The sequence below is a fragment of the Schistocerca cancellata genome, chromosome 5, assembly GCF_023864275.1.
Source record: "Schistocerca cancellata isolate TAMUIC-IGC-003103 chromosome 5, iqSchCanc2.1, whole genome shotgun sequence".
In the NCBI taxonomy this organism is placed as follows: Eukaryota; Metazoa; Arthropoda; class Insecta; order Orthoptera; family Acrididae; genus Schistocerca; species Schistocerca cancellata.
The window spans coordinates 782,997,936-783,142,114 of NC_064630.1; the positions used below are offsets into that span (position 1 = coordinate 782,997,936).

At 45.1% G+C, this 144,179-nt stretch overlaps 1 protein-coding gene and 1 non-coding gene across 2 annotated transcripts; one reads left to right on the forward strand and one right to left on the reverse strand.

Annotated features, from left to right (window-relative positions):
• Window positions 1–21,701: 21,701 nt before the first annotated feature.
• LOC126188804 (uncharacterized) lies at window positions 21,702–100,076 on the reverse strand. The gene is made up of 3 exons (XM_049930417.1): window positions 99,875–100,076; window positions 74,541–74,870; window positions 21,702–21,799 (listed from the first exon to the last, which is right to left on the reverse strand). The coding sequence occupies exons 1-3, from the start codon at window positions 100,074–100,076 to the stop codon at window positions 21,702–21,704; spliced, it is 630 nt and encodes a 209-aa protein (XP_049786374.1).
• On the forward strand, window positions 68,730–68,804 carry Trnak-uuu (transfer RNA lysine (anticodon UUU)). Its single transcript has one exon. It is a non-coding gene; the product is annotated as a tRNA-Lys (tRNA).
• Window positions 100,077–144,179: the final 44,103 nt, after the last annotated feature.

Below are 144,179 nucleotides of genomic sequence, written 5' to 3' on the forward strand. Positions count from 1 at the left end.
ACTTTTCCAAAAGTTCACTGCATACCGTGTTTCTTGTTTCTCTGTAAGCCACTGTCGACATCCTGGGAACCCACCTGGCACAAACCTTTTTTAACGCCAACACTTTCAGTATTCTGCAAACACTTCCTTCCCCTGTCCCAACGTAGCGTGACAATTCGTTCACTGTGATGCGTCTGTTAGCAGTCACCAATTCGTTAACTCTCTGCACATTGTCTGCAGTGTGTGCAGTGCGAGGCCTGCCGCTGCGAGGACAATCCTCAATATTGCCGCGCCCGCTTTCATCACGTAACCTGCTTGCCCACCGACTAACTGTACTGCGATCGACAGCAGCATCTCCATACACCTTTTTCAACCTCTTGTGGTTGTTTCCTATTGTCTCGTTTTCACAGCACAGGAATTCTATGACAGCACGTTGCTTCTGACGAACGTCAAGTGTAGCAGCCTCCTTGAAGACATGCTGTGACGGCGCCACTCACGGGAACAGGTTGAACTAAGTTTGAAAACAAGCGGGAAGGATGTATCTACACACTGTAAGACTTCCACACATGTAGAATGAAAACTGTATTTCTTACAAAAATAGTGTGTATTTCTTTTGGAGTGATCCTCGTATATCCACCTGTGGCACGGATAACAGCGGCGACGCGTCGCGGCATGAAAGGAATGAGGCCTTGGTAGATGGCTGGAGGGAGCTGGCACAAATCACCAGATTCCCGTAAAGTCTGCGGAGGGGGATGATGGGCTCTTATGCCACGTTCAATCGGTTTCAGAACTGGCGGGTTGGGGGTGCTAGCACATCAATTTGAACTCGCCACCGTGTTCCTCGAATCACTCCACCACACTCCTGAGCTTGTGACATGGAGCATTATCTTCCTGAAAAATGCCACTGCCATTAGGAAGCATAACTGTCAGGAAGGGGTGTACGTGGCCTGCGACACGTGTACGATACTCCTTAGCCGTCATGGTGCCTTACATAAGCCTTACTGGGCGCGTGGATGCTCCCGTGAATGTTCCCCAGAGCATAATGGAGCCGGCGCTAGCTTGTCTCCGTCCCGCAGTATACACTACTGGCCATTAAAATTGCTACACCAAAAAGAAACGCAGGTGATAAACGGGTATTCATTGGACAAATATATTATATTAGAAGTGACACGTGATTACATTTTCACGCAATTTGGGTGCATAGATACTGAGAAATCAGTACCCAGAACAACCATCTCTGGCCATAATAACGGCCTTGATACGCCTGGGCATTGAGTCAAACAGAGCTTGGATGGTGTGTACAGGTACAGCTGCCCATGCAGGTTCAACACGACACCACAGTTCATCAAGAGTAGTGACAGGAGTGTTGTGACGAGCCAGTTGCTCGGCCACCATTGACCAGCCGTTTTCAATTGGTGAGAGATCTGGAGAATGTACTGGCCAGGGCAGCAGTCGAACATTTTCTGTATCCAGAAAGGCCCGCGCAGGATCTGCAACATGGGGTCGTGCATTATCCTGCTGAAATGAGAGGGTTTGGCAGGGATCGAATGAAGGGTAGAGCCACGGCTCGTAACACATCTGAAATGTAACGTCCACTGTTCAAAGTGCCGTCAATGCGAACAAGAGGTCACCGAGACGTGTAACCAGGTGCACCCCATACCATCACGCCGGGTGATACGCCAGTATGGCGATGACGAATACACGCATCCAATGTGCGTTCAACGCGATGTCGCCAAACACGGATGCGACCATCATGATGCTGTAAACAGAACCTGGATCCATCCGAAATAATGACGTTTTGCCATTCGTGCACCCAGGTTCGTCGTTGAGTACACCATCGCAGGCGCTCCTGACTGTGTTGCAGCGTCAAGGGTAACCGCAGCCATGGTCTCCGAGCTGATAGGCCATGCTGCTGCAAACGTCGTCGAACTGCTCGTGCAGATGGTTGTTGTCTTGCAAACGTCCCCATCTGTTGACTCAGGGATCGAGACGTGGCTGCACGATCCGTTACAGGCTTGTGGATAAGATGCCTGTCATCCCGACTGCTAGTGATACGAGGCCGTTGGGGTCCAGTACGGCGTTCCGTATTACCCTCCTGAACCCACCGATTCCATATGCTGCTAACAGTCATTGGATCTCGACCAACGCGAGCAGCAATGTCGCGATACGATAACCGCAATCGCGATATGCTACAATCGGACCTTTATCAAAGTCGGAAACGTGATGGTACGCATTTCTCCTCCTTACACGATGCATCACAACAACGTTTCACCAGACAACGCCGGTCAACTGCTGCTTGTGTATGAGAAATCGGTTGGAAACGTTACTCATGTCAGCACGTTGTAGGTGTCGCCACCGGCGCCAACCTTGTGTGAATGCTCTGAAAAGCTAATAATTTGCTTATCACAGCATCTTCGTCCTGTCGGTTAAATTTCGCGTCTGTAGCACATCATCTTCGTGGTGTAGCAATTTTAATGGCCAGTAGTGTAAATGTGGACAAACTCCGGGTAGAGATCCCTGAGAGTATAGGGGCTCGAAGAAAAGTCGTGTGGACATATGGCGGGAAATGTGTGCCGATGGAAGACGCAGTTTTCAGTGATTGAAAAGTACACATGAGAACTCACGAGGGACGTGTGCATGTTGTGTCTGTACTAGTGTTATTAGATCCGCACACAAGAGGGCAGTAATGTTCTCCATGACGGCTGCGTGCTTACACTTATATAGTAAGGCGAATCCGCTTCAGTGCTGTTGTCGACCACTATGATGTGGATGTGTGATATATGACGTGTGCAGTGTTAAGAGAGGATGGCCCGCTGTAAGAAACCACAAACCAGCCGATATGGTCTGTACATACGGATAGCCAAACGGCAATGGGCATGAAAAGTGCCCTCCGCGACAGCAGCCGCGCCATTAACTGTTTCCAGCATCATTTCTCCCCAGTATGAACACGAGACTCTCGTCAACAGCATGGGTTAAGCCAGATGTCCTTATAGAATATTCTCCACCATGTCTGCCACTGTCTGTATCACTTACAACGCGTGCAGCTCTTATTGTCTACCGACCGCCCTACGCGGTAACAGTTCGCCGCACGGGCCACTTTGCTGCCGACATTGCTGTCATCCATCTCATACACAGATGGTCTCCGAGGGGTGGTACGGTCAAACTTCGCAACATACACCTGTGGGATACGGAAAATCCCCAATGCATGGTGACGGCCAACCACCAGCACCGGTTCCGCAGTGTGTTGACAGGGATTGTTGGCGACCGCATCGTGGGACTAGTCATCCTTCCGCAACGCCCCACAGGCGAGGCATATGTGTACTCCCTGTGAGTGACCGTGCATCCTCTGCTGGAAGACGTGCCTTTGGTGTTCTTCTTCTTCTGACAATCCAGGATACGGCCTCAAAGGCTCTTCCGGTCTCAGCATCTCTTCCTCGGCCTCTACAAACTCCTCATTCCAGTGGTGTTGTATTCCATTGTTTGTCGAGGGTTTCTCTGAGGTGACATACGCCGTACAACTCTTTACAGTCCTGAATTACATTTTCAGTTAATGGCTGTCCCCAAGTTCTTTCCTCATTCTTCCATTTATTATTCTGTCTTCTCTTGTGCAGCTTTCCTCTGATCTAAGGAACTTCATTTCTCATATTTCAAGTTGTCAAAGGTCTTTGTATCTTAATGTCCAACTTTCTGCTCCATATAGCACTTTCAGTAGTGTCAAGACAGTATAAAATTGCGTTTGAATTGCTCTTCTAGTCATATCCTTGAATGTTCTTGTTACCGTGCCACGTGTGTAGGATGCCAATTATTTAACTATATGAAAAAAAGTAAAATAGTTACGAACTATGGCTTTCATACGCTTTATTCAAGATGTAAACGTCACTATAGATGTACGGATGTACGTTGTGACATGTTATTTATGCCTGCCATTATTGGTGATAATGTGGCGCAGACGAATAGCGAAATTCTGTATGACCCGCTGAAGTGTCGTAACATCGATGCTGTCGATGACCTGAATGGCTGTGTTCAGCTGAGCAATGGTTTTGGGATTATTGCTGTATACCTTGTCTTTACTGAAGCTCCACAAAAAGGAGTCGCATGTTTTCAGATCTGGAGAATATGGCGGCCAATCGAGGCCCATGCCAGTGGCGGCTGGCTACCCCAGAGCCAGAATGCGGTCCCCAAACGTGCTCCTCAGGGATGTAAAACACTTTCCTGCTTCGATGGGGTCAAGTTCCGCGTTGCGTGAACCACATCTTGTCGCAATCAGGGTCAGTTTGGATAATTGGGATGAAATCATCTTCCGAAACCTTCACTTAGCGTTTGGTAGACACCGTGCCATAAAGTGATATCGCAGCGATTATTCCGTGACTGGCCACTGCACACCACACAGTCGCCCGTTGAGGGTGAAGAGACACCTCAATAGCGAAATTCAGATTCGCAGTCCCCAAAGGCGTTAATTTCACTTATTGACCAACCCATCCAAATGAAAGTGAGCCTCGTCGCTAAACCAAACCATACATGCACATACTAATTCTCATCATGCCCCGCAGCCAACAGCGCAGTTTGTACGTCCTAACGGAAACCGTTCAGAAGTTACGACGATTTCATTTCACATAGCTTAATAACTGTCACCTTGTATGTATTGATAAGTGTCTTTCCCCTCTTCAAAATTTGTCACACTATAGATAGTGGAAATGGGACATAATTCTATTATGTTACTGACGACTGTCTCAGGAACTGTAAAGTACTTCCCTGAAACGGCAATTGCTTTTGATTTTGTTGTTGATATCTTTCGATTATAAAAATGGTTCAAATGGCTCTAAGCACTATGGGACTTAGCATCTGAGGTCATCAGTCCCTTAGACATAGAACTAAGTAAACCTAACTAACCTAAAGACATCAAACACATCCATGTCCCAGGCAGCATTCGGACCTGTACCGTAGCAGGAGCGCGGTTCCGTACTGAAGCGCCTAGATCAGCTCGGCCACAGCGGCCGGCTTTCGATTATAATTTAGGCTTGTATTGTGTAATCTGTGTACTGTTATTTGTAATTTGTCTTCACTGCCCTGTGCGATTGTCTGGCCGTCAGCAAAAACCACTGCATTTAGAAATTTTCATGGCCCAATTCTCATCCCTTCAGGAATTTTTGTCCATCACCCATTCCCTGATCGTGTCGTCGATGTAGATGTTTAATGGTGTTCGTGAAATACTACAGCCTTCCCTTATGCCCTGTTTAACACTATTACCGGTATCGGCTCTTTGCCAGTATCTATTCCTATTTGGATTTTTTTGCATAAACCTGTCCGCCCGGATAATGCCGGCACGGTAGCTCAGCGTATTCGGCCAGAGAGCCGGTTGGCCTCTGTAATAAAAAAAAAAAACTGAGTGGAAGAATCAACCACCGAACTTGAACAGGATGTCTTGCGACGTCCGCAACGACCGAACACAACGATCAACAATGAAAAAAAAAAAGAAGAAGAAGAAGATAGCTGAGTGGTCAGCGCAGCGGTCTGTCACGCCAAGGCACCCGGGTTCGATTCCCGGCTGGGTCCGAGGTTTTCTCCGCTCGCGGACTGGGTTTTTGTGTTATCCTTATTGTAATTTTATCATCATCAGTGGATGGCAACGGGAAACCACCACTGGAATCACTTCCCTAGACGCTCATACGGTGTACCTCTCTGACCAGGCTTCGCCCATGGCAAGACCTACCGTAAGCCAGAACATAGTTTTTTTTTTAAGTATAAACCTGGGTATACTTTTATAAGGTGTCTGGGGAAGCCTTTTTTTTCACTGTTGACTAGATATTTTTCCTGCAGATTCTGCAAAATTCCTTCTCAAAGTCGATAAATGCTAAGTGTGTCTCCAAATTGAATTCTCTTCTCTTTTGTATAATTTGTTCCCAGTGAAAACATCGTCGGCACGAGATCTTCCTTTACGGAAGCCTCTTCGCTGTTCTAATAAAACTGAATCAGAAGCGTTTCGAAGCCTTTCATAAATTATTTTGCTATAGATTTTATGAGAAGCATTAAGGAGACTGATTCCCCTGTAATTGGTTGTCTTACTTCTGTCTCCATTTTTGAACAGTGAAATAACTTCAGCTCGCCTCCATTCGTCTGGTATCCTCTATGCAAACGATTGTTATAGATCACTGTGAAGTCTAGAAATACACTACTGGCCATTAAAATTCTTACACCACGAAGATGACGTGCTACAGACGCGAAATTTAACCGACAGGAAGAAGATGGTTCAAACGGCTCTGAGCACTATGCGACTTAATATCTGAGGTCATCAGTCGCCTAGAACTTAGAAGTAATTAAACCTAACTAACCCAAGGACATCACACACATTTATGCCCAAGGCAGGATTCGAACCTGCGACCGTAGCGGTCGCTCAGCTCCAGACTGCAGCGCCTAGAACCGCACGGCCACTCCGGCCGGCCAGGAAGAAGATGCTGTGATATGCAAATGATTAGCTTTTCAGAGCATTCACACAAGGTTGGCGCGGGTGGCGACACTACCAACGTGCTGACATAAGGACATACTCCAACCGATTTCTCATACACAAACAGCAGTTGACCGGCGTTGCCTGGTGAAACGTAGTTGTGGTGCCTCGCGTAAGGAGGAGAAATGCGTGCCATCACGTTTCCGACTTTGATAAAGGTCGGATTGTAGCCTATCGCGATAGCGGTTTATCGTATCGCGACATTGCTGCTCGCGTTGGTAGAGATCCAATGACTGTTAGCAGAATATGGAAACGGTGGGTTCAGGAGGGTAATACGGAACGCCGTGCTGGATCCCAACGGCCTCGTATCACTAGCAGTCGAGATGACAGGCATCTTATCCGCATGGTTGTAACGGATCGTGCAGCCACGTCTCGATCCCTGAGTCAAGAGATGGGGACATTTACAAGACAACAACCATCTGCACAAACAGTTTGACGATGTTTGCAGCAGCATGGACTATCAGCTCGGAGACCATGGATGCGGTTACCCTTGACGCTGCATCACAGACAGGAGGGCCTGCGATGGTATACTCAACGTCGAACCTGGGTGCACGAATGGCAAAACGTCATTTTTTTTCGGATGAATCCAGGTTCTATTTACAGCATCATCATGGTCGCATCCGTGTCTGGCGACATCGCGGTGAATGCACATTGGAAGCGTGTATTCGACATCGCCTACTGGCGTATCACCCAGCGAGATGGTATGGGGTGCCATTGGTTACACGTCTCGGTCGCCTCTTGTTCGCATTGACGGCACTTTGAACAGTGGACGTTAGATTTCCGATGTGGCTCCACATTTCAGATGTGTTACGACCCGTGGCTCTACCCTTCATTCGATCCCTGCGAAACCCTACATGTCAGCAGGGTAATGCACGACCACATGTTGCAGGTCCTGTACGGGCCTTTCTGGATACATAAAATGTTCGACTGCTGACCTGGCCAGTACATTCTCCAGATCTCTGACCAATTGAAAACGTCTGGTCAATGGTGGCCGAGCAACTGGCTCGTCATAATACGCCAGTCACTACTCTTGATGATCTGTGGTATCCTGTTCAAGCTGCATGGGCAGCTGTACCTGTACACGTCATCCAAGCTCTGGTTGACCCAATGCCCAGGTGTATCAAGGCCTTTATTACGGCCAGAGGTGGTTGTTCTGGGTACTGATTTCTCAGGATCTATGCACCCAAATTGCGTGAAAGTGTAATCACATGTCAGTTCTAGTATAATATATTTGTCCGATGAATACCCGTTTATCATCTGCATTTCTTATTGGTGTAGCAATTTTAATGGCCAGTAGTGCATTTCACCGTAAATTTCGGCCTTTGGTGGTGCGCAGGATAATGTTGTTACTACGTGACGGGAGTCCACAGCACTTTTGTACCTCCGTGCAGCGGCAACTCTACAACGTCTACCCCAGCCCATGGATCGGACGAGGTGGCCCAGTCGTGGACCCACCCCAACCACAGATCTTAGCCCTTTAGAATAATTCAAAGGGGAAAAAGGGGGGAGGGGGAGAAGTCGTGTAAGCGTAATCCATCCCAGAAGAGCTGATACTGGATCAACGCACTAATCTGCATGCGGCGCCATTCGGTTGCCGGATGGTACATTAAGAAACGTGTGTCCGCCGTTGTTGCGTCGTGTTCAAGCACTCCTAGAGGCTGTTAAGAGACTCGTGGGGGCGACTATGAACACCCTGTCTAACGCTGGTCTCTACACAGCATATCGTGCACTGTATTGTACCGTACCAGCATGACGAATTAATAAATACCCCTACAACAGACACCGTACAATTCCGGCCAAATGTCCTTATGATCATTACCATTTCAGGGATTTTCTTTTTCCTGTTGTTGGTCTCCATTTAGCAAAAACGCTCAGCAATACGCATGGAACACACGGCTCGTGTTCAGAGAACTTTCATTCATCAACGCCATTTACCGTGACAACGATGCGTTTTCGGACACATGCTCGTAGGACCTTTTCTCCTCCATCTCCTGACAGGAATCCGTCCCTGCAGTTAGTCAGTTTTATTAATGTTCACCCTGTATATGACCATCAATATACGAGGGCTATTCAGAAAGTAGGGAACGTTTCCGTTTGACGCCGCTAGGCGCGCGCCGATCGCGTATATTTTGGTACGTGCGTGCTCGGCAGCTCAGTCGGCATCCGCCCGTGACAGCGAGAACGTCTCTGCGGGTCTGGTTTGTCGGTATTCGAATTTGAAATGTGCGCTGCAATCGAAAACCCCACCTGTTGTGAGGTGCGGTCTGTGATACGGTTTTTGTTGGCAAAAAACCTAAAACCTGTAGAAATTTATCGTGAACTGTACGAAGTGTACGGTAATAACGTAGTGAGTGAATGTTCCGTCCGGAAATGGTGCATTCGGTTTAAAAATGGCCGAACTAACGTTAATGATGAAACGATTCGTGAAAACCGTAGCTTCACAATAACGGAGCTTTCGCTTTCTTTTCCACAAGTTTCACGGACTTTGTTGTTTGAAATTGTCACTCAAAAGCTAGGCTACCACAAATTTTGTGCACGATGGGTGCCAAAAATGCTTACAGAGCACCATATAGAACAGCGAATGGGGGCAAGGTTGACATTTCTGGAGGCCTACCACAAACATTGTGATTCATTACTGGATCGAATCGTAACCGGTGACGAGACTTGGGTGAAACACGTCAACTGGCAAACGAAATTACAGTCCATGAAGTGGGGCACACGAGGTCCCCCAAAAACCAAAAAAACGTTTGCAAACCTTGTCAGCAAGGAAGTTAATGGCGACAGTGTTTTGGGATAGGCAAGGTGTGCGTCTTATTGATTTTCTCGAACGTGGAGCAGCCATAAATTTTGCTCGGTACTGTCAAACTTTGCACAGCCTTAGAAGAACAGCTCAAAACAAACGCTGAGGAAAGCTGACGTCCAAAATTTTATTTTTGCACGACAATGCCTGACCTCACACGGCAAACCGCACTAAAGAACTCCTTAATCCATTCAACTGGGAAATTTTCCCTCATCCGCCCTGCAGCCCCGATCTTGCACCAAGCAACTTCCACTTGTTCCCCAAGATGAAGAACTGGGTTGCAACGCAGCGCTTTGATGACGATGTGGAAATCAGGGCGGACGTGACTCACTGGCTGAATTCTGAGACGGCAGATTCTACGACGAAGGTGTTTCAGAGCTTGTCCACCGCTACGATAAGTGCCTCAATGTATTTGCTGACTGTGTGGAAAAGTTGAATGTCAGTCGCTCTTTCAGATGCATATAAAAAAAACATATTCCTTGTACTTAGTTTTTTTAATGCCAAAACGTTCCCTACTATCTGAATAGCCCTCGTACATAAAATAGAAATGACCAATTCACTGCAGTCGTCCAGTGGCAACGATTCGTACGTAAGTAACATGGAGCTTCAGTGGAACCAGGACTTAATAGGTGTTTAAGGGCTGTTCATTGTCTGATACAGCTCTTTGACGTATCTTTTCTGTACGTTGGATGGACAAGCGTTGTTGTTCCCCAGTAGTCAGTAACGAAGTTACACTGATTTTAGGTTAACTTTAGAGATATTTTGAACCTCTTCTTGTGACCTCCAGCGTGGCGATTATCCTGTGTTAGTTTCAAATAACGTGCGCATTTTGATAATGTGAAGCTTGAACATAGTTCATACGCGTTGTCCATGTAATAACGACCAAAAAACGCTTTCAAATTTCATTTAAGCTCGTCGTTCGAGAGTTTTTCCAAATACAAGTTTACTCTCGACTTGGACGCCTCGGCCGCTGGTAATATTTGCTATTCTGTTTAAGACACTCGGTGGTGCGGCAGTGACTGTAGGAGAAGCTGTTTTTAATGGATAAACGTTGTGTACGAGGTGCATTCAAGTTCTGAGGCCTCCGATTTTTTTTCTAATTAACTACTCACCCGAAATCGATGAAACTGGCGTTACTTCTCGACGTAATCGCCCTGCACACGTACCCATTTTTCACAACGCTGACGCCATGATTCCATGGTAGCGGCGAAGGCTTCTTTAGGAGTCTGTTTTGACCACTGGAAAATCGCTGAGGCAATAGCAGCACGCCTGGTGAATGTGCGGCCACAGAGAGTGTCTTTCATTGCTGGAAAAAACCAAAAGTCACTAGGAGCCAGGTCAGGTGAGTAGGGAGGATGAGGAATCACTTCAAAGTTGTTATCACGAAGAAACTGTTGCGTAACCTTAGCTCGATGTGCGGGTGCGTTGTCTTGGTGAAACAGCACATGCGCAGCCCTTCCCGGACGTTTTTGTTGCAGTGCAGTAAGGAATTTGTTCTTCAAAACATTAACGTAGGATGCACCTGTTACCGTAGTGCCCTTTGGAACGCAGTGGGTAAGGATTACTCCCTCGCTATCCCAGAACATGGACACCATCATTTTTTCAGCACTGGCGGTTACCCGAAATTTTTTTGGAGGAGGTGAATCTGTGTGCTTCCATTGAGCTGACTGGCGCTTTATTTCTGGATCGAAAAATAGCATCCACGTCTCATCCATTGTCACAACCGACAAAAAGAAAATCCCATTCATACTGTCGTTGTGCGTCAATATTGCTTGGTAACATGGCACATGGGCAGCCATGTGGTCGTCCGTCAGCATTCGTGGCACCCACCTGGATGACACTTTTCGCATTTTCAGGTCGTCATACAGGATTGTGTGCACAGAACCCACAGAAATGCCAACTCTGGAGGCGATCTGTTCAACAGTCATTTGGCGATCCCCCAAAACAATTCTCTCCTCTTTCTCGATCATGTCGTCAGACTGGCTTGTGTGAGCCCGAGGTTGTTTCGGTTTGTTGTCACACGATGTTCTGCCTTCACTAAACTGTCGCACCCACGAACACACTTTCGACACATCCATAACTCCATCACCACATGTCTCCTTCAACTGTCGATGAATTTCAATTGGTTTCACACCACGAAAATTCAGAAAACGAATGATTGCACGCTGTTCAAGTAAGGAAAACGTCGCCATTTTAAGTATCTAAAACAGTTCTCATGCTCGCCGCGGGCGGTAAAATTCCATCTGCCGTATGGTGCTGCCATCTCTGGGACCTATTGACAATGAACGCGGCCTCATTTTAAAACAATGCGCATGTTTCTATCTCTTTCCAGTCCAGAGAAAAAAAAATCGGAGGCCTTAGAACTTGAATGCACCTCGTATTTGGGCCATTAGCCCGACGACGACCTACGTGGAATATGGAGAGAAACATCACTGAAATATTATTAAAGCTACAGGAAAGGATATTTTCTAATTTTTTCGTCAAATATACTGTAATTTTTGGCTAAGTTCGTTGCAAATGGAGTGGAACATTAACTCCGTGCCTTTTTGTGGCCCATATGACCTTTATCAGACAACGGTTGTCCTGCAAACATTCTCCTTAAATTTCTAGCATGTAGGTGACACTTATCAGTGATACTAATTGTTTTAAGACACCCAGCCCTATGGTGGTTTTATACTGAAGAGCCAAAGAAACTTGTACCCCTGACTGATATCGTGTAGAGCCCCCGTGAGCACTCAGAAGTGCCGCAACACGATGTGCAATGGACTCAACTAATGTCTAAAGTAGTTCTGGAGGAAATTACGTCATTAATCTCGCAGCGCTGTACACAAATCAGCAGCAGTACGAGGGGCTCGAGATCTCTTCTGAACAACACGTTGCAAGGCATCCCAGATATGCTCAATAATGTGCATGTCTGGGGAGTTTTGTGGCCAGCAGAAGTGTTTAAACTCAGAAGAGTGTTCCTGTAGCCACTCTGTAGCAATACTGGATGCGTAAGTTTTTGCATTGCCCTGATGGAATTGCCCAAGTTTGTCGGAATGCGTAATGGAAGTGGATGGATGCGGGTGATCAGACAGGATGCTTTCGTACGTGTCACCTATGAGAGTCGTACCTAAACGTATCAGGGGTCCCGTATCACTCCAATTGCACACGCCCCACATCATCTCCGTGCCTCCACCATCTTGAACAGTCCCCTGCTGACACGCAGATTCAAATGGCTCTGAGCACTATCGGACTTAACATCTGTGGTCATCAGTCCCCTAGAACTTAGAACTACTTAAACCTAACTACCCTAAGGACATCACACACAACCATGCCCGAGGCAGGATTCGAACCTGCGACCGTAGCAGTCACGCGGTGTCGGACTGAGCGCCTAGAACCGCTAGACCACCGGGGCCGGCTGCTGACACGCAGGATCCATGGTTCCATGAGGCTGTCTCCATACCCGTACCCGTGCATCCGCTTGATACAAACTGAAACGAGACTCGTCCGAGCAGGCAACATGTTTCCAGTCATCAACAGTTCATTGTCGGTGCTGACAGGCCCAGACGAGGCGTAAACCTTTATGTCGTGCGGTCAAAGGTCCACGAGTGGGCCTTCGGCTCTGAAAGTCCATCCCTGTTGTTTCGTTCAATGGTTCGGTTGCTGACGCTTGTTGATGGCCCTGCATTGAAATCTGCAGCAATTTGCGGAAGGGGTGCACTTCTGTCACGTTGAGCGATTCTCTTCAGTCGTCGTTGGTCCCGTTCTTGCAGGATTCTTCTTCCGACCGCAACGATGTCGAAGAATTGATGTTTTACCGGACTCCTGATATTCACGGTACACTCGTGAAATGGTGGTATGGGAAAATCCCCACTTCATCGCTACCTTGGAGATGCTTGTCCCATCGCTCATGCAGGGACTACATCACCATGTTCAAAATCACTTAAATCTTGATAATCCGCCATTATAGCAGCAGTAATCGATCGAACAACTGCGCCAGACGCTTGTTGTCTTGTATAGGCGTTGCGGACCGAAGTGTCATATTTTATTTATTACATATTTATTTATTACATATCATAATCATCAGTTATCTGCTATATTAGCAGGTCCTTTGCCTCTCCATTTTCTGCGATCCATTGCTTCCTTCTTAAGGCTGCTGTATGTTGTACCGTCCATCATGTCATCCAGTATCTGGAATCTCTTCCTTCCTCGCTTCCTTTTCCCTTCTACATAACCTTCTAAAACTGTTTTTCTTCTCTTTATTACATCTAGTAACTGCCTTTTCTCTCCCACTCTTCTCAGTACCTCTTCATGTTTTACTCTGTCCATCCAACTTATTCTTTCCATCTTCCGCCATGTCCAGATCTCAAAAGCCTCCAGCCTTTCTCTGTCTTTTTTCCTCATAGTCCATGTTTCAGCGCCATATAGAAGAACACTCCATACATGACATTTTATGAGTCTCTTTCTGAGTTCTCTGTCCAGACCGCTGCAGAAGATTCTCCTTTTCTTACAAAACGCCTCTTTTGCCATTGCTATCCTTGTTTTAATTTCTGTGGTGCACATCCAGTCGGTGTCTATCCTGCTTCCAAGATACTTAAAATTTTGCACCTGTTCTAGTGTTTCTCCATTCAGCACAATTTTTATTTCCTTATTTCCTCCTATTGCCAACACTTTTGTTTTATTTGTGTAAATTTTCATTCCATATTTTTTTCCGTTAGTTGCAATGGTGTCCACCAAATCGTGTAATTCTTTTTCCCCTGTGGCTAGAAGGACCATGTCATCAGCAAATCTCAAGCACCCTACTCTTCTTCCTCCAATTTATACATATATACATATATATATACATATATCTGTATTTGAATACACATGCCTATACCAGTTTCTTTGGCGCTTCAGTGGATGGTGTCTGTACGTTCCAGTTTCTAGTCAATTAGTAGTATGCTTTTCGTTACCTTCAGTGCTCCTCGTAACATGCCGATTTCCTCCATTTCTAGACAAATTACCTACTTGTTAAATCAAACATACACAATACGAATACGAATAGGAACCACAGAGGGACAAAGTCCACTTACAAACACGCCCATGCGCTGATGTGGGAAACACGCGCTCCATACTGTTATAAGCACTAGTGCGCGGGTAACAGGATGGGAAATCCTTAGTGTACAAGTGCTCAGTTCCCGGTCGAGAGTTATCTTCTTCTAATATCCTTCACAAGTACGTACGAAACATGAAGAAAGGGAATATTTTCACCAGTGCAGTTACGAAGCACCAAAAATATTTGATTATCTTCGGGGTGGGCAATTGGACGTTAATGAAAGACCAAATTTAAACAGTAGTTTCCGTAAGTAACCAAAATAATTATAACTTTGAATTATAAACGTCAAATGCTATAACACGTGGCCAAACTGTAGAATGCTGGCAACGTTGAAGATAAGACGAAATAGAGTTCTTTACGACGAATTTATCGTTAGATTTTGGTCATGCTTGAAATGCGCGGACAGGAGAGGATGTAACATCTTGATGCCCCATCAGTAGCAAGAATCTTGGAGAAGGAGCAGTAATTCGTTCCGACGCGGATGGATGTGGTAATTGGCTAGGACGTTGTTAAAGGAACTACCACCCAATTCTAAACACACAACTATTCCTGCTGCGCGTAGGGTGCACTCCCGTGGTCAAATTATGACGTGCTCTTCACTGAATTTTAGTTGTTATGCACTTACTTTACTATGTTTAGTATCACAACGGATTTATTCCCTCGGTTCACTTAGGTTGACCTTCGTTCACTATTTTTTTCGTTCGTGAATAGGCCTATTTTTCCGCTTATAGCCTGATGGTCCTTGAGTATAGACCGCCTACTTCTTAGATTTAAAACCAGGACGCAGCATCTCGCGAGGTACGATTCGTGTGTTTACAGCTGGTCGTACGTTGACAATGGTTACTTCTACAAATCGGAATTGTTAGTAAAGAAACATTAGACTGATAATTTGTGTTTCCTTAAGTTCACTAAATATTCTAGATGTTAAAATTACTTCACATTTATATAAATTTAGTTCATTACTATGAAACTACCTATTTTTTTAAGGTCCTCGTACGCATACTTCAGGTCATAAGGGATATTTGCTATTATCAATTTGCTCTTCGAAAACGGATACTGAGATGATAGTTACTTCTACACTTTACAACAGTGCATGAAACATTAACTGGTGAGCAATTAGAAGCTCTCTCTAATGACAGTAGTGAGGAATTACCTGATTGAGAGGTTGACGAATTCTCATTTTTGCCAGAAGATGGTCTTCCTGAGCTTGGTAAAACTGACTAGTGAACAATAAGCACGTTAAGATGTCTTGCCAGTAGCTAGGCGAAAAAGGAGTTCTTGTACAGTGAATTACCCTGACAGTGAAGATGTAGCTGATGTAGAAAAGTCGAGAACAGGTGTGTTGCAACCAGTTTCAGAAGTTAGGTTTCAAAATGTTGACCGACTACGAGAATTTGTTGGGGCAAGGAATGCCTCAGCATGCAGAAAACATGGCTGCAATCCCAAGGTAAGAGACACGTGCATCAAATGTGGAATGTAATTTTGTGCAAAATATGGACCGTACCATAAAGATTTATTTACTGGCAGTTGCGAATTTTATTACTTGCGAGAAATTATTGTACGATTATAGTTTTATTGCATTTATGTATTTCTTTTGGAGCACCAACAAAACCTCTATTGGAAATCATATACTTCAAAGTGTTAACGTAAAGAATCCTATTTTCTGTGTGCATTGGCTCACTCAGTTTACTGTTTCAAATTAGAATAAAACGTTTTTATTGAAAAAAAGCGAAATAAAATAGAAAGCAAAGATTAGTATGTTTACACAATAAGTGCGACATGAGGTCCACACATGAGAGACTCCAGTTATGCGTTAGTGAATCATCAAAATATATTTCACTTGCTTTTGTGTCAAGCTTCTTTATCAGTTTGCTGGAAAACATGAAAAGCAAAAATTTTCTGTGAATTTTTTTCCTCTCAGTGGTGAAGAGGTTATATTTGCACGTACGCTCCTGTGGAAAACTTAAGGACGAAACTGTCCCTGCTTGCATAACGTGTACCCCACCTATCGCCATATGAAGGTGCGCCAGGATTGTCGAACATGACCATTTTTGGCTGTTCAGTGTGACGTCCCCTCTCCCCTTTTTGTTGTCGCTGTTGATGCTGAGCCGCTACTGCTACAGCTCGCTCGGTGGAATGGAGACGCGACGCGCAGTGATGGCTGCCCCCGTCGGATAACGTGGAACATCACCTGAAAATCTCTAAAGAAAATTGTTCCTCGGGTAATGTATGAAAGTCCGTTTGCGAGTTCGCACAGTCATCTCAGCGATGCGAACTGCTTATTTTAATTGTCTGTACCCACTACCCTGTTCATTCTATTCAGCACGATCGAAACATTGGTAGATCGGACTAAAACAATCTTTGGCTCACACTACTTGGAGAACGAGCTCGATCATTTAAGAGCTGCTCTCAAACGAAACAGCTGCTCTGACAAAGAGATAAATAGGGCATTATACCCTAAAATATATGCGTCTTTTAGTGTAAAAGAACCAAATAAAAGGAAGGGTTTCCTCCTATTATAGAACAATCACAGATCTTATCAGCAGATTACTAAGAGCACATAGTTCTGACACAGTGTTTAAAACTACACGAAAACTGCTCGAATGTTTGAACACTGAAAAGTACCAGCGTTCGCTGCTTGCCCTAAGAGTATATAAAATCCATTGTACATAGGTCAGGTGTACAGAGGTAATACAAAAAAAAAGGATTAACAGCCGACGTAAGGGGCTCGAGAGCAGTTGTCCTGGAAACATGTTTAAATCAAACTTCCTGGCAGATTAAAACTGTGTGCCGGACTGAGACTCGAACTCGGAACCTTTGCCTTTCGCAGGAAAGTGCTCTAGCATCCTTTCTTCCAGGAATGCTGCAAGGTTCGCAGAAGACCTTCTGTGAAGTTTGGAAAGTAGGAGACGAGGTACTGGCGGAAATAAAGCTGTAAGGATGGGGCGTGAGTCGTGCTTGGGTAGCTCAGAGGGTAGAGCGCTTGCCCGCGAAAACAGTTTTAATCTGCCAGGAAGTTTCATATCATTGCACACTCCGCTGCAGAGAGAAAATCTCGTTCTGGATGTTTAAATCAGTTCATGCACTGTGTCCAGCTGACCATCAAATTCGTTTCTCCGATACTACACTTCGATGTATATCTAATCATCCCTATGCTAGGATGTAAAAAAGGCTACAGTAATTCAGAAGCACAAAAAAAATTTAAGGGTAGAAGACCGAAACTAGACTAGTTGTGGGCCTTAAAGCCAAATTAAACAGAGCGCCAACATTTCCGCAGTAGAAGCTCAATAACACTCGTCGGTGCGACCCTGCGATCTTAGGTTATTGTTTGAGGACGTCATGAAATGTCCGTTGCGTGGATAAGTGTAAGCAGTTAGGCTTACTGAGCTTCCTTACATTGATACTGTGGTGTCACCGCCAGACACCACACTTGCTAGGTGGTAGCCTTTAAATCGGCCGCGGTCCGCTAGTATACGACGGACCCGCGTGTCGCCACTGTCAGTGATTGCAGACCGAGCGCCGCCACACGGCAGGTCTAGAGACACTTCCTAGCACTCGCCCCAGTTGTACAGCCGGCTTTGCTAGCGGAGCTCTCATTTGCCGAGACGATAGTTAGCATAGCCTTCAGCTACGTTATTTGCTACGACCTAGCAAGGCGCCATTCACATTTGTTATTTGTCTATGGATGCCTGTACCGTCAGACCGATGTTCACCAATTATGAATTAAAGTTAAGTATTCCAGAAGCTATGTACTATTTTTGGCTACTATAATTCCTTGTCATTTCCCAGACTTCACACCAGCCTGCGTGAGCTTAAACGCGCGCCTTTCGGCTACCCGTCCTAGTGGATTGGCTGTCGGGTCAGTCCACTACAGATACTGCTGAGTGCTTTATAGCCTCTGATGGAGTCTCTCCAGCACTGGAAGACGGATTCTTTGGCGAAAATACAGTGAGGCAAGAAAAGTCATGCGATGGCGGTAGTATGGCGTAGGCAAGCTGTAAAACGGCATTGCTCTGCCGGAGCTATCGTCTGTACTCAGATTATTCGTGTGAAAAGGTTTCCGGTGTGATTGTGGCCGCACGGTGGGAATTAACAGACCCTGAACGCGGAATGGTAGTTGGAGCTGGACGCATGGGACACTGCATTTCGGAAATACGAAATTCCAGGCACTGCCTGGATAACACGCTGGCCGATTGCCTTCACTGAACGACCTAGAGTAGCGGCGTTAGCGTAGAGTTGTCAGGGATAACGGACAAGCGACACTGACTTGAAATAACCGGGTAAATCACTGTGGGACGCACGACAGACGGACCCGTTTGGACGATGCTGTGAAATTCGGCGTTAATGGACAATGGCAGCAGACGACCGACGCGAGTGCCATTGCTAACAGCACGACATCGAGTACAGTGCGTCTCTTGGCCTCGTGGCTTTATCGCAGGGATCGTAGACGACTGGAAAACCGTCACCCGGTCAGATGAGCCGCACTCTTAGCTGGTGAGAGCTGATGTTAGCGTTCGAGTATGTCGCAGACCCCACGAAGTCAAAAGTGATCAAATGTGTGTGAATTCCTAAGGGAGAGATCACCGGTCCCTAGACTTACACACTACTCAAACTAACTTAAACTAAGAACAACACACACACCCGTGCCCGAGGGAGGACTCGAACCTCGGCGGGAGCGGCCGCGCAATCCGTGACATGGCGCCTCAAAGCGTTCGGCCACCCCGTGCGGCCCACAAGCCATGGTGCCAAGTTGTCAACAAGGCACTGTGCAACCTGTTGGTGGCTGTATAATTGTGTGGGGTGTATTTATATGGAATAGACTGGGTCATCTGGTCATCTGGTCCATCTGGTCCCCCCGGTAGCTCAGTGGTCAGCGCGACAGAATGTCAGTCCTAAGGGCCCGGGTTCGATACCCGGCTGGGTCGGAGATTCTCTGCGCGCAGGGACTGGGTGTTATGTTGTCCTAATCATCATCATTTCATCCCCATCGAAGCGCAAGTCGCCGAAGTGGTATCAAATCGAAAGACTTGCACCCTGCGAACAGTCTACCCAACGAGAGTCCCTAGTTACAAGACATTGATTGGAAATGGTTATGTTCAGCTCCTTGGACCCATTCATCCACTTCAGGATCCCAAACAACGATGGAAATATTATGGATGAGAATGGGCAGTGTCACCGGGTCTCAATTTACAGCGGTTGGTTTGAAACACCTTCTGGACAGTTCGAGCGAATGATTTGACCACCGAAATGCCCCGATATGTATCTCATCGAACATTTATGGGATATAATCGAGACGTCAGTTCGTGCACAAAATCCTGCACCGACTATACTTTCGCAGTTGGGGACGGTTGTAGAGGCAGCATGGCTGAGTAATTTTGCAAGGGACCTCCAACGACTTCTCGAGTCTGTGCCACATCGCGTTGCTGCACTTCGCTGGGAAAAGGTGGTCCGAAACGATATTGGGAGGTATCGCATGACCTTTGTCACCTCAATGTATGTGGTTCGTAATAAGGCATAATGCCCATAAAATTACACAACTCGCCATTAAAATTGCTACACCACGAAGATGTCGTGCTACAGACGCGAAATTTAAGCGACAGGAAGAAGATGCTGTGATATGCAAATGATTAGCTTTTCAGAGCATTCACACAAGGTAGGCGCCGGTGGCGACACCTACAACGTGCTGACATGAGGGAAGTTTCCAACCGATTTCTCATACACAAACAGCAGTTGACCGGCGTTGCCTGGTGAAACGTTGTTGTGATGCCTCGTGTAAGGTGGAGAAATGCGTACCATCACGTTTCCGACTTTGATAAAGGTCGGATTGTAGCCTATCGCGATTGCGATTTATCGTACCGCGGCATTGCTGCTCGCGTCGCTCGAGATCCAATGACTGTTTGCAGAATATGGAATCGGTGGGTTCAGGAGGGTAATACGGAACGCCGTGCTGGATCCCAACGGCCTCGTATCACTAGCAGTCGAGATTACAGGCACCTTATCCGCGTGGCTGTAACGGATCGTGCAGCCACGTGTCGCTCCCTGAGTCAACAGATGGGGACGTTTGCAAGACAACAACCATCTGCACGAACAGTTCGACGACGTTTGCAACAGCATAGACTATCAGCCCGGAGACCATGGCTGCGGTTACCCTTGATGCTGCATCACAGACAGGAGCGCCTGCGATGGTGTATTCAACGACGAACCTGGGTGTACGAATGGCAAAACGCATTTTTTCGGATGAATACAGGTTCTGTTTACAGCATCATGATGGTCGCATCCGTGTTTGCCGACATCGTGGTGAATGCACATTGGAGGCGTGTATTCGTCATCGCCGTACTGGAGTATCACCAGACGTGATGGTAAAGGGTGCCATTGGTTACACGTCTCGGTCACCTCTTGTTCGCATTGACGGCACTTTGAACAGTGGACGTTACATTTCAGACGTGTTACGGCCCGTGGCTCTACCCTTCATTCGATTCCTGGAAACCCTACATTTCAGCAGGATAATGCACGACCGCATGTTGCAGGTCCTGTACGGGCCTTTCTGGATACAGAAAATGCTCGGCTGCTGCCCTGGCCAGCACATTCTCCAGATCTCTCACCAACTGAAAACGTCTGGTCAATGGTGGCCGAGCAACTGGCTCGTCACAATACGCCGGTCACTACTATTGATGAACTGTGGTATTGTGTTGAAGCTGCATGGGCAGCTGTATCTGTACACGCCATCCAAGCTCTGTTTGACTCAATGCCCAATCGTATCAAGGCCGTTATTACGGCCAGAGGTGGTTGTTTTGGGTACTGATTTCTCAGGGTCTATGCACCCAAATTGCGTGAAAATGGAATCACATGTCAGTTTTAGTTTAATATATTTGTCCAATGAATACCCATTTTTCATCTGCATTTCTTCTTGGTGTAGCAATTTTAATGGACAGTAGTGTATCAAGGACGCATATAGCGGCCCCGTAATCCTCCATGGTTTGGTAGTGCCCTAGTATGTCCATTACAGTCGTTGAAGTTTACTGCATTTGTGTGACTGCGAGAAGCTTTCGTTCGTACTGACGAGGATTACGAGAATTCAGATGCGATAGTTGGAACCGGCCGCCGCCGCCGTCACCGCAGAGTTCACTAATAGGCCTCGACCTAATTTGTTCGGCAGTGGCCCCCGACTGGGTAGTGCGTTACCGCAGAGTCCCTCGCCCGCTTTATTGCGGACCAGTACGTACTGCTACTGCAGCCGCGTCCGCCGGCGCTGACCTGGGATTAACCGCGCTGCCGCCCCCACAATCGGGCCGGCAGATCCCATTACGCCCGCCGGATTGCGTTTGACGTGCGCGCACCGCGGCTCACACGACCTGACTGCCGGCGACAACAATAGGGGCACTCTGGTAGTCCAGCCGCTCACGACGGCAGCGCTGGAGCGGCTCTGGGCAGCCCAAGTGCCCTGATTAGTGTGCAGCACGTCAGTGATAAGGGACCGAATCCGCGAACTGTGTGGTACACCGACAGCGGTAATGACACTCGCATTCATAGAGAAGCGAGCAAATGGGACTTCACGAGAGTTGACTGTGCAACTTCTGCGGGTGTGTACAGTGTGTCCGGAAATCCCCGTTACAAACTTCTTGGACTTGTAGAGGTGAGTCTGTGGTGTCACCGCCAGACACCACACTTGATAGGTGGTAGCCTATAAATCGGCCGCGGTCCGTTAGTATACGTCGGACCCGCGTGTCGCCACTATCAGTGATTGCAGACCGAGCGCCGCCACACGGCAGGTCTAGAGACACTTCCTAGCACTCGGCCCAGTTGCACAGCCGACTTTGCTAGCGATGGTTCACTGACAAATTACGCTCTCATTTGCCGAGACGATAGTTAGCATAGCCTTCAGCTACGTCATTTGCTATGACCTAGCAAGGCGCCATTACCAGTTACTATTGATGCTGTAAAACATGTACCGTCAAGAGCGACGTTCACCATTTATGGATTAAAGTTAAGTATTCCACCAGCTACGTCAGTTTTTTCTAAGTCTAATTTCCTTGTCCTGTTCTAGACCTCACGCCAGCCTGCGTGAGGTTAAACGCGTGCCTTTCGGCTTCCTCCTAGTGGGTGGGCTGTCTTGCCAATCCACAACAGAGTCAGTACATATACTACTGGCCATTAAAATTGCTACAACAAGAAGAAATGCAGATGATGAACGGGTATTAATTGTACAAATATATTATACTAAAACTGACGTGTGATTACATTTTCACGCAATTTGGGTGCATAGATCCTGAGAAACCAGTACCAAGAACACCCACGTCTGCCCGCAATAACGGCGTTGATACGCCTGAGCACTGAGTCAAACAGAGCTAGGATGGTGTGTACAGGTACAGCTGCCCATGCAGCTTCAACACGATACCATACCTCATAAAGAGTAGTGACTGGCGTATTGTGAAGAGCCAGTTGCTCGGCCACCATTGACCAGACGTTTTCAGTTGGTGAGAGATCTGGAGAATGTGCTGGCCAGGGCAGCAGCCGAGCATTTTCTGTATCCAGAAAGGCCCGTACAGGACCTGCAAAATGCGGTCGTGCATTATCCTGCTGAAATGTAGGGTTTCGCAGGGTTCGAATGAAGGGTAGAGCCACGGGTCGTAACACATCTGAAATGTAGTGTCCACTGTTCAAAGTGCCGTCAATGCGAACAAGAGGTGACCGAGACGTGTAACCAATGGCACCCCATACCATCACGCCGGGTGATACGCCAGTATGGCGATGACGAATACACGCTTCCAAAGTGCATTCACCGCGATGACGCCAAACACGGATGCGACCATCATCCATTCGTGCACCCAGGTTCGTCGTTGAGTATACTAAAACGTCCCCTTAGAAAAATTTATTAATGACTGTGCTGATAAACCTCTTACATTATTTGATTATCAAACATCTGAGCAGAACTGAACGTACTCAGACATTTCGCTCTTTGCCTATTCTGATCAACACTAAACTGACACACAATATTTTTAGCGCAACGCAATCTGACTTTCAGAAATCCCTACAAAAGAATGGCCCTGACTAACAATAATTTATACCTTTCATCAATCACTTAACTCACAAAAATCTTCGTTACTCGAACTACTGCAATACAGCGAGCGCCACTACTGCCAGATAAATAAAAGATTCAGACTACTGAAGGCACTAACTACTGATAGGCATAGTTAGCTAATGAAAGATTTTGATAGAGAACAAACAATGTATTAAACTTAATAGTGTTCAAAGGTCATAATATACACTCCTGGAAATGGAAAAAAGAACACATTGACAGAGGAGTATCAGACCCACCATACTTGCTCCGGACACTTCGAGAGGGCTGTACAAGCAATGATCACACGCACGGCACAGCGGACACACCAGGAACCGCAGTGTTGGCCGTCGAATGGCGCTAGCTGCGCAGCATTTGTGCACCGCCGCCGTCAGTGTCAGCCAGTTTGCCGTGGCATACGGAGCTCCATCGCAGTCTTTAACACTGGTAGCATGCCGCGACAGCGTGGACGTGAACCGTATGTGCAGTTGACAGACTTTGAGCGAGGGCGTATAGTGGGCATGCGGGAGGCCGGGTGGACGTACCGCCGAATTGCTCAACACGTGGGGCGTGAGGTCTCCACAGTACATCGATGTTGTCGCCAGTGGTCGGCGGAAGGTGCACGTGCCCGTCGACCTGGGACCGGACCGCAGAGACGCACGGATGCACGCCAAGACCGTAGGATCCTACGCAGTGCCGTAGGGGACCGCACCGCCACTTCCCAGCAAATTAGGGACACTGTTGCTCCTGGGGTATCGGCGAGGACCATTCGCAACCGTCTCCATGAAGCTGGGCTACGGTCCCGCACACCGTTAGGCCGTCTTCCGCTCACGCCCCAACATCGTGCAGCCCGCCTCCAGTGGTGTCGCGACAGGCGTGAATGGAGGGACAAATGGAGACGTGTCGTCTTCAGCGATGAGAGTCGCTTCTGCCTTGGTGCCAATGATGGTCGTATGCGTGTTTGGCGCCGTGCAGGTGAGCGCCACAATCAGGACTGCATACGACCGAGGCACACAGGGCCAACACCCGGCTACATGGTGTGGGGAGTAATATCTCCTACACTGGCCGTATACCACTGGTGATCGTCGAGGGGACACTGAATAGTGCACGGTACATCCAAACCGTCATCGAACCCATCGTTCTACCATTCCTAGACCGGCAAGGGAACTTGCTGTTCCAACAGGACAATGCACGTCCGCATATATCCCGTGCCACCCAACGTGCTCTTGAAGGTGTAAGTCAACTACCCTGGCCAGCAAGATCTCCGGATCTGTCCCCCATTGAGCATGTTTGGGACTGGATGAAGCGTCGTCTCACGCGGTCTGCACGTCCAGCACGAACGCTGGTCCAACTGAGGCGCCAGGTGGAAATGGCATGGCAAGCCGTTCCACAGGACTACATCCAGCATCTCTACGATCGTCTCCATGGGAGAATAGCAGCCTGCATTGCTGCGAAAGGTGGATATACACTGTACTAGTGCCGACATTGTGCATGCTCTGTTGCCTGTGTCTATGTGCCTGTGGTTCTGTCAGTGTGATCATGTGATGTATCTGACCCCAGGAATGTGTCAATAAAGTTTCCCCTTCCTGGGACAATGAATTCACGGTGTTCTTATTTCAATTTCCAGGAGTGTATATAGCAGTTCATGACATCCAGTCTTACAAATTTACTGTCTCTGATGGACACACGTCCAGATCATCCGCTCTCAAAACTCTCCCATCTCTCTCCCCACATCCACCACTGCTGGCGGCTCACCTCCAACTGCGCAACGCTACACGCTGTTAACAGCCAACTGCCCAACACTACAATAGCCAGCAACAACGCAAACCAGCCACAGACAGCACACAGCACAGCCAGTGACCCTCATACAGAGCGCCACGCGGCGTCACCAATAAAAAAAAACTAAACAGCCTACTTACAATACCGTCGCAGGCGCTTCTGTCTGTGATGCAGCGTCAAGGGTAACCGCAGTCATGGTCTCCGAGCTTGTAGTCCGTGCTCCTGCAAACGTCGTCGGACTGTTCGTGCAGATGGTTGTTGTCTTGCAAACGTCCCCATCTGTTGACTCAGGGATCGAGACGTGGCTGCACGATCCGTGGCAGCCATGTGGATAAGATGGCTGTAATCTCGACTGCTAGTGATACGAGCCCGTTGGGATGCAGCACGGCGTTCCGTATTACCCTCCTGAACCCACCTACTCCATATTCCGTTAACATCATTGGATCTCAACCAACGTGAGCAGCAATGTCACGATACGATAAACCGCAAGCGCGATAGGCTACAATCCGATCTTTATCGAAGTCGCATTTCTCCACCTTACACGAGGCAACACAACAACGTTTCACCAGGCAACGCCGGTCAATTGCTGTTTGTGTATGAGAAATCGGTGGGAAACTTTCCTCATGTCAGCACGCTGTAGGTGTCGCCACCGGCGCCAACCTTGTGTGAATGCTCTAAGAAGCTAATGATTTGCATATGACAGCATCTTCTTCCTGTCGGTTAAATTTCGCGTCTGTAGCACGTCATCTTCGTGGTGTAGCAATTTTAATGGCCAGTAGAGTATACAAGGTGATTTAGTGATGATGATACAAACTTTCAGGGATGATGGAGATGGATAAATGTATGAATTCGAGGTAACGGTGCATGGTTCTGAATCGAACGAGCCTGTGTTACAAGCTGATATCGTTCTGTAGCTCTGACAATAGAGTATACGTAACGGTACTGTTGTTACCAACAATGCAGCAACTTTCAGAGGTGTTAATAAGGACGAAAGCTAGATAAGTGCCTCGTAAACATGGGCTCTAAAATGCAAACCTAAGGACCTATGAGCCCTTGTCCATCTTCGCTGGTGTGAAAGACATCCCCTCTATTGAACAAGTGCTCGTAGCTCCTCAAGCATACATTTTAGATACCATGTTTGCTAGATATTTTTTCTTGCTTCGGTCCAGACTATCACTTCTGAAAGTTGCCTGCCCTGCAGTGTTAACAAAAACAGTACCAGTACACATACTCCACTGTCATAGGTATAGCACGGTTTTTGCTTCTAACTTTCTGCTCGTTCGTTTTCGGTGCAGGGACCCCTTACCTCAAATTGCTACATTTAGCCTTCTCCATCAGCCTTGATAGTTTGTAATCACGGAATCACACCCTATTCACATGGATTTACAGGCGCCAACGCCTTTAACTTTGACCCTCCATAGCGTCGTCGTTGGATGGCATTTTTCGGACTTTGGTTCCTATACAAAATATTATGTACTCGCTCCCTGCTAAAAGTCATAGGCGTTTATAACGTGAATTTCCGAACACCCTGTATGTTCCAGGTCTGTGAAATCCTGGAGTGATTTAGGCGTTGAAAAAGGTGATGTACAACCCTGTCATAGACAATCCTGAATTAATGTGCACATACGATGATAGGTTTCTATCGATGAACGCCAACTTTGTCACCCCCTTCTTACAATTTTTGTCACCCCTTTGTTCAATTTTGTCACCCCTTTGTTCAATTTTGCCACCCCTTTGTTCAATTTTGTCACCCATTTGTTCAATTGTGTCACCCCTTTGTTCAATTTTACAGATAAATTATGGGTTACCAGCCAAAACTTCCTGTCTCTTCGACTGTTCAGCAATGGAGCTCACAACCTACAGGTGGTGTTTCTATTGTGGCCTGTCTAAGTTGCTTCTTTTTGTTTAAGACAGGGCTATAGAAGAGCGATAGGGATGTTTTGCTGCAATGGGATCCAAAATCCGCATACTTATCTCAAGCACCAAGGAAAAGGCGAGACAGCCCCTTGAAAATATGCTGAAAACGAGGATTTCACAATTATGAGCTACTATTGTCACATACAAACTATTTGCGGGAAAAGAATGCACGAAAACACCAAGAAAATAGCGCTGGGATTTCGGCACAGCCATTCGACAGAATTACTAGATACACGGAGACAGAACGAATTGGAAGGAAAGAAAGTAACAGTTACTGAGCCTTGACAGTGACAGAGACGAGAATGAGGAGGCGGGTGCATGTACCCACTGCGTAATATTGACGCGCATAGGCCTGCTGGTGGTAGGCTGTTTGCAGAAATGGATGCAAGCACAAGTTGTTAAAGCGATCGCAGAAATTACGTGACTATTCTACAGAAATGACCAGATTTCTGTTGCGAGTTTCCAGTACACATCTATCTCGAAAGTAATGAAGTGCCGCAGGTGTTGCAACTAAGATGTCGATAGACTTGCACGGAAATCTTCATGGTGAAGCAAGACCACCTGAGCGCGAATAGATAGTGCTTCAGAGTGAGACTTGGGAGTGTGTTTCTTAGTTTTATTGCCTCGGTGAAGACACTGTGGAGTGACTGCACTGGTAAAAGGCGGTTCCATGTAGACAACTTGACCTCGTTTCAGGTGGAATGGTGTGGGGGAACTCCCTGGCTTTTAGGTCGGTCATTCTGCGGTGGCGCCAGTCCAGCATCCTCGTGAAAAAAAAAAAAAAAAAAAAAACTTCTTTTCACAGCGGCGTGGCGATACAGCAGGTTTGAAGGTAACGGCTCATGTTTTCATTTTAACTAACGCGTTATCTTGGGACTGTTTTAGTAAATTTATTTCCAAGAATCTAAAAATGATGCATACCTTCTCGTAATTGGGAAGAAAATTACTTTCTTAAGGAAATTTGCCTGTTACACTTACCTGCTCATTTATTGTGCATGCAACAAGTCCGTGATTGTGGTCTTTTGGCTTCTATAATTTCCCGGGTTCGATTCCCGGCGGGGTCAGGGATTTTCTCTGCCTCGTGATGACTGGGTGTTGTGTGATGTCCTTATGTTAGTTAGGTTTAAGTAGTTCTAAGTTCTAGGGGACTGATGACCATAGATATTGTCCCATAGTGCTCAGAGCCATTTGAACCATTTTTTTCTTCTATAATTGAAATCTGTATTTGGATTCAGAGTTAATGTATTATTTCGTAAATCCTGCTTAATAAGAGCTGAACGATACGGCCATTGGGGCCACTTCAACTATGTGAGAGCAAGAGAAATTTTATGGTGCTGGAAAGAGGCGGTAGTTCCTGTTCTCATTTCTTACAGTTCTTCATATACATTCACTTAAATATGCATGAAATACTTAGCCTGCACAATTTGAAATAAAAGAGGGGCAATTAAGTGTGCATTGAAATTTATTCCTGAAATTCAGCTTAACTGTAATAGGTGTAGGCGTTATCTACAGCGACATATGAAAATTATTTTGCCGGATCGGGACTCAAACCTGTATTTCCCGCTTCTCCGTAGCAGTCGCCTTAACACTTGGGTTATCCAAGCACAATGCCCGGATCGACACAGACTTCCACTTGTTACATAACTATCTGTTCCTTTTCATAGATTACTAACTTATTTACGCACGCTCGCAAATCTCGTGAGTCCCGTGCAGGTTAGAGAATCAAGACAATGACGAGTCATAGAAGTACCGTTGTCATTTTCATTAGAGGACCGTCTTCGCCTTATACACGGTGTTTCCGGAAGACGGAGCAAAAATTTAACAGGACATAGGGGATGCGCCAATCAACAATTTGAGAAGCCAGCTTAAGGAGATAATAGAAATAGAAACAGAGTCCTGTGTACTGTTTTATTTACATTAGTTACAGTTAACTGCAGACACCCTCACTGACGCAGTGAAAGTGCCATTTGTAGTGTATCTCACAAAAGGTGTTGAAATTAACGGCCATCGACCTCAATGCAAGCATGACATAGGCGTACACGGTTTTCACGCACCCTGACAGATATCCCTGAGGTGTTTCGAATCACATCACAGGCAGCTACAATCTGGCAATTAATTTCATCTCCGTATCCACTGGGGTCTCAGACACAGGTAACTTTTAGATATTCCCATAGGAAATAATCAAGGGGGTTCAGGTCAGGAAACCTCGCAGACTATCGAATAGGACCCCCCCCCCCCCCTTCTAATCCAGCTACCAGGAAATACTCCCTAGTAATCAGACTTGTCGTCCTCGTTTCCTTCAAGAAAATAAAGAATGCACATGTAAATAAACAGCACAGCACGTGTAAACTTGTACTCATGTTAGTCGTAAATAAGCTGGAAAACGAAATTATAAGTAAATGGACACCCTAGCTGCAAACGGGCGTTGATGTACTTCATTGGGGACATGTTGAAAATGTGTACCCCGACCGGGACTCGAACCCGGGATCTCCTGCTTACATGGCAGACGCTCTATCCATCTTTTTTTTTCTTTTTTTTCCACAATGAACCGCTGCAGGAGCAGGACGACAGGTAGGTCAGGGGTCGACACCCGAAGCCTGGCCATCCCGCCGCCACGCCCAAGCAACGTGTTCGAGTTCGAGGATCGAAGGATCAGGAAGAGGATGTAGTGGGTTTGTCGATGTTGTTTTATTTATTTATTTCTTTAATTTTTATAACATTTTTAATTTTTTTTATTTTTTTTATTTTATTTTTTTTAATTTGTTTTTCATTTTGTATTGTATTTATAGATTTATTTTTGTTTCATTACAAAGAAAGATCCTACAACTACCGTTGCCGAGCGTCCGAGTCGTCTTCTCGTCTGTTGGGAGGGATTCCCCCCTTTTCCGTCCGTAGAAGATCAATATGCTCCAGGATTCTTCTTCATTTTCAGCGTCTCATACCCGGAACGCCCCAGTGAGCAGGAGGATCCGCAAATAATGAACCTAAATAATTTGCGAAACGAGTTCTGTACTTCGGGTGGCGGCTGAAAGCTGCATGTGTCGTCATCAATAGGGACCAAAAGTCGAGTGTGCCTTTGGGAGCATCGCAAAATATGTAGTAAACGGCCATGCCTTTTAGCCAGTTAACGGTGTTCGTTCTGGTTGATGGCAAGTATACGCCGACGGGGCGCAATACATAATCAGGGGAGATAGACTCCGGCAATCGCCGCAAGAGTAACGCCAGCATGCGCTGCGGCACAAGTCAGACGGTGTGCGTCCGAGTCAGCGACTGAGCATGTCGGACACAAGGGGTCGTCCGTCAGATGTATGGAATGTAGCCTCTGACGAGCAGCGAACTTCCCATTCACAACCACGTACCACAATGAACGCACCGTCGTAGGTAGAAAAGGCGTGTGTACCGCTCGCCACACCGTGTTCCAGGCAACTTCAGGATGTCTGTGGGCGACCGTATTTACAGGTTGCTGCTGTTGATAGAGGCGATAATAGTCTTTTGTGCTGGGCTTCCGTGTCGTCGGAAGTTCTGACCGTAAGTAGCTGAAGTCAATCAAGAACTCTCTAATGTGGGTGAGTGCCGATGAAATGTATCCTACAGAAACCGGGGGATGCAGAGAGTGTGGTGCCACTTCCGCTATCAGGGTGCCCGTCAGAGTGGCGTGGGCAGAGGTCCACTTGCGACGCATAGTGTTGAGATAAAGCGATCGCGCACGGTTATATACATGAATTAAATCGATACCGCCCGCCCGCTGCGGCAGCGTCAGGGTGGCGTATCGGACTTTAAAAACCAGACCGGTGCATACGAAATGTCCATATGCTGCTTGAAATCTGTCGGCCATCGTAGCCGTCAAGGGAAGGATATGCGCAAAATAGTTCAGTTTTGTGACAAGATAGGTGCTGACATAACGTGTTCTGAGGAGCATATCCAAGCGACGCAGTTTGTTGTCCTGCAGCAGAGCACGTGCCTGGTGTAGAAGCCGGCGGTACGTAGCCGCCGCCGTGCGGCGGACATTGCCATAGAATTGCACTCCTAAACACTTGACTACGGGAAACGTGTCAAAGGGCACCGCCGTTGTGTGGGAAAGCCCCCCTCCGACATCCATGTATTTTGTCTTCTTCACGTTGATGACGCTCCCAGCGACCGCCCCGTACTGGCGTAACCACTGTAGCGCCATATGCATTTCATCCTCTGATCTGGCCAGGAACACCACGTCATCGGGGAATGCACCACAACGAAAGGTCACATCCCGTAAGGAGATACCAGTTAATCGCTGCCGTAGACCATGTAAAGCTGGTTCAAGCGCTGCAGCAAATAATATACCCGACAGGGGGCACCCTTGTCGCACTGACCGTCCAACAACAATGTGACCAGACTGATAACCGTTGACCATCATGCGGGAGCGCGCTCCGTGTGGAAAAATTCTTCAAATGGCTCTGAGCACTATGGGACTTAACTTCTGAGGTCATCAGTCCCCTAGAACTTAGAACTAATTAAACCAAACTAACCTACGGACATCACACACATCCATGCTAGAGGCAGGATTCGAACCTGCGACCGTAGCGGTCGCGCGGTTCCAGACTGAAGCGCCTAGAACCGCTCGGCCACTGCGGCCGGCCATCTGAGCCACCGAGAGCTCAGAGGATAGTGCGCCTGCGGGGACTTATCCCTTGCACGCTCCAAGTGAGACTCACATTCCCAACATGTCCACACCACTACATTCGTAGTGCGCCTAATAGATGTTTGCCCATCATACTCATTACTCGTGGCAGATTAATCTACCAAGTCCCGTACGAGTTCGGGCATAGCGTGTCCGTTCGCACAAGAAGGTCAATGGCCGGGAAGCCATATTTTAACTATATATGACGGTAGTATCTGTTCCCAGGGAAACAGGACGGTAACTGCTGTTGAGAGGAATGTCGTTACATGTATTGCCAAATGCATCGAGGTTGGCGGACATCATTTTGTGCATTTATTGCATTAATGTGGTATTTACAGGTAATCACCCTGTAACAGCGTGCGTTCTCAGAAATGATAAGTCCACAAAGGTACATGTATCACATTGGAACAACCGAAATAAAATGTTCAAACTTACCTACGTTCTGTATTTTAATTTAAAAACCTACCTTTTACTAACTGTTCGTCTAAAATTGTGAGCCATATGTTTGTGACTATTACAGCGCCATCTATTACAAAGTGAAAAAAGTGGTCCAACTAAAACATTCATATCTCTTTACGTACTACACAAATATGTAATAAAAAGGGGGGGTTCCTGTTTTAAAAGAACGCAGTTGATATCCGCTTGACCTATGGCAGCGCCATCTAGCGGGAAAACCATAGCGCCATCTGGTTTCCCCCTTCAAGCTAGACGATTTTCGTTCTTTGTAGTTTTTCCGTTTGATGCTTATTCCGTGAGATATTTGGCCCGGTCACTTTCAATGGACCACTATATATATATATATATATATATATATTTGATGACGAACTATATTTTCAAATATTGAAATTTATTCCTGAAATTCAACTTAATTGTAGTACTTATAGATGTACCACCTAAAGGGCCATATGAAAATTTGTGCCAGAGTTGAACTTGAACCGGGATTTCCCGCTTATCGCGAGTGTCGCGTCATGCATACCTATTAAAGTTACGTTGAATTTCAGGAACAACTTTAAATATTTCAAACTGTACTTAGTCATCAAATATGAATATACTCGTAAATATATAGGACGAAGGCAGGCCTCTGATGAAAATGACTGCAATCCTGAATCTCTAGATTCCAAAACCTGCACGGAATTCACGACATTTGTAAGTATGGGTAAATGAATTAATAGTGTATGAGAGGAAATAGATAGTTGTGTGACATTTGGAAGTTTGGGTCGGTCTGGGGAGCCTGCTTAGGTAGCCAAAGCGTTAATGCGACCGCTTGCGATAAGCGGGAAATCGAGGTTCAAGTCCCACACTTTCATAAGTCGCTTTAGGTAGTACATCTGTACCCATTTCAATTAAGTTGATTTTTAGGAATGTTTCGATATTTGAAACTGTAGTTCGCCATTAAATATAAGTATAATTATAAAAAATACGTTCTAAATAATATTATACCACCAGTTAATATCTCTTGTCACTTATCCGAGTAATTCCATCGTGGCAATCATAACCTGTCGTTACAGATATCACAGTTTTGAAGAATACGTGGTCCAGCATTTGCTCCGTTTGCTTTTTATCTAAGAAAATCACGCAGAAAGCTGCAGTCGCTGTCCCTTGTAATCACAGAGGAAACGTTACACCACCTACAGAGGGAGAAATTTCAGTGGGTGTGCCACAGCGTTGAGTATTTGGTGCTTCTTGCCATAAATAGGTGTGCAGTTTTCATTGTAACCAGGAACGAGAATAGTTCTTTTTGCAGACTGTGGTGTCACCGCCAGACACCACACTTGCTAGGTGGTAGCCTTTAAATCGGCCGCGGTCCGTTAGTATACGTCGGACCCGCGTGTCGCCACTATCAGTGATTGCAGACCGACCGCCGCCACACGGCAGGTCTAGAGAGACTTCCTAGCACTCGCCCTAGTTGTACAGCCGACTTTGCTAGCAATGGTTCACTGACAAATTACGCTCTCATTTACCGAGACGATAGTTAGCATAGCCTTCAGCTACGTCATTTGCTACGACCTAGCAAGGCGCCATTATCATTTGCTATTTATCTCGTGATGCATGTACCGTCAGACCGATGTTCACCAATTATGGATTAAAGTTAAGTATTCCAGAAGCTACGTACCTTTTTTTGCTAGTATAATTACTTCACCTGTTCCAGACCTCACGCCAGCCTGCGTGAGCTTAAACGCGTGCCTTTCGGCTTCCTCATAGTGGCTTGGCTGTCTTGCCAAGTCGCAACACAGACAATACGTTCATTATGAACAAAAATCATCAACAGAGGAAAATAATTTGTGATATTTCTATGAAAGTTATTAGTTTATATTTCAGAGACAGGCTTCCGTGAAACTTCGGAATAAACACAATTTATCAAGTTTTGTTCCTTTTAGGTACGCAATTTATGATTAATGTAGTGTGTAAGTAGGCTGTTTAGATTTTTATATTGGCAACGTTACGTAGCGCTCTGTATGAAAATCACTGGCTGTGCTGTGTGCAGTCTGTGGCTAGTTTGCATTGTTGTCTGCCATTGTAGTGTTGGGCAGCGGCAGCTGGATGTGAACAGCGCGTAGCGTTGCGCAGTTGGAGGTGAGCCGCCAGCAGTGGTGGATGTGGGGAGAGAGATGGCGGAGTTTTGTGATTTGTCATGAACTGCTATATATATTATGACTATTAAGGTGAATACATTGTTTGTTCTCTATTAATATCTTTCATTTGCTAACTATCCCTATCAGTAGTTAGTGCCTTCCGTAGTTAGAATCTTTTATTTAGCTGGCAATAGTGGCGCTCGCTGTATTGCAGTAGTTCGAGTAACGAAGATTTTTGTGAGGTACGTTATTTGTGAAAGGTATAGTTAATGTTACTCAGGGCCATTCTTTTGCAGGGATCTTTGATAGTCAGATTGCGTTGCGCTAAAAATATTGTGTGTCACTTTAGTGAATGTTTGAGTACGTTCAGTTTTGCTCAGCTGTTTGAAAAGCAAATAGTGTAAGAGGTTTATCAGCACAGTCGTGTATAAATAGTTCAAAGGGGACGTTTCAAGTGCACTGCTGTGTACGACAGAAGATATGGGACACAGCTACACAGAAGTGCGTCGAGTTGCCTACGGCTCAGGCGTTTTATACTTCAGGCGAGGCTCCAAGTGGCGTACATGACAAGGACACGACACGCGTCACCCTTACGTCACGCAAACACTTCCCAAGTGGACATCAATCTGCCAGAACTGAATGTAAGCGGACACACGGCTTCATGTACTGGGTTTTTCCTCAAGACAACTGCCAGACAGTATTAGGGCAGGGTTTCAGTAAGCGTCTCAGGACTTATCTATGGTCGCCACCTGGTAGGGTCAAGCCAGACACTACACACTCAGTGTCCACTTGATGTACGACTTTCATCATCAGAGTCAACCTCACCATCCTCCTCCTCCTCCTCCTCCTCATCATCATCATCACCATCATCATGTTTTCTACTATATTATCAAGCCCTGTGTATCTCCATTTCCTGAGCTGACTTTAACCAGGGGTATAATTCTAAGAGAGGAAACCATTTTATATGCATCATATGGCTTCCGTTCATTTAGGACTATACCATTGTTTCTGTGGTGTCACCGCCAGGCACCACACTTGCTAGGTGGTAGCCTTTAAATCGGCCGCGGTCCGTTAGTATACGTCGGACCCGCGTGTCGCCACTGTCAGTGATTGCAGACCGAGCGCCGCCACACGGCAGGTCTAGAGAGACTTCCTAGCACTCGCCCCAGTTGTACAGCCGACTTTGCTAGCGATGGTTCACTGACAAAATACGCTCTCATTTGCCGAGACGATAGTTAGCATAGCCTTCGGCTACGTCATTTGCTACGACCTAGCAAGGCGCCATTACCTGATACTATTGATACTCTAAAAAATGTACCGTCAAGAGCGACGTTCACCATTTATGGATTAAAGTTAAGTATTCCACCAGCTACGTCAGTTTTTTCTAACTCTAATTTCCTTGTCCTGTTCCAGACCTCACGCCAGCCTGCGTGAGCTAAAGCGCGTGCCTTTCGGCTTCCTCTAGTAGTACCGGGTTGGCTCTCTTGCCAACCCACTACAGTTTCAATACACATCAGTGGACGTGAACATTGAGCAGTATTGACCTGTGCAGTCTTCATAGTCTAGTTAACTATTGTAAAACTTATCACTAAGTCACTGTAACTGCTAATCTGTGTTGCCGTCCATTTTTTCCCCACATCTGTTGCCTAACCTTTTTCGGCCCTGCGATGAATCTTTATTTCTTCATGCAGGCAAGCGATTTCTTCGGTGCTAGGCGGTTCCCTCACTGCCACATTTATATGTTTGGCGCCAAATGCATTTGCTGAATACAGTAATGTAGTAAACAGTGCACAAAGCCCTACATTCTTGGGCATACCTTTTGACAGAAATTACTGTCTACTGTAAGGGATATACTGTTTGCAACGCCCGCCGCTGGTGCGGTTCGTTTCAGTCTTGTTAATCTTGTCTAGTAATGCTGCAGCACCACTCATAGCTGTTTCTCTTGGTCCCCATGCATTGTTGAACTCGTCACAACTTATTGATAATCTATGTCCAGAATTCCTTTAGCAACCAGTTAGTTCTCCCACATGTATTCGGTGTTCAAATGGTTCAAATGGTTCTGAGAACTGTGGGACTTAACATCTGAGGTCATCAGTCCCCTAGAACTTAGAACTACTTAAACCTAACTCACCTAAGGACATCACAAACATCCATGACCTAGGCAGGATTCGTACCTGCAACCGTAGCGGTCGCGCGGTTCCAGAGTGAAGCGCCTACAACCGCTCGGCCACACCGGCCGGCTGTGTATTCGGTGTTAATATCCAACAGTTACCAGTCCCGGATTCAAAGTCTCCCAAAGAATTTAACACTCATTTTAACGCATCAGACATACCTATGATTTTCGTAATTATGCCAATAAACTTTCCATAAACTACAATTCATAGAAACACATAATTTGAAAAACCTTCGCCTGAATAATTGTATTCTACGTGCCATGCAAATGATCCGAGAACTGTAATAGGTATGGTAACAAATTCTCATATCTTTGACAACTTCGTAAGTCACAAGATAAGAAATGGAAATGTGCACTCGCTGTTATCAGTATTTCACTTAGCACTACGATAGTGAACACTGATATTCCACCCTAATCAGTATGTAATCCAGTTAAACTTTAGTTCTAAGCATTCATTATTCCTGCACTCCTTAATTACTGTTGGGATAATAATTACAAACAAAAAAACTTTTTACTTGTCTTCCTCTCATGCTCCGTTTTCTAAAGTCGGGTTTCCTATATGATGAGTGAAACACACTTCTTCGCGTTTTTCGTCATTTGTTAATATCAGATTGGCTTGCCTCGACTCACATTTCTGCAGACATATGAGACAAATGATATTTTCAGATGAATGGTATAATATCTTCCAATTGGGAAGACTGGCATAATATCTTTCCAGGTCAAAAGCTAAACAAACTCACAAAATTGCCACGCACATGCAGCGCCTGTTTTCGTAATCTCTCATTTTCCCCAAGATATTGCTCGAAAATAAACTTTTGAATTTCAATAATTTTACAATTATCACAGTAATTTTCACAAAGTATAGATTTTTAGAAACCCGAGAATTATGATTGCATGAAAACAGTATTGGTTATTAAAATCTTTTTCAGTTTTACAAAAGAATAGTCTAGAATGTGAAAGTGTGATAGTCAATAACTTTCCAAACAAATTAGCCTTGGAAAACGAAAAATGTTCTTTCAGTAATGGAGAAAAGGAGGATGCAGTTCAAGAGTGCCAAAGCTAATGTAGTAATAACTTTCACCTGTGTATAAATTTTACGTAACACATACTTTTTAGATATCCTAATTTTAACATGTCTCGTTAAGTAAGTTTTAAAATAAAACTAACTGCACTCTTTCTGTCAGGCGACTGACAGATAAATACTGAGCAACAAAGTTTTGTATAAAACATCTTTGATAAAATTTCGACAATTTCTGGAACATACCGATTACACATTACGTATTTAATCTCTATATATATGAGAGGCAGTGTCACAACTGACTCACTCACTCACTGATTCAGCATTGCCCAGCGCAAACCACTAAGGCTAGAAACTTGAAATTTCAGAGGGTGTTGGTCTTCTATTGCAGGCATCGTTTAAGAAGGTATTATTTGAAATTACAACCTTGAGGAGTGAAACAGAGGATGAAAAGGTTTTCAAAATATGTCGCTATTTTGACAATGTTGAACATAGACCTACGAAAATTGGTATTTGATTTCTCAGTCAGAAATTTGCTGTTTTTCAGCATTTTTGAAAATTCAACCAATAAGATGCTAAAATAGTGGGTGAAAGCTTTTTTAAAATAAACCATTAAAATACTACTAAAGCATTTCTAAAGCTATATCTATGAAAGCTGCTATTTGAAGTCTCGGTTAGAAATAAAAAAAATAAATGTTTCTTTTTTGGAAATAAATCCCGTTAGGGGGTGGAATAGGGAATGTCAATTTTGCGTTAGGGGATGAAAGTTTCTGTGGAAACATCACCACAAGAACTCAAAAAGCAGGATTCACAAAAGCCTCCGACTCCAGCTACCAGATCGCTTTTCTGTCAGAAGTACATTCAGAAAAGACGGTGCTTCTATGGCCTTAACTGGTGCGAGAAATTTAGGTGATTGTGCAGACTGTGATTTACATAAAAATTTTAGTAACTGAAAACAAAAAAATTCTGTGCAGGCCATACAGTCAACGGGAGCGAGTAGTATAAAAGAAGTGTTATTTACGTCATTAGTTCCCACTTCCGTTTTTAATTACCTTGTTTATTTTAAAATAAATGATGAGATGACAAACCTTTACTACTGTATGTTAAGCATACGTATTTTATTTTACTGTAACTCCGAATAAATGCTTTTATTGGTTACAACAGAAGCTAAATGAAATAATTACTTGTATGTGATCACATGTATCGCATAATTATGTTATAAGTTAGCATCGTTAGGTTTTATAAACATTACATTACGACAGTAATTGAAATTTACCTGTGCCCGCCCTCCCGTCCATAGATGCATTTCAACACAAATCTGAATACAATGGTTAAGCGACCGTGCAAATGGTGGGAATGCTTTTTCTCTCATTTCGGCCTGCATTAAAAAATCAGTCTTTTTGTTTCTTAGTGTAGTGTCTTTCCCCTTCCGTACTGCCTCACTCAGTCTCCTGTGAATCGACGGGTCTGCCTGTCAAGTCAGCAAGAGTGCCGGGTTTGTTGTTGGCAGGAGGTGCGGTCAGTCTGTGAATGAGCTCATCTGCGTGACTGGAGTGTGCTCTGCAGTCGATCAAACCGCAGCACAGTCCACGTGAATAAGTTCTCAGGCAAGCACCGCGATAGTACCGTGTGTTAAACACGACGCTTGTAGTTTTCCAGTTTCAGTGGAGTTTCGTGAGTATACATTTTGAATGTCTACAAATTTTTACATTCATATAAACTTGGAAATGTGGGACAGCATCTGCTGTATACAATACAACACTGCAGCCAGCGATAATAATAATAATAATAATAATAATAATAATATTTGGACTGAACAATCAAGAAAATTGCGAAGAACTTGCTAGATATTTTGAAAAACTGCTGAACTGCCCAGAACCGACACAAAGATTTCCGCCTCAGGAACCTGAATCCGCAAACTCAAACTCATTATCACCGGCCGTAGAGGAAATCACCAAACAAATCAAACGTCTTAAAACCAATAAAGCTGCAGCTGAAGATGGGATCGTAGCGGAAATCCTCAAAGCAGCAGGCCCACAAATACTATAAAAGAAATCACCGAAATAATACAAGACATTTGGCAAACAGAACGAATTCCGGACGACTGGAAAAATGCATTAATTCATCCTCTACACAAGAAAGGAGATAGATCGGATGTAAACAACTATAGGGGATTCTCATTGACATCAGTAGCTTACAAAGTTATATCCCAATGCCTGCTCGATAGAGCACAACAACAAATAGAACCAAAATTTGGAGAATATCAGGCAGGATTCAGACCAGGTCGTTCATGTCCAGAACAAATTCTGAACTTGAAACTAATCTTAAGACATCAGAGAGTAAGTGGCAAAGATGTAGTTTGCACATTTGTTGACTTTAAAAAAGCATAGGATTCAGTTGATGGTCAATCACTATTCCAAATATTAAAAGAACAGGGTTTAGATCTGTAAACACTTGCAATCATACAACAGACATTGACAGACACAAAATCTAAAGTTAGATTTATGGAGGAAATATCGGATCTTTTCTGACTGAAACAGGAGTAAGACAAGGAGATGGACTCTCTCCACTACTGTTCAACTGCGTCCTTGAAAAGGTGTTACAAGACTGGCGCAAACTGAAATTAGTCCACAAGATTGACAAACCGATTACTTTCGGCAGAAGAAAATTAACAGTAGAGTACTTAGCATTTGCAGACGATCTAGCCGTCTTAAGTCGCGATGTTTCAACAGCCAAAAAGCAGATTGAACTCCTGAAAGAAACTGCGGAAAAAGGCCGCCTGCAAGTATCTTTTGAAAAGACAGAATATATGCCTTGCAACAAACAAGCACCAAAATTCGTGTAGACAAAATATGGCAAAATTAAACGAGGACTACAATTTAAATATATCGGTGAAACGATTCAGGAAAATGGAATAGAAACGAAAGCCGGCGAAGTTAGATTCCAAAAGATGGACATGGCTTATCGAATCACTCAAAATATCGACAGTAAAAATGTCTCCAAGCACACAAAACTACTACATTACAATACCGGCATAAAACCAGAATGCCTGTGTGGATGAGAGGCACTAATTTTAAACAGGAAAACAGACATAGAAGACATTGAGAAAAAGTAACGGAAAATCATAAGAAATATTTTAGGCCCAAGACTTGTAGATGAACAGTATCGGCTCAGAGGCAAACAGAAAATCAAACAATACTCTAATATTCACAGTGACATTAGAAAACGCAGGTTACGATTCTATGGGCATATCAAAAGAATGAATCTGGATAGAGTTACAAAGCAAATAGTTGAATTCTGTGAAAACAGTAGTAAATCTAAAACAGGCCCAATGAAATCGATTGGCTAAATGAAAACAGATCTGAAACTAGCAGGAATTACACCAGAGGATATCCAAAACAGGGAAATCTTCAGATCCAAAATTCACAAGCGGCAAGTTGACCAAGAGGAGAAACCAAACAAGACTGGAACAACGTTGTCTCAAGAAAGAAAAGAAGCACACAGCAAAAGAATGAAAGAAGTACGGGCACAAAGAAAGGCAAATGCACGCCACCAATTATCTTGCGTAGTCCTAAATGGCTCATATGTATATACAGGGTGTTACAAAAAGGTACTGCCAAACTTTCGGGAAACATTTTTGACACACAAATAAAGAAAAGATGTTATGTGGACATGTGTCCGGAAACGCTTAATTCCCATGTTAGAGCTCATTTTAGTTTCGTCAGTATGTTCTGTACTTCCTCGATTCACCGCCAGTTGGCCCATTTGACGAGAATCCGCACGCAATTGTGCAATCACGTTATCAACACAGATTTTCTGTGAACGTTTGGCCAGGTATTGTTGGTGATGTCTTGATTGGGCCCCATGTTCTTCCACCTACGCTCAGTGGAGCACGTTATCATGATTTCATACGGGATACTGTACCTGTGCTGCTAGAACATGTGCCTTTACATGTACGGCACAACATGTGGTTCATGCATGATGGAGCTCCTGCACATTTCAGTCGAAGTGTTCGTACACTTCTCAACAACAGATTCGGTGACCGATGGATTGGTAGAGGCGGACCAATTACATGGCCTCCGCGCTCTCCTGACCTCAACCCTCTTGACTTTCATTTATGGAGGCATTTGAAAGCTCTTGTCTACGCAACCCCGGTACCAAATGTAGAGACTCTTCGTGCTCGTATTGTGGACGGCTGTGATACAATACGCCATTCTCCAGGGCTGCATCAGCGCATCAGGGATTCCATGCGACGGAAGGTGGATGCATGTATCCTCGCTAACGGAGGACATTTTGAACATTTCCTGTAACAAGGTGTTTGAAGTCACGCCGGTACGTTCTGTTGCTGTGTGTTCCATTCCATGATTAATGTGATTTAAAGAGAAGTAATAAAATGAGCTCTAACATGGAAAGTAAGCGTTTCCGGACACATGTCCACGTAAGATATTTTCTTTCTTTGTGTGTGAGGAATGTTTCCTGAAAGTTTGGACGTACCTTTTTGTAACACCCTGTATATACAGGGTGAGTCACCTAACGTTACCGCTGGATATATTTCGTAAACCACATAGAATACTGACGAACCGATTCCACAGACCGAACGTGAGGAGAGGGGCTAGTGTAATTGTTTAATACAAACCATACAAAAATGCACGGAAGTATGTCTTTTAACACAAACCTACGTTTTTTTAAATGGAACCACGTTAGTTTTGTTAGCACATCTGAACATATAAACAAATACGTAATCAATGCCGTTTGTTGCATTGTAAAATGTTAATTACATTCGGAGATATTGTAACCTAAAGTTGACGCTTGAAACCTCCGACGTTCAGTTGCGTTTTGTAACAAACACGGGCCACGGTCGGCGAGCAGCATCTGCAGGGACATGTTTACGATGACGACCGTGTTTACGAGTGTGGCTGTAGTGCACTGTTGTGGTTTGGTCTAGCTGTCGCAGTGTCCGCATGTAGCGCTTGTTGCTATTGTTATTCTGCATTCGTCTCCGCACGCAGACCAACTGTAGTACACCGTGTTACCAGACGTCTGTGATAGTGTAGTGTTGTAGGAACTGTGACAATGGTGTATTCGAACTCTGAAAAGGCGGAGATGATACTCATCTATTGCGAGTGTCGACGAAATGCAGCTGAAGCCTGCAGGGTGTATGCAGAACGGTACCCGGACAGAGAGCATCCAACGTGCCGCACATTGCAAAACATCTACTGCCAGCTGTATGCAACAGGTGTGGTCGTAGCACGCAAACGGGTCCGTAACAGGCCCGTCACAGGAGAAGCGGGTGCAGTTGGTGTGTTAGCTGCTGTTGCCATGAATCCACACATGTGTGCACGGGACATTGCGAGAGCCGGTGGACTGAGTCAAAGTAGTGTCATGCGCATACTGCATCGTCACCGCTTTCACCCGTTTCATGTGTCACTACATCAGCAATTACATGGTGATGACTTTAATCATCGAGTGCAATTCTGTCAATGTACATTAACAGAAAATGCGTTGCAGTTCTACCTGTTTACCGATGAAGCGGGTTTCACAAACCACGGGGCAGTGAATCTACGGAACATGCATTACTGGTCCGTGGACAGTCCTCGCTGGCTCAGACAGGTAGAGCGACAGCGACCGTGGACTTTAAATGTATGGTGCGGAATCATTGGCGACCACCTCATTGGTCCTCACTTCATTCCAGGAGCCCAAACAGCTGCAACATACATCGCGTTTCTACAGAATGATCTGCCAACGTTGCTCGAAAATGTCCCACTGGAAACGCGTGGACGTATGTGGTATCAGCATGATGGTGCACCTGCACATTCCGCAATTAACACTAGGCTGACCCTTGACAGGATGTTCGACGGGCGTTTCATAGCACGTGGAGGACGCATAAATTGGCCAGCCCGTTCTCCTGATCTTACACCTCTGGACTTCTTTCTGTGGGGTACGTAAAAGGAGAATGTGTACCGTGATGTGCCTACAACCCCAGAAGATATGATACAACGTATTGTGGCAGCCTGCGGCGACATTACACCAGATGTACTGCGGCGTGTACGACATTCATTACGCCAGAGATTGCAATTGTGTGCAGCAAATGATGGCCACCACACTGAACATCTATTGGCCTGACATGTCGGGACACACTCTATTCCATTCCGTAATTGAAAACGGAAACCACGTGTGTACGTGTACCTCACCTCTCATGGTAATGTACATGTGCGTCAGTGAAAAAGACCAATAAAAGGTGTTAGCATGTGGATGTAATGTGCTGTTCCAGTCTCTTCTGTACCTAAGGTCCATCACCGTTCCCTTTGGATCCCTACGTAATTCGATACACACGATCGAACAGCGGAGGAGTGGTACTCAAGCGTCAACTTTAGGTTACAATATCTCCGGATGTAATTAACATTTTACAATGCAACAAACGGCACTGATTACGTATTTGTTTATATGTTCAGATGTGCTAACAAAACTAAAGGGGTTCCATCTAAAAAAACGTAGGTTTGTGTTAAAAAACATACTTCCGTGCATTTCTTTATGGTTTGTATTAACCAATTACACTAGCCCCTCTCCTCACGTTCGGGATGTGGAATCGATTCGTCAGTATTTGATGTGGTTTACGAAATATATCCAGCGGTAATGTTAGGTGACTCACCCTGTATATATATGTATATATAATGTCTGACGAAAGAAAGAATTATTTTTGTGGAATTTTGTTGTTTTGTACCTAATTAAGTACAGTTTAGGGTAAGAAGGAGATAATGTGTAAGCTTTTGCTACTCGGTTTCGTCAGCCAAATTTTAATGTTATATTACTAAAGTATTATCACTCACTTAATCTCATTTTCTGAAGCAGGTTCAAATGATTCAAATGGTTCAAATGGCTCTGAGCACTATGGGACTTAACATCTGAGGTCATCAGTCCCCTAGAACTTAGAACTACTTAAACCTAACTAACCTAAGGACATCACACACATCCATGCCCGAGGCAGGATTCGAACCTGCGACCGTAGCGGTCGCGCGGTTCCAGACTGAAGCGCCTTTAACCGCGTGGCCACACTGGCCGGCAATAGAAAAAAAAAAAACTTAATACATACTGATGCTGAGAAAAAATAAAACACCTTGAACGACTAAAGATAGAAAGTTCATATTAACGGATATGTTCATTAGTATGTTCTGCAGAAATGATCAACATTTGAATCATGTCGTCTCGCAGGTTCAAGGTCAACATCGATATCGCGGCGCAACACCACCTACCGGAGCAATTTGCCTGCGGCTCTCTTTGTCGCAGTAAATGAAGGTAATGGATTAATGTGACTTGAGCAGACATGCAGGATGACTCGCAGGCTTATTCCCGAACCATGCCGTCAAATCAGTGAGTTCGAAAGAAGGGCGCATTATTGACATGAGAGAATGCGATACATGCATCCGAGAAATTGCTGCCCTGTGGGATGAAGGGTTTCAGCAGTGCAACGTGTGTGTACAGAATGGTGGCGTGTGCAGATTAGTCCACAGAAGGCCGTAGAACACGACGAGATGGGTGAGGTCGCACCACCCAGACCACCAAAAAAAATGGTTCAAATGGCTCTGAGCACTATGGGACTCAACTGCTATGGTCGTAAGTCCCCTAGAACTTAGAACTACTTAAACCTAACTAACCTAAGGACATCACACACATCCATGCCCGAGGCAGGATTCGAACCTGCGACAGTAGCGGTCGTGCGGTTCCAGACTGTAGCGCCTTTAACCGCTCGGCCACTCCGGCCAGCACCCAGACCACCGCCGGAGAAGATCGACAATTCATCCGAACGGCACTGCACGACATGTGTGTCCTCCTCGGCTCTGGCGCAAGAATGGAACAGTGCAACACATCGTGACACATCGTACACTATCAGGGGTGACAGTCCGTCGCCGTTTATTACCGCATTAGTTACGTCCGTGTCGTCCACCTCTCCGCCTACTTTGACGAATGTGCAGGAACATGCTAGACGACGATGTTGTATGGAACGACGCCACTGGGGACAGGAATGGCATCAGACAGTGTTTCCAGACGGATCCAGGTTCTGACTGTTTGGAAATGACGGCAGCATTTTCCTTCGATTCCCGCAAGGAGAGCTGCATCACATTGACAGCGTTCGCATATACAGCGCCAAATCAAGGCCTTACGGTGTGCGGTGCTATTGGGTAAACCACGAATCACAGCTGGTGCATGTCCAGGGCATTGTGACCAGTGTGACCTACGCAAATAATATCCTGCGACAGGTAGCCACACCCTTTCTGCACAACACCCCAGACGTCACTTTTCAGCAGGACAACGCACGACCGCATGTTGCTGCACGAACACGTGCATCTTTGGTGTCACACGATGTCAGCCTTTTGCCCTGGCCCGCCAGATTGCTAGGCTTGCCGCCAATCGAAAATGTATGGAATATGGTGAGACGATGGATGTGGCACTGTGACCCAATGACAACCACCACAGACTAACTTTGGAACCAGATGAATGCAGCATGGATGACTATACCACAGGACGCCGTTCGCGCCTTGTAAGTCTCAATGCCATCAGGCCTGGAGCAAGTTATCAAGGCCCATAGCAGGCTCTGTGCCTACTAGGCAATGGAACACATACAAAACCGAGATGACTGAAATGCTAATCATTTCTGCCCAACATATCAATGTACATGTCCTATAAATATGAACGTCATGTCTCTAGTCATTCATGGTGGTCTGTTTTTTCTGAACATGAGTGTATGAGTGTTTTTTTTTTGTCATCAGTGTGATCAGCAGTCTTCAGGCATAGCACGAATTCGGCAGCCATCCTTTTGATTCCCAAATCATCTGTCACAATTCGCTGCACCGAGCTCCCAAGTCACTCTCGGCAGATGCACAATTTCTTCTGTGGTCAGTCGTCGTCCATCGTTGATTTTCTTCTTTTTTTGGTCATCAGTCTACTGACTGGTTTGATGCGGCCCGCCACGAATTCCTTTCCTGTGCTAACCTCTTCATCTCAGAGTAGCACTTGAAACCTACGTCCTCAATTATTTGCTTGTCGCATTCCAACCTCTGTCTTCCTCTACAGTTTTTGCCCTCTACAGCTCCCACTAGTACCATGGAAGTCATTCCCTCATGTCTTAGCAGATGTTCTGTCATCCTGTCCCTTCTCCTTATCAGTGTTTTCCACATATTCCTATCCTCTCCGATTCTACGTAAAACCTCCTCATTCCTTACCTTATCAGTCCACCTAATTTTCAACATTCGTCTATAGCACCACATCTCAAATGCTTCGATTCTCTTCTGTTTCGGTTTTCCCACAGTCCATGTTTCACTTCCATACAATGCTGTACTCCAGACGTACATCCTCAGAAATGTTTTCCTCAAATTAAGGCCGGTATTTGAAATTACTAGACTTGTCTTGACCAGAAATGCCTTTTTTGCCATTGCGAGTTTGCTTTTGATGTCCTCCTTGCTCCGTCCGTCATTGGTTATTTTACTGCCTAGGTAGCAGAATTCCTTAACTTCATTGACTTCGTGACCATCAATCCTGATGTTAAGTTTCTCGCTGTTCTCATTTCTACTACTTCTCATTACCTTCGTCTTTCTCCGATTTACTCTCAAACCATACTGTGTACTCATTAGACTGTTCATTCCGTTCAGCAGATCATTTAATTCTTCTTCACTTTCACTCAGGATAGCAATGTCATCAGCGAATCGTATCATTGATATCCTTACACCTTGTATTTTAATTCCACTCCTGAACCTTTCTTTTATTTCCATCATTGCTTCCTCGATGTACAGATTGAAGAGTAGGGGCGAAAGGCTACAGCCTTGTGTTACACCCTTCTTAATACGAGCACTTCGTTCTTGATCGTCCACTCTTATTATTCCCTCTTGGTTGTTGTACACATTGTATATGACCCGTCTCTCCCTATAGCTTACCCCTACTTTTTTCAGAATCTCGAACAGCTTGCACCATTTTATATTGTCGAACGCTTTTTCCAGGTCGACAAATCCTATGAAAGTGTCTTGATTATTGTTTAGCCTTCAGAAACCCACAAAACAGGTTTTGGTTCTTCCCTCATTTTACTATATAGTGAGCCCATTGGCATATCAGAGGTGTGTGCTACCACCTAGTCACATTGACGTAAACATACATTTTGAGTGGTAAGGGTTAGCTGTGCACGGCATGAACTGTGCACATTGATTATCCGTGTGTATTTGACCCATAATGCAATTACCTCATGCGAGTTGAGCATGCGCTACCTCCTTAAAATGTCCACAACTGAAGATGCGCTCACGGTCCTGATGCCAAGTTTCACAGAATCTACTAACAATGTAGCACAACGCAGTAGATCTAAGTATCGTAGATTTCGTATTACCTCATCTACCGGGTGATCAAAAAGTCGGTATAAATTTGAAAACTTAATAAACTACGGAGTAATGTAGATAGACAGGTAAAAATTGACACACATGCTTGGAATGACATGGGATTTTATTAGAACCAAAAAAAAACAAAGTATTGCTAGACGCGTGAAAGATCTCTTGCGCGCGTCGTTTGGTGATGATCGTGTGCTCAGCCGCCACTTTCGTCATGCTTGGCCTCCCAGGTCCCCAGACCTCAGTCCGTGCGATTATTGGCTTTGGGGTTACCTGAAGTCGCAAGTGTATCGTGATTGACCGACATATCTAGGGATGCTGAAAGACAACATCCGACGCCAATGCCTCACCATACCTCCCGACATGCTTTACAGTGCTGTTCACAACATTATTCCTCGACTACAGCTATTGTTGAGGAATGATGGTGTACATGTTGAGCATTTCCAGTAAAGAACATCATCTTTGCTTTGTCTTACTTTGTTATGCTAATTATTGCTATTCTGATCAGATGAAGCGCCACCAGTCGGACATTTTTTGAACTTTCGTATTTTTTTTGTTCTAATAAAACCCCGTGTCATTCCAAGCATGTGTGTGTCAATTTGTACCTCTCTATCTACATTATTCCGTGATTTATTCAGTTTTCAAATTTATAATGACTTTTTGATCACCCGGTATCTTACGTTTAAAAGCATTTAAAGGAAACAAAAACAATAAATCCGCAAGGTGTCAAACGTTAGGATCTTCACGAGCTCTTAAGCTCTTACAGAGCAGCCGCCACTGTCCAGTTTCGTTGCCGATTTAAGACAGTTTCCGTGCTATTCTATTCTCTGAACGTTGACTGAGAAATTTCGAAACTGATATACGTACAAACACGACCCAAACATTTTTACTGAAATTTCTTTTTTAGGCGAGGTGGAGACATGAACCCCTTCCGCCCTCAACTTACATCCGTGCCTGACGGTTACCGTTCTCTTTTAGTTCGCTGCTGCCGGCTGAAAAGGAGGCACAGTCCGGTGAGAACACAAAAGGTGCGCCCGACCGTAGTGCAGCGTGACGTAACTTCTGCTCCGGTACACAAGAAGCAGAAGCTTCTCTTGTCCGCGTTCCCCGCTCCAGCCGACTGGGGGCCAGGCAACCCGATGTGTACTTCGTTTCTTTTTTTAATGAGGCCGCCTGCTTGCAACTGCAGTTGATACACCTGCCCAAACTGACGGAATCCACGCACAGACTATGCGAAAATCTCCCATCCAACATTTCAACCATTCTTTTTATCTTGTTTTAAGCAAGTCAGCCGATACTTTTTCACTTATACTTTACAGTAGGCAAGTGTCTTTCCCAAATCTTTTACATGGCACTGGTAAACACAGTGTCCCACATAAAACCGGTACGCCTTATGTACTCGTTAATCATCTCTAGTCGAATTGCTTGCGATGTGACAACACTGTCTCGAAAGTTCGCTACATTAAATTTTATACCAAAGTTGAGTGCAGCTGTGTGTCCGTAGTCAGTTGCTGTGACAAGCTCGTACAGTTGAGCTGTTACAGAAGTGGTGCAGTTTGTATCAGAACAGCGAATTGACATTGTTGAGTGTTAATTAGGCTCCATCAAGCAATGTAAAGGTATTTTTCAAGCGAAGTATCCTGGTTGGAAACTCCGCACTACCAGCACTATTCAGGATCTGTACAAGAAATGGAGGGTTGTAGTATCCCATAAGAATATGTAGAGGAACAGTCGACTGACGATGAGGACCCCTCAAACAACAGAGACAGAACAGACATTACGAGCAGTCCCTGCAAGTCAGTAAGGAGGTTGTAGAGTCTTGTTCCTCAAGAAGCAAGTGAGAGGATGTTGTTGTGGGTGGCTGTTATCCTCTTTGTACAACACAAATGCACACGTGCATTGATACGATTCTGTATGTACTTCTACTGGATACTTAACTTGAATAGAATGACTGGGTGTTGTGTGATGTCCTTAGGTTAGTTAGGTTTAAGTGGTTCTAAGTTCTAGGGGACTGGTGACCATAGATGTTAAGTCCCATAGTGCTCAGAGCGATTTGAACCATTTTTTGAACTTGAATAGAGTCCGTGGTACAAGCTCATCAGTAATTGCCACCTTGCGTAGAGTATCGGTAATATTGCTAGTATTAGTAAGAATAGCTTTAGCGTCACTAATCTGATTGCTATGTACTACCGTAGCGGCGACGACCTAAAGACTTGCTGTTCAGAGGGCGTTGTCGGCATGTTGCTTGTTGGCAGGAAGAAGATGCTGTGATATGCAAATGAATAGCTTTTCAGAGCATTCTCACAAGGTTGGCGCCGGTGGCGACGCCTACAACGTGCTGACATGAGTAAAGTTAACAACCGATTTCTCATACACAAACAGCAGTTGACCGGCGTTGCCTGGTGAAACGTTGTTGTGATGCCTCGTGTGAGGAAGAAAAATGAGTACCATCTCGTTTCCGACTTTGATAAAGGTCGGACTGTAGCCTATCGCGATTGCGGTTTATCGTATCGCGACACTGCTGCTCGCGTTGGTCGAGATCCAAGGACTGTTAGCAGAATATGGAATCGGTGGGTTCAGGAGGGTAATACGGAACGGCGTGCTGCAACCAAAAGACCGCGTATCACTAGCAGTCGAGATGACAGGCATCTTATCCGCATGGCTGTAACGGATCGTGCAGGCACGTCTCGATCCCTGAGTCAACAGATGGGGACGTTTGCAAGACAACAACCATCTGCACGAACAGTTCGACGACGTTTGCAGCAGCATGGACTATCAGCTCGGAGACCGTGGCTGCGGTTACCCATGACGCTGCATCACAGACAGGAGCGCCTGCGATGGTGTAGTCAACGACGAACCTGGGTGCACGAATGGCAAAACGTCATTTTTTTTTTTTCGGATGAATCCAGGTTCTGTTTACAGCATCATGATGGTCGCATCCGTGTTTGGCGCAATCGCGGTGAACGGCCATTGGAACCGTTTATTCGTCATCGCCATCCTGGCCTATCACCGGGCGTGATGGTACGGGCTGCCATTGGTCACACGTCTCGGTCACCTCTTGTTCGCATCGACGGCACTTTGAACAGTGGACGTTACATTTCAGATTTGTTACGACCCGTGGCTCTGCCCTTCATTCGATCCCTGCGAAACCCTACATTTTAGCAGAATAATGCACCACCGCATGTTGCAGGTCCTGTACGGGCCTTTCTGGATACAGAAAATGTTCGGCTGCTGCCCTGGCCAGCACATTCTCCAGATATCTCACCAACTGAAAACGTCTGGTCAATGGTGGCCGAGTAACTGGATCGTCACAGTACGCTAGTCACTACTCTTGATGAACTGTGGTATCGTGTTGAAGCTGCATGGGCAGCTGTACCTGTACACGCCATCCAAGCTCTGTTTGACTCAATGCCCAGGCGTGTCAAGGCCGTTATTCGGTCAGAGGCGGTTGTTCTGGGTACTGATTTCTCAGGATCTATGCACCCAAATCGCGTGGGAATGTAATCACATGTCAGTTCTAGTATAATATATTTGTCCAGTGAATACCCGTTTATCATCTGCATTTCTTCTTGCTGTAGCAATTTTAATGGCCAGTAGTGTAGCGGCTTGATTTAGAATGCAGTGACAGCTTAGATTTTCGCTCATCAAGGCCCCCTGTTGTGTGACCAGAATGGCTAACTTCAGTCAGTGAGAAACTGTAATACGAAACGTAAACTTAAAAGATAAAGCCAGTGCTTTTCCTGCGCTAAAGGACGCTGTATCAGGTTGCGAGCGAGTTCTAACAGGGATGAATATCCAATATGCAGAAAATGATTCTGAGACACAGTGAGACTTAGCATAACACAAATCTTGTTGCGACGACAGTGATGCACGAGTGGAACCACATTTCAGAGCTCGAGGTGGTGGTCCTACCTTAGACATTTCTGCAGGACAATGCCTGACAGCATACTGAGGGGCATGGGCAAACCGTCTTCAAATAATGACGGATACAACTGCTTTCCTGGCCGACACGTCCGCATTACACGTAGACCTTCAATACTACGTCACCAGCCGTCTGGTGAACTGAAAATGCTATGCGGAGGGAAGCACACATCAACATACCTCAAGACCCATCTTTGGTTACATTTGGTTACTTACAGCAACTGTCGTCTCACCAGAGTTTAGTTTAGTGTTGTTTACTTATATACTTGGTCCAGGGGTCATAACTGCGACCTCTCGTATTACACCTATACAATGATAAGTAACTCATGTCGCCACGCCCAATTATTTGAAAAATGGTTCAAATGGCTCTGAGCACTATGGGACTTAACATCTATGGTCATCAGTCCCCGAGAACTTAGAACTACTTAAACCTAAATAACCTAAGGACAGCACACAACACCCAGCCATCACGAGGCAGAGAAAATCCCTGACCCCGCCGGGAATCGAACCCGGGAACCCGGGCGTGGGAACAATTATTTGAAGATCAGACTCCCCATTAGTAGTAAAGAAGTAATGAATTACAACGTGATGAATAGTGAAAATCTAGGAAGCAATGTTAATTTTTTTTTTTCATTTCGTTACTTTGTGGGGATGTCAGCAAGAAAAGTTTTCGAAACAGTTCGAAACTATGTGCGAAGTTTGTTGGAAGTCGGTAAGTACTCTCATTTTCAAATACTGGACGAAAATAATCTGGGTAATTTCCGCGCCGTTATCTACGTGCATCCAGACATGCAGACGGCTTCTAACTTGACTACTTATCTAAACTGTGTTAAACATTTAACATAAGATTATACCTCTTTATGAGTAGACTATGATAGCATCTTAAAGTTTCAAGTTCGGCCATCGCTTCAGCGCTGAAGCCCTATAAGAGTCGCAGTTGTGGTAGGTTTCTTGGTGTTCAGTTGCTATTAGAGCTAAGAACATTATGCGAAAAGTTTTTGGTTTAGCCCGCATCACCGACCATTTGCAAAGCCATTCGAACATCTTTCTTTGTGTAGCTATGCTACAGCATATCAAGGGAGGTCTGAACGACGGACCAGAGCTGAAGGCCAGGGAAACTGTGCAAATAGATTAATTCCTTTTGCAAAAGATTTTAATTTGGCTGATATTAATGCTCAGCTGATGGCACCATCTGTATGTGCATCGTTCGGATTTTACGTGCAAAGATATGCAACAAACCTGTTTTCATGGGTTGTTTCAGAAGCACGCCACTTCTATACTTTTAACTTGTACGAATCGGTTCAAACTGCGCACGAAGGTAGGCAGTGGATAAAGTCAAAACGATTTTTTTTTAATTCAATCATCTTTATCCGTTGCCGAGATACGATGGTTTAAGGTCGAGTCAAGTGCAACACGTAAAATTTATTCTTACGTGAACTGAATGCCTGGAAACGGTTCCAAGAGAATCGAATAAATAAAAACCGCATTATTGCGGTAAAATTGAGAACTCGCTTTAAAAAATCTAGCTCCTTTCGGATTTTAGGTGCAAAAAACGCTTCTTTGTGTGGTCTTTCACGTGCGCCGCTTCTGTGTTTGACCTCCACATTTTGTAAGAAGGTAAACAAATGCAAGTAATTAATGTTCCTCCTACAGTTTTGAGAAAGCGAATATGTTAAGGTGTTTTGATTTTAATTTCTTTGAAGCTGCCATATAAGTGGAAAATCCATCTTTTATGTTCCTAAGTCTGCCGAGGACATACTCGCCTTTTTTGTGCTGTAACAGGAACATTTTTATTCCGGTAACTATATGAAATATTAACAATCAAATCATTGTGACCCTGGAAGCTGTTAGATGGGCAATCTGAAATAGGTACTTCACCATTAAGTACATTAGTTGTGGTACAGTTTCTCGGTGAAAAATACAGCAACGTACCTTTATCTCCAACAACTTTTTTATATGCTTAACTATTTCCTCTCTCTCTCTCTCTCTCTCTCTCTCTCTATCTATCTATCTATCTCTCTCTCTCTCTATGAGCGGAAAAGAAGGAATTGTCATGCAGGTATGATTTCAGTCAGTATTTGAACTTAAAAAATTTTTCAATGTATGAAATTAAGAGTCTAGATCCCATTAAAAAATATAAAATCACAATTTGCTAATTACTGATTCCGTTTGGTTAGCAAGAAAAATAAACAGAAAGCTGCCTTTCAGATAATGTGAATCGAATTATCTTTTCAAACTATACAATGTTTAAAAACATATTAAAACAAACTAGTAAATAATGTACCATTCTTAGCAAAGAATCAGTATTTCTGTACATACTGGACGCAGCACTGCCGTTACTAAGTCTAACTCAGATCTATGAAAAAAGACAGGGAATGCCTTTCACTTAATGTGAACACTTAAGTCGTCAAAAAAATACATTAGTTAAAAAGCCTTAAATCTTAAAATTTTGTTACCTATTAAATTCATTACATCAGTGGGTAAGTAGTCAGAGATTGTGTGGCAGAATACCTCACTTCACACTACGGCTGATTACAGTACAGTATAAGTCATTTCTCCTTCCACTGTTATATTTATGAATGCTTCTCTTGTTTTTGAACCGAGGCCACATGGAGGCTTCACGCGCTACTAAATTTTCAAAGCCAGAGATTTTGTACATTACTCGAATTCTAATCACGTGTGTATTGTCAAGTACCTGGTCTGTGGTACAAAGTTCATTCACGTTACAGTATCTTAATTTTGCAGTTTTCATGAACGGTACTGTATACAGTTTCACGACGTTAACAACAATCTTTAAGAGCAGTAGTCACGCAAATTTGCCTGATGCTTAGTCGGCGCTGTACTCTGTTCGTTGATTGTTCTGTAAGTCTTCGCTGTGCATTTCAGTTATTGTTTGCATGTAATGGTATAGATCCAGTGTGGAGTACGTACGAATTGTCAACTTTGAAAACGTTAAGTCAAACTAGACCTGCTGCGTGTCAAGTGCATTGCTCTGATACAACACCTCTTTATTTTTCAAGCCATCTTACGAGTGTGGTATACACAGCTCGATTTTCCACCTGAGTAAAGCTGATTTCCAAAATCAATGACGCGTTTCATGACATGAAACAAAATCTTTTCGTGTTCAACAGATCTCGCCGATTTGTACTGCAAAAGTATCAGACATGTGATGGACCTCAAGGCAGATTGTCGAAGAACGAGTTGTAAATTTATAAACGAAAGATGGCTTCAGTAACATTTGTGTATAGGCGTTGCCACTTACCAAACGGTTGGTCGTTCCATTAGTCACAAAAGGGTTAAAAATAAGAAATGTTGCTTCTGTCTGAGATATTGGTCCACAGATTCTGTGAGGTCTTGAAATGAAATGTATAATCAAACATTTCACATTTAGGGTCGAATGTTGTTATCCCCAGACAGATATCTCGACGACAGGAGAGAATTCCACTACAACTTGTCTAAAGAGAAACGTTAACGTTTTGTACTACAGTTTCACTGTAACATTATATTAAGCTTTTTATTTAACGTAGGCTCATTTCTGACGACTCAGTTTTTCTTGTTTTGGCATATGATACTATTTCCTACTGGCTGCTTCGTGAAGCGGAAATAATCACGAGAATTTGACAGAAAGAACCATCAACGGAAATAATTTAGTTTTTTAGTGAAATGTGTTCAGCAGAGGGTTGCTTCGGGCAGAACGCTGTTCCTACCTTTCTTCGGACTTATTCATTCCGTAATCGGACCGAATTAAAAAATATTGTTTATGGTTTTAGACACAGAGAATTAGCTCACTTTATCCGAAGATATTTGCGGTTATTAGCAATTCGAGCAGTTGCTGTGTATTGCAAAAATTCAGTTGCAGAAGAATGGGTTCCGAGCGCCAGCATTATTCCGGTACGTCACGTGAAGCTCCAATTTCGCAGCTCTGATCTTTTTCTTTTTCCCGTGCGAGCCAACAACTTGTGCTTACCTCGCCCTGCGAGCATCTGGCGCACCCTGCCTCAGACGGCGGTCATAATAACTTTCCGCTGCAAAAAACAGCGAGATTCTTTTTTTTCCTCGGTCCGTGCAACACACTCTTCTGACCCAATCGCGTTATTAAAGAATTTGATAGCGAGAGCCCGGAAAATCGAACTGTAGAAGTCAGTATCATCGCAGACGCTAGACACTGTTCCGTTAATGTTCTAGGAGAATTAGATTGTTCTTAAACAAAGGAATTCTGTCACACACCGAAAAACTCAATCTCGTTGGCGTGGCAGAGGGCACTTCCGATTTTTTCTCATAGTAGGGTTACTTCCGCTTTCGGTGCCCGTATGGACGGCTACTGCTAAAATCCCTCTGAGCGCTATAATCAGTCTGCCTGCGAGAGCGATGCATGGCACGCAACAGTGTATTCATACATTCGCCACTTTATACTAGTTCTTCTAACTTTTTAAGTAGGCTTTCGAGGGATAATTCGTGTCTATCTTGAAGCCTCTCTCAGTTCACGATTTTTATCAAAACTGTTGACCATTCCGATATTACATACGTTTGTTATCCACTGTGTGTCCATTTTGATTTAAGTACCACACACTGACGTGACCCACGAGAGATTTTTAAGCGATCTCTTCCGAGAGTCACTGTATTTGTTACATGAATCCAATTGTGACTCACCAGTATTTTACTCACAATGCATTATAATTTTTCGTTTATGTAGTACACGATTTTGCATTTCTGAACACTGAAATCGAGTCCCTAATTTTTTGCCAATTTAAAATCTTACCAAAATCTGCCACAATATTTATGTAGCAGCTTTCGGGTGGTACTTCGTTATACAAGGGACAGTCAACAGTCAAATGAAAACGAGACAGCTGGGAAAAAAGACAAGTAAACTGTTTATTATATACACTGAAGCGCCAAAGAAACTGGTATAGGCATTCGTATTCAAATACAAAGATATGTAAAAAGGCAGAATACGGCGCTGTGAGCCGGCCGAAGTGGCCGAGCGGTTCTAGGCGCTACAGTCTGCAACCGCGCGACCGCTACGGTCGCAGGTTCGAATCCTGCCTCGGGCATGGATGTGTGTGATGTCCTTAGGTTAGTGAGGTTTAAGTAGTTCTAAGTTCTAGGGGACTGATGACCTAAGAAGTTAAGTCCCATAGTGCTCAGAGCCATTTGAACGGCGCTGTGGTCGGCAACGCCTATATAAGACAAGTGTCTGACGCAGTTGTTAGAACGGTTAAGCCGTCGGCACACGGACCGTGCATCCGAACGTTGAGCGTTGAGCGTGCCGAGTTTCTGACGTCATAGCGTGGAATAGCACGTTCCGGAGTCTTTCCGAACGTGCAGAGCAATATCTGGCATGCCAGATATCCTGAGCGTGCGTCTAAGCGTTGACCAATCAGATGGCACAACGCCACCTACGTCACAAGCACGCCAGCTCCCTTCAGCAATGGTCTGTGAGGCGCCATATTGGCATTCAGTTCAAGCTTACACGTATATATGTCGTTTCTGACCAGCAGCAAGTTGAGAATCATTCGAAAACCTGTTGTTAACTGCGTGATTCGTTGCAAGAAAATAATGAGAGACATTATATTCGTGGCAAAAGAATTATTGTAACTTGCATATTATGAAAGTGTATCATTTGAAGGTAGCGACACACTGAGGATCCACGAAAAACACATTGTTCTTGGTACAATTTGTTATAATTGAATTTCAATTAGTAACATAGATACGATTAAACCTTTTAGCAAAGGCTACATCTTATAAGAGGGCTCTAATAAAGTTGTTGTCAATATAGCGTAGTGAGTAGCATTTATGATTGTGATACTAACTACAGATGTATGAATGGTTCGCACCTCACCAAGTCTAAATATTTTTTTCATCATATTCGCGTATATAATAGGTTCTGATGCTTTATTGTTAGTTTAATGTAAGTACATACTACAGTATTTGATGTTATGTAAATATAAGTTCACCTTTTTTTGAGGAGTGAGTTTGTTCGATTGGCTTAATCTACAGGACAGCTTGCGCTACTTGTATAAAAATATTTTGTTCCTTTTTCTTTTGATTTTCGTGATTTACATATTGTAAAGTTTCTGCTACTGGGTAGGAACAGTGATCAAGTAAGAATGACTTTAGGGTTTTACTAAAATGTGGGGAAGATAAAATAGTGTTATCTTAAAAAATGGCTCTGAGCACTATGGGACTCAACTGCTATGGTCATAAGTCCCCTAGAACTTAGAACTACTTAAACCTAACTAACTTAAGGACAGCACACAACACCCAGCCATCACGAGGCAGAGAAAATCCCTGACCTCGCCGGGAATCGACCCCGGGAACCCGGGCGTGGGAAGCGAGAACGCTACCGCACGACCACGAGATGCGGGCAGTGTTATCTTATGTGGAGAACTAATGCAAATTTGTGCCCCACTGTTTGTAATGGAACTTTTATAAGCCTGTGTCCTTATTGATTGGACACGGTACTTTCCTTTTTGTCTTAAAACATCTACATCGATATGGAAGTTTTTATTTGTGTATATTACATATAGAACAACGTGACTAGGATATGAACAATGGAGGAAATGTGCGTTTTAATAGAGCTAACGTGGGAATTTTACGCAGCGTGTTGAGTAAACAGTGTGATTTACGAGCTAGAAACATCCCACAACTGCCGCTGGAGTGCGATGCGATCGCGTATACCACGTTGGAGCCCACGTACCGTATGCACAAGTCGCATCGTTCCTGAGCGTTCAGCAGCACGTTGAACTCGGCACGCTCAACGTTAACTTTCGACAGCACGGTCCGTGTGCCGACGGCTTTACTGCTGCTACATTGGTATGTTATGTAGATTAAAGTGAGGTTGAACAGGGTGCTATAGTCGGCGCACGAGTGATGGGACACAGCATCTCCGAGGTAGCGACCAAGTGGGCATTTTCCCGTACGCCCACTTCACGAGTGCACCGTGAACATCAGCAATCCGGCAAAACATCAAATCTCCGACATCGCTGCGGGTCGGAAAAGATCCTCCAAGGACGGGTGCAACGACGACTGAAGAGAATCGTTCAACGTGACAGCTGTGCAACCCTTCCGCAAATTGCTGCAGATTTCAGTGATGGGCGTCAACAAGTGACAGTGTGCGAACCATTCAACGAAACCCCGATATGGGCTTTCGGAGCTGAAGGACCACTCGTGTACCCTTGATGACTGCACGACACAAAGTTGAACGCCTCGCCCGGTCCCGTCAGTGTCGTCATTGGGATGTTGATGACTGGAAACGTGTCTGGTCGGACGAGTCTCGTTTCAGATTGTATCGAACTGATGGACGTGTACGGGTATGGACACAACCTCGTGAATCCATGGATCCTGCAGGCGACTGTTCAAGCTGGTGGAGACTCTGTAATAGTGTGGGGTGTGTGCAGTTGGAGTGATATGGGATCCCTGATATGTCTAGATACGATTCTGACAGTTGAGACGTACGTGAGCATCCTTTCTGATTATCTGGATCCTTTCACGTCCATTGTGCATTGCGATAGACTTCGACAATTCCTGCTCGACAATACGACACCCCCACACGGTTAGAATTGCTATATAGTGCCTCCAGGAAAGCTCTTCTGAGTGTTAACACTTCCGCCGCCCACCAAAGTCCGCAGACATGAACATTATTGGGATGCCTTGCAACGTCCTGTTCAGAAGAGATCTCCACCCCATCCTTCTCTTACGGATTTAAGGACAGCCCTGTAGGATTCATGGTGTTAGTTGCCTCCAGCACTACTTCAGACATTAGTATAGTCCATGCTGCCTCGTTTTGCGACACTTCTGCGTGCTCGCGGGGGCCCTACACGATAATAGGTAGGTGCAGCGCATATTTTTTCTGACGTCAACATGCCTTCTTCTCAACACATACGAACCATGCAGAGATGAATGAGGTATAGTTAGAAAGTTATTTTAAGAGGTTCCTGACATTGCATACCGATTTGTGGGAAATTTAAACATAAGAGACCCTTAATTATCATCCACGTCCACATCCACATCTATGCTCTGCAAACCACCCTGAGTTGCATGGCAGAGGTTATGTCCCATTGTACCAGTTGTTAAGGTTTCTTCCTATTACATTCACGTATGGAGTGGGGGAAGAATGTTTGAATTCCTCTGTGCGTTCAGTGATTATTCTAATCTTGCCCTCAACATTCCTATGTGAGTGATACGGAGCGGGTTGTAGTATATTCCTAGAATTATGATCTAAAGCCGGCGCTTGAAACTTTAATAGACGTTCTTGATATGACGTGTGTCAAGATTCTTAAAGAGTCTTCCAGTTCAGTTCCTTTAGTATCTCTGCGACATTCTCCAACGGATTAAACAAACCTTTCACCATTCGTGCTCTCCTTCTGTGTATACGTTCAACCCCTGTCAGTTCCATTTGGTACCGGTGCCACACACTTCAGCAGTATACTAGGATGGGTCACATGACTGGTTTGTAAGCAATCTCCTTTATAGACTGATTGCAGTTCCCCAGCGGTCGACCAATAACCCGAAGTCTGTCACCTGCTTTACCCACGAATTTTTTGCGAACCCCTGGTACTGATTCTTGGCCAAACAATCTCACATGAAGCTTCAGTTTCTTTCTCGGTAGATTTAAGTTTCTTGTCTACTGCTAGAAGTATACCGCCTCCATTTCTCATTTCCCTGTCCTTTCGATATGCACTTAAATTTTTGCCAAGAATCTCACTATGAATTTCAGGTTTCAGCCAGATTTCTATACCCAGTTGCGACCGAACCGCCGAATCTTTCCATCAGTAAATGGGGTATGTTCTCAACTGACTCGGTTGTTTTAACCCCCTCCACTGACGTAATGACCCGCTTCTTAATTCCGTATGTATAAAACCAATACGGACTTGTAGCTGTCACGCCTTTGCGCTTACTGCTACGTATCTTAACAGTAAATAGCTCAGTCCTAATGTTAAGAGATAGTAGTGAATTCACGTTGTTAATATTTGAATACAGCACAGCTGCCACAAGCGCAGTTCACTTTTACTCCACTCCTACCCTCGCCATTGCACCACATTAACTACGTGCTACGTGGACCTTGCTAAATTCCCTTGCGTATACATTTTGACCGTTACTCGCCAATATTTACCTAATGGTTAGCACACTCCTAACCGGACTATTTCCCAAATAGCTGTGATGATTGAATGGGTTCGATCCACGGCCTACAGTGCCCTACACTTCACATTGTAACACTGCCTACCTGACCCACTTAACTTGGTAGTGAGCTTATGTATCCAATCACCACTGCTAGCAGCAGTGGATAATCCTATCAGCACGACGAGAGCAGCAGACTTACCGTCGAATCTTCCTGAAAATACTTATAATTACGGTCGCCAGCTCTGAAGGAGCAAAAGAATAAATCAATTTTTGGCTCGTTTCAAAGTGAAATGGCTTGAGTTGAATTTAAACTTAATTCTGAATATTACTATTTCTGATCATTCAAGGTGATTCTACAAAGCAAATACTCTTTCAATTTCTGTGAGTTGGCTTGGTAATTACTACGAAGACTATTTATGCAACTTGGGTTAACAAAATTCTATCCTTCAACTTTATCTAATGATTTTGGATATTACTCTTTGGACAATTGATATAGAATTACTTAAGTGACTTTAGTTGAAAGGTTACTCAGAAAAATTTAAGTAACTATAAATAGGCGACTCATTCTGGTGTGACCATTGCTCTTTTCAACATTCTTATACGCTAAAGTATTCTACAACTAAAAGAATTGTAAATGAAAGAAGCGATGGTGGCCTCAGTTTGATTTCACTATACTATGTTTGAGGTTACTACACTTTACAATGAACAACATGTGTCGTAATTGTACTCATTACTATATTCTGTCCTCTGTACTTGCATAAAAGAAAACTGGTATTCTCCTTTTACATTTATACAAAGTTCGAATTAACAATTGCAAGCAGTCTTGCCTTGGGTAGACGTGTCAGTGCTGGTGGTGAGATGCATGTGGCTAACGCAGCTCTTCACGCCTCATGCCCTTAATGGCGGCTGGAACTACGAGCCATAGCACTCGTATAAGCTACTGCAGGTCCGCCATAAAATCTGGGCGCGGGAACTCTTACAATCAGCCCCAGTGGCATAGAGGCGGCTTCGATAACCATTCGTCGCGTTTTACTCCACAAACGGTGACGATATTCGCCTCTTCGCTGTTGCACAATCACTTTTGCGTCAGCACAGTTACGCACGTCCGAACACATAACACTCCCAGGCCATTCCATTGTTCAGTCCCTGTGTCTCCAGCTACCCCTAGCTACGCTCGTATCACCAAGAGTGGGGGCGTTCCCCTACCACCTTTTTACCAAAATCATTTAGTATTTAAGAATATTTATATTTATTACCCTGGAGTTCATACCAGTCATAATAATTTACTACCAGCGCTTTACAACATTAAATTATACAGTAATAACTTATAATTACCAAGAAAAAGAATACATTTGACTCTGAGAGCTTAGTGCATTGTCTGACAGGTAGCGCTAATTCCCAGTTTCGCCAATAGATGGCATCAGGGTGCACTCTCTGGCAGTCTCACACCAGCGCGCCCGTTTCCGACGCGCGGGCTCCAAATTACTGGCAGCCTACCATCATTTCAGTTACGTTACACAGTGTTATATGAGCTTCACTGCTTTTCATTAGCGCTTCAGACTCTGGCACTTTGTTGCAAATGCTTTCGCAGTTTACCATTAGTATTTTAATACTCACACCAGTTGGAGTCATTTATTTCTATGTTACACTGATACTTCTGAATTTCCTACAGCTATTACTATCTGGATTGCATAGTCACCTAATTTAAAAAGATCTTGTGTGCATTCCACACACAGTTAGCTACCTGAGTAGCAGTCTCTAATGTGTAGTGCACACCATTTAGTGGCACCCTACAGTCCGCACCCCGACGGCACAAGTCCAGGAAATCGCAGCCTAGCTTGTCACAGAACTTTGGAAGGCTCTGATTCAGTCCTTCCACTCGACTAAGACCTACATGGCCATGATCAGTTCTCGAAACAAATCGTGAGCATCGTTGAAACTCCATGTGCAAGACTAGCCTTCTCAACCTTATGTGCCAGTCGCTGGAATGATCCAGGTACGACCTCGGAGCCCACACGACGGGCATCATTTGCTCCAACGTGTGGCACAATCTGTTGTTGGTTGCACCCAGTTCCCTCAATGGCTTCCGGTATAGCCTCTTTAAGTTATTGAATGAGGCCCCCGGGCATACACACTGAGTGCGCCTGGTGTCCTTTCCTGTCTCTTGCTGCCATTGGCCTAAGGGGTATCATCGTTCGCTGTACGTTTGAACTGTCAACAGTTAATAGACGCCTATCCTTTTGTGTTTGTCTCCTCTTGACACAGGGTAAACAGGTTTCCCCACAACATGTGAAGTGACTTCTATTGGCTCAGTTTCAGTTTGAGTGGGAGACAGCACCTCAAACTTGTTGGTTAGGGGATCGGTAGAACACCTAGAGTCCTCCCTAGTTCCCATCCGCCCTGTACAGGAGGCCTAGATCTACCATCGACACGCTTCTCACAGTCAAGTGGGTGGGTACCGAGAGATCTAGTGCTTGCTGAGGAGGAGACGCAGTGCACAGGGGAGGATAGTCCTCGATATACCTTTTGTACCTGCATCACAGGTGCACGACTCTCAGGAGCTGTTCCAACACACCATTCGCAGCAGCAGCAGCAGACCATCGTTTGATAGTAATCAGGGCGATTTACAGCTGTTTATGAATGTCAACAACTCACCCAGTGTTTCAGATCAGCATTCAGTGGGGCTGCATTTTTGCTGGTGCAGTGTATTACAGGGCAGTGAACAAATAACTTTAAATGAAACCCACTGAATATCTTTTAATCTGTTGAGCTCAAAAGTTGCTGATTCCCTATAAGAATTGAAGCAAATATACAAAACGAGATTTCTATTAAGACAAGACGAAAACCTGTGCAAAAAATTATTAGTTTCCTAAGACGTTGTTGGCAAACTTGAAAACAGGATCATTTTACAACAGATGTAGATAATGTATAGGGCTAATCGTCTATAAGGGAAAACTAGATGTAACAGAATGTGCGAGATGGAATATCTGCTACAGTAACTAAATCACAAATGCAAATTTACTACGAATTACTCATAGATTGTGCAAAAGACAACGGTAGCTTCCAAAATTTCTCAAACGCAAATTTATCTGCGTTGATATAAACGAAATTCAGGGGTAACGTATCCTTCAGCAGCAACTGTGAACCACGAATATGTTAAGTATCCAAAACACTCGTACCGGTAACATACGAAAATATAGTTTTGTAGGTGTCTGAAAATTCTCGAAAATAAACTATTTCTCACGTAATTATACAATGAAATGGGAGAACGATTGTTATGAACGAGATGGGCCTACTGTTATCAAGATATTGCCGATAACAGTAACAGATTATCGCAGCATTCGCGAAATTTCGCAATATATCAGAATATAAATGAGTATTGACACAGTCAGTGAAATATTATGCAGAAGCGACGCGAACGGTAAAATATGCCAATGTAGAACTTCATATCGCAACTCATGAGTGACTAACACGCGGTTTCCCACAAAGGAAAATTCCAAAGTCAGCTTTCGTATATAAATAAACGGGCTTATTGCACGGATTTTTCACTTAGCTGATTTTATGCACACATCCACACTGACGTACCGGAAAGAACACTGCAGCGTGAGTCTATCTCGGTCAAAATCGATATAATGTGCAGCATCAACACAGCACGTCTTCTGCCTGTTGCAGCTAATTGGCGAAAGGACACCATGGATGCCCAGCTTCATACCTGTATTTTACGAGGAGACCCTCTTTTCATATTATCTAATTACGTAAGATTCTGGCCGTACGGAAAGCATGCTAGCGGCAAGACACAATCAATGCCTTCTCTGCGCGATAGCAATGGAGATACTATCGAAGACAGTGCTACCAAAACAGTGCTACTAAACACAGCCTTCCGAAATGCCTTCACAAAAGAAGAGGAATTCAATATTCCAGAATTACATGCCAACATGAGTAACGTAGAAGTAATTATCCTCGGAGAAGTGAAGCAACTTAAATCACTTAATAAAAGCAGGTCTTCCGGTCCAGACTGTATACGAGTTAGGTTCCTTTCATAGTATGCTGATGCAATAACTCCATACTTAAAAATCATATACAACCGTTCGCTCGACGAAAGATCCGTACCCAAAGACTGGAAAGTTGCACAGGTCACACCAATATTCAAGAAAGGTAGCAGGAGTAATCCACTAAATTACAGGCCCATATCGTTAGCGTCGATATGCAGCAGGATTATGGGACATATATTGTGTTCAAACATTATTAATTATCTTGAAGAAAACTGCCTATTGACACACAGTCAGCATGGGTTTAGAAAACATCGTTCCTGTGAAACACAACTAGCTCTTTATTCACATGAAGTGTTGGCTGCTATTGATAAGGGATTTCATATCGATTCCGTATTTCTGGATTTCCGGAAGGCTTTTGACACTGTACCACACAAGCGGCTTGTAGTAAAATTGAGTGCTTATGGAATATCGTCTCAGTTCTGTGACTGGATTCGTGATTTCCTGTCAGAGAGGTCACACTTCGTAGAAATTGACGGAAAGTCATCGAGTAAAACAGAAGTGATTTTTGGCGTTTCCCAAGTTTGTGTTATAAGCCCTTTGCTGTTCCTTATCTACACTCCTGGAAATTGAAATAAGAACACCGTGAATTCATTGTCCCAGGAAGGGGAAACTTTATTGACACATTCCTGGGGTCAGATACATCACATGATCACACTGACAGAACCACAGGCACATAGACACAGGCAACAGAGCATGCACAATGTCGGCACTAGTACAGTGTATATCCACCTTTCGCAGCAATGCAGACTGCTATTCTCCCATGGAGACGATCGTAGAGATGCTGGATGTAGTCCTGTGGAACGGCTTGCCATGCCATTTCCACCTGGCGCCTCAGTTGGACCAGCGTTCGTGCTGGACGAGCAGACCGCGTGAGACGACGCTTCATCCAGTCCCAAACATGCTCAATGGGGGACAGATCCGGAGATCTTGCTGGCCAGGGTAGTTGACTTACACCTTCTAGAGCACGTTGGGTGGCACGGGATACATGCGGACGTGCATTGTGCTGTTGGAACAGCAAGTTCCCTTGCCGGTCTAGGAATGGTAGAACGATGGGTTCGATGACGGTTTGGATGTACCGTGCACTATTCAGTGTCCCCTCGACGATCACCAGTGGTGTACGGCCAGTGTAGGAGATCGCTCCCCACACCATGATGCCGGGTGTTGGCCCTGTGTGCCTCGGTCGTATGCAGTCCTGATTGTGGCGCTCACCTGCACGGCGCCAAACACGCATACGACCATCATTGGCACCAAGGCAGAAGCGACTCTCATCGCTGAAGACGACACGTCTCCATTCGTCCCTCCATTCATGCCTGTCGCGACACCACTGGAGGCGGGCTGCACGATGTTGGGGCGTGAGCGGAAGACGGCCTAACGGTGTGCGGGACCGTAGCCCAGCTTCATGGAGACGGTTGCGAATGGTCCTCGCCGATACCCCAGGAGCAACAGTGTCCCTAATTTGCTGGGAAGTGGCGGTGCGGTCCCCTACGGCACTGCGTAGGATCCTACGGTCTTGGCGTGCATCCGTGCGTCGCTGCGGTCCGGTCCCAGGTCGACGGGCACGTGCACCTTCCGCCGACCACTGGCGACAACATCGATGTACTGTGGAGACCTCACGCCCCACGTGTTGAGCAATTCGGCGGTACGTCCACCCGGCCTCCCGCATGCCCACTATACGCCCTCGCTCAAAGTCCGTCAACTGCACATACGGTTCACGTCCACGCTGTCGCGGCATGCTGCCAGTGTTAAAGACTGCGATGGAGCTCCGTATGCCACGGCAAACTGGCTGACACTGACGGCGGCGGTGCACAAATGCTGCGCAGCTAGCGCCATTCGACGGCCAACACCGCGGTTCCTGGTGTGTCCGCTGTGCCGTGCGTGTGATCATTGGTTGTACAGCCCTCTCGCAGTGTCCGGAGCAAGTATGGTGGGTCTGACACACCGGTGTCAATGTGTTCTTTTTTCCATTTCCACGAGTGTAGTTTCAGATTTTATATAGTGAACATCAATAATACCGACAATCTGCAGAGACGGATTCCCGACTGGAAATGGAAGAAAAGAAGTACTAGGAACATGTGACCAAAAATGGACGGTGTACGTGCAACGACAACAGATCGTCACGGAGCACAGTAAGGAGCTGCATCGCATCCGCCTCACAACAGATGTTCAAAATGCAGTGCATGCCTTCACACGTCGCAGCACTGACTGCCACAGTCTTTCGCAAGTTCCAGCCTCCCTCCGAATAGCGTCACAGGCGTCGTGAACGCGCTTTTGAAGGGTCTATATTTCAAGAACTGGTTCAGCATACACAAGGCTTTCCAGACGCCTCCAGAGGTAAAAACCAAGGGGTTTAAGTCCGGTAATCTAGCTGGTCACGCTACGGGACTTCCGCGTCCCATCTAACGTCCGAGGAAGGTATTGTTGGGTTGTTGGCGAACAGTAACGCGGAAGTAGGGAGGTGCTCCTTCGTGCAGAAACCACATAACTTGTACTGCCAAAGGCATGTTCTCGAGCAGCCTAGGCAGAGTATTGCGTAGCTGTTCCAGGTACTTTCCTCCGTCGTGGCGTTGTGGAATAATAACTGATCAGAGTATGTGGCCGCCAAGAATCCCTGCCCACACATTGATGCTGAACCGATGCTGATGAGACGCCTCGACCATTCCCCGAGGATTATCTGTAGCCCACATATGACGACTATGCACACTGATTATGCCAGTTGTGGTAAAGGCTGCTTTGTCGCGAAAGAGGGCTGGCGACAGAAATCTCATAATTGTGAGGGTCTGGTGCAAGAACCATCGACAAGATCCTTCCCATAGAGGGTAATCCGCTACAGGTAATGCTTGCACTCGTTGCAGGCCATAGGGACAGTAGCGGTTGTCGTGCAGGATACACATAATAGTACTTTGGGTTACGCCATGTTGGCGGCCAACTTGCCTGGAGCTTAAACTAGGATTCGTCTCAATATCCTGTAGAACATGGTCGTCCAAATCTGGTGTACACACATTCCGCCAGCTCCCTGCACCTTAGTCTGTGTGAAAGAATCCATGATCACACACATGCCCAAAAACTGCTAGGAATGTTGTACGAGTGTGGTTGTGGCTGTGAGGGCACTTGTTCTGGTATAGTCGTGCTGCCTCTCGACCGTTTCCATATGCTTGACCGTACACAAGCACCATCTCGGATTTTTCCCGGCACAAAGACCAGACCTTTCTACTGCTTACAGTACACTGCGTGAATAAAACAGCCTGGAAAACACATGACACACACTGCACGCAGTCAGAGATACTATCATTCATCGGCGCCATCTATTGTGGCAACGGTGTATTTCCAGACACATGCTTGTTTTTTTATATATTGCGGTAGTATCTGTTCCCGAAAGAACAGTTACCGTGGACGACCATGCAGCTTTGCTAGAAATGAAATGATAATTAAATGGACACCCTAGCTGCAAACAGGCGTTCATGTACTTCATTGGGGACATGTTGAAAATGTGTGCCCCGACCGGGACTCGAACTCGAGATCTCCTGCTTACATGGCAGACGCTCTATCCATCCGAGCCACCGTGCGCACAGAGGATAGTGCGTCTGCAGGGACTTATCCCTTGCACGCTCCCCGTGAGCTCAACATTCCCAACATGTTCACACATATATTAGGCGCACTACGAATGTAGTGGTGTGGACATGTTGGGAATGTGGATCTCACGGGGAGCGTGCAAGGGATAAGTCGCTGCAGACGCACTATCCTCTGTGCCCACGGTGGCTCAGATGGATAGAGCGTCTGCCATTTAAGCTGGAGATCCCGGGTTCGAGTCCCGGTCGGGGCACACATTTTCAACATGTCCCCAATGAAGTACATTAACGCCTGTTTGCAGCTAGGGTGTCCATTTAATTATCATTACATGTTTCTTTCTTCATTTTCAGGCAGGAATCCATCTCTATGTTCACACTGAATACACTTATTTTCCATTATGTGTACATACAAAGAAGAAACAGGTAACAAAATAATATAAAAATAAAATTATTAACAATATCTACAAAATGGGAAATTTGAAAATTTCAGTTAGTGTATAGACAATATGAATAATATTACCTGTTCGTGCGGCAAGGAGGAATGGAGCTGCTGTTTTGGTCTACATTAGCATTAATATTTCCGAGTTATCTATTATTTTCCAGCTCAGTTCGTTCGTTGATGTGTCTATCTCGTTAAAAATTTTATTTCTTCTCGAATATTCATTTTTTCCCTTTCTTTGCATGTTGGAATTGTAGTTTATCGTAAATGTTTCGGGACGTGTGTTCATTGTGTATCAGATGCATGGCCAATACACTTGCATTATTTTGCTTAGATTTAGTGTGTTTTTTCAGTCGCATCCGAAAATTATTTCCCGCTTGGCCAATGTATACCATGTCACAACTATCACATCCCAATTTACGTGTTCCTTATCTACATATTAGTTGTGCTCTGTATCTATGTGTGTTACAATATTTTTAACAATGTCAGTGAACTCAGTTCGTAGACAATACTGCATCCAGAGCTTCAAGCGTAAACAACAGATTCTAAGCACCCAGTATGTGCTTGGCCTCAGAACACTGTGTGATGCTAAAGGGTGACTTCTCGACGCATAGAAAACTGCCACCCGAAGAGAGGTGTACAATATTTACAGACGAAACATCCTCTTCAAACATTTTATTTGGCGCACAGTTTACTCATTAATTAACGTCAAGTGTTTTGTTTATAGAAACGACCTTTAGACGAAGCTTTTGACCAAAGCCGGCAGCCGCGATCGGATATCGGAAGACGCACATCGGAAACTCACATACAAGCAAATTTGTAGTGCAGCCAGCCGAACCGAGCGGAAGTATGAAGTTCCCAAAGCTACTTCGATCTTTCGTTTGGTTCACTAATTACACTTTTCGTCCTCTGTGAGACCAGTGAGTATTGTTTAGAAGAAGCAGCTCAATGAAACCATTGCAATACAGCGCTACTGCAAATGATTCATTCGTTTTCAAAGTTGAGTGTTTTCCATAGTATTACATGTACAGATATGAACTAAGCATGAATAAAATCGTAAACTCATCGAGCCTGCATTCTACCTACCAGGTGGCGTTAAGAGTGCAGTGCCTTGACAAAATGGTGACAAAACAAGAAAAGAATTTTTGCGTGTTGGAATGTGCGAGATATTTGTTAACACAGTGTAACGTGCATTCAGAAGGAATTGCGGAAACGGACTGCCATATAAACAGAGCGAAATGGTGCAAATGGCTCTGAGCACTATGGGACTTAACTGCTGTGGTCATCAGTCCCCTATAACTTAGAACTACTTAAACCTAACTAACCTAAGGACATCACACACATCCACGCCCGAGGCAGGATTCGAACCTGCGACCGTGGCGGTCACGCGGTTCCAGACTGTAGCACCGAGAACCGCACGACCACTCCGGCCGGCATAAACAGAGCATTGTGCGTTGGTATGCACAAGTTAGGGACACTCGCTGTCTTTATAAACAAAACAGTACACGTCGACTACGTTTGCCAGATGCACCCACTGAAAGATGTGGAAAAGTTTCGTACGCAGTTCAAAAACGTCAACGGTAAGCGCAAGCTACAAACTCGGAATACTGCAACAGACTATTTGGAAGAATTTGCGACGACGGTTACATTTGAAACCGTACCTTCTGCAGCTCGTGCGAGGGTTAAAACCGGAATGCTATGACCATCACCTTCTGTTTTACGTCAGAATTCAGAAAGCACTCGAGGATCACAATTTCTCCTGGAATTGATAATCAGCGACGAAACAACCTTCCATTTATCTATAAAGGTTAAGATCCACCATGAGAGAGTGGGGGGGGGGGCGGGGTGCACTGACAATTCTCACGCAATTGTTTTTCACGAATGAGATGCGCCGAAGGTTAATGTTTTGTGCACAGTGTCACAGACGAAGGGGGGTTGTATGGACCGTTTTTGTTCTTTGATAAAACTGTGACGGATAAGGAGGTGCGGTTATTTCCACAGCTGACTGCTGATTTCGACAATTCCACTTCCAACAAGACTGGCCACCTCCTCATTGGAGCATCTATGCTTTCGCATAGCTGGGCTGGACATAGTGGTGAAGATGATGTGGCTCTATACCCTCCTCCCCCCTCCTCCACCCCCCCCCCCCTCCCTACACACATCCCGGCCCCAGGTTGGCTGACCTTCGCCTATGATTACTTTTTCCTTTAGGGTTATAGTAAGTGCGTTTATCACCTTCACTTCTGTGAAAACTGGAACAGCCCAGGAAACACATCAGTGCTGCTGTGATTACCATTGACTTTGCTACGTAAGGTGTGGAATCAACCTGACAATCACTTTGACGTGCGTCGTTTGACCAGAGGGGCACTCAGAGAACATTTGTAGACTGCAAAATGCGAGCGTGGTGTGTTTACCGCTCTGTTCACGCATTAATCATATTTATACATGTAATACTTTGGAAAACATTAAGCTTTCAAAAATAATGAATCGTTTGTAGCAACCCTGTAGACTCGTTTTACGTAAGAATGTTATATTTTTCTGCCTTCTAACCTACAGAAAACAGAGATAGATCTGTAAATATTGCTTTACGGAAAAGAATTGCTTTTTGATTACTTGCGACCATATCTGTACGGCACTCGATTTTTTTCCACACTTATTTAAATGTCACTCTGTTTACTTTTGTGCCTTGATAACCCAGCGTTTTTTTACCACGTAACTTTTCTAGGTTTAATCTTGTGAACTGAAACAGGAGTAAAGTCAACTGTTATTCTTTGTGTCTCGTGTATCTGTGATGTTGACCTGAACAACGCAAGTGATGTAATTACGAAAATGCTGTCAGGTACATCGAGTAGACCAAACTGTCAAAGTCAGTTAAAAAGCAGTTACACAGTTTCAAAGCGATTAGAAAATGCAGCTGTACATTGAATAAGCTGTTCTCGGAAATTCTATTGTGCAGTACAGTGAACAGTGGTACCATGTATGACGTCACAATGCGCGACCTGCAATTCCAACGCACAAGATAACAGAATAAAATGCTTTGTAAGTTACTAATCGAATTTTGAAAACATCAATAATTAAAATGTTTCTACAAAGTGCCCTATAAATTTACGTAGTCGCAACTGGCTAAACAAATTTGTTAGCATTGAATAATACACACGCGAATGTAATTCTGTGCTGTAAAAATTACTGTCTGACAAGAAATATAATCCATTGACTCTGACAATAATTTTGAAAAGCAACACTTTAACTATGAATTGTTTCACTGTGTCCTGACTGTACTGTAACTGCTGCTAGCCAAATTTTGTAGGTTAGCCCCGTGGCAAAGGAAACTCGCTACTGCAGAGCGGAGTGGCCGCGCGATTTGAAGCGGCATGTTACGGATTGCGCGGCCCGTCCCACAGGAGGTTCGAGTCCTACCTCGGGCTTGGGTGTGTGTGTTGTCCTTACAGTAAGTTAGTTTTAGTTTAAAGTAGTGGTTAAGTCTAGGGGCCGATGATCTCAGCAGTTTGGTCCCTTAGTTCACATTCATTTGAACATATGAAATTCGGTACTGCTCAAAGTGATGAACATACACTGATAAACTTAAACATGATGACCACTGCCCACCGTGACCTTGGATGCCATCTGGTGGTGTTGCGAGCACGTGACGATGGAACAAAAGCATGTAATCGGAGCAGACACAGACATGGCATCAACCTAGTGAAGATATGGACCCCAAATGGGGAGATGCATTCTACATCTACATCTACATTTATACTCCGCAAGACACCCAACGGTGTGTGGCGGAGGCCACTTTACGTGCCACTGTCATTACCTCCCTTTCCTGTTCCAGTCGTGTATGGTTCGCGGGAAGAACGACTGCCGGAAAGCCTCAGTGCGCACTCGAATCTCTAATTTTACATTCGTGATCTCATCGGGAGGTATAAGTATCGGAAGCAATATATTCGATACCTCATCCAGAAACGCACCCTCTCGAAACCTGGACAGCAAGCTACACCGCGATGCAGAGCGCCGCTCTTGAAGAGTCTAACAATTGAGTTTGCTAAACATCTCCGTAACGCTATCACGCTTACCAAATAACCCTGTGACGAAACGCGCCGCTCTTCTTTGGATCTTCTCTATCTCCTATCTCCTCTGTCAACCCGACCTGGTATGAGCAATACTCAAGTATAGGTCGAACGAGTGTTTTGTAAGCCACCTCCTTTGTTGATGGACTACATTTTCTAAGGACTCTCCCAATGAATCTCAACATGGCACCCGCCTTACCAACAATTAATTTTATATGATCATTCCACTTCAAATCGTTCCGTACGCATACTCCCAGATATTTTACAGAAGTAACTGATACCAGTGTTTGTTCCGCTATCATATAATCATACAATAAAGAATCCTTCTTTCTATGTATTCGCAATAGATTACATTTGTCTATGTTAAGGGTCAGTTGCCACTCCCTGCACCAAGTGCCTATCCGCTGCAGATCTTCCTGCATTTCGCACACTATCTACTTCGGACACTATCTACTAGGTCATTTATATATATTGTGAAAAGCAATGGTCCCATAACACTCCCCTGTGGCACGGCAGAGGTTACTTTAACGTCTGTAGACGTCTCTCCATTGAGAACAATATGTTGTGTTCTGTTTGCTAAAAACTCTTCAATCCAGCCACACAGCTGGTCTGATATTCCGTAGGCTCTTACTTTATCAGGCGACAGTGCGGAACTGTATCCAACGCCTTCCGGAAGTCAAGGAAAATGGCATCTACCTGGGAGCCTGTATCTAATATTTTCTGGGTCTCATGAACAACATGAGTTGGGTCTCACACAATCGCTGTTTCCGGAATCCATGTTGATTCCTATTATTATGACGCATAGCCTCTGAACGTGTATCTCGAAAACGGCGAAGCTGGTCGAATGTTCACGTGCTACTTTCGTCGGCATCTATGCAAAGAGATAGGACAGTGAAACTAGCACCAGGCACTAAATGGTTGGACTTCCACGACTCTTCCAGAGCGTCGGTTTCCGAGGTTTGTCTGCTCTGTGAAGTAGGACAGATTGTGATCTGTGGCATTTCCACCGATAGCGCACAGCGCCGGTGCAATCACAAGTGTTTCGGAGCACACCGTTCTTCGTACAACGTTGCACTTGAATTTCCGCAGCAGATGTTGAACTAACGACTTCGCCAGTTAGGATTAGAATGGACATGGAACCATCGGGATTCGACCGTCGATCAATGGAAACGTGTCGGCTCTTCGGGTGAATCACATTTTTGCTACACTAAGTCGATGGCCGTCTCCACAAACGCCGTCATGGAGGTGAACGGTGGCTCGAAACGTGCAGCGCGTCACGGACGAAGGCTGGTAACAGCAGTACTATGTGCTACACGAGACACTCTGCTGCGCTTGCATGGGACCAATGGAAGTAACCGAAGAGACACAGACAGCTGGTAACCGACAGTATCCCTTTATGCTTGACGTCTTCCCCTACAACGATGTCTTCTCCGACGACGATGTCTTCCCCGACGACGATGTCGTCCCCGACGACGATGTCTTGCCCGACAACGATGTCTTCCCCGACGACGATGTCTTCCTCGACGAAGATGTCTTCCCAGACGACGTCTTCTCCGACGACGACGTCTTCCCCGAGACGACGTCTTCCCCGACGACGACGTCTTCCCCGACGACGACGTCTTCCCCGACGACGACGTCTTCCCCGACGACGACGTCTTCCCTGACGACGATGTCTTCCCCGACGACGAAGTCTTCCCTGACGACGATGTCTTCCCCGACGAAGATGTCTTCCCCAACGAAGATATCTTCCCAGACGATGTCTTCCCCGACGACGATGTCTTCCCCGACGACGAGGTCTTCCCCGACGACGATGTCTTCCCGACGACGATGTCATCTTTCAGCTGCATAGCTGTACGTGTGTCAGTGCCAGAGCCCTGTTACACTCGTTTGAGGAGCGTTACAGGTAAATCAGAGAAAGACGAAGGTAATGAGAAGTAGTAGAAATGAGAACAGCGAGAAACTTAACATCAGGATTGATGGTCACGAAGTCAATGAAGTTAAAGAATTCTGCTACCTAGGCAGTAAAATAAGCAATGACGGACGGAGCAAGGAGGATACCAAAAGCAAACTCGCTATGGCAAAAAAGGCATTTCTGGTCAAGATAAGTCTACCAATATCAAATACCGGCCTTAATTTGAGGAAGAAATTTCTGAGGATGTACGTCTGGAGTACAGCATTGTATGGTAGTGAAACATGGACTGTGGGAAAACCGGAACAGAAGAGAATCGAAGCATTTGAGATGTGGTGCTATAGACGAATGTTGAAAATTAGGTAGACTGATAAGGTAAGGAATGAGGAGGTTCTACGCAGAATCGGAGAGGAAAGGAATATGTGGAAAACACTGATAAGGAGAAGGGACAGGATGATAGGACATCTGCTAAGACATGAGGGAATGACTTCCATGGTACTAGAGGGAGCTGTAGAGGGCAAAAACTGTAGAGGAAGACAAGAGATTGGAATACGTCAAGCAAATAATTGAGGACGTAGGTTGCAAGTGCTACTCTGAGATGAAGAGGTTAGCTCAGGAAAGGAATTTGTGGCGGGCCGCATCAAACCAGTCAGTAGACTGATGACAAAAAAAAAACAGGGAACTCACGTTGATGTCTCAATGACCAAATGTAACTCCTATGGAACCTGTCTGGATCACTATCGGGCACCGTCACCGAGTACGCAAATCTGCGGCCCGTTATTTACGCGAATTACATGACCTGTGCGTATACATCTAATGCCACATATCTCCACAAACCCACCAACAAACTGTCGGATCCCTGACACGCTAAATCAGTGTTGTATTTCGTTCCAAAGACGGACGAACAAGCTATTAAGCAGGTGGGCATAATGTTTTTTTTTTCTTCTCATCTGTGTAAGTATGCTGGGCAGCAGCAAGTAAGCTAAATTTTTTAAAAAAATCTTAGCACAGTGCAGTGCAAGAGTACACAACTGTTATAGATAATGCTTCAAATTTTAAGAAACTGTGTTCCTCTCTGCAGTGAAGCGAAACACATGATCAGAAAGTGTGATAATTCATTCGTGAGGAAACGGTGCTGGAATTTGCATTTGCTAAATGAATGAAAGTAATTGACCTTTCTCAAAAACTGTACTGCGAAAACTGAAACACATTATCTGAGTATGGCAATCATCATTACAAAATATTATCTTTCACAACGAATTTTTCTCTGTCAAGTAATGAATTCCTGAAAATCGTAAAAGAATGATGAAATCTATAACTTCAGAGTGCGAGCCCTGTGAACTGATAAGTTTACCTACTCTCGTCTGGACAATTAACTAACTAAACCAAACAAATAAAGAAAAAAAAATGACTAAAATTTTCCGTTTTACAAACACATCACAATTACCCGCAAGCAAACAAAACAGTAATACTTCACCTCACAATTTTCACTTATCCAATTAATCTTTACCAAATCATAAATGACAATTCATCCTTCTGTCTTCGTGCTCTGCAATATAGTTTCATTCGTTCAGTAGCGTTGCCAACATGTGGCTCCCTCGCTAGCTCAGCTTAGAGTGTTTACTGCAACGACAGTACTACTGGCAATCAAAGATCACACTGTTTGTTCTCAGAAACTCAGTGTTGTAACATATTGACTATTGAAACTACTGTTTGAAAAATGAGGTATAAAAAGTTGAGAACAATGAAACAAGCAAGTAATCCTAATAGTCGAAGGCAGGCGCGGATCTATGGGTGGGGGAGGGGGTGGGGGGGCGGAGGGAGTAGGGGTGGAAGGGAGTAAGGGGGCGGGGGCTAATCGGGGTATCTGTCCCGGACGGCAATTTCAGGGGGCGCCAATTTCATACCCTTGAAGAAAACCTTGTTTCACAAACCACCTAGCATCCAGTGCACGTTGGTCCATCCATTATTCATATGATTTGGAAACGCATCCCGGTTGGTTTCTGAACACATTCTAAGTTGATTTCTTAACGAAGCATAAACTGATTTTTGGAATGCGTGCATAGAGTATGTAATTTATCTGTCAGGGGAACCCCGTCACATCTAGGAATAAAGAACTTTCTCGCAGACAAAAGGGGACGGGGCTATGCGGGTTTAGCCGAATAAACCCCAACGTGTGAACGCCAGTCTTCTCAGTGTATCCAAGAAAATGGAATTTTGACAGCACATTTTTGCCAGAACGCTACACTACTAATAGCCAGTTGTACAGTCCCAGTTAAGCAGCCGCCCAAGTTATATTCTGGGAATAGCGCGGAAAATGCGTTGCACGAACACGGAATGACGCCTAACAGGAGAATAAACGCGAGATAACTGAACCGATGATTCTGGCAGGGTTAGCGAAGTTAACAGGAGAATAAGTTTTGACAATGGCAAGAACAGTTACAGAATTAGTGATGACAATATTGTTTGTTAGCACGGGCAATGGGAAGAAACAGGGACATCACATAAATTATATGGAAGAATCCGACGATTCCAAATTTATTCGTGAATTATATTCTGTCGTATGATCTATGTAAGTAAACTACACAATGATGACCATGTGTGCTAAAAACAGTCTCGCTTATGTGGCGTGTGTTAAAATTGCTTCAATATTAAAGAGACCTATTTCGTTTTATCTAAAAGACAGTAGGAAAATAGATGTAATCATATCGAGAAAACCTCCGGGTACTATTCGCATTAACAGCTTTCTCAGTACTACACAACGACATTTTGATTTTCCATGTAGCAAAAAGTTTGAAGAACTTAGATGTGCTAATAGATTCTTTCGAAGAAAGGAAAGCACGCCTTGTAAGGCTGTAGAAATGCTGGGCCCTAAGGATTGAAGAAATGTCTGTCTTGCTTGTCTCTTGTCTTTACTGTTTTTTTTTCCTAAATTTAATTTTGCGTCACACAAGAGAGAAAGTTATTAGCTAATAGGCAACAAAGAGCGAGAATTTTCTGAATTTTCAATCCCACCCAATACTAAGTGTGAGTTTCTTAATAAGCTTTTTCGATGCGTTCCATTACAAAATACACTACGTGATCAAAAATGTCCGGAAACCCCACAAAAAATAAGTTTTTCATATCAGATGCATTGCGCTGCCACCTACTGCCAGGTACTCCATATCAGCGACCTCAGTAGTTACACTCCTGGAAATTGAAATAAGAACATCGTGAATTCATTGTCCCAGGAAGGGGAAACTTTATTGACACATTCCTGGGGTCAGATACATCACATGATCACACTGACAGAACCACAGGCACATAGACACAGGCAACAGAGCATGCACAATGTCGGCACTAGTACAGTGTATACCCACCTTTCGCAGCAATGCAGGCTGCTATTCTCCCATGGAGACGATCGTAGAGATGCTGGATGTAGTCGTGTGGAACGGCTTGCCATGCCATTTCCACCTGGCGCCTCAGTTGGACCAGCGTTCGTGCTGGACGTGCAGACCGCGTGAGACGACGCTTCATCCAGTCCCAAACATGCTCAATGGGGGACAGATCCGGAGATATTGCTGGCCAGGGTAGTTGACTTACACCTTCTAGAGCACGTTGGGTGGCACGGGATACATGCGGAGGTGCATTGTCCTGTTGGAACAGCAAGTTCCCTTGCCGGTCTAGGAACGGTAGAACGATGGGTTCGATGACGGTTTGGATGTACCGTGCACTATTCAGTGTCCCCTCGACGATCACCAGTGGTGTACGGCCAGTGTAGGAGATCCGCTCCCCACACCATGATGCCGGGTGTTGGCCCTGTGTGCCTCGGTCGTATGCAGTCCTGATTGTGGCGCTCACCTGCACGGCGCCAAACACGCATACGACCATCATTGTCACCAAGGCAGAAGCGACTCTCATCGCTGAAGACGACACGTCTCCATTCGTCCCTCCATTCACGCCTGTCGCGACACCACTGGAGGCGGGCTGTACGATGTTGGCGCGTGAGCGGAAGACGGCCTAACGGTGTGCGGGACCGTAGCCCAGCTTCATGGAGACGGTTGCGAATGGTCCTCGCCGATACCCCAGGAGCAACAGTGTCCCTAATTTGCTGGGAAGTGGCGGTGCGGTCCCCTACGGCACTGCGTAGGATCCTACGGTCTTGGCGTGCATCCGTGCGTCGCTGCGGTCCGGTCCCAGGTCGACGGGCACGTGCACCTTCCGCCGACCACTGGCGACAACATCGATTTACTGTGGAGACCTTACGCCCCACGTGTTGAGCAATTCGGCGGTACGTCCACCCGGCCTCCCGCATGCCCACTATACGCCCTCGCTCAAAGTCCGTCAACTGCACATACGGTTCACGTCCACGCTGTCGCGGCATGCTACCAGTGTTAAAGACTGCGATGGAGCTCCGTATGCCACGGCAAACTGGCTGACACTGACGGCGGCGGTGCACAAATGCTGCGCAGCTAGCGCCATTCGACGGCCAACACCGCGGTTCCTGGTGTGTCCGCTGTGCCGTGCGTGTGATCATTGCTTGTACAGCCCTCTCGCAGTGTCCGGAGCAAGTATGGTGGGTCTGACACACCGGTGTCAATGTGTTCTTTTTTCCATTTCCAGGAGTGTATTAGACATCGTGAGAGAGCAGAATGGGGCGCTCCGCGGAACTCACGGACTTCGAACGTAGTCGGGTGTTTGGGTGTCACTCGTGTCATACATCTGTAGCGAGATTTCCACATTCTTAAACATACCTAGGTCCACTGTTTCCGATGTGATAGTGAAGTGGAAACTTGAAGGGACATGTAGAGCACAAAAGCGTACAGGCCGACCTCGTCTGTTGACTGACAGAGACCGCCGACAGTTGAAGAGGATCGTAATGTGTTATAAGCACACATCTATTCAGACCATCACACAGGAATTGCAAACAGCAGCAGAATACACTGCAAGTACTATGACAGTTAGGCGGGAGGTGAGAAAACTTGGATTTAATGCTCGAGCGGCTGCTAATAAGCCATACATCACGCCGGTAAATACCAAACGGTGCCTCGCTCAGTGTAAGAAGCGTAAACATTGGACGATTGAACAGTGGAAAAACGTTTTGTGGAGTGACGAATCACGGTACACAATGTGGCGAGCCGATGGCAGGATGTGAACGTCATCTGCCATTTTGGTGTAGTGGCAATAGTAAAATTCGGAGGCGGCGGTGTTACGGTGTGGTCGTGTTTTCCATGGTGGAGGCTTGCACCCCTAGTTTTGCGTTGCACTATTACAGGACAGGCCTACATTAATGTTTTAAGCACCTTCTTGCTTCACACTGTTGAAGAGCAATATAGTCAGTTAGGCAATCTGTGGATTGTTGTGGTTGATAGTTCTTTGCAGCCTAGGAGTAAACTAATCTTTTAAAAAAAGAAAAGTTCATTCAGTTCGCCGGCTGAGACCTGAAAAACAGTTTCTGATTTTAAGTTTCCGAGACCCACGCAATGGAAATTATTCCACAGAATCGCTGGTGTCGTATCGGCCGCACAGAATCGAACGAGCGTGCCTTATTTTGATTTTGAGAACGCATTCCTTGACCCTGTTTCGCAGCTTTCTGTATTCTTCGTGGCCTTCCTGTTTTGGATGTGATTTGAGATGACTTGGAGCAGCACCATTGTTTGTGATTTGACGTAGGTCAGTTAACAACCAAGGAGCAGAAGTTTTCCTTACACGGAGCTTTGAGATTATCAGTAAATTCGTGAGTTTAATCGTCACTTGTGGCTCTCCGATTATCTGATGTCACTGTGTGAGCAGTCCGCTGTTTGATCCTGATGAACTATGTAACTAATGTTCCTACCAGATATTTGAAGCGATTTGACCTTTGGAAGCTGTGAAGAGTAGACCACGAATGTTGCTTCACGTGCTGACAGGTCTGTCGTCGACTCGACGTGTGAGCTAAAGACGTCATATTATGTAAGGTCAGTATCAAAACATGCGGAAATAAGATCAACGCTGTTGGCAAAAGTCCACCAAGTATGTCATAAAAATATTATACTATCATGATGTCATTATGATGTAATTCATCATTACGTCATCATGACGTCATTATGACGTCATAGTACGTCAGTATGACGTCATAGATAGGTTGTGAATGTGACGTCATAATTACATCATTGTGACGTCATCATTACGACATTGTGACGTCATCATTACGTCATTGTGACGTCAGAAATAGGCTGTGACGTCGCTGGTGCTTGAAGCCCCATTGCTCCACTTCAGCTAAAGACATCATATTATGTAAGGTTAGTGCCATCAAGTACGTCAGAGGAGGTAACAAGAGGAAAAACCTGTAAATGATATCACAATGAGTTGAAGACGTAATATTACGTAAGGTCAGTGCCATCAAGTACATCACCATGACATCATCATGACTTAACAAAATATAGCTATGTAGGTTGTGGCACTGTCAATGCTATCACAGTGAGCTAAAGACGTCATATTATGTAAGGTCAGTATCAAAACATGCGGACCCCTGCCATCATTGTCGATAATGTGGCGCAGATGAATAGCGAAATTCTGCATGACCGGCTGAAATGTCGGAACATCTATGCTGTCGATAACCTCATGAATGGCTGTTTCCAGCTCAGCAGTAGTTTTGTGGTTACAGCAAATGTTTCCTATCCGGAAAGTATGGCAGCCAATCGAGGCCGATGCCAGTGGCCTCTGGGTACCCCAAGAGCCAGAATGCGGTTCCCAAAATGCTCCTCTAGGACATCCAACACTCTCCTGATTCGATGGGGTCGAGCTCAGTCTTACATGAACCACATGTTGTCGAAATTATGGGGATGAAATCATCTTCCAAAACCTTCAATTACCGTTCGGTAGGCACTGTGCCATCAAGGAATATCGAATCGATTATTCCGTAGCTGGACATGGCACACCACACAGTCACGCGTTGAGGATGAAGAGACCTCTCGATAGCGAAATGCATATTCTCGATGTCCCAAATGCGCCAGTTTTGCTTATTGAAGAAGCAATCCAAATGAAAGTTGGCTTCATCACTAAACCAAACCATGCATGCGCATACTAATTCCCATCATACCCGCGGCGAATCGTGCAGTTTGAACGTCCTAGCGCAAAATCGTTCAGAAGCTATGACGATTTTATTTCAAGTAGTTCAATCATTGTCAACCTGTACTCCCCACGGAAAGAATGCCATTGAGGCGATTTTTGAAAGTTTATAATCAACAGCAATTAGAACTTCTGTCTCTGTACACTTATTTCGATGAACATAAACGCTGCCTGAAGTAGTTTGTAATCATTATTGTGCGACGTGCGTAAGACTTCGGGTGTTTGAGGTTTGAAGGTCGGCGACATTCAAATGGTTCAAGTGGCTCTGAGCACTATGGGACTTAACATCTGAGGTCATCAGTCACATAGAACTTAGACCTATTTCAACCTCAACCTAACTAACCTAACGACATCACACATATCCATGCCCGAGGGAGGATTTGAAGCTGCGGCCGTAGCGGTCACGCGGCTCCAGACTGAAGCGCCTAGAACCGTTCGGCCACAACGGCTGGCTTCGTCGACATTCCTGCAACGTGTCAACCTCGTAATACAAACCTTTTTCCCTCCATGCAAGGGAAAGCTGCTTTAGGAAAAACTTCACTCTTTCGCGATTTGTTACACTGCCCGGAATTAAACGAGTGTAACAAAATTCGTAAAGGCGACGACAAAAACTGGGGCAACGTACTAGCATACCAATGGGGATGTCTGCAGAAAAAACAGAGCTTGCCCGTTTTTTACGACTACGTGCATAGGCGACGCAATTGGCCGTAACACTTTACATGGGGACGTGAGCAGAAGAATAAGGGAAGGGGGCACTCGGCTCAGCCGCGTACGTCACGTCTGCTTATTTTCGGAGAACTCCGCGCTCTAATGGCCTCTTAATGTTGGAAACTACACAGGGACTGTTTCAGCGCTCTCGGTCACAAGGATGGTTAATCATCGTGCATACCAGCGGCCACGAAAATGTGACGAGAAGTTTTAAATTAGGTACTTTGCATTTCACAAAAATTTACAAAACTAACTGATCATAATACTGAATTCACTAGTCCGGTCGCTTCATTAGTGGAAAATGTTTTTATTTTCGTGCAAAGTTATTCCACTAAATGGAAAAAAGAACACATTGACACCGGTGTGTCAGACCCACCATACTTGCTCCGGACACTGCGAGAGGGCTGTACAAGCAATGATCACACGCACGGCACAGCGGACACACCAGGAACCGCGGTGTTGGCCGTCGAATGGCGCTAGCTGCGCAGCATTTGTGCACCGCCGCCGTCAGTGTCAGCCAGTTTGCCGTGGCATCTGGAGCTCCATCGCAGTCTTTAACACTGGTAGCATGCCGCGACAGCGTGGACGTGAACCGTATGTGCAGTTGACGGACTTTGAGCGAGGGCGTATAGTGGGCATGCGGGAGGCCGGGTGGACGTACCGCCGAATTGCTCATCACGTGGGGCGTGAGGTCTCCACAGTACATCGATGTAGTCGCCAGTGGTCGGCGGAAGGTGCACGTGCCCGTCGACCTGGGACCGGACCGCAGCGACGCACGGATGCACGCCAAGACCGTAGGATCCTACGCAGTGCCGTAGGGGACCGCACCGCCACTTCCCAGCAAATTAGGGACACTGTTGCTCCTGGGGTATCGGCGAGGACCATTCGCAACCGTCTCCATGAAGCTGGGCTACGGTCCCGCACACCGTTAGGCCGTCTTCCACTCACGCCCCAACATCGTGCAGCCCGCCTCCAGTGGTGTCGCGACAGGCGTGAATGGAGGGACGAATGAAGACGTGTCGTCTTCAGCGATGAGAGTCGCTTCTGCCTTGGTGCCAATGATGGTCGTATACATGTTTGGCGCCGTGCTGGTGAGCGCCACAATCAGGACTGCATACGACCGAGGCACACAGGGCCAACACCCGGCATCATGGTGTGGGGAGCAATCTCCTACACTGGCCGTACACCACTGGTGATCGTCGAGGGGACACTGAATAGTGCACGGTACATCCAAACCGTCATCGAACCCATCGTTCTACCATTCCTAGACCGGCAAGGGAACTTGCTGTTCCAACAGGATAATGCACGTCCGCATGTATCCCGTGCCACCCAACGTGCTCTAGAAGGTGTAAGTCAACTACCCTGGCCAGCAAGATCTCCGGATCTGTCCCCCATTGAGCATGTTTGGGACTGGATGAAGCGTCGTCTCACGCGGTCTGCACGTCCAGCACGAACGCTGGTCCAACTGAGGTGCCAGGTGGAAATGGCATGGCAAGCCGTTCCACACGACTACATCCAGCATCTCTACGATCGTCTCCATGGGAGAATAGCAGCCTGCATTGCTGCGAAAGGTGGATATACACTGTACTAGTGCCGACATTGTGCATGCTCTGTTGCCTGTGTCTATGTACCTGTAGTTCTGTCAGTGTGATCATGTGATGTATCTGACCCCAGGAATGTGTCAATAAAGTTTCCCCTTCCTGGGACAATGAATTCACGGTGTTCTTATTTCAATTTCCAGGAGTGTATTATCGAGCATATCTGGGACGCCTTTTCACCTGCTGTACAGAAGAGATCTCCACCCCCCTCGTACTCTTCTGGATTCATGGACAGTACTATAGGATTCATGGTGTCACTCCCCTCCAGCACTACTTCAGAAATTAGTAGAGTCCATGCCACGTTGTGTTACGGTACTTCTGCGTGCTCCCGGGGGCCCTGCGCTATATTAGACTCTTCTGTGCACCAGTTCCTGAGTGCATTACATACTTACATATGAAATGATAATTAAATGGACACTCTTGCTGCAAACAGGCGTTGATGTACTTCATTGGGGTCATTTTGAAAATGTGTGCCCCGACCGGGACTCGAACCCGGGATTTCCTGCTTACATGGCAGACGGTCTGTCCATCTGAGCCACGGAGGGCACAGAGGATAGTGCGCCTGCAGGGACTTATCCCTTGCACGCTCCCCGTGAGGTCCACATTCCCAACATGTCCACACCACTACATTTCGTTTCTAGCAAAGCTGCATGATCATCAACGGTTCAAATGCCTCTGAGCACTATGGGACTTAACATCTATGGTCATCAGTCCCCTAGAACTTAGAACTACTTAAACCTAACTAACATAAGGACATCACACAACACCCAGCCATCACGAGGCAGAGAAAATCCCTGACCCCGCCGGGAATCGAACCCGGGAACCCGGGCATGGGAAGCGAGAACGCTACCGCACGACCACGAGATGCGGGCTCAACGGTAACTGTTCTTTCGGGAACAATACTACCGTGATATATACTCACATATGGCTGAAGGGGGGGGGGGAGAGGGAGGAACAAGTAATGCACCCAGCAAAATTGTCGAACGTGATCGTTTTGGTGGTGCAGGTGTTAAGATGTTGGGAGGCATAATGTTACATGGGCATACTAAGCTGCAAGCCTCTGAACACTGTACACTAACGTTAATGCGGTTCTGTACTCCTTCCTGATATGTGTCTTTCCGGTGGTGCATTCGGCTCTTACTTCATACAGTAGTCTCGAATGAACTGTGACACGATCCCGAACAACCGGGGATTGGAGTACTGGAGCATGTATTGAAACATTCTGATATCTGCATGTAACTAGCCGAAATCTAGATTTTCTTTAATAAAGCCTGAAAAGTAAGGACGACTGATTTCTGTTCGCCGTAATTTTGAACGTCAGTTTTAAGATGGCAGTGGTGGACTGCATGGAACAGAGCAGATGTAGGAGACTTTCGAACCAGAGAATATTTGCTGATTGGACTGCCCTACCCTTTCTCCAGACTAGAAGCCCATGGAGCACGTGTGGGATGCGTTGGGGAGACATACTGTACCATGAAACTTCCTGGCAGATTAAAACTGTGTGCCGGACAGAGACTCGAACTCGGGACCTTTGCTTTTCGCGGGCAAGTGCTCTACCATCTGAGCTACCCAAGCACCACTCACGCTCCGTCCTCACAGCTTTACTTCTGTCAGTACCTCGTCTCCTACCTCCCAAACTTTACAGAAGCTCTCCTGCGCACCATGCAGCACTAGCCCTCCTGAAAGAAAGGATATTGCGGCGACATGGCTTAGCCGTAGCCTGGAGGACACAGTGTTTAAAACTACACAAAAACTGCTCGAATGTTTGAACACTGAAAAGTACCAGCGTTTCCTGCTTGCCCTAGGAGTATATAAAATCCCTTGTACGTAGGCCAGGTGTACATAGGTAATACAAAAAAAGCATTAATAGCCGGCGCAAGGAGCACGAGAGCAGTTGTCCTCGAAATATGATTAAATCAAACTTCATGGCAGATTAAAACTGTTTGCCGGATACGAGACTCGAACTTGGAACCTTCGCCTTTCGCGGGCAAGTGCTCTACCATCCTTTCTTCTAGGAGTGCTAGTTCTGCAATGTTCGCAGAACAGCCTCTGTGAAGTCTGGAAGGTAGGAGACGAGGTACTGGCAGATGGGAAGCTGTGAGAACGGGGCGTCAGTCGTGCTTGGGTAGCTCAGATGGTAGGGCACTTGCCCGCGAAAAGCAAAGGTCCCGAGTTAGAGTCTCGGTCCCGCACGCAGTTTTAATCTGCCTGGAAATTTCATATCAGCGCACACTCCGCTGCAGAGTGAAAATCTCATTCTGGATACTGTAGCACGTCCACATGCACCAGCGACCGTTCAACAGCGCTGGTGGAAGAGTGGAACGCTGTCCCACAAGAACTCCTGGCCAGCTTTGTTGGGAGCCCGTTGCAGACGATGGATTACCGTCTGTGGTGATCGCACATCCTATTGAGAAGCATTTCTCACCTTTCATAATATCCAGGGACCGTCATAAGTTGCAGTGACTACATTGTAATTGCCTTTAAATACGAGGGCTGTTCAATAAGGAATGCTCATTTTTTTTTTTTTTTTGACAACATACCTTTACTCAGCCTCATAATTTTGAAGGTCCTTCTCAAAGTAGTCTCCCATATACGCGATGCACTTGTCCCAGCGTTTCTGCCAGTCTTAAAATACACGCTGGAAACTATTTTTTTAGAGGTCCTTCAAAATCTCCTCCACAGCCTTCACCACAGCTTCTGATGATTGGTAATGCCTCCCACGAAGGCGGTTATTCATGTTAGGGAATAGAAAGTCACATGGGGCTAAATGCGGACTATAGGGAAGGTGAGGGATGCACTTCACGTTGATTTTTGCAAGATATTCAGCAACAACATTGGCAATATGCGGCCGCGCATTATCGTGATGCAGCATCCAGCCTGCTTGACGGAAATGTGGTCCTTTGCGCCTGATATGGACTTGCAATGTTTTCGGGACATGTCTGTAGTATTGTCCAGTTATTGATGTGTGTGCAGGTACAACATGCTGATAAACCATTCCATGAATATCAAAGAATGAGATGACCATAAATTTCCCAGCAGAAGCAACCACTTTTGCTTTTTTGGGGGTTGGTGATGGAGATTTCCACACAGAGCTTTGCTGTTTGCTCTCGGGATCAAAATGATGCAGCCAACTTTCATCAGCAGTGATTACATTTGAAAGAAACTCCGGATCTTCCTCTTAACATCAACTTTAACTGCATGCAGACTGGCGCACGAGTGCCCTTTTGTTGTGGAATCAACAGTCTTGGAACCCATCGCGCACGAACAGGTGTCGTGTGTAATTTTTCTGTCACAAACGTGTTGGTGGCACCCAATGAAATTTTCAGTATTTCAGTAAGCGATCTTAAGGCAATTCGTGGATCTTCTCTCACAATGACAGCAGTAGTTTTGATGTTTTCTTCGGTAAGAGCAGTAACTGGACCACCGGCTCCACGATCCTTTGAAATTCATTGTCTCTCCACTTTAAACATTTTAAACCACCTTCCAGCTGCCCTGTAAGGAAGGTTTGAGGGAAAATTTCACAACGAATTTTTATCCGAATTTTCATAGGCAAACGTAGAGTAGAACTGAGGTATCCAATTGACTAGCGTGAGGTCGACTTTTGAAAAATAATTAATTACTTGAAAATAATTAGGGTAATTTATAAGAACGCAGTGAGTTACTCTCCATACGCCTCCTGTAACATTGCATAGGCCTCAGCTGTATATTTGTTGAGACGAAAGCAGAATTTCAAAGCCGCTTATTGTTCCTCGCGTGCTACCCTCCATTGCACCGGTAGGCGATACTGAACGTGTCTGACCTTGCCTGCCTATCACAGGCGAGAACCAGGGGTCGCAACAATGAAAGTACTACGTCGTGTTTGTTTCACATTAATCTAACATCATATCACAAGATTAAATCATAGCGCGAGAAATTATGATCATAAAAATATTATAATCATTCTTCATTGAACAGCCCCCCCTAAAAGCATTTCTGTTCATCTCATTGCATATATGTTTCAGCTATGATGTGTACCATACTGAAGTATTGTTTCCTACGAGGGCAGTTAAATAAGTAAGGCAACACATTTTTTTTCTCGGCCAATTTTGGTTGAAAAAACCGGAAATTTCCTGTGGAATATTTTCAAACATTCCCGCTTCGTCTCGTATAGTTTCATTGACTTCCGACAGGTGGCAGCGCTGTACGGAGCTGTTAAAATGGCGTCTGTAACGGATGTGCGTTGCAAACAATGGGCAGTGATCGAGTTTCTCTTAGCGGAAAACCAGGGCATCTCAGATATTCATAGGCGCTTGCAGAATGTCTACGGTAATCTGGCAGTGGACAAAAGCACGGTGAGTCGTTGGGCAAAGCGTGTGTCATCATCGCCGCAAGGTCAAGCAAGACTGTCCGATCTCCCGCGTGCGGGCCGGCCGTGCACAGCTGTGACTCCTGCAATGGCGGAGCGTGCGATCACACTCGTTCGAGATGGTCGACAGATCACCATCAAACAACTCAGTGCTCAACTTGACATCTCTGTTGGTAGTGCTGTCACAATTGTTCACCAGTTGGGATATTCAAAGGTTTGTTCCCGCTGGGTCCCTCGTTGCCTAACCGAACACCATAAAGAGCAAAGGAGAACCATCTGTGCGGAATTGCTTGCTCCTCATGTGGCTGAGGGTGACAATTTCTTGTCAAAGATTGTTACAGGCGATGAAACATGGGTTCATCACTTCGAACCTGAAATAAAACGGCAATCAATGGAGTGGCGCCACACCCACTCCCCTACCAAGAAAAAGTTTAAAGCCATACCCTCAGCCGGTAAAGTCATGGTTACAGTCTTCTGGGACGCTGAAGGGGTTATTCTGTTCGATGTCCTTCCCCATGGTCAAATGATCAACTCTGAAGTGTATTGTGCTACTCTTCAGAAATTGAAGAAACGACTTCAGCGTGTTCGTAGGCACAAAAATCTGAACGAACTTCTCCTTCTTCATGACAACGCAAGACCTCACACAAGTCTTCGCACCCGAGAGGAGCTCACAAAACTTCAGTGGACTGTTCTTCCTCATGCACCCTACAGCCCCGATCTCGCACCGTCGGATTTCCATATGTTTGGCCCAATGAAGGACGCAATCCGTGGGAGGCACTACGCAGATGATGAAGAAGTTATTGATGCAGTACGACGTTGGCTCCGACATCGACCAGTGGAATGGTACCGTGCAGGCATACAGGCCCTCATTTCAAGGTGGCGTAGCATTGAATGGAGATTACGCTGAAAAATAGTGTTGTGTAGCTAAAAGATTGGGGAATAGCCTGGTGTATTTCAATGCTGAATAAAACAACCCCTGTTTCAGAAAAAAAAATGTGTTGCATTACTTATTGAACTGCCCTCGTACATATGACCCACGTTTCATCCAGCTATGTTACTTCGCAGAGGACACATCACATAAAAGTTGCTTTCATTCTTAAGTTTTGGACCCTAGTGTATCAGTTACCCTCTTGAAAGGGCGCAATGGTCGCCTTGGAGCGCTATAGCTGGTGTGGAAATAGTACTTGGCGTTCGTGTGACTTTCCACCACTGACGTAAGATATGACGGTGAAGTTATTTGTACGTACCACTCGTTTACGTGGAAACGACGCCGTAAGACAGGGCTGCGTGAAGACGTCACAGAAAGAAGTTAACTGTATCGAGTGCAGACATGAGTAATACGCGTGTAATAGCGTTTCTCAAATTTGCTTACTAGTGTTGTGTCCACATTGTTGACGATAGTTACAATTTGATGATGTCCTTCTAGGTCGAAAACGATTTAACTAAGTAAACTAATGCGGTAATCCATCAACATTTTCGTGCTTTCTATTTATAGATACGAAGTTTCGCTACTAAGCAGCATCGGATGAATGAAGTAGCACCTTATCCACGTGGATAAATGCATCACGGTGTTGTGGAGTCAGATTTGTAACTGATCCAAAGCTTTCGGCAATTTCCTGTGTCGTCTTCAAACGTAATCTGCAGGCCGTGCAATACTGAATTGAAATGGACAAACTATCGAATCATGCCGTCGATACGTCATGCAGTCACAGAATGCTACCAGAGATTATTTCGATTTCTATAACTGAGGAACGTGCTTATGGTGGATAACTCGGCTTATATCTCTGTACTCTTTAAGTATCAAACGCCCGTTTCCATGCAGCAGCTGATGGTGTAAGGATATAAAAAAAATTAATCTATTACGGTAGAATATACACATTTTGCGCTTTTCATTTATACATACGAATTCATTACCAAGCAACTAAATCAGCATTGCTAACTACTTCTCCATCGCAGACCTGGACGTAGTCTCTGGTAGCAAATGGAAGTTCTGTGATACGTGATGTGTACATGAAGTATTGTTGCAGTTGAGCATGACACGAATGGTTCAAGGGTTTGAGGTCACAGCTCGAGAAATGCCATGTCCTGCTCGAGCTTCCGATTTCCCACAGCCTAGTCACTTCCGCTGGTACTATCTGCACAACATGCCGTAGCTTTATTGATATTGTTGTAGATTGGCAAGACAGCCAACCCACTATGAGGAAGCCGAAATGCACGCGTTTGAGCTCACGCAGGCTGGCGTGAGGTCTGGAACAGGACAAGGAATTTATACTAGCAAAAAACGTACGTAGCTGCTGGAATACTTAACTTTAATCCATAATTGGTGAACATCGCTCTGGACGGTACATGTTTTACAGCATCAATAGTAACGGGTAATGGCGCCTTGCTAGGTCGTAGCAAAGGACGTAGCTGAAGGCTATGCTAACTATCGTCTCGGCAAATGAGAGCGTATTTTGTCAGTGAACCATCGCTAGCAAAGTCGGTTGAACAACTGGGGCGAGTGCTAGGAAGTCTCTCTAGACCTGCCGTGTGGCGGCGCTCGGTCTGCAATCACTGACAGTGGCGACACGCGGGTCCGACGTATACTAACGGACCGCGGCCGATTTAAAGGCTACCACCTAGCAAGTGTGGTGTCTGGCTGTGACACCACAGATACACTATGAATTTTAATAATTAAAAGAAACTGAAACAATATGTCAGAAGTTTTGTGAAACGATTTGTCTAAAAGTAAGAAATAAAAAACAGGTTAGAGAAATATTTGACGCATCTCATCGAGCATCTCTCAAAGGCGCCTCAGACATTTCTTTAATCCATTTCATTTTTTATTTGGAGACAAATCATTTCACAAAATTTCCGCCTTTTTTTCAGTTTTGTTTTCGTGTTTTGTTGAGAAAGCATGATCTTATCGACGCCCCATTTCTTTCGCTAGGGTCTTCTGTTCTCGATGTGTCCTGAATTTCGCACTTGATGCTACGCAAACAATTTTTATAGTTAAATATAACACCAGTGTAACTTTCTAGGCCCAAAATAGTTAGGCCTGCTAAAGATAAAATTTTTAAAATCTCATTTGTCTTCCTTCTCAAAATGTCCTAAATGTACTACATCATTCGAAGGAAATCATTTTACGAATCAAATATCACACTAGTGCCCCATTCTTGCGTAAAACAGCTATGAATTTATTAGGTGAATGTTTTGACACTTCATTTACGTAGCTAGCAGCACCAGCTGTTCGTGAAATATTTTCATTTTTCCTAAAGTAACTCACAGCGTTCTTATAAATTACCCTAATTATTTTTAAGTAATTAATTATTTTTCAAAAGTCGACCTCACGCTAGTCAATTGGATACCTCAGTTCTACTCTACGTTTGCCTATGAAAATTCGGATAAAAATTCGTTGTGAAATTTTCCCTCAAACCACAAAATTTTTCTTAACTATCGAGATTACTTTTTTAACGCTAGATCTCACGATGTTACATTTGATATCCCCTTTGTCCATTTTCCACTCTTCTCTTGCTATGAAAATTCAGACAAAGAGACGTTGTGTAATTTTTAGGAGCTCTCTTTTCGCTCTGTCCAAACATTTGACCAGTAAGCGTGAAGCAATATCTTCTAGTGTGCAGGTCACATATAACACCAGCAAGCAATAAGTAAATAACAAATAGCAATGAAGATTCAGCACAATTCTAGAGCTTTCGCTCGTACCGCAGTCTAGCGTCACCATCTCCACGACGGGTTTTGCTGCTGTAATTCATTCTTGCGATCGCAGTTATGGTAAGTTTAATATTATTTATTTTTTGTACTAGGCATTTAATGCACCATTAATCTTCTTCACTGTTTCATCCATATGTTGCCATCTTGTTTTGAAGCTGCTTAAAAGCACTTAATTTTTATTCATTATTCTAATACGTGAAGAGGAACTAGAAAGGTCGTTTGCAGTCAAATTGATAAATCGCTAGCAGCCCCTAAAACGAAATAAAATATAATATAGTTCTGGGGTCATGATCAAGTGATACTTTTTGACTGACAACATTTTCGGCTTTGACTGCAACCTTCACTTAAAAATCACCATAAATGTTTACACCTCCATAAAAAATGGTTCAAATTGCTCTGAGCACTACGGGACTCAACTGCTGTGGTCATCAGTCCCCTAGAACTTAGAACTACTTAAACGTAACTAACCTAAGGACATCACACACACCCATGCCCGAAGCAGGATTCGAACCTGCGACCGTAGCAGCAGCGCGGCTCCGGACTGCAGCGCCTAGAACCGCATAGCCACCGAGGCCTTACACCTCCATAAATACTGTATGAGACCTCTAATTGCAAATTTGGTTAAAGACAACACGAATGTGCAGGATGTCAAATGTCACGTTATTATTCGAGTAAGTACAGTACCGTATTGAGCTCTGCGGCGTATCGAGAATCGTTTGCTCAGTCCTACCATGAAGTGTTCTGTAATATGGCTTCCTCAAGACGATTGTAACTGCTCGTTAGCTGAACGGACAACGCCTGCAAGAAGGCTGTACGTATCCATTTTATGCCGTGGGACAGTCGCACCGAAGCAGATAATCCAGTCAATGGCTGGACACTTTCGCGATACTCCAACTTCAGCGACTCCAACTGCATACCGCCCTTGATTCATATTCGCAAGGACCGTGTTTCTAATGCCCAACCGCCATCCAAAGGTTACTCCCGATTTCCTACTTCATCCTTGTCCTTTTCGTGCTTGAATTCCGTCTCTGTCGATGTGGCGTCAAACACTCACCTTTATTTATTCTTTTTTTTTCTTCTAGTTTATGATTTAGAAACCTACGTTGAGGCAAGATAGAGGGAAAAATTATTTTCCTTTGCTGCAATGAACAAGCGTATAACCTCCCTTCTCTGTGCGGGGACTTGATATGAAGCTATCTTTAGCAAGCGATGTGACTCCTGCGCACTACTCGACCCATTATGAAGTTCTGAGACATCTCAACTGGTAGTACAAAGAAACAGTTTTTGTACTTTTTCTCAATAAAGTATAGAGTGCGGGCGATATCCTGCTCTATAGAAAGAATCAGTCCTTCTTCTTCTTCTTGTCACCAACGATTAGGCCTTAATGACCCATTCTGGCTTCATAGGATTAATTCCCATCTTTTCTTTGGCCTTCCCATATTTCTTCTTTCGACTGGCTTGTACGAGGAGAGACCCAAAAGAAACCGAACTTACTTTTTTATGTATTTATTTATTCACATTTTAGCCACAAACCTTCAATCCTCTTCTCCACTTGCACTAATACACTTGTCTAACCTTTTATTCTATTTTTCAAAACATTGTTGAAACTCATCTTTGTGATAGTCGATAAAGCCTCCAGGTTTGTGCCTTATAACAGCAACATTAGCAAAACGCTTTCCTTCCCAATGAAATGACAGCTTCAAAGACTTTAGTGGTCTCATGCAGATATCATTTTATGTTTATATGTATTGCACCATTTGTATTACTAGAAAGGTACCTGCATAGTAATCAGGCGACTCAGGTTCGTTTCCCGGCTTTGGTTCAAATTTTCACTCGCCACCAGTCTAGATATACACTCCTGGAAATTGAAATAAGAACACCGTGAATTCATTGTCCCAGGAAGGGGAAACTTTATTGACACATTCCTGGGGTCAGATACATCACATGATCACACTGACAGAACCACAGGCACATAGACACAGGCAACAGAGCATGCACAATGTCGGCACTAGTACAGTGTATATCCACCTTTCGCAGCAATGCAGGCTGCTATTCTCCCATGGAGACGATCGTAGAGATGCTGGATGTAGTCCTGTGGAACGGCTTGCCATGCCATTTCCACCTGGCGCCTCAGTTGGACCAGTGTTCGTGCTGGACGTGCAGACCGCGTGAGACGACGCTTCATCCAGTCCCAAACATGCTCAATGGGGGACAGATCCGGAGATCTTGCTGTCCAGGGTAGTTGACCTACACCTTCTAGAGCACGTTGGGTGGCACGGGATACATGCGGACGTGCATTGTCCTGTTGGAACAGCAAGTTCCCTTGCCGGTCTAGGAATGGTAGAACGATGGGTTCGATGACGGTTTGGATGTACCGTGCACTATTCAGTGTCCCCTCGACGATCACCAGTTGTGTACGGCCAGTGTAGGAGATCGCTCCCCACACCATGATGCCGGGTGTTGGCCCTGTGTGCCTCGGTCGTATGCAGTCCTGATTGTGGCGCTCACCTGCACGGCGCCAAACACGCATACGACCATCATTGGCACCAAGGCAGAAGCGACTCTCATCGCTGAAGACGACACGTCTCCATTCGTCCCTCCATTCACGCCTGTCGCGACACCACTGGAGGCGGGCTGCACGATGTTGGGGGGTGAGCGGAAGACGGCCTAACGGTGTGCGGGACCGTAGCCCAGCTTCATGGAGACGGTTGCGAATGGTCCTCGCCGATACCCCAGGAGCAACAGTGTCCCTAATTTGCTGGGAAGTGGCGGTGCGGTCCCCTACGGCACTGCGTAGGATCCTGCGGACTTGGCGTGCATCCGTGCGTCGCTGCGGTCCGGTCCCAGGTCGACGGGCACGTGCACCTTCCGCCGACCACTGGCGACAACATCGATGTACTGTGGAGACCTCACGCCCCACGTGTTGAGCAATTCGGCGGTACGTCCACCCGGCCTCCCGCATGCCCACTATACGCCCTCGCTCAAAGACCGTCAACTGCACATACGGTTCACGTCCACGCTGTCGCGGCATGCTACCAGTGTTAAAGACTGCGATGGAGCTCCGTATGCCACGGCAAACTGGCTGACACTGACGGCGGCGGTGCACAAATGCTGCGCAGCTAGCGCCATTCGACGGCCAACACCGCGGTTCCTGGTGTGTCCGCTGTGCCGTGCGTGTGATCATTGCTTGTACAGCCCTCTCGCAGTGTGCGGAGCCAGTATGGTGGGTCTGACACACCGGTGTCAATGTGTTCTTTCTTCCATTTCCAGGAGTGTATATCATATCGGTATGAGACCAAAAAAGTCTCTGAAGTTGGGTAATTTCAGCTGTACTGGAGTCACTGAAGTACTTGCACTGAGTTTCAGGCTGGAGTCCCCCATTTACGTTCGATAATGAGATGCTATTCCAGAACATGGAGAGCCTCGGCAGTACTGTTCGCGTGTAAGGGGGAATTTACGGTAGAGTAGAACGGCAGTGAGAATTTGGATCAGGGCGTACCAGGGAAATCTGTGCAGTTGTGTGAACCACAGTGCCAAGATGGCTTAGTGGCTAACGCAACTGCCTAGTAAGCCGGAGACGCGAGCTAGATTCCAGGCCTTGGTACAAATTTTCATTCGTCACTGTATATGTAAAAGCTTTTCTTTCATATCTCTTTTCCTTCTAGGAAGCAAAAAAAGAATTGCACTGGACAAGGTCGAATGAGTAGTGGGGAGGGGCGAGGGGGGGGGGGGCTGACTAACGGTGGTCATATAATTTTTGGTCAAGAACTGTCGTACAGACAGGCTGTGTGAGCAGAGGCCCGACTGCCACAAATCAGACTGCTTCCGCCGCGTACACTTGTGCAATGTATTCAGAACTTCAAAGTAGAAAATCTGGTCAACTTTATGACCCTGCGTAACAAACTCTGGATGGTCGACTTCTCTCCAATCGAAAAAAACAAATCAGTACTCTTTCAATACTCGATTTCACGTGATGATCTTTCGTGGGGTGAAACAAAGTCCTCTAGTGGCTTAATTGTTTCTCTGATCCGGGATTGTAAGCGTAGCACGAAGATTCGTCACCTATAATAATTTTTGAAAAGGTAGTTTGGGTCATTTCGGGACACTTCTTTCAAAGCATAGCGTGCTTCCACGCGACAAATGTTCAGCAGTCAGCAGTCATAGCACGAATTCGGCAGCCATCCTTTTCATTCCCAAATCATCTGTCACAATTCGCTGCACCGAGCTCCCAAGTCACTCTCGGCAGATGCACAATTTCTTCAGTGGTCCGTCGTCGTCCATCGCTGATTTTTTTTTTTTTTTTGGTCATCAGTCTACTGACTGATTTGATGCAGCCCGCCACGAATTCCTCTCCTGTGCTAACCTCTTCATCTCAGAGTAGCGCTTGCAACCTACGTCCTCAATTATTTGATTGACGTATTCCAATCTCTGTCTTCCTCTACAGTTTTTGCCCTCTACAGCTCCCTCTAGTACCATGGAAGTCATTCCCTCATGTCTTAGCAGATGTCCTATCATCCTGTCCCTTCTCCTTATCAGTGTTTTCCACATATTCCTTTCCTCTCCGATTCTGCGTAGAACCTCCTCATTCCTTACCTTATCAGTCCACCTAATTTTCAACATTCGTCTATAGCACTACATCTCAAATGCTTCGATTCTCTTCTGTTCCGGTTTTCCCACAGTCCATGTTTCACTACCATACAATGCTGCACTCCAGACGTACATCCTCAGAAATTTCTTCCTCAAATTAAGGCCGATATTTGATATTAGTAGACTTCTCTTGGCCAGAAATGCCTTTTTTGCCATAGCGAGTCTGCATTTGATTTGCTCCTTGCTTCGTCCGTCATTGGTTATTTTACTGCCTAGGTAGCAGAATTCCTTAACTTCATTGACTACGTGACCATCAATCCTGATGTTAAGTTTCTTGCTGTTCTCATTTCTACTACTTCTCATTACCTTCGTCTTTCTCCGTTTTACTCTCAAACCATACTGTGTACTCATTAGACTGTTCATTCCGTTCAGCAGATCATTTAATTCTTCTTCACTTTCACTCAGGATACCAATGTCACCAGCGAATCGTATCATTGATATCCTTTCACCTTGTATTTTAATTCCACTCCTGAACCTTTATTTTATTTCCATCATTGCTTCCTCGATGTACAGATTGAAGAGTGGGGGCGAAAGGCTACAGCCTTGTCTTACACCCATCTTAATACGAGCACTTCGTTCTTGATCGTCCACTCTTATTATTCCCTCTTGGTTGTTGTACATATTGTATATGACCCATCTCTCCCTATAGCTTACCCCTACTTTTTTCAGAATCTCGAACAGCTTGCACCATTTTATATTGTCGAACGCTTTTTCCAGGTCGACAAATCCTATGAAAGTGTCTTGATTTTTCTTTAGTCTTGCTTCCATTATTAGCCGTAACGTCAGAATTGCCTCTCTCGTCCCTTTACTTTTCCTAAAGCCAAACTGATCGTCACCTAGCGCATTCTCAATTTTCTTTTCCATTCTTCTGTATATTATTCTTGTAAGCAGCTTCGACGCATGAGCTGTTAAGCTGATTGTGCGATAATTCTCGCACTTGTCACCTCTTGCCGTCTTCGGAATTGTGTGGATGATGCTTTTCCGAAAGTCAGATGGTATATCGCAAGACTCATATATTCTACACACCAAAGTGAATAGTCGTTTTGTTGCCACTTCCCCCAATGATTTTAGAAATTCTGATGGAATGTTATCTATCCCTTCTGCCTTATTTGACCGTAAGTCCTCCAAAGCTCTTTTAAATTCCGATTTAATACTGGATCCCCTATCTCTTCTAAATCGACTCCTGTTTCTTCTTCTATCACAACAGACAAATCTTCACCCTCATAGAGGCTTTCAGTGTATTCCTTCCACCTATCTGCTCGTATCTGCTCTTTCCTCTGCATTTAACAGTGGACCATCGTTGATTACTGCACGAATATTTTCGACATTTTCATGTGTTCGCGCCGTGGAAAGACGAACAGAACGAGGTTTTCCGTCAATTGACATTTCACCATTTTTGAAACCGGAAAACCACTCACACTTGAGTTTTCCCCATAGCATCGTCCTTGTTCGCAGTTTTTAACATTTCGATGGTTTCATTTCCACTTTCTCCCAGTAAAAAGCAAAGTATAACCGCTGCAAGCTGTTCACGAAAATCAGCACTGCAAAAACGACATTCACAGAAGAGTTGTTATTATAAACTCTGTCTAAATTAGTCCTGACCACCTTCAGCCACGGCACTCGGCTTACTGACTCTCCAACGCTCGCCCTATGAGCAACACCTAGCCACAAAGCGCGGTACTACAAAAGCTCTGCTTCGTATATACTTGCTGCTTTTGGGGCCTTCTTTCACTCAAATACCCTAGATGGTATTTCCTTATGTAGTTGCATTATCACTTTCATTACAGATTTGCGAATTCTCTCTTCGTTTCTAAATTGATCTCGTTTATAGCATTCTTTTACAGATCTTAGACATTCCATTTCCGCTGTTTGCAGGCGTTTTTTTAAATCACTGTTTCTCAGTAACCGTGATTCACTTCTATAAAGCGGCATAGGGACAGCCATTACATTATAGATCCTGAGATGCGTATTCTAACGGGTGTTCTTGTTAGATGCCGCGTATCGTTTGAAATTTATTTAATGTAATCTGTCTGTTGTCGTTGAAAGATATATTACATACAAGGTAGTTAAAGTTAGAATTGTTGAATTAGATGGTTATTGATCATTATTTTGGCCGTTAGGGGTTTCTTACTAAGATGACCATCTTTTTTGTTTGTGAAAATATTTAGATTGTACTGAGTTGAACACAGCTGCACCTTACGTAATGTGTTTGCTGTCCATCTTCTGTTTTATCTATAAGCAGAAATAGTCAGTAAATAGCAGCGTATACATAATTTCGCTCTGTCCTAGGTTAATACTTTGTGTTTAACAGTGTCGGTAAAAGGGTACAGCCTTGTATTACTCCTTGATTTATGATTAACAACTGCTGTCCTCTTCCTTTTTGCAGAACTATGTGTTAAAGTAAAAGTTTTTTATTGCTAAAGAAAGCTGTTTAGGGTCTCCATGTCTTTGTATAATTTCCCTTAGTATCTTCCTATCCATCTTGACGAACGCCTTTTCAAAATCTACGAACGCATTATACGTGGGAAGGTTATATTCTCTACGCTTCTCCAATACCCTGTTTGTTTGTATACTGGCTGAGTAACGCGTTCCTTTCCTAAACCCATTTTGAAATTCAGATAACTTGACCTCTGCAATGGGTTGCAAATGAGCGGTAAGTATTTTACCACATATTTTGTATCCTAAGTCCAAGAGACTAGTGTTTCTGCTATGCTTTGTCTCTTTTTGAAGGTTGGTACTCTGTCTGCTACCCTCCACTACAAGCCATCGTATATTTATCACGTGCAGATAGCTATATTTCAGTAGCTTTACTCCGTACTTCAGTAATTCCGTCTGAACCTGGGCACTGTCCGTCTTTTGTTTTCGTTAAGGCTTCTTCCAAGTCCTCGATAGTTATTGAATCCAAGCCTTTACTTTCCATCATCTCTTCTTCCTCTATCACCTGGTTATCATTTGACAAGTGATTTTTGTAGTGATTCACACGATCCTGAATTTGTATTATATCCATCTTCATATCTCCCTTCGACTTACTCCCGTTTCTCAACAATCAATACGTCCATGCACATCACTTTCTATTTGGTTGACATACCTATTACAGCTTTCACTACGTGCATTCCTTATTATTACTTTACCTTTGTTTCGTTATTGACTGTATTTTTCTCTATGACTGACTAAATATCTTTTAGAAATACCAACAGCAGAATTCAAAGATATAGATTGGAACTTCCTCAAAGGATGCGTTGTAAGAATGGGAGACGTAGAATAAATAAAAATAAGAAAGGCATAAAGATACGAAATACAGATATAAAATACGCATTAAGAGAAGACCACGAAGGCTGATTGAATTTACTACAAAGTTTCTCAGAACACTCGAGAAATATTCAGCAACGGTTCCAGTTCTTGAACGAAGGAACGAAGAATACCTAGTAGTGCGAGTGCGTCGTGAAAAGTAATGCCTCCGAATTTTTCATCTATAAACTTGTAAAGCCTTTTGAACAAAACAAACGTTATTAACATTGTAAATCTTTATTCTTCATGCCTATATATTTGCAGTCCCTAATCACTAGACAGGTTTAAATTGTAACACAGGGATTTGTAACGTGATTATGTCATTGCTTAGGAACAGCGCGCTGTGGTCGAGTTCAGAATTCGAAGAGTTCGTCCACAACGGATCACCTTATCTTTCAGCATGAAAATGCCAGACCACATACTAGCCCTGCAATGTCTTCGATAATCCGACACCTTGGATTCACTGTCATCTGTCATCCGCCATACAGTTCCGACTTGGCCCCAACCGATTGTAATCTGTTTCCAAAACTTAAAGAACACCTTCCAGAACTTCACTTTGATAATGATGAATCGGTGCAAAAAGAGATGAGATTGTGGATCTGTCAACAACGTCGAACGTTCTACAGTGACGGTATCAAAAACCTGGCCTCCCATTGGCAGAAATGTGTTCGTCGCCAGGGTAACTATGTTGAGAAATAAATATGTAGATACGAAGCATAAAGGTGTAGAATGTTAAAACCATTTGCTTAATATAAAAGGTTTAAGAGTTCTCATAGAAAAATTCAAAGGCATTACCTTTCAGCATGTCCACGTAGGTATCGTTTTAGGACTCTTACCAGCTGTCTAGAAAACACATTAAAGCGGATGATCAACCTCCGCCTCATCTGGAGTCTGCAATCTGAAAGTTCCACAAATTTCCGTTATTCATAAGATATCATCGTACTTCTGTTAACGTGGCCCTGCTTGAGAGGGTCATATACGAAACACCCGTACGTGATTATCATTTCACAAGTAACTCTTTCGATACAGAAAATGAATTCCATTCTTCCTGGACAAAACATCATCTGTAAACTAACCGAATCGTGATTCTGTGTTCGTCTCCCTGTTTTCCTTGGGGTCACCGTTGCAGAGGATTATTTCAGATAAATTCTGTGCAATGTCAGATAATTCCTCACAATTTAAGTTTGATGCCTCACAACACAGATTTGGATAATTTTAAAGAAAACACGTGGAAGGTGGCCCCTCACATTTCGTCATTTGTCATTTCATGGAATACACTTATTGCTTAATAATTATTATGATTACAAATTAAAAACCTTGTCAAAGAATAACAACGCTCACAATAATTTAAAGAACTTGAAGAGGATCAATTCATAAATAAGAAACTTTAACTATTTATGCCATTAATAACAGGGCCTGAAACCAGGATCATACAGTCCCCAAATACATGTAGCAGACACACCAACTAGGTGTGACTGCAAGATGGTTCAACAAACTAAGTTTTACCAGCAAAATGAATTACAAATGACTGCCACTAAAGGCACTAACAATTCCGAATTATGGATAACATCTTAAACATGTGGACAACCCCTACCCAAAATACAGGAAGGATAACAAGTCACGCCGCTGATTGTGACTGTCGGAAAGCCCTTAAGATCCATAGAACTTTAATAAAATCACTTAAGAAATAAAATATACAATCCCCCAGAAATACAAGAAAAGCTGCGAAGGCATACAATTTAAATGTAACTCCCAGCTGGTACACATTAGCAGAAACATTGACAATGACCTTTAAATAAATATACAATCCCTCAAAGTACAAGATAAGCTGGGAAGACATGCAATTTAAATAAGACTCCCAACTGGTAAAAAACATCAGAAACATTAATACAGACCCTTAAATAAATATGCAGCCCCCCTAAATACAAGAAAAGATGTAAAATTACAGCAGACGGCTATCACAGGCAACAAGCAGGAAAGTTTCACATGAATGGAGTTAGCTAATGATTTCGGATAAAAAGAGGAAAAAATTTACAGTTGATACTCATAAGTGAACGATTTTAAAACTTAACACGCTCCAGGAAGGCAAAGAGTATGTGGTACGCAAATAGCTAATTCACAGCATGAAATTGAAACCATATCGTCAGTTGTGAAGGAAGTGTCTGGTCAGGAGCCCAATTCAGTTCGTAGTAAAAATATTTTTGTTACTGATAAATCACATTTATATACAGTATTTAACAATCATTTACTGAGCATTGCTGGTGAATTAAATAAAAATTTAGCTTCTACAGTGAATCATATAACTTTCTTGGCAAATGCCTTTCCGAGATTGATGTCTGAAACACTCCTTTGTGATACAGACAAGAGGGACATTGAGTCAATAATTAAATCACTGAAGACTAAGGACTCTCATGGGTATGATGCAGTGCCTAGCATAATATTGAAGTACTGTGCTGCACATGTTAGCCCTGTACTTAGCCATATTTGTAGTTTCTCCTTTAGGAATGTTCAGTTTCCTGAATGTTTGAAGTACTCAGTAGTAAAGACCCTTTATAATAAGGGAGAAAGGGTTAATATAGACAGTTTTAGACCTTTTTCTATGCCATCAGTGTTTGCTAAAGATATTGAAAAGGCTATGTATGTAAGGATAATTGATAATTTTATATCACATACTTTGCCATCAAATGTACAGTTCGGCTTTAGAAGTCGTTTATCAACAACTGAAAATCCTACACTCTCTGTTCTCTGTGAGGTACTGTATGGGGCAAATAAAAGGTTTCGAACGATAGGCATACTTTTTTGATTTACCTAAGGCGTTTGAGTGTGTTGATCACAAAATACTGCTCCAGAAGTTGGACCATTACGGGATACGGGGAGTAGCTCACAATTCGTTCACCTCTTACTTTAATAACATACAGCAAAAGGTCACTATTCATTGTTGAGAATGGGAGTTATGTGGCGTATGGATGGGGTACAGTCAAGTGGGAAGTGCCCCAGGGATCAGTGTTGGGGCCACTCCTGTTCCTTATTTACAGGGTGTTTCAAAAATGACCGGTATATTTGAAACGGCAATAAAAACTAAACGAGCAGCGATAGAAATACACCGTTTGTTGCAATATGCTTGGGACAACAGTACATTTTCAGGCGGACAAACTTTCGAAATTACAGTAGTTACAATTTTCAACAACAGATGGCGCTGCAAATGATGTGAAAGATATAGAAGACAACGCAGTCTGTGGGTGCGCCATTCTGTACGTCGTCTTTCTGCTGTAAGCGTGTGCTGTTCACAACGTGCAAGTGTGCTGTAGACAGCATGGTTTATTCCTTAGAACAGAGGATTTTTCTGGTGTTGGAATTCCACCTCCTAGAACACAGTGTTGTTGCAACAAGACGAAGTTTTCAACGGAGGTTTAATGTAACCAAAGGACCGAAAAGCGATACAATAAAGGATCTGTTTGAAAAATTTCAACGGACTGGGAATGTGACGGATGAACGTGCTGGAAAGGTAGGGCGACCGCGTACGGCAACCACAGAGGGCAACGTGCAGCTAGTGCAGCAGGTGATCCGACAGCGGCCTCGGGTTTCTGTTCGCCGTGTTGCAGCTGCGGTCCAAATGACGCCAACGTCCATGTGTCGTCTCATGCGCCAGAGTTTACACCTCTATCCATACAAAATTCAAACGCGGCAACCCCTCAGCGCCGCTACCATTGCTGCACGAGAGACATTCGCTAACGATATAGTGCACAGGATTGATGACGGCGATATGCATGTGGGCAGCATTTGGTTTACTGACGAAGCTTATTTTTACCTGGACGGCTTCGTCAATAAACAGAACTGGCGCATATGGGGAACCGAAAAGCCCCATGTTGCAGTCCCATCGTCCCTGCATCCTCAAAAAGTACTGGTCTGGGCCGCCATTTCTTCCAAAGGAATCATTGGCCCATTTTTCAGATCCGAAACGATTACTGCATCACGCTATCTGGAAATTCTTCGTGAATTTGTGGCGGTACAAACTGCCTTAGACGACACTGCGAACACCTCGTGGTTTATGCAAGATGGTGCCCGGCCACATCGCACGGCCGACGTCTTTAATTTCCTGAATGAATATTTCGATGATCGTGTGATTGCTTTGGGCTATCCGAAACATACAGGAGGCGGCGTGGATTGGCCTCCCTATTCGCCAGACATGAACCCCTGTGACTTCTTTCTGTGGGGACACTTGAAAGACCAGGTGTACCGCCAGGATCCAGAAACAATTGAACAGCTGAAGCAGTACATCTCATCTGCATGTGAAGCCATTCCGCCAGACACGTTGTCAAAGGTTTCGGGTAATTTCATTCAAGACTACGCCATATTATTGCTACGCATGGTGGATATGTGGAAAATATCGTACTATAGAGTTTCCCAGACCGCAGCGCCATCTGTTGTTGACAATTGTAACTACTGTAATTTCGAAAGTTTGTCTGCCTGAAAATGTACTGTTGTCCCAAGCATATTGCAACAAACGGTGTATTTCTATCGCTGCTGGTTTAGTTTTTATTGCCGTTTCAGATATACCGGTCATTTTTGAAACACCCTGTATATAAATGATATGCACTCTAGTAATTACGGGTAACTCTAAAATATTTCTGTTTGCTGATACACTAGCTTGGTAGTAAAGGATGTTGCGCGCAACAGTGGGTCGGTTTCAAATAGTGCTGTTCGTGACATAAGTTCATGGGTTGTAGAAAATAAGTTAATGTTAAATCACAGTAAGACACACAATTCAACAAAAGACGACATTTTAATTTCACAGAATGGATATATGATTAGTGAAACTGGACAGTCCAAGTTTCTAGGTGTTCAGATATATAGTAAACTGCCTGGACAGCCCACATTAAGGATCTTGTTCAAAGACCTAATACTGCCAGTTTTACCATTCGAACTGTATCTGAAGTGAGTGACTGTTGGACACGAAAGTTAATCTACTTTGCTTATTTTCGTTCGCTTATGTCGTATGGTATTATATTTGGGGCAATTTTTCCCATTATAAAACGATATTTTTGGCTCAGAAACGGGCAGTTCGGGCAATAAATGGTGTAAGCCATGCGCTTTCAAATCGAAACAAGAGTTTCCTCATGGGTCACTCCTTTTATTCTGTTGAGTTCTTTGAAAAATTAAGCTGATTCTTATATTTTCGATTGCGTGTACTTAAACTTACGGCTTGACCTTTTTTGGGTTCATAGACGTTTTATTTTTATCTGTTAACTTTTATGTTGTCATTTCCTGTACTGACACGTTTAATGAGCTTGGGATTCGCCCCTCAATTCGATCCTACGGAACTTGACGTGTAAATAAATAAAATAATTAAATAAAAATAGGGATAATGGTGCTAGGTTTAAAAAAGTAGTTGACGAACAGGTATAGTGATAAGGAACTTCGGTCTTGCAGAACACGCTCGAAAGCTTAAGCGCTTGCTGAATTCACAATACTGAATAGATCAAGAGTTCCGGGATTAATTGGCGACACTTCACCGTGGCACGTGTCAACGTATCAGGCTTACTTAATTTGAGGCAACACGAGGCGGCTGGTGGACGGCCAGAATCCAGGCCAAACTAGACGTCGTGCGATGACGGAAGTTTCGCCGCAGCAGAAAGAAAACATGTCTCCACTCCGGGCCCATCAAAGAGGAACGTGTCGTTCGCTGCCAAAGCTACCCTGACAATACACACCAGAAGGGAACAGTAATCTGCTCAAATAAGGCTACAAACGAGAACGTCTAGGGCGTAGGCAATATTAACTTATCCGGAGGTGACTACACATGGTTGGTTTGTGGGATTAAAGGGACCAGACTGCTACGGTCATCTGTCCCGACTACACATGCAAGTTTCAAGCTTAACACAACTTAAAATTACTTTAAAATTAAAAAGATGAAATACCAGCGTCTGTAAATCCATTCACTAGGGAATATCTATCTATTAGAAGTGCCACAGACTATGTTACAATTTCAGTTTCATCAGTTCGATTTACAACAGAGAATGCTCGTTCACTTGCACAGGATATGGCCTGGAACAACAAATTACTATTATCAGTAACACTGACCGATGACCACCCACGCAATCACTCGGAGGTGAGTTAATATTACAGGTCTAATTCCTCATTAACACAGACGTGGCCTTACGATAGATAACAAGTACCAATAACCAAACATTTAACTCCACTCAAGTGTGAAGGAGCTGTGACTTAGAGGATTCCAAGCAGGGGGTTTATTGTCTACAATCCATCAGGGTGATCTTCCAGGTGATGTACAATTTAAGTTTGCAAAGTTCATCGGGAACTCGCTGATCATGCTGCACGCGACGTCCGCTGCTCTTCCTGCGAATCGCCGCTACCAGTCCTTAAACGAGCCGGCAAGCGTCACCTCCGACCGATTTAACCACTCGCGGCTTCACGAGGCCTGTACCAGATAGCGTGTAAGACGTCGTGGTCTTCTGACTTTCATTGCTTACATATTCCGCCCTCACAATCATATTCCGCACATCAAGAACTCGATAAGATAAAGTCAATGTTGTATGAATTAATGTAAACGATAAGCAAATAACAAGTAAGCGCACCGGGGTTGAAATACTCGAGGCTGGCGTACACACATACATTCCAGACACGACGGTCACAGGAGCTTATAGTTCGGGAGAGGCAGACCGCATAACGGGACACCAGTCCGTTCAGAGGACGAGTCAACGCCAAACGCCGAGGTGACCACCCATGAAGCGGACAGCGGGTGCCTGAGCGAAAGGGGGAACAACCCCGTGTTCGGCTTAAAAGCAAATTCCGCTACATTGTGTGAGAGCGGCCAGCCTACGCATTCTTTACATATAGCATGCAGTTTCAGAGATTTTCACAGGGGGATAGCAAACGCCAAACGCCAATACTACAGATTTCCGGATTGGTCGCCTTAAACGAAACGTCATTCTCCCGTTTTAGAAGAGCGATGCTGATTGGCAGACGATATTTCTGACGCCTTGAGCGGAAGGAATAATGGAAGAGACCGAAAGATATACCCCTTAACGTCTGGCGTGGAGAGGCGCCGTTCCGTTGTCGCTCTCAGAGTGAGGAACAAGCCTCTCCTCAGTACTGCACTGGGAGAGCGCCTCTGTCGAGAGCGAATCGAAGTGTGACTCTCTATATTGAGTCCTTGCGATTAAACGTTGTTCACTGTGTTGGCCGACACACTTATTGTGCGGTGTGAATGGACAGAGTTGTATTTAAACGCCTGCGAGCGAATTTTTGAATGGCATCGTGGTGGACTGGTTATCTGACCAGTGTACCACGCCAATAATTAGACTAGGGCGAATAGGAATCCTTGACTTCATCAAGGCGTAGGGAGAGTTTGATTGGCGAAGGTCAATCCAGATAGAACGAGAGTTATCTTATTTGTCAGCAGCGAGCGGCGCGGACAGCAGTCATCGCAGCTTACGGTATTGTGCACTACGGCTATTGTGAGCCCCATATTTCCTCCACAACAGTACACTTCACTGCATTTCGCACGCGACAGCCTCGACCGTACCTAGCAACATTCTAAAGGATAATTATTCAAGTTGAGTAGGCGCGCCTCTCTGCCATTTTGCGAAGTCAACAACCATCTTAAACTTTGTATAGAAATTTCATTAGCGAATCCTATCCTTGAGAGGTAACTTCACATTCCGAAAAGAACCAGGATATAACTTGTTCAATTCATAACTAAAAGCGCCATTGTGATTTCTCAGAATTTTTGCAGTATAAATAATGACTTTCGTTAGTTTCATGGGGTTTTTTTTTACACTAACTAGCACTACTCCAGTACCCAAGTATCCCACTAGTTACGTAAGAAATTTTGTGAATTTTTGTGCCATTTCCTTACAGCGACGACTCCAGAAGATATTTATTACTGAAAGTTTTCAGGCATTTGTCTTTAGAACGTTAGGAGCGTCTGTCTGACTTCTGTAGTAGTGTGGGGGTGAAAATTGCATCTTGCAGGAGCCACAGGGTAAAGGGTACATCTCACATTAATCCGTTGCGCAGAATAACAGAATCTCAGATCAACCCCACGCCACAGAAAAGCCGCTACCAGTCCTTAAGCGAGCCGGCAAGCGTCACCTCCGACCGATTTAACCACTTGCGGCTTCCTGAGGCCCGTGCCGGATAGCGGGAATCCCCCAAAGGCAACAACTTGCCAGCCACGTGCCCCTCAGCTGAGTGACTGTACCAGGACCCGCCAAAGTCCAACTACACACCCCTCCATCACACACACTAACTCCCGACATATGATCAGGATCGATATGGGCAGCTCAAGTACTTAATGGCGCCTGCGGAGTGGCATGCCCACCAAAATTAAAGCCGCCAGGGCTCAAAGTTTTGTAACGTTGTTTTAATTGTAACATCAAGAAGTAGCATTAGTCCACAGTGACATGCCCTGTGAACTGCTCTTTACTTTTCGGTGATTTCTCCATTTTCTCTTCCACTTCCAGACTCACAATATCCATCGCCAGCTACGAATGGCAGTTAGAGGCTAGAAAAATGGGTTACGAAACCTCCTTTTAATTCCTCCCCTGAAAAAGTGCACTATGTTAAGACAGAGGGATATTGTTCTATGTTTTGATGAATCAATGACATCGTTGATTAAAGCATAAACAGAAGTACAGTTCTGTATCAAATAATTGTGGATATTCGCTCGCGTCATTGTAACTGTTAAAACAGCTAAATTGTCGACGTTTCGACCGAACTGCTGCGATCCTCTTCAGAGCGGTTGAAATACAGTTGTCTTAGCTGACTGATTTGAAGAATATCATCACATAAAAAAGTATAAACTGGTGTTTGAAGGAAAAAACTTGGAAGAAGAAAGATGGGCAATAGATGCTATTTGCTCCGTTCAGTTTCTTTTAGATTATAGTGGCACAGTTAACGAATCAACACAGTAGTTACTTTTAAAAAATGTATTTCGGTACACCATGAATGCATCAGACCATCCACAAGGACTTCGAGGAAAATCACCGAAAACAGTTCAGATAAAAACATTCCTTGTGGTCAAAGAAGCGATGTTTCGGTCGTTAGCACCTAGGCTTGGTGCAGCCGCTAATATCTTTCCTGAGATTATAAAAAATATTGAACGTATTTCAGTTGTTCGAAATGCTAGTGAAACACCACATTTAGAGATACAACTGTGGCAGATATTGACAAAAGCATGCAAAAAATTCCCCTCATGGTAATTGTCAGTCTTTCCATTAGTTTCGACTGAAAATCGTCAGCCGTGTTTTAACATTCAAACTGACTTCCAATTGCCATGTCCTGACACAGGGTAGGGGGAAGTCAGGAGGTTTGAGGTCAGTCCGCGGTTTCAGAGCTGTGAGGAGCAATTGCAGAAAGACAAATTCCCAATGAAGGCAGGTCGATAACTTGGAACAGGGCACCTAGCGAGAGGGGCGGATTCTGGGACTCGACAAGATGCTTGCAGCAGGAGACGGATCTGATTAACAGAATTTATTTGCGATCAGAGTAACTACTGCATTGAAGGCTAATTCTAAACGTGATAAAAATCAAAGAAGGGAATTGGTTGCACAACAGAAGTCAGTGTCTGAAGCCATGGGGGTGGGGGGCTGACAGAAGTAGCGAACACTAGCAGAATGTTAAGTACGAACTTCAGAGCAGCACTCCAAGTGAGAAAAATAGACACGTCGGAGCTTACCGATGTAGCGATGCCGGCCACGAGAGACACGGAATCGGCGCCCCAGCGATCTGAGCGAGAACTCCCTCTGAACGCAAAGACATGGGTTTTCAAAGAATCGTGGCGGCGCACTATTTCTCCCTTCCTGTAGTTGGCCAATCTAGCGAGTCGCTCTGCACCTCCAGTGCACCTCTGGCAAACCACATTTAGATTCCACTCCTGCCCCTACTCGGCAGATAGGGGTGCTTCTGGATTTTACATTAACACACTCAACGTTTGGTATCAACAGGATTCAGCTGAGAGCCAAACATCACTGCGGCTCCTATTACGGCCAGTAACAACAGTGTTTTACTCACTTGTTCCCGCCCTCTGCCCTTTTGTGGCTGACTCCAACCCGTCTAAATCCACTGACGTTGCAGTTCTGGAGCAAGTATCAAGGTCGCTGCCTCGGCTAAGACGTGCCTTTTCGTGCCCATCTTCTACTGTGGCGCCTAAGAGTTTCTACGCGGTGGAAGGAGTTACCAGTTAATTCTATGAAGTCAAATTTCGCCGCTGGCACAGCTGCCCAGAGAATCTGCTATTTGCAGGTTTCTAGTGTTACTATTTAGCTCCGGTTACCTAAACGCCACAACTTTTGCCTGCTTTCTGCGTTGTGTCTCTGATTTCCTATCTTGAAGTGCCCTTGATGGCTCCTAACGGCCTTAAGCGTAACAGCGTACTAGTCTGTAAATCGTCTATATATTACACAATAAGCTGACTTTGTGCTTGCACAGATTAAACATTATTGAAGTAATGGACCTGCTTGAATTCACACTTTCAAGCTATTTTAAATTTAACAGCAAAATCTACAAACAAACAGACCGTCTGTTAATGGGCTCGAACCTTTCCGGAATGCTAGCTAAAATATTTATAAGTAACTTAGAAGACAAAATCCTGAATTCCAATCACCACCTCCTCGAAAATATCTACTACTACAGATATGTAGATGATACCATCATTTTAAGCAAAGGCACTAAAGATGACATCAGTGAGTTGAACCAGTTATTCAACACCTCCCATGAAAACATGAAATTCACAGTTGAACACCAAACAGATAACAGGAGAAATTTCTTAGGCCTTACCATTAGACTAAGGAGTAACAGACATCAGTTTGAAATTTATCAGAAGACTACTACAACACATACTACAATCCACAACTCCTCTTGTCACCCCACAGCCCACGCAAAATAGCAGCATTCCGGTACATGATCAATAGAGCTATCCAAATACCACTATCTGAAGACAAGTGTCATCAAGAAATTAAAATAATAGAACAGGTTTTGGAAATTGTTATAACAGCTCCATAGTAGACACCCTAAAACAGTCAATAATGGCAAAGCAATCACAACACAAAAAAACAAAAATAAAATAACATCCTCCATACAATCCCCTCTCTAGGTAACACTTCGTATTAGATTGCCAATGTTTTCAAACGAAAAGGCATAAGCACATCCTTTACCACAGACAACAAGATTCGACCGAAGTTGCCCCACAGCATCAGCTCACGAAACACACTTCGTCGCAAAGGTGTGTACAAAATTGAATGTTTGGACTGTGACTGCTTCTACATAGGCCAGACAGGCAGGCCATTTGAGATTCGATTCAAGGAACACATGGCAGCACTAAAAAACAAACAATACCATACATCAGCAATAGCCACCCGCATGTATGAAACAAAACACCATGTAAACAGCATAAGTATCAGCATCCTATACATTCAACCAAAAAGCAGAACACTGAACACCCTTGAAACACTCCAAGCTGGCCGGTGTGGCAGAGAGGTTCTAGGCGCTTCAGTCTGGAACCGCGCGACCGCTACGGTAGCAGGTTCGAATCCTGCCTCGGGCATGGATGTGTGTGATGTCTTTAGGTTAGTTGGTTTTAAGTAGTTGTAAGTTCTAGGGGACTGATGACCTCAGATGTTAAGGCCCATAGAGCTCAGAGCCAATACAAACAAAACAACCTGAATCAATCTCAAATGACAAAAATTACTATATTTACAATACTGTCATCTCTGTTTACAGTAACCCCCACGTCGTTAAAATTGCAAAGCACACACACCCTAATATTTACCATAAATATTAAGTTATGTTACCATGACAGCCGCCAAGTGTACAAGAGATTGACCTCATTTACAGATAAGACACCAACAACTTGTACCCGTTCTCAGGTTGAAACTATATATACATCAACTACTGGCACAAATTGCACATCCATCTACATATTTTGAAGCATTAACCAATGTATCACCCTAACCTTTAGGCAGTTATTACATGTAACAGATACAATCTTAAGACATCTTGCCTTGTAAAGTTTGCCCTCATACAATCTCTCGTTCCACCCTCTCTCTTCTCTCTCTCACTTTCTCTTCCTCTCCCCCCCCCCCTCCCCGTCCCCCGTGCCTCAAGCCTTTCATATCATTCTATGAATCCCAACCAAAATTGTTATTTGTGTATAATTTTACCAATGTAGCCAATATGATTATTGTGCTCAACGTTTGGAACACTTCACATGAATGTACAAACGGGTATGAAGTTTAAGCTATTTTAACTTGTCGAAATCGGATTTATGTACCACCTGAAGTATTTCTTCCAACGCATGTATTCGACACCTCCAAATCCTTTAAAATTTATTCTGTAGTATTGTTGTTAGAGCGTATATTCTTTGTACTTTGTGGTAATGTTTTTTCTTCTGATATACGATCCACGTACCCAAAGGTTTCCGACGCCATATTTGTTTGAAAAATATGACAGAGTACGTGCGATGGGTTACGACACCGCGAGAATGCAGAAATGTCGCAACACGACGTGGCATGGAGTCGACTAATGTAGTGCTGGAGGGAATTGACACCATGAATCCTGCAGGGCTGTCGATAAATCTATAAGAGTACGAGGTGGTGGAGATCTCTTCTGAACAGCACCTTGCAAGGCATCCCAGATATGCTCAATAACATTCATGTCCGGGGAGTTTGATGGCCAGCGGAAGTGTTAAAACTCACTAGTCTGTTCCTCGAGTCACTCTGTAGCAATTCTCGACGTGTGTTGCGTTGCATTGTAATGCTGGAATTCCCCAAGCCCGTCGGATTGCACAGTGGACATGAATGGATGCAACTGATCAGGAAGGATGCTTACGTACGCGCCACCTGTCAGTCTTATCAAGACGTATCAAGGGTCCCATATCACTAGAACTGCACACGCCACACAGCGTTACAGAGCCTCCACCAGCTTTAACAGTCCCCTGGTGACTTGTAGGGCCCACGGATTCGTGAGGTTGTCTCCATACCCGTACACCTCCATCCGCTCGATACAATTTGAAGCGAGACTCGTCCATCCAGGCAACATGTTTCCAGTTATAAATAGGGCAATGTCGGTGTCGACGGACCCAGGCGAGGCGTAAAGCTTTGTGTCGTGCAGTCATCAAGGGTACACGAGTGGGTCTTTGGCTCCGAAAGTCCGTATCGATACTGTTTCGTTGAATGGTTCGCACGCTGACACTTGTTGATGGCCCAGCATCGAAATCTGCAGCAATTTGCGGAAGGGTTGCACTTCTGTCACGTTGAACGATTCTCTTCAGTCGTCGTTGGTCCCGTTCCTGCAGAATTCCTGATATTCACGGCACACTCGTGAAATGATAGTACGGGAAAATCCCCACTTCATCGCTATCTCGGAGATGATGTGTCCCATCACTCGTGCGCCAACTATAATACCACTTTCAAACTCACTTAAATCTTGATAGCCTGCCATTGTAGCAACTGCGCCACACACTTGTTGTCTTATATAGACGTTGCCGACCGCAGGGCCGTATTCTGCCTGTTTACATATCTCTGTATTTGTATAGGGATGCTATACCAGTTTCCTTGGAGCTTCAATGTATAAGGACAGTATATAACAACAAAGCTGTCATGTCATCCTAGCTGAGTAGCTACAACGCGACAATCAGGAGCAGAATTTAAGTCACCAGATGAATACAATACGCAACGACATAACCAGGAAAAATTTATTTCGTAAGAAATGTAGTATACAAAACTTACTTTTGCAAAAGTTTACAGAGTTTGAATAGCAAAATGATAAAATAATGGAAATTTAGAGCTATATAGAAAATACCATCGGCAAAAGAGCGATCCTGTACATTTAAAATGACAAACAGAATTAAAATGTCAGAACAGTGATATAGTCCACAGCTCGTGGTCGTGCGGTAGCGATCTCGCTTCCCGCGCCCGGGTTCTCGGGTTCGATTCCCGGCGGGGTCAGGGATTTTCTCTCCCTCGTGATAACTGGGTGTTGTGTGATGTCCTTAGGTTAGTTAGGTTTAAGTAGTTCTAAGTTCTAGGGGACTGATGACCATAGATGTTAAGTCCCATAGTGCTCAGAGCCATTTTTGAACAGTTATATAAAATTCAAACCTTCACGCAAAATCAGATAAATAAAGCAAATTAAGGGAAACAATTTAATAAGTTACATTAAAATGTAAATAATAAAAGAAGTCGTAGAAATGCCAAGGACTCAAACCCTTCCAAGTTTAGGTGAAGGAAGATCGTGCAAGTGAAACTGATTAAAAGATAAAATAAATGCTGGTCAAGGTGGCCGAGCGGTTCTAAGCGCTACAGTCTGGAACCGTGCGACTGCTACGGTCGCAGGTTCGAATCCTGCCTCAGGAATGGGTGTGTGTGATGTCCTTAGATTAGTTAGGTTTAACTGGTTCTAAGTTCTAGTAGAACTAGTTTCCGTAGAAATACTGACCCTACGACTTATCTTAGAAGAAAGATTAAGGAAAGGCAAACCTACGTTTCTAGCACTTGTAGACTTAGAGAAAGCTTTTGACAATGTTGATTGGAATACTCTCTTTCAAATTCTGAAGGTGGCAGGGGTAAAATACAGGGAGCGAAAGGCAAATTGTAATTCATAAAGAAAGCAGATGGCAGTTATAAGAGTCGATGGGCATGAAAGGGAAGCAGTGGTTGGGAAGGGAGTGAGACAGGGTTGTAGCCTCTCCCCGATGTTATTCAATCTGTATATTGAGCAAGCAATAAAGGAAACAAAACAAAAATTCGGAGTAGGTATTAAAATCCATGGAGGAGAAATAAAAACTTTGAGGTTCGCCGATGACATTGCAATTCTGTCAGAGACAGCAAAGGACTTGGAAGAACAGTTGAACGGAATGGACAGTGTCTTGAAAGGAGGGTATAACATGAACATCAACAAAAGCAAAACGAGGATAATGGAATGTAGTCTAATTAAGTCGGGTGATGCTGAGGGAATTAGATTAGGAAATGAGATACTTAAAGTAGTAAAGGAGTTTTGCTATTTGGGGAGCAAAATAACTGATGATGGTCGAAGTAGAGATAAAATGTAGACTGGCAATGGCAAGGAAGGCGTTTCTGAAGAAGAAAAATTTGTTAACATCGAGTATAGATTTAAATGTCAGGAAGTCGTTTCTGAAAGTATTTGTATGGAGTGTAACCATGTATGGAAGCGAAACGTAGATGCTAAATAGTTTAGACAAGAAGAGAATAGAAGCTTTCGAAATGTGGTGCTACAGAAGAATTCTGAAGATTAGATGAGTAGATCACATAACTAATGAGGAAGTATTGAATAGAATTGGGGAGAAGAGGAGTTTGTGGCACAACTTGACGAGAAGAAGGGATAGTTGGTGGACATCGAGGGATCACCAATTTAGTATTGGAGGGCAGCGTGGAGGGTAAAATTCGCAGAGGGAGACAAAGAGATGAATACACTAAACAGATTCAGAAGGATGAAGGCTGCAGTAGGTACTGGGAGCTGAAGAAGCTTGCACAGGGTAGAGCAGTATGGAGAGCTGCATCAAACCAGTCTCAGGACTGAAGACCACAACAACAACAACAAGTCCTAGGGGAATGATGACCTCAGGAGCTAAGTCCCATAGTGCTCACAGCCATTCTTATAAAATAAGTAATGTCATAATATGAGACCATAGGAACGCGAAGGACAATAGAGTGTGTAATACAATTACCGAAAGTGTTAGGATAAGCGGAAAAAACCCTGTTCTGTACATTCTTCTATTATATGTCACGGACTGAAGAGAGGCGAACCTTCAAGAAATACATTTAAGAACTGCGATAAGTTTGGAGGTAGAGATATAGAGAACGACTGCGTGCCGGGGGATGGCGACAGCCAGATACTGTTTCGTTGCACGAAAATACTTCACGACTATTTGCGGTTACTTAAAATTACAAGTATTGTCATAGCGTCTGCCCTTGTCTGTATGCTCATCTGTTCCGGAAATGCACACACGCAAACAAGCTACATGCTTTTTGAGTGGATATAACTTGACAAAAGACAATATTTACCTTGCTGTTACGTGTTTGGCGTTTGTTGATGTTCACCTGCTTTCACCACTCCGTCTGGTAGCTAACTGTTTTCTCTCTCTCTCTCTCTCTCTCTATCTCTCTCTCTCTCTCTCTCTCTCTCACACACACACACACACACACGCACACACACACACACACACACACACACACACACACACAATATAATCTGTTCCTGCTGTGCATATAAGGACAGATACTACGAAAATAATTGTATGTAATCGCCGGATATAGGCGCCAAGTATTTCCGCACAACAAAATTACACGTGTAGGTAAAGTAGCTCGTCAACGCGCCAACCATATTCACAGTAACATCATTTCATTGCGGATGAAAAACTATATGGTAATGTAGAGGAGAGAGATATATAGTGAAATTATGGAAAACAAGGCAACGGTGATCGTAGCGGTTGGTGTAAGTCTACCACACCAGCCGCCCAGCATATTTCTGCATCTTTCATATCTTGTCTTATAAATACAAGGGCAGAGGCAGGCAAAATTTCCTTTCACATTCTATTACAAAATATTGTAAGCTATATTCCTCATGTAGGAAATTCGAACACTGGATACACAACTTTTTGCTAATTATCGGTAAAGAATTTTACGAGGAAAATTATTATGCAGACATACATCTGACACTTACTTAAAAAAACGCAGCAATATAGATTAATGGAGGCATTATTTACGCTAATATTCTACATACCCTCCTTAATATCCACCATGAAAGCGAACTGAAATAGGACACTAGAGTAAAGAGTTACACGCACTTTATTAACGCTGATATTTCGGAGCTGCTACAAGTCGTTAAGGCTACGCCGACTACAGGAGCTTTGAAGTAACGTAGCATCTCAGGTGTCAACGATATACCACTTTCGTTTCGCAGTTACATGCATCAAAGCCTCGTCTACAATTCTTTTAGTAGCCAACTTATTCGGCGACTATCACCATGCGATTTTTGGCTGCTTTTTTAAATTGCAGACCACTGTGCGGCGGCCACTAGTACTGGTATGGGCGCTTCGCGAAGTGGGAGAGCAGCGCTGCACCCCCCAGCGGCAGAAGAATCTTTGCTGTGGACCGACGAACTTCGCCATATCGCTCGAACGTGGACGACGGTGCTGCCACACCTTGGCTATACTTCGGGTTCCGATGCGAGAGTGAGCCCTTGTGCCGAGAGCACAGGGCACTTGTTATTGAGGAGCTGCTTCGTTGCGTACGAGAGGAAGTTGTTCCTGCGCGGCTTGGAAGTAGTTTCGCTGTAAAATTATGATTCACGGGCATTGTGTTCATCCAGAAGGATAATACGAGGGCAGTTCAATAAGTAATGCAACACATTTTTTTTCTCGGCCAATTTTGGTTGAAAAAACCGGAAATTTCTTGTGGAATATTTTCAAACATTCCCGCTTCGTCTCGTATAGTTTCATTGACTTCCGACAGGTGGCAGCGCTGTACGGAGCTGTTAAAATGGCGTCTGTAACGGATGTGCGTTGCAAACAACGGGCAGTGATCGAGTTTCTTTTGGCGGAAAACCAGGGCACCTCAGATATTCATAGGCGCTTGCAGAATGTCTACGGTGATCTGGCAGTGGAAAAAAGCACGGTGAGTCGTTGGGCAAAGCGTGTGTCATCATCGCCGCAAGGTCAAGCAAGACTGTCTGATCTCCCGCGTGCGGGCCGGCCGTGCACAGCTGTGACTCCTGCAATGGCGGAGCGTGCGAACACACTCGTTCGAGATGATCGACGGATCACCATCAAACAACTCAGTGCTCAACTTGACATCTCTGTTGGTAGTGCTGTCACAATTGTTCACCAGTTGGGATATTCAAAGGTTTGTTCCCGCTGGGTCCCTCGTTGTCTACCCGAACACCATAAAGAGCAAAGGAGAACCATCTGTGCGGAATTGCTTGCCCGTCATGTGGCTGAGGGTGACAATTTCTTGTCACAGATTGTTACAGGCGATGAAACATGGGTTCATCACTTCGAACCTGAAACAAAACGGCAATCAATGAAGTGGCGCCACACCCACTCCCCTACCAAGAAAAAGTTTAAAGCCATACCCTCAGCCGGTAAAGTCATGGTTACAGTCTTCTGGGACGCTGAAGGGGTTATTCTGTTCGATGTCCTTCCCCATGGTCAAACGATCAACTCTGAAGTGTATTGTGCTACTCTTCAGAAATTGAAGAAACGACTTCAGCGTGTTCGTAGGCACAAAAATCTGAACGAACTTCTCCTTCTTCATGACAACGCAAGACCTCACACAAGTCTTCGCACCCGAGAGGAGCTCACAAAACTTCAGTCGACTGTTCTTCCTCATGCACCCTACAGCCCCGATCTCGCACCGTCGAATTTCCATATGTTTGGCCCAATGAAGGACGCAATCCGTGGGAGGCACTACGCGGATGATGAAGAAGTTATTGATGCAGTACGACGTTGGCTCCGACATCGACCAGTGGAATGGTACCGTGCAGGCATACAGGCCCTCATTTCAAGGTGGCGTAAGGCCGTAGCATTGAATGGAGACTACGTTGAAAATAGTGTTGTGTAGCTAAAAGATTGGGGAATAACCTGGTGTATTTCAATGCTGAATAAAACAACCCCCGTTTCAGAAAATAAATGTGTTGCATTACTTATTGAACTGCCCTCGTACATTTGTTTTCATGTTCTTTTTTTTTTTTTTTTTAATTTATGGGCAAGTGAAGTTGTAACATTCTGTAATCCAAGTGGTCAGGTCAGTATTAGTGGCAGATATTTAGTGATTAGTTTAAGAAAGCTTTATTTGTTCTTTAAAGTATCTCCTGGTGTTTTTGAAATACCATCACTTGCTACAGCATGTTGTTTTCTGAGTTCAGTTCTTGTTCGGCTGTGTTCAATTAAAATTCTCCAGACCTAGTTCTGGCTAAAGGTTATTTATTTTTAGTAAGATTTATTGGTGTACAATTAATTGTTTGCGGTTAGAAATTTCTTTAAATGTCTATGTCACGTTTGGCAAAATTTTTAAGAGTTCTTTTCTAACATTTTAATGGTTTTAAATCATGATCACATTATGGAAATGAATGCTCCAAACCAGCTGTAGAGCACTTGCCCGCGAAAGGCAAAGGTCCCCGAGTTCGAGTCTCGGTCGGGCACACAGTTTTAATCTGCCAGGAAGTTTCATATCAGCGCACACTCCGCTGCAGAGTGAAAATCTCATTCTGGAAACATCCCCCAGGCTGTGGCTAAGCCAAGTCTCCGCAATATCCTTTCTTTCAGGAGTGCTAGTTCTGCAAGGTTCGCAGGAGAGCTTCTGTAAAGTTTGGAAGGTAGGAGACGAGGTACTGGCAGAAGTAAAGCTGTGAGTACCGGGCGTGAGTCGTGCTTCGGTAGCTCAGTTGGTAGAGCACTTGCCCGCGAAAGGCAAAGGTCCCGAGTTCGAGTGTCGGTCGGGCACACAGTTTTAATCTGCCAGGAAGTTTCAGCTGTAATAAGGTAATATGTTTTTTTAATATTTTATACGACAGGATTGTTGCCATTATCAAATCATATCTAATTGGAAGTGACGACCACATTGCATCTTCGCATCTTTCTGTCATGTCTCGCTAAGTACAATAGTTCTTGTAGTTACGAAACATAAAACAAGGTTTTTGTCAGACATCTTGACAGTTCAGTTTTGGCATGACAAAAGGGCATTACTGTAGATGCAATACGGTCCTCACTTCCAACTAGAAGTCACATGATAATGGAAACAAGCCGAAACAGGCTTGTCGTGTAAAATAATAAAAAACATATTACCTTATTGCAACTGGTATGGAGCAGGGGGAGGTTACCATGAAAAAAGGATTGAATAATCAACGAAAGGATAACGTTCTACGAGTCGGGGCGTGCAATGTCAGAAGCTTGAACGTGGTTGGCAAACTAGAAAATCGTAAAAGGGAAATGCAAAGGCTCAATCTAGATATAGTAGGGGTCAGTGAAGTGAAGTGGAAGGAAGACAATGATTTCTGGTCAGATGAGTATCGGGAAATATCAACAGCAGCAGAAAATGGTGTAACAGGTGTAGGATTCGTTATGAATAGGAAGGTAGGGCAGAGGGTATGTTACTGTGAACAGTTCAGTGACCGGGTTGTTCTAATCAGAATCGACAGCAGACCAACACCGACAACGATAGTTCAGGTATACATGCCGACGTCGCAAGCTAAAGATGAGCAGATAGAGAAAGTGTATGAGGATATTGAAAGGGTAATGCAGTATGTAAAGGGGGACGAAAATCTAATAGTCATTGGCGACTGGAATGCAGTTGTAGGGGAAGGAGTAGAAGAAAAGGTTACAGGAGAAAATGGGCTTGGGACTAGGAATGAAAGAGGAGAAAGACTAATTGAGTTCTGTAACAAGTTTCAGCTAGTAGTAGCGAATACCCTGTTCAAGAATCACAAGAGGAGGAGGTATACTTGGAAAAGGCCGGGAGATACGGGAAGATTTCAATTAGATTACGTCATGGTCAGACAGAGATTCCGAAATCAGATACTGGATTGTAAGGCGTACCCAAGAGCAGATATAGACTCAGATCACAATATAGTAGTGATGAAGAGTAGGCTGAAGTTCAAGACATTAGTCAGGAAGAACCAATACGCAAAGAAGTGGGATACGGAAGTACTAAGGAATGACGAGATACGTTTGAAGTTCTCTAACGCTATAGATACAGCAATAAGGAATAGCGCAGTAGGCAGTACAGTTGAAGAGGAATGGACATCTCTAAAAGAGGCCATCACAGAAGTTGGGAAGGAAAACATAGGTACAAAGAAGGTAGCTGCGAAGGTAACAGAACAAATACTTCAGTTGATTGATGAAAGGAGGAATCACAAACATGTACCGGCAAAATCAGGAATACAGAAATACAAGTCGCTGAGGAATGAAATAAATAGGAAGTGCAGGGAAGCTAAGACGAAATGGCTGCAGGAAAAATGTGAAGACATCGAAAAAGATATGATTGTCGGAAGGACAGACTCAGCATACAGGAAAGTCAAAACAACCTTTGGTGACATTAAAAGCAACGGTGGTAACATTAAGAGTGCAATGGGAATTCCACTGTTAAATGCAGAGGAGAGAGCAGATAGGTGGAAAGAATACATTCAAAGCCTCTATGAGCGTGAAGATTTGTCTGATGTGATAGAAGAAGAAACAGGAGCCGATTTAGAAGAGATAGGGGATCCAGTATTAGAATCGGAATTTAAAAGAGCTTTCGAGGACTTACGGTCAGATAAGGCAGAAGGGATACGTAACATTCCATCAGAATTTCTAAAATCATTGGGGGAAGTGGCAACAAAACGACTATTCACGTTGGTGTGTAGAATATATGAGTCTGGCGATATACCATCTGACTTTCGGAAAAGCATCATCCACACAGTTCCGAAGACGGCAAGAGCTGACAAGTGCGAGAATTATCGCACAATCAGCTTAACAGCTCATGCATCGAAGCTGCTTACAAGAATAATATACGGAAGAATGGAAAAGAAAATTGAGAATGCGCTAGGTGACGATCAGTTTGGCTTTAGGAAAAGTAAAGGGACGAGAGAGGCAATTCTGACGTTACGGCTAATAATGGAAGCAAGGCTAAAGAAAAATCAAGACACTTTCATAGGATTTGGCGACCTGGAAAAAGCGTTCGACAATATAAAATGGAACAAGCTGTTCGAGATTCTGAAAAAAAGTAGGGGTAAGCTATAGGGAGAGACGGGTCATATACAATATGTACAACAACCAAGAGGGAATAATAAGAGTGGACGATCAAGAACGAAGTGCTCGTATTAAGAAGGGTGTAAGACAAGGCTGTAGCCTTTCGCCCCTACTCTTCAATCTGTACATCGAGGAAGCAATGACGGAAATAAAAGAAAGGTTCAGGAGTGGAATTAAAATACAAGGTGAAAGGATATCAATGATACGATTCGCTGATGACATTGCTATCCTGAGTGAAAGTGAAGAAGAATTAAATGTCTGCTGAACGGAATGAACAGTCTAATGAATACACAGTATGGTTTGAGAGTAAATCGGAGAAAGACGAAGGTAATGAGAAGTAGTAGTAATGAGAACAGCGAGAAACTTAACATCAGGATTGACGGTCACGAAGTCAATGAAGTTAAGGAATTCTGCTACCTAGGCAGTAAAATAACCAATGACGGACGGAGCAAGGAGGACATCAAAAGCAGACTCGCTATGGCAAAAAAGGCATTTCTGGCCAAGAGAAGTCTTGTAATATCAAATACCGGCCTTAATTTGAGGAAGAAATTTCTGAGGATGTACGTCTGGAGTACAGCATTGTATGGTAGTGAAACATGGACTGTGGGAAAACCGGAACAGAAGAGAATCGAAGCATTTGAGATGTGGTGCTATAGACGAATGTTGAAAATTAGGTGGACTGATAAGGTAAGGAATGAGGAGGTTCTACGCAGAATCGGAGAGGAATGGGATATGTGGAAAACACTGATAAGGAGAAGGGACAGGATGATAGGACATCTGCTAAGACATGAGGGAATGACTTCCATGGTACTAGAGGGAGCTGAAGAGGGCAAAAACTGTAGAGGAAGACAGAGATTGGAATACGTCAAGCAAATAATTGAGGACGTAGGTTGCAAGTGCTACTCTGAGATGAAGAGGTTAGCACAGGAAAGGAATTCGTGGCGGGCCGCATCAAACCAGTGAGTAGACTGATGACCAAAAAAAAAAACAATGGAGCATTCAATACCATAATGCTGTGGGCGCAACAGAACATAAAATATCATCAAACTGTTACGCACACCTCTCGATTCCAGTACCGTGGCTCCTAATCCCGTCACCGATCTGTTAATCGATGAAATTTCTGAATTAGGTGCCAACGATGAAGCACAATCGCTGTGAGACATAGCCTAATTTCTACGCGTAGACAAGCCCCAAGCTGGACTGCTGTCTGGTATTCACAATAACACAGTCTATGGTGGTTGGATACCAAATGCCGAGGCCAGAATTCTCAGGGCCAAGTCGATGAGACGAAGGTCCATGGTCGAGTGGCTGCTTGGCTGGTCTGGAGGATCGGGTAGGCGAAGTGGTGCTGGCGAAGACAGAGAAGAGTTCAGATGCCGAAGTCCTTAGAGGGCACGGTCGCTGAGCCAGAGGCTCATTGTGAACCGAGTGGCTGCTCTGAAGGACAGCACAGGCGAAGCGCTGCTGGTTCCGCGGCAGGACTGCATCTTGGTTCGGCTGTTGGAAACGACGTGTCCAGTGGCTGTGACCGAACGGCTGGGACAGCGGCTGGTTCTGTGGCGAGGACCGGAATTAGTGGGTGTGATGCGGTGTCTCCTTTTTTGTGGGGATGAGGGATATGTGGTAGTCTTTGCCCTTTTGGTGTTTATAGCAAGAACAGAACCCTGGAGACACTAAAAGGTATCAGATAGATTATATAATGGTAAGACAGAGATTTAGGAACCAGGTTTTAAATTGTAAGACATTTCAAGGGGCAGATGTGGACTCTGACCACAATCTATTGGTTATGACCTGTAGATTAAAACTGAAGAAACTGCAAAACGGTGGGAACTTAAGGAGATGGGACCTGGATAAACTGAAAGAACCAGAGGTTGTACAGAGTTTCAGGGAGAGCATAAGGGAACAATTGACAGGAATGGGGGAAAGAAATACAGTAGAAGAAGAATGGGTAGCTTTGAGGAATGAAGTAGTGAAGGCAGCAGAGGATCAAGTAGGTAAAAAGACGAGGGCTAGTAGAAATCCTTGGGTAACAGAAGAAATATTGAATTTAATTGATGAAAGGAGAAAATATAAAAATTCTGTAAATGAAGCAGGCAAAAGGGAATACAAACGTCTCAAAAATGAGATCGACAGGAAGTGCAAAATGGCTAAGCAGGGATGGCTAGAGGACAAATGTAAGGATGTAGAGGCGTATCTCACTAGGGGTAAGATAGATACTGCCTACAGGAAAATTAAAGAGACTTTTGGAGATAAGAGAACCACTTGTATGAATATCAAGAGCTCAGATGGAAACCCAGTTCTAAGCAAAGAAGGGAAAGCAGAAAGGTGGAAGGAGTATATAGAGGGTCTGTACAAGGGCGATGCACTTGAGGACAATATTATGGAAATGGAAGAGGATGTAGATGAAAATGAAGTGGGAGATACGATACTGCGTGAAGACTTTGACAGAGCACTGAAAGCCCTGAGTCGAAACAAGGCCCCCGGAGTAGACAACATTCCATTGGAACTACTGACGGCCTTGGGAGAGCCAGTCCTGACAAAACTCTACCATCTGGTGAGCAAGATGTATGAAACAGGAGAAATACCCTCAGACTTCAAGAAGGATACAATAATTCCAATCCCAAAGAAAGCAGGAGTTGACAGATGTGAAAATTACCGAACAATCAGTTTAATAAGCCACAGCTGCAAAATACTAACACGAATTCTTTACAGACGAATGGAAAAACTAGTAGAAGCCGACCTCGGGGAAGATCAGTTTGGATTCCGTAGAAATACTGGAACACGTGAGGCAATACTGACCTTACGACTTATCTTAGAAGAAAGATTAAGGAAAGGCAAACCTACGTTTCTAGCATTTGTAGACTTAGAAAAAGCTTTTGACAATGTTGACTGGAATACTCTCTTTCAAATTCTAAAGGTGGCAGGGGCAAAATACAGGGAGCGAAAGGCTATTTACAATTTGTACAGAAACCAGATGGCAGTTATAAGAGTCGAGGGACATGAAAGGGAAGCAATGGTTGGGAAGGGAGTGAGACAGGGTTGTAGCCTGTCCCTGATGTTATTCAATCTGTATATTGAGCAAGCAGTAAAGGAAACAAAAGAAAAATTCGGGGTAGGTATTAAAATCCATGGAGAAGAAATAAAAACTTTGAGGTTCGCCGATGACATTGTAATTCTTTCAGAGACAGCAAAGGACTTGGAAGAGCAGTTGAACGGAATGGACAGTGTCTTGAAAGGAGTATATAAGATGAACATCAACAAAAACAAAACGAGAATAATGGAATGTAGTCTAATTAAGTCGGGTGATGTTGAGGGTATTAGATTAGGAAATGAGACACTTAAAGTAGTAAATGAGTTTTGCTATTTGGGGAGCAAAATAACTGATGATGGTCGAAGTAGAGAGGATATAAAATGTAGACTGGCAATGGCAAGGAAAGCGTTTCTGAAGAAGAGAAATTTGTTTACATCGAGTATAGATTTAAGTGTCAGGAAGTCATTTCTGAAAGTATTTGTATGGAGTGTAGCCATGTATGGAAGTGAAACATGGACGATAAATAGTTTGGACAAGAAGAGAATAGAAGCTTTCGAAATGTGGTGCTACAGAAAAATGCTGAAGATTAGATGAGGAAGTATTGAACAGGATTGGGGAGAAGAGAAGTTTGTGGCACAACTTGACCAGAAGAAGGGATCGGTTGGTAGGACATGTTCTGAGGCATCAAGGGATCACCAATTTAGTATTGGAGGGCAGCGTGGAGGGTAAAAATCGTAGGGGGAGACCAAGAGATGAATACACTAAGCAGATTCAGTAGGATGTAGGTTGCAGTAGGTACTGGGAGATGAAGAATCTTGCACAGGATAGAATAGCATGGAGAGCTGCATCAAACCAGTCTCAGGACTGAAGACCACAACAACAACAACAGCAAGAATAGTGTCTATTACTGTTCATTTCTCTCTTCAGTATGTCGTCTCTTGCCACAATGACGTGGCCTGAAGGGTCTTAGTAAGGTGACCTTACTACTTGCCAAGTAAAGCCACATGCCGTCGAAAACGCGCTCTGTCGTTATTTCGTCGCCAGAGTTGGCGGATGAGCGGTGGATTTCCTTATCTTATCACAGGTCCTGCGCGTGATGTTGGAAGCGGGAAAATACCTCCATTTCTTGTGCTCCATCGTGCAGGGGTTGTGCCGGAAATCATGGAGGTACATAAAATACCCTCCATGGAGCGTCGTTCTGCGTCTGCTGGAGAGAGCGTAAGTGGTAGCTAGCCGCGGTGTCCGTGGCTCACACGCATAGACCATGATGGCGCGGACACGCGATCGGAAGAGTGTGAGACCACAGTCGACAGGCATGGTGGATCCTCCATGCAGGAGACGGGAGAGTGTGTCAAGTCGTTGCTGAACGTTCCTTTTAACATCGCGGACTTGCTTCTGCCAGGTGACTGTAGGTCAAAGGTGATGCCAAGGTACCTCCGTCATCGGCCCATCGTATAAGCTCGCCGAAGACTCGAATTTGCAGCAGCACTGCATGACGTCACTCGCCGAACAAATATAGTTTAGTTCTTACAAGGCCAGGCTACGACGTTGGGATCACAGACTTACTTCAGACTTTGTACATACTCAGTAGGCCATTAAAAGAACATAATGTTCGAGCAGTAAGGTGCGCTACTATGTCAATTCCGAGAAAATCACAAGAGAAGTTTTATACGTCTTTATGTGGCTTATGTATCTGTGTGTAGGTGCCGGACATTACAGTTCATGGTGGATAAGTCACTCACAGTTCGAGCGACGGTTCGAGTCCCGCTCAAACTTAACCATCACGAGTGCCGCGTGGGATAGCCGCGCCGTCTTGGGCGCCTTGCTACGGTTCACGCGCTTGCCCCCCCCTCCCCCCCCCATCGGAGGTTCAAGTCCTCCCTCTGGCGTGGGTGTGTATGTGTTGTCCTTAGGTTAAGTTCGATTAAGTAGTGTGCAAGCCTAGGGACCGATGACCTCAACAGTTTGGTCCCATAGGGGCTTATCACCACCATCTCATCATGAGTCATATTACTTAATATATGACATTTGAGATGTAATGTAACGACAAAAAAACGCTTTTATTTGCATGAAGTTGCAGTTTATATTTCGCATGTCTGTATGACGAACAGCAACGGGCAACGTGTGATGTCGAGAGCACGTCCGAAGAGTAATATCTGCCTCGATGCTTCTGACAGTAGAGCTGGCCAGCCTCAACTGCTTGGACTACGAACACGCCAATTCGGAGATAATTTTCCATCAGCTGAATATGGTGGCCATGAACCCCAAAGGTGAAAAGTTCCCTATAGTTGTAGGCGGTCGTGATCTCTTCAACCAATCAAAGGAGTAGGAGTGTTGGTTATTTTTTGGGGAAGGAGACCAGACAGCGAGGTCATCGGCCTCATCGGATTAGGGAAGGACGGGGAAGGGAGTCGGCCGTGCCCTTTGAAAGGAACCATCCCGGCATTTGCCCGAGTAGGAGTGTGGCTGAGTGTCCTTCACTGGAGCCAAATCCCTCCGGAGGTAGAAGTCCTGAAATTTTCTGAACGATCCGAAGCAGGGGGATTCGTTCAAAAACTTTGCTCAGAAATGGAAGTAGGCTAATAGGCCGATAATTCTTGCAATCGACGCTATTTTCCGCCTGGCTTGGTAACAACAATGAGAGCGCGTCTCTACGGCTGAGGGTACAACTCGCTGCGGATTACGTGTAGTAATACATCCGCAATTACGGTGTCTGCCTCCCTCTATACTGTATCATGTCCAGACAGTGAACTTCATGCTGAATAACAGCCAGGATGGGGTCTTCAGAGTCAGCGTTGGCGGCACCCACTACAGAAAGTTACGTGGTGTGCCTGCCCTCAACCATTTGTTCGTGTGTAACATCCTCTAGATCATCCATAGGGCGGAAGTTGGCTTGAAATACGTCCACAAGAGTATTCGTCTTCGATTGCTGTGGCCGTGCTTCGGCAGAAATACTGTAGCGGTGGAGGAATGCGGCACGGCCTACCTGCGGATACGGTGACCTTTTGGATGTACGAGGATGAGTCAAGTGAAAACCTAAAATATTTTTTTAAAAATATTATTTATTGTGCAGACGTGGTACAAAGCTGTATCACTTTTCAATATAATCTCCCCCATGCTCAATGAAAGTCCTCCAGCGCTTACAAAGTGCATAAATTCCTTTAGAAAAAAAATTCTTTTGGTAGACGCGCAACCACTCGGGCACGGCGTAGCGTACCTCTTCATCAGAACGGAACTTCTTTCCTCCAATTGCATCTTTGAGTGATCCAAACATATGGAAATCACTTGGGGCAAGGTCTGGTGAGTATGGTGGATGAGGAAGACACTCAAAAATGCAGGTCCATGATTGTTGCAACTGTTGTACGGGCAGTGTGGGACCTTGCATTATCATGTTGCAAAAGGACACCTGCTGACAGCAGTCCACGTCACTTTGATTTGATTGCAGGCCGCAGACGATTTTTTTTTTTAGGAGATCTGTGTATGATGCACTGGTGACAGTGGTCGCTCTAGGCATCTACTGCTCCAAAATGACGCCTTTTTCGTCCCAAAAGAGTCAGCACAACCTTCCCTGCTGATGGTTCTGTTCGAAACTTTTATGGTATTTGTGATAAGGAATGGCGCCATTCCTAGAGCGCTCTCTTCGATTTCGGTTGGTGGAAGTGAACCCAGGTTTCGTTCCCAGTAAAGATTCTTGCAAGGAAGCCATCACCTTCTCGTTCATAACGCCGAAGAAGTTCTTCACAAGCATCAACACGTCGTTCTCTCATTTCAGGACTCGAATCATGAACAGTGTGGTGTGTAGACCCATGACTAATTTGTAAACATGCTGCAATGTCATTCAGTGTCACTTGGCGGTTTTCCTTCACTATGGCTTCAACTGCTGCAATGTTCTGTGGAGTCACAATTCGTTGTGCCTGACCTGGACAAGGAGCATCTTCCACTGAAGTCACACCATTTGCGATCTTCCTACTCCTACTCAATTCGTAGACTTGCTGTTGTGACAAAAATGTCACCGTACTGAGCCTAGTAAGTGGTGCTGTGTTTGTTGCGCCTCCTATCGGCGACGCGGGTGCCACGTGGTTGGATTGTTTGGGGGAAGAGACCAAACAGCGAGGTCATCGGTATCATCGGATTAGGGGAGGAAGTCGGCCGTGCCCTTTCAGAGGAACCATCCCGGCATTTGCCTGGAGCGATTTAGGGAAATCACGGAACACCTAAATCAGGATGGCCGGACGCGGGATTGGACCGTCGTCCTCCCGAATGCGAGTCCAGTGTGTATGTAATCACTGCGCCACCTCGCTCGGTGCGGGTGCCACTGCTCGCAGCGGCTGCCGCCACAGTTACCTATAACAACAAGCACCTGTTGCTGTCGTCGTTGTCCTAGACTGTTGTTTGGTTCTCACTCACACGGCGCCGGGAGGCTCGCGTTGTTGCTGTTGCCATCCAGAGTGTGGTGTCACCGCCAGACACCACACGTGCTAGGTGGTAGCCTTTAAATCGGCCGCGGTCCGGTAGTATACGTCGGACCCGCGTGTCGCCACTGTCAGTGATTGCAGACCGAGCGCCGCCACACGGCAGGTCTAGAGAGACGTCCTAGCACTCGCCCCAGTTGTACAGACGACTTTGCTAGCGATGCTACACTGACACTCTCATTTGCCGAGACGATAGTTAGCATAGCTTTCAGCTACATCATTTGCTACGACCTAGCAAGGCGCCATTACCAGTTTATATTGAGATTATAAGTCATGTATCAACAAGAGCGATGTTCTCCAATTATGGATTAAAGTTAAGTATTACATCAACTTCGTACTTTATTTATTAGACTCAACTCGTTTAACTGTTCCAGACCTCACGCCAGTCTGCGTGAGCTTAAACGCGTGCATTTCGGCTCCCTCGCATAGTGACTTGGCTGTCTTGCCAAGTCACAACACAGAGTGTAGTTTTCGTTCCTTGATGACGCAGAGCCAGCGGGCCCACAGTTCGGCAGCCCACAGAAACAGACTGTGTTGCTGGCAGATTACGTGTCCTGATTGGACAATAAACAATAGTTGTTTCCTTAACAGGTGCCACTGAATTCCCACAGGAATATTAGTAATTTAAGCTTTATCTATCTGAGGAGGACTGTGTGCATTTATGTGGGCGGTCTGGTGGAATTTAACCAACGTTCTACTACATTAATTCTGCGTATAAGGTATCTCCACACTCCATGAACTGTGGATCTTGTCAACAGTGCGGTGGCTTCCGTGCCTCAGCGATACAGATAGCTCCACTGCAGGTGCAACCACAAAGGAGGAGTATCTGCTGTGAGCAACGTGTAGTCCCTGAAGGGGGGCAGCCGCGTTTCCAGCAGTTCCGGGGGCAACAGCCTGAATGATTGATTGACCTGGCTTTGTAAAATTGACCAAAATGGCTTTGCTGTGCTGGTACTGCGAACGGCTGAGAGCAAGGGGAAACTACAGCCGTAATTTTTCCCGAGGGCATGCAGCTCTACTCCACGCTTAGATGATAATGTTATCATCTTGTCTGGAGGTAAAGTAGTCCCCCAAGCGGATCTCAGGCCGGGAGCAACTCAGGACATCTTCATCAGGTGAAACAAAACTGGCGTTCTACGGATCGGACAGTGGAATGTTAGATCCCTTAATCGCGTAGGTAAGTTAGACAATTTAAAGAGGGGCTTGGGCAGGTTGAAGTTATAGGGGGAATTAGTGGAGTTCGGAGGCAGGATGATCAGTACTTCTCGTCTGGTGGATACAAAATCAAATAGGGATAACGCATGAGTAGGTTTAATGATGAATAAGAAAATGGGAATGCGGGTAGGCAACTGTGGACAGTATAGTGAAATCATTATTGTAGCAAAGATAGATACGAAGCCAATTCCCACCACAGTAGTACGAGTTTGTATAGCAACTACACTCCTGGAAATTGAAATAAGAACACCGTGAATTCATTGTCCCAGGAAGGGGAAACTTTATTGACACATTCCTGGGGTCAGATACATCACATGATCACACTGACAGAACCACAGGCACATAGACACAGGCAACAGAGCATGCACAATGTCGGCACTAGTACAGTGTATATCCACCTTTCGCAGCAATGCAAGCTGCTATTCTCCCATGAAGACGATCGTAGAGATGCTGGATGTAGTCCTGTGGAACGGCTTGCCATGCCATTTCCACCTGGCGCCTCAGTTGGACCAGCGTTCGTGCTGGACGTGCAGACCGCGTGAGACGACGCTTCATCCAGTCCCAAACATGCTCAATGGGGGACAGATCCGGAGATCTTGCTGGCCAGGGTAGTTGACTTACACCTTCTAGAGCACGTTGGGTGGCACGGGATACATGCGGACGTGCATTGTCCTGTTGTAACAGCAAGTTCCCTTGCCGGTCTAGGAATGGTAGAACGATGGGTTCGATGACGGTTTGGATGTACCGTGCACTATTCAGTGTCCCCTCGACGATCACCAGTGGTGTACGGCCAGTGTAGGAGATCGCTCCCCACACCATGATGCCGGGTGTTGGCCCTGTGTGCCTCGGTCGTATGCAGTCCTGATTGTGGCGCTCACCTGCACGGCGCCAAACACGCATACGACCATCATTGGCACCAAGGCAGAAGCGACTCTCATCGCTGAAGACGACACGTCTCCATTCGTCCCTCCATTCACGCCTGACGCGACACCACTGGAGGCGGGCTGCACGATGTTGGGGCGTGAGCGGAAGACGGCCTAACGGTGTGCGAGACCGTAGCCCAGCTTCATGGAGACGGTTGCGAATGGTCCTCGCCGATACCCCAGGAGCAACGGTGTCCCTAATTTGCTGGGAAGTGGCGGTGCGGTCCCCTACGGCACTGCGTAGGATCCTACGGTCTTGGCGTGCATCCGTGCGTCGCTGCGGTCCGGTCCCAGGTCGACGGGCACGTGCACCTTCCGCCGACCACTGGCGACAACATCGATGTACTGTGGAGACCTCACGCCCCACGTGTTGAGCAATTCGGCGGTACGTCCACCCGGCCTCCCGCATGCCCACTATACGCCCTCGCTCAAAGTCCGTCAACTGCACATACGGTTCACGTCCACGCTGTCGCGGCATGCTACCAGTGTTAAAGACTGCGATGGAGCTCCGTATGCCACGGCAAACTGGCTGACACTGACGGCGGCGGTGCACAAATGCTGCGCAGCTAGCGCCATTCGACGGCCAACACCGCGGTTCCTGGTGTGTCCGCTGTGCCGTGCGTGTGATCATTGCTTGTACAGCCCTCTCGCAGTGTCCGGAGCAAGTATGGTGGGTCTGACACACCGGTGTCAATGTGTTCTTTTTTCCATTTCCAGGAGTGTACATCCGCAGATGAAGAGACTGAAGAAATGTATCATGAGGTAAATCAATTATTTAGATGGTAAAGGGATACGATAATTTAATGATGGTGTGTGACTGGAATTCGTTACCAAGAAAAGGAAGAGAACTAAAATTGTAAGTGAATATGATGTGGACGACATCAAAGAAAGTTATATAAGTAGAAGAGACATGCAGACACCAAAAGATTATAGACTGATTGTATAATAGTGCGATAGAGATTTCGGAACCACATTTTCTCTGACATTGCCAGGGGCATACGTGGACCCTGGCAGCCGTTTATCGGTTATGAAATGTAGATTAAAACTAAAGTAACTTCAAAATTGTAGGAAATTGAGACGAGATCTGGATAAGTTCAAAGAACCGTAAATTATTGAGAGTTTCTGAAGGAGCATTGGGCAACGATTAACTAGAACATGGGAAAGGAATACAGAAGGATATCGCTGGGTAGCTTTGAGGGATGAAATAGTGGAGGGAGCAGAGGATCAAACAAGTAAAAAGACAAGTAGTAATCTTTGGATAACAGTTAATTCGTGAAATAAAATACAAAAACTGGCCAGGTGCGAGTAGGATTGTTGTTGTTGTTGTTGTTGTTGCATCTGGACAGCTCTCAATATCGCGGTCATAAGCGCCTGTACGCTGTGTGAGGCGAAAGGGGCTATAGCACAAAAAATGAGGATAGCCTAAAGTACAACATGAGACCGCATACACTCGCTTGCACTGTTTGTTACATGAACACACACGACTCCTCTGAATGGAACAATAGAGCATGTGAGTCAAGGCAGACTACTACAAACAACGACATCTAATCTGGACAGCCACTAAGAGGCAAGTCTAGAGGAGACTGGCGGATTATAAAAATAGTAACTGCAAGAGTCAGCTGTTTTCGAACGTACTAAAACCTTCGACCTATAGAGCTTAGGGAGAAGGGAAGACAAAACACAAAATCGTAAAACACGTGTCACATTCAGCTCATTACCACCTAAAACTGAGGGCAGCTCTGTCGGTAAACCAGCTTGAACCCTCTCGTCATTATATAAAATGCAGTCTGTTAGAATGTGGCGACGCCACATGCATCACTAACAGGCGGTTCTTCACGTCTGAGAAGGATGCCATGGGTCAGGGGGCTGTGTCTTATTCGAAGTCACTTTAAACACACCTCATCAATTCTAATTTTCCGGAAGAAGCTTCGCCAGGGCCTCACAGTCTCTTTTATTAATCCCAACTTAATATCCGTCACGCCCAGCCACTCTTCCTCCCGAAGACGCATGACAGACCTTCGCAGCAATGACAGCGCAGCGCGCAGAGGGATAGGGCAGTCAATTACGTGGGGAAAAATAGATGCCTCCTTGCCGTGGTATCGGCGAACTCGTCCCCATGGATACCGACGTGTCCTGGAACCGAGCAGAATGAGACCTTCTTTCCTTGTCGCTGCACGTGCATGATGGCGACGTGGATGTTCTGGACAGTTCTATCTGCTGGCTACACAGGCTGGATTGTCTGCAGCGTACTAAGCGACTCAGAGCGTATGAGGAATTTTGGTCCACGTTCGTGTTTCATCTGTTCCACAGCTTTAAGAATCGCATAGAATTCGGCATCGAAGATAGTAAACGCGTCAGGCAGACGGAACCTAAAGACAAAGGCAGGAGAATGACGGAACAACCGACAACATCCCCCCCTCCGCCCCCCCCCCCTCTTTAGAACCTACCGTGTACAGGACGGTAGAGTCCTGGTACTGACTTAAAATTGTAAAGGGCAGTTCAATAAGTAATGAAACACATTTTTTTTCTTGGCCAATTTTGGTTGAAAAAACCGGAAATTTCTTGTGGAATATTTTCAAACATCCCCGCTTCGTCTCGTTTAGTTTCATTGACTTCCGACAGGTGGCAGCGCTGTACGGAGCTGTTAAAATGGCGTCTGTAACGGATGTGCGTTGCAAACAACGGGCAGTGATCGAGTTTCTTTTGGCGGAAAACCAGGGCATCTCAGATATTCATAGGCGCTTGCAGAATGTCTACGGTGATCTGGCAGTGGACAAAAGCACGGTGAGTCGTTGGTCACAGCGTGTGTCATCATCGCCGCAAGGTCAAGCAAGACTGTCTGATCTCCCGCGTGCGGGCCGGCCGTGCACAGCTGTGACTCCTGCAATGGCGGAGCGTGCGAACACACTCGTTCGAGATGATCGACGGATCACCATCAAACAACTCAGTGCTCAACTTGACATCTCTGTTGGTAGTGCTGTCACAATTGTTCACAAAAATCTGAACGAACTTCTCCTTCTTCATGACAACGCAAGACCTCACACAAGTCTTCGCACCCGAGAGGAGCTCACAAAACTTCAGTGGACTGTTCTTCCTCATGCACCCTACAGCCCCGATCTCGCACCGTCGGATTTCCATATGTTTGGCCCAATGAAGGACGCAATCCGTGGGAGGCACTACGCGGATGATGAAGAAGTTATTGATGCAGTACGACGTTGGCTCCAACATTGACCAGTGGAATGGTACCCTGCAGGCATACAGGCCCTCATTTCAAGGTGGCGTAAGGCCGTAGCATTGAATGGAGATTACGTTGAAAAATAGTGTTGTGTAGCTAAAAGATTGGGGAATAACCTGGTGTATTTCAATGCTGAATAAAACAACCCCTGTTTCAGAAAAAAAATGTGTTGCATTACTTATTGAACTGCCCTCGTAAATTAATTCTTAAAATCGTAACGTGGAGTGAACAACTTTTGCACTCTGTCACATCTAAAATTATTCTAGGTTTCAATGACAACCAGGGCGGAGCTTTGCACCAACCCTTCCTCTGCATGTCTGGCAGAGACAATCACAGATCGAATAGAAGCCGCTTTGCCCGTATACCAAACGGATTCGTCACTCCTGGACGAGTGCGATAGTCGTTCCAAGCATTCGCAGATATTAATGGATGCGGGGAAAGCGAGCCAAGTCGGGAACGACTGGAGTTTGAGCTCCTGTTTAGCCTCAAGGAACAGCCGCCGAACAGCCAATGACGGATCCCGAGCCACTGCGCTGAAGCTCGCTGTAGGGCTCGCCCTACAAGTTCCTGTGGCTATTCTGATGCCCTCGTGGTGCACGTAGTCCAGCATCTTTAGATATATCGGTAGTGCCGAACCATAGACCGTACAATCGTAATCAAGACGCGATCGCACGACACCATTTTTGAGAGAAAGCAGGATCTATCTGCACCACAGTTTTTCCCATCCAAGCACTTGATGGTAGCCAGCGCTTTAACGGCTTGTGTTTTGACATCCTTAAGATTGTGATTTAAAATGGAATGACCATATAAAATTAATCGTCGGTAAAGCAGATGCCAGACTGAGATTCATTGGAAGAATCACAAGGAAATGCAGTCCGAAAATAAAGGAAGTAGGTTACAGTACACTTGTTCGCCCACTGCTTGAATACTGCTCACCGGTGTGGGATCCGTACCAGATAGGGTTGATAGAAGAGAGAGAGAAGATCCATCGGAGAGTAGCGCGCTTCGTTACAGGGTCATTTAGTAATCGTGAAAGCGTTACGGAGATGACAGACAAACTCCAGTGGAAGACTGCAAGAGAGATGCTCAGTAGCTCGGTACGGGCTTTTGTTAAAGTTTCGAGAACATACCTTCGCCGAGGAGTCAAGCAGTACATTACTCCCTCCTATGTATATCTCGCGAAGAGACCATGGGGATAAAATCAGAGAGATTAGAGCCCACACAGAGGCATACCGACGATCTTCCTTTCTACGAACAATACGAGACTGGAACAGAAGGGAGAACCGATAGAGGTACTCAAAGTACCCTCCGCCACACACCGTCAGGTGGCGTGCGGAGTATGGATGTAGATGTAGATTTTGCAGCCAAGTAAGTATGCTATCAAATAAGAGACCTACAACCACACCATCTCTTTAAAATGTAAAACAGTATCTCACAGCCTTAGTTCCGGAGGTGTAAAAATATAACGATCACGATTAAAATCAATACATGCTGTTTTCTCTGAGGAGAAATTAAAACCTGTCCGCCGGAGACCATTCTTCCAGTCACTTAGGTGCCAACTGTAACTGACGAGAGGGAGGTATGGGACTAGAAGTGGAACAGACATAGAAAACTCAACCACAAACAATGAGTACTGCGCAGGACTCCTAACTGCAGGCGATACGTTATTGATTGCAATTGCGAACAAAGTCGCGCTTAAAACACTCCCCTGTGGGATACCATGAACTTGAGGAAATATAACGAAAGGTGTATTCCTGACTCTGTACCGAAAATAACATTCAGAAGGAAAGGACCGCAGGGAAATGGGGAGGCGGCCACGAAAGACCCATTCATGTAGCTGAGAAAGTACTCGTATATTGGATCTCCACGTAGCGTCGTATGCCCTTCCGGTGTCAAAAAATGTGGATGTTAAATGCTGTTTTCGTAGGAATGCCTCGTGTATGGCCGCCCTCAGGAGGGTGAAGTTATCTAGAATGAAGCGATGTCTTCTTAATGCAGATTGCAAATGACTGAGGAGACTATGCGGGAGTTGATCATCCGCTCTAGCGTCTTTCCTACACAGCCGGCAAGAGCGACGTTCCGATAGCTGCTTGGGAGTGTGCGGTCCTTCCCTGCCTTAATAATGGGGACAGTTATGGATTCCCTCCAAGGGACAGGATATTCCCCATCCCTCCATATCTTACTAAATACAGCGAGTAAGACTTCGTTGGATTCAAGGTTAAGATGCCGCAGCATACCATAATGCATAAAGTCTGGGCCCGGGGCGATCTCGAGAGCTGCAGCTAACGTTGTGTCCAATTCCCACACGGAGAACGGAAGGTTGTAGGCCTTGTCATTGTTGGAGACGAAAGCAAGACATCTCCTCTCCCGAACTTCGCGAAAGGCGTGGAAACCTGGAACTGGTCACGGGGACGATGTTACATCGTAAATGTACCGCGCCATGTTGTTAGCGATATCTGCGAGGCTCACTTTCAGGACTCCATTGCCCTTCACGGCAGGTAACGGACGCGACATACTTTTCCCAGATATCTTCCTTACGGATTCCCATTCTGCAGTGGTGGAAGCTGACCGGTTAATGGAGTTTAGAAAGTCGTGCCACATTTGCTTCTTGCTCTCTTTCACTGTCCGTCGGACTTTGGCTCTCGCTAACTGGAGGCTCGAACGTTCTCTGATGTTGGACGATGCGTGAACCTGCGCACCGCTCTCCGCCGGTCCCGTATAGGGCAACGACACTGATCATTCCACCAAGGAACAGGTTGCGTTCTGTGACGGCCAGACGATTTAGGTATAGATGCATCAGCGGCAGCGTGGATTACATCGGTAATGTGACCCACCCAGTCGTGTACGCTCTCCCTGTGCTCAAGCACAGCCAGCTGGCTATAAAGCGTTCAGCTCACCTGGGATAGCAGCGACTTGAGTGGTTTTCCCTTACGCTCCGTTCCTTGTAAAAGACGCACAGTAGTAGGAAAGTGGTAACTGGAGTGGAGGTCGTCTGCCACCTCCCATTCCTCCGAGAACAGGAGAGCAAACTGTCAAATTAATGGCGGAGAATGTCCCTGTTGCTGTGCAGACATGTCATGGAGCCCATATACAGGAGACACGTGGTGTCGGAGCGTAATAGAATTTCAACCACTCGTCCCCCGAGGCAGGTGCAGAGACTACACCATAGAATATTACGGGCATTAAGATTCCCCGAGAGCACAAATGGTGGCGGAAGCTGGTCAATGAACTGGGAAAGTGCTTCGCCATCCAGTGGTGTCTGTGGCGGAAGGTTACCTGAAAGGTCACAAAATGCACAGTGACAGTAACTGCCTGTAGTGTGGTGTTTAGGGTTACAGGGAAGGAGTAAAGTGTCTCGCGGACGAACACTGCCACTGCACCCTGAGCTCTGTCGCGATGAAGGTCATCTTGTCAATATAGACGATAACCCCTAAACACACGGATATCGGATTCCTTGAGATGTGACACACAGTAGTAGCCAGTTTTACTCCCAGTACTTCAGGTGCTGTTCCACTGGACTTTAACTTGAACTTTGTGGCGACTTTCCTTGGTTGGCTGAAACACGTGAAAGTCCCTGAAAGAGAGTACCAGTCGGTGCTGGTTGGACAGTTGCTGTTGGGGGCAGTGGCTCCACATTGTCAGTCTGAGGCGTTTCTGTAACTGAGTCTCTGGCCAGAGTCTGGCTGTTGGCATGTGCAGCAACAGGAGCACGTGTTGGTAGCTTCTGTTTGTGTCGTCACACTAACAACGGGCTGTTTCACAGCAGATGCAAATGAGGTAGCGAATGATGATGGCTGCATGGATTCAAACAGCTTCTTTGCTTCTGCATATGATACGCGACGTGTAAATTTATTTTCTTGAATTTTCTTTTCGTCCCTACAGATGGGGCACTGTCTACTCCAGACTGGGTGTGAGTTAGAACACTTAACGCAGACTGATAGAGATGAACATTCCACACCTGGTTTATGAGCTGCTTGACCAGAGTTCACACAAATAACAAGGCCATAACATGGTAATATGACCAATGCTTTGACAATGGAAACACCGCATGGGATTTCGAAAATAAAGGGCGAATTGGTACGTGTAAAAAACCCGCCTTAATGTGGCTGGCAGGTCTTGTGTATTGAAAGTTAGGCGTTGTTTCAAGCTACCCATTCACTCTCTTCTTCACATTTTGAACTTCCGTAACACTTTCGTTTTCCCATTCCTACTGTCAGACGCTGATGTCTTCATCCATGATATCTTCACATGTTACCACCCCACGGCTGGAATTTAAGGTTAAGGCTTCCATAAGTCTCTGTAGTTGCCCAGAAGTGGCCGTTTTTATGGAATTCAGACCACTCGTAATACCATCTAAACCATTCTGGATGTAGAATGGAGACACCTAAGCAAAGGTGCCCTCGGCTGTTTTAACTATCACAAAAACATTTTGACATGCCTGTGCCCTGTTACTAAAACTGATTCTGCGTTTCTGAGGAGTATGCTTGGGAGAGGTACCCTCACGGCTTCTCTTATTGGTATGGGTAATAGTATAAATTTCACCTTGTTACCTCTACCCATTCCTGAGAGAGAGAGAGAGAGAGAGAGAGAGAGAGAGAGAGAGAGAGAGAGTTTTTAACAGTCGGGCAGACAGACAGCAAACCGACCCTAGAACGATCTGACACTGACTGAAAGTGCAAAATAGTTAGAGGAAAAAAGTAAGAATTTAGAACTCTATATCGATAGGGTAAGGAGAGATACAGCGTACAGGAAAATTAAGAGGCGTTTGGAGAAAATAGAACCAGCTGCATGAATATGAAGAGCTCAGATGAGAAACCAGTCCTAATCGAAGAAGGGAAAGCCAGAAGGTGGAAGGAGTATATACAAGGGAAATGAACTTAAAGATAATACTGTAGAAAGGGAACAGGATGTAGATGAGGTGGGAGAAGACCAAAATCAGTACAAAGCGCCAGCAGTGGACGACATTCCGTCAGGACTGATAGCTTCCGTCTGGTGTGCAATATGTACGACACAGGCGAAATCCTCTAAGACCTCAAGAAAAATGTAATAATTACAAGTTCAAAGAAAGCAGTTGCTGACAGGCGTGAATATTACCGAATTATCACTTTAATAAGTCATGGTTGCGAAATACTAACACGAATTCTTTTCAGAAAATAGGAAAATCTGATAGAAGCCGACCTCGGGGAAGACCAATTTGAATTCCAGAGAAAAGTAGGCATACGTAAGGCCATATTGACCCTAAGACTTATGTTAGAAGCTAGATTAAGGAAAGGTAAACCTTCCTTTATAGCATTTGTAGACTTAGAGAAAGCTTTTGGCAATGTTGACTGGAACACTCTTCGAAATTCTGTAGGTAGCAGGGATAAAATGAGGGAGCGAAAGGCTATTTACGACTTGTGCAGAAACCAGATGGCAGTTATGAGTCGAGGGTCACGAGAGGGAAGCAGTGGTTGAGAAGCGAGTGAGACAGGGTTGTAATACTGTTATTCAATCTGTACACTGAACAAGAGGTAAAGGAAACCAAAGAAAAATTTGGAGAAGGATTAAACTTCAGGAAGAAGAAATAAAAACTGAGGTTTCCCAGTGTGACTGTAAGTCTGTCAGAGACGGCAAAGAATTCGGAAGAATAATTGAACGGAGTGGACAGTGTCGTGAAAGGAGGATATAAGATGAAAATGAACAGAAGCAAAACAAGGGTAATGGAATTTAGTCGAATTAAATCAGGTGGTGCTGATGGAATTAGATCAGGTAACGAGACACTTAAACTAGTAGAGGAGTTTTGCTATTTGGGGTCCAAAATAACTGATGATGGCTGAAGTAGAGCGGATGTAAAATGTAGACTGGCAATGGCAAGCAAAGCTCTTCTGAAGAAGACAAATTTGTTAACGTAGAATATAAAGTGTTAGAAAGCCATTTCTGAAAGTATTTCTATGGAGTGCAACCATTTATAGAAGTGAAACATAGACGATAAGCAGCTTAGACAAGTAGAGAATCGAATCTTCTGAAACGTGGTGTAGCAGAAGAATGCTGAAGATGAGATTGGTAGATCACGTAACTAATGGGAAAGTGCTGAACAGAAATGGGGAGAAAAGAAATTTGTGTCACAGACTGACTAGAACAAGGAATCGGTTTATAGGACACATTTTGAGACATCAAGGGACTGGCGGTTTAATTTAGCATTGGAGGAAAGAGTGTGGGGTAGGGGCAATGGAGAAAAATTGTAGAGGGAGGCAAAGAGATGAAAACAGTATCCAAATTCGGAAGTATTTAAGTTGCAGTAGCAATTCTGAGATGAAGAGACTTGAACAGGGTAGAGCAGCATGGAGAGCTGCATCAAACCAGTCTTCAGACTGAATACCAAAACAACAATATGAAGTATTTGAACCACATTCGTCTCCTAAGTTGTGTGGGCTTTAGTGGCACTGAATCAAGATTCATGGAATCGAGCCCCTTCACAGAGTTTTAAAGCAAGTAAATCTTGTTATTCGCAGGAGGTTTCAGTTAGAAACGTGTGTCCAGTGCAACAGAGCATAAACCGCTGCCTGGACTACCCTTTCAGTCGTCCCCTTGCCGCAGATGTTTAATATGCCTCAGTGCAAGTTCAGGTGGCGTATTATACACCCCTGCAGCTCGACGCAGAGCACTAAGCCTTCACAAGTACCGCCATCCTGTCCTCCATGCGTAGCTCTGCAAGGTATGCAACGCCAAGTACATAATATTTGCCACAGTTGTCTCTCAGACGCTAAATGATAATTAGTCCTCATGTAGTGCTGTTCCTATTGCAGACTCCCTGAGGCAAAAAATGTGTAAATGTACAGTTTTTTATTTGTAAGTGTAGTAAGCTATAAATTCGAACATGTGATCTATAGTGTAAGCATTCACTTCAATACCACATATTTCTGCTATCCAAATTAGCAAGAAAGTGTTTAGTTTTCGCTGCATGAAATTATTATTTTGACGACTAATGACGTGAAGAAAACTCTTGATTCTGACTGATATATCTTTAGACAGTACAAACTACAAGGGTTGGACAAATATTTAAATGCAGACTTTCACAAAATGGTTAAAATGGCTCTGAGCACTATGGGACTTAACATCTGTGGTCATCAGTCCCCTAGAACTTAGAACTACTTAAACCTAACTAACCTAAGGACATCACACAACACCCAGTCATCACGAGGCAGAGAAAATCCCTGACCCCACCGGGAATCGAACCCGGTAACCCGGGCGTGGGAAGCAAAAACGCTACCGCACGACCACGAGCTGCGGACGCAGACTGTCACGGCCGGAAATGTCATGTCCATTATAATTATCCGAGCTGTTATGCCGTGGTCGGTTGAAGAATTCTGTGTCAATTCCCAACGTTTCGTCCCCGTCTGCGGCGGATATCTTCAAGGGGGTCTGTAGCTCGATGCGGTTCTAGGCGCTTCAGTCTGGAACCGCGCGACCGCTTTGGTCGCAGGTTCGAATCCTGCCCTGGGCATGGATGTGTGTGATGTCCTTAGGTTAGTTAGGTTTAAGTAGTTCTAAGTTCTAGGGGACTGATGACCTCAGGTGTTAAGTCCCATAGTGCTCAGAGCCATTTGAACCATTTTTTATGGTTTTTATGGTTATGTAGCTCGATGGAAGGTCCAACACACCCACTGGCTCGCTACTGTCAGTAGCATGTACATGGACAAGTATGTGAAAACACAGCGAGAAACGCACGCTTGCATATACATGTAGATCCTAGCCAAGCCTGCAGGATGCGCTGTTGCACGCTGAGGTGACAAGTCGTGGGATGGCGATTTGCAAATACACTCCTGGAAATTGAAATAAGAACACCGTGAATTCATTGTCCCAGGAAGGGGAAACTTTATTGACACATTCCTGGGGTCAGATACATCACATGATCACACTGACAGAAGCACAGGCACATAGACACAGGCAACAGAGCATGCACAATGTCGGCACTAGTACAGTGTATATCCACCTTTCGCAGCAATGCAGGCTGCTATTCTCCCATGGAGACGATCGTAGAGATGCTGGATGTAGTCCTGTGGAACGGCTTGCCATGCGATTTCCACCTGGCGCCTCAGTTGGACCAGCGTTCGTGCTGGACGTGCAGACCGCGTGAGACGACGCTTCATCCAGTCCCAAACATGCTCAATGGGGGACAGATCCGGAGATCTTGCTGGCCAGGGTAGTTGACTTACACCTTCTAGAGCACGCTGGGTGGCACGGGATACATGCGGACGTGCATTGTCCTGTTGGAACAGCAAGTTCCCTTGCCGGTCTATGAATGGTAGAACGATGGGTTCGATGACGGTTTGGATGTACCGTGCACTATTCAGTGTCCCCTCGACGATCACCAGTGGTGTACGGCCAGTGTAGGAGATCGCTCCCCACACCATGATGCCGGGTGTTGGCCCTGTGTGCCTCGGTCGTATGCAGTCCTGATTGTGGCGCTCACCTGCACGGCGCCAAAAACGCATACGACCATCATTGGCACCAAGGCAGAAGCGACTCTCATCGCTGAAGACGACACGTCTCCATTCGTCCCTCCATTCACGCCTGTCGCGACACCACTGGAGGCGGGCTACACGATGTTGGGGCGTGAGCGGAAGACGGCCTAACGGTGTGCGGGACCGTAGCCCAGCTTCATGGAGACGGTTGCGAATGGTCCTCGCCGATACCCCAGGAGCAACAGTGTCCCTAATTTGCTGGTAAGTGGCGGTGCGGTCCCCTACGGCACTGCGTAGGATCCTACGGTCTTGGCGTGCATCCGTGCGTCGCTGCGGTCCGGTCCTAGGTCGACGGACACATGCACCTTCCGCCGACCACTGGCGACAACATCGATGTACTGTGGAGACCTCACGCCCCACGTGTTGAGCAATTCGGCGGTACGTCCACCCGGCCTCCCGCATGCCCACTATACGCCCTCGCTCAAAGTCCGTCAACTGCACATACGGTTCACGTCCACGCTGTCGCGGCATGCTACCAGTGTTCAAGACTGCGATGGAGCTCCGTATGCGACGGCAAACTGGCTGACACTGACGGCGGCGGTGCACAAATGCTGCGCAGCTAGCGCCATTCGACGGCCAACACCGCGGTTCCTGGTGTGTCCGCTGTGCCGTGCGTGTGATCATTGCTTGTACAGCCCTCTCGCAGTGTCCGGAGCAAGTGTGGTGGGTCTGACACACCGGTGTCAAT

Excerpts from the sequence above, each read along its gene's own strand:
- LOC126188804 (XM_049930417.1), bottom strand. The coding sequence starts at position 100,076 with ATGAAGATGGATATAATACAAATTCAGGATCGTGTGAATCACTACAAA. Across the intron at positions 74,871-99,874 it reads CGGAATTACTGAAGTACGGA|ACATCGTCGTCGGGGAAGAC; the intron begins GTAAAGCTACTG and ends GTCGTCGGGAAG. Across the intron at positions 21,800-74,540 it reads GGGGAAGACATCGTTGTCGG|GGCACTTGGGCTGCCCAGAG; the intron begins GCAAGACATCGT and ends CACACTAATCAG.